The 106,649-nt window shown below is 45.1% G+C and overlaps 3 protein-coding genes, 1 long non-coding RNA gene and 1 pseudogene across 4 annotated transcripts; 4 read left to right on the top strand and 1 right to left on the bottom strand.

Moving 5' to 3' along the window:
* The first annotated feature begins 12,977 nt into the window (after positions 1 to 12,977).
* On the top strand, positions 12,978 to 24,513 carry ZNF425 (zinc finger protein 425). Its single transcript, XM_061198146.1, has 4 exons — positions 12,978 to 13,077; positions 16,721 to 16,847; positions 20,031 to 20,141; positions 22,381 to 24,513. Exons 1-4 carry the CDS (start codon positions 13,012 to 13,014, stop codon positions 24,255 to 24,257), a joined length of 2,181 nt encoding a protein of 726 aa, XP_061054129.1. The 5' UTR covers positions 12,978 to 13,011; the 3' UTR covers positions 24,258 to 24,513.
* On the bottom strand, positions 24,345 to 65,493 carry LOC133096534 (uncharacterized). Its single transcript, XR_009701798.1, has 3 exons — positions 65,431 to 65,493; positions 64,023 to 64,085; positions 24,345 to 24,414 (listed from the first exon to the last, which is right to left on the bottom strand). It is a non-coding gene; the product is annotated as an uncharacterized LOC133096534 (long non-coding RNA).
* On the top strand, positions 33,067 to 50,516 carry ZNF786 (zinc finger protein 786). Its single transcript, XM_061198145.1, has 4 exons — positions 33,067 to 33,202; positions 41,853 to 41,979; positions 46,416 to 46,568; positions 47,978 to 50,516. Exons 1-4 carry the CDS (start codon positions 33,185 to 33,187, stop codon positions 49,798 to 49,800), a joined length of 2,121 nt encoding a protein of 706 aa, XP_061054128.1. The 5' UTR covers positions 33,067 to 33,184; the 3' UTR covers positions 49,801 to 50,516.
* Positions 62,079 to 63,184, top strand: LOC133097042 (activator of 90 kDa heat shock protein ATPase homolog 2-like; annotated as a pseudogene).
* A 6,526-nt stretch (positions 65,494 to 72,019) lies between the features above and the next one.
* Positions 72,020 to 95,523, top strand: PDIA4 (protein disulfide isomerase family A member 4). The gene is made up of 10 exons (XM_061198861.1): positions 72,020 to 72,470; positions 78,514 to 78,700; positions 79,897 to 80,102; positions 81,853 to 81,991; positions 82,969 to 83,174; positions 83,299 to 83,457; positions 85,989 to 86,140; positions 88,100 to 88,256; positions 88,553 to 88,786; positions 89,514 to 95,523. The coding sequence occupies exons 1-10, from the start codon at positions 72,383 to 72,385 to the stop codon at positions 89,927 to 89,929; spliced, it is 1,944 nt and encodes a 647-aa protein (XP_061054844.1). The 5' UTR covers positions 72,020 to 72,382; the 3' UTR covers positions 89,930 to 95,523.
* Positions 95,524 to 106,649: the final 11,126 nt, after the last annotated feature.

The raw sequence follows: 106,649 nt of genomic DNA, 5'->3' as shown, positions 1-106,649 counted from the left end.
TGGGACAATGGAGCAATTTAACTGGTTTTCAAGTTAAGAAAATAATTGAAGTTTCCATCTGCATCTTGGCTTTCCTTGTATGCACGTCAATTTCAGCATCTTCCTTGGAGTAGAATCAAAGGGAAATTATTTTTTCAGCAGCAATCATGTAGGAAATACTTGCATTCTCAAGGCACATCGATTTATTCAGCAAGTTCCAGCAAACAAACTGCTTTCCATGCAAATCACCATTGGTTATTAGTAAGTCTTGCTACGTTGGTAACGTTCTCTGGAAAATACAAAATTAAGGCCTTCTTTATTCTGTAAGCCTTTGACGGATGTCATAGCTGTTGTTCTATCTTGTTTAAATATTTTGCATATGTACACGACAAGACGATTTCAAAGGTTCTTGTTTAACAAAATTTGTTTTTGGTTGAAGAAAAATTGTGGAAGTGGTCTACAGTCTTTCTGCTTGAAGCCACTCATTTTCTATTACATCTTTTTAAGCTATAACCATTTTCTGAATATAGAACTGAAGAGAGTAAACAAATTATATGCTTGTACCCATAGCCTTTACCATATTTGTTCCGTAGTCAATAATTTTGTGCGTTTCTCTTTACAGATTTTACATTCCATAAATGTTTCTCAAAGTCAAATTCACTATGTGTGTGAGACCTGGGAATCTTTCATCAAGTAAGGAAAGAGGAAACATAGTTGAATTAATCATTAATCCTCTATGTTGTCAAACCTAAAAAAATTAAGGTTGATTCTTCATGTCCAAATGTCACACATACCATATACATACTGTGGTAGCATATTTCATAATTTCAATAACCTTTTTGTGTACAACAAAATATAAATCAGGAAAATGTTTTTAGGAATGTTTTCTAAAATAAATCAATATTTAGAATTCATAGCTTGGGCAAATCTAAAAAAATCCTTTCTCTTCAACAGCTTAAAATGGTTATCAGTCTACAGTAATTATTTCTACAAGCTTTAAAAAATATTACCCTTCACAGATCCCAAACCACAAGGCATTGTCTAATTAAAAGCATTCTTATAAAGTCCGTTGTTTAGAGAGAAGAAATGTATTTTGGGTGTCTCATTTTATCTCCTTTCTCCTTTTTTTCCAGGCTCTCTCTATATTTTTAATCATGTCTCAATCAAAGATGATTAATCATATATGTCTTGTACATGACTCTTTTTGTCCTTGTGAAATTTTGAGGTAGCCATGTTGACATTCTGCATTAAATTTTACCCTCCTAATATGTGAAAAATTACCAAATAGGGCTTTTTCTTTTTTAGGATTAACAGACCAAATGGAATTTAATTAAACATTAGTTTCTAAAGATTACTTAGTGTTATGAATGCAATTGCACCAAATAATTCTACAGTAATTAGAATTGTGATACAATCTAATCTTTGTTATTTTTGCCCTGTGGTCATATTTATGTTTTTATGAACATCTGTAGGTTCAAAAAGGATATAATGTTTTTTTTAAAGTTATCTGGATGACATTCTCTCAGTATTCACATTAACTGTTAATATTTAACTATCTGAAAGTTCTCATTTATTACATAAAATCAACACCTTTCATAATCCTCAATAATTATTGTAGCATTTTACTTTTACAATATTAAAAATACATTCATATATACCTCAACTGTTAGCATTTCAACATATAAAGCACCTCATCGGATTTTGCACTTCTAGTTACATCTAGAATTTCAAATATTTAAATTTGAAAGCAGATACTCATATACTAACAATGACTGATATGCCGTGTTCTTTTTAAATTACTTTTTATTGTAGTATAGTTGCTTTACAATGTTGTATTAGTTTCTGCTGTACAGCAAAGTGAATCAGTTATACCTATACATATATCCACTTTTTTTAGGTTTCCTTCCCATTTAGGTCACCACAGAGCAATGAGTAGAGTTCCCTGTGTTATACAGTAGGTTCTCATTAGTTATCTATTTTATACATAGTAGTGTATATATGTCAATCCCAATCTCTCAGTTGGTCCCATCCCCCTCTTCCTCCCTTGGTAACTGTAAGTTTTTTCTGTACATCTGTGACTCTATTTCTGCTTTGCAAGTAAGTTCATCTGTACCATTTTTCTAGATTCCACATATAAGCGATAGTCTCCTTCTGACTTACTTCACTGTGTATGACAGTCTCTAGGTCCATGACATGCCATGTTTATGTTACTGAAGATTGATGCACTGATGGGATATGATGGAAATCTACCCAACAGCACAGTCTTACTCATGTACAAGTTTAAGGATGCCAGAAATGGCATTGAGTAAGCATTCAACTATTCCACTTTGCAGTGGCCAAGGCTGAACACCACAGCTGAACAGCAGAATTTGGCCAAATACTGAACTTGAAGCCAAATAGAAAATAGTGCACCCCCAGTACATGTGCATGTAGTTCTCATCTGGGCATATGTGAAAGGCCTGGCAGTTGTGCAGTGACCAGATTACTGTGATTGTAGATGGAAATTTCCAAGTCTATTATCCATCTTGGTTGAAAGTATGGATGTTATTTTTTATTTAAATATTTTTATATTTATATGATGTAAATAGGTTGAAAATATTTTCTATTTTTACTACCAATGGCCACCAGAATTCTGAGGCTGACGCCTTTACTTTTTCTTTCTCCATTCACGTTTATTATTCTTTTTCTGTGCTTTGCAGAATATTTGAAGTATACAGCGATGTATAAAGAAGACAAAAGCCACCTATAACTGCACTATTCAGAGATAATCACTCAGCATTTTGGTGTCTATCCTTCCAGGCCTCTTTCTTCTATGTATATTTGTTTGTTTGTTTAACATAGTTGGAACCATAAGTATTGTTTTGCAAGCTGCCTTTATTACTTAATACACTTGAATATCTTCCCTAGCATTAAATATTCTTCTAAAACATAAATGAAATGTTTACATATTACTTCACTGTACAGGTGTTTAATAATTTATTTATACATTTAGGTTCTAATTTTTACCACAACATAAATTTAAGATGATTCTGCTTATCCATAATTTTTATAAGCTTTTTTGATTGTTTTCTTAGATGCAGTTGCCAGGAGTGAGAGATTACCGGGCAAGGGCATGATTATTTTAGACTCTTGAGATATATAGCTATCCAGAGAAGTTATGCCAATTTACATTCCCACCAGCAATACATAACTCTCACTTTTGTTTTTGTTGCTGTTGTTGTGTCTTTTAATGTTCCAAAGTTTAGATTTTATTTATTTATTATTTTAAATTTTTTATTTTAATTTTTATCTTTTGGCCACGCCACGCAGCTTGTGGGATCTTAATTCCCCAACCAGGGATTGAACCTGGCCCCTCGGCAGTGACAGCGTGGAGTCCTAACCACTGGACCACCAGGAAATTCCCCAAGTTTATTTTTATGTAGTCAAATCTGTCAGTGTGTTTCCCTTTATGCCTTCTAAATTTGTGTTTTGCCATGTTACTCCAAAACTACAAAAATAGTTTTACATTTTCTTCTAGTTGTGGGAAAAAATATATTAAAGTCTTTCCCTTTCATGGTCTCTTTATAGCAATAACAACTAACATTTATTGAGTACCAAATGTCAGGGGCCATGCTACGCTCTTTACATGTATTATATGATCTAATCTTCTCAACTATTCTATAATAGAGATAACATGCCTTAAAAGTCAAATAATTTGCCCAAGGTCACAGGACTAAAGTGGACAAGTAGGGATTCAAATACAAGTTCCTTTGACTTCCCAGTCCAAGTTGTTTTTCTCTTTTAATTTTATTGAAGTATAGTTGATTTACAATGTTGTGTTTAATTTCTGCTGTACAGCAAAGTGACTCAGTTATACATATATATATTCTTTTTCATATTCTTTTCCATTATGGTTTATAAAAGTATAGTGAATACAGTTCCCTGTACTATACAGTAGGGCCTTGTTGTTTATCCACAGCCCAAGTTCTTGACTACTCTACTGCACTACTTCCCCGCTTTTTTTTTTTTTAATATTTACTTATTTGTTTATTTGGCTGTGCAGGGTCTTAGTTGCAGCATGTGGGATCTAGTTCCCTGACCAGGGCTCGAACCCAGGCCCCCTGCATTGAGAGCGTGGAGTCTTAGCCACTGGACCACCAGGGAACTCCCCATATTGCCTTTAAACCAAATATTAATGTGAAATTGTTACCTGAATGAGGTAAGAAGAGAGAGCCCACCAATCAGAGATGGCTGAAGATGGTTATAGATTTTTCACTGAGAAGACATTACAATTTGAAACATTCAATGATATGCAAAATTGTCTTTTCACTGCCAGGTGTAAACTGATTAAGAACTTTTGGGTTTTGGAAAAGTCAACAATGATCATTGACACTATAACATTTCTTTTATGTTTTACAATCATTTATGAGTGCCTCCTTGTGCCAGATATTGTACAGGGGATAAAGAGTAGAATAAGACAAACTTTCCTCGTGGGGCTGTGGCTTTACTTAGCAGTGGGAGGTGGCAAGAAAGCAAATAATTTCAACTCAATGCATATTGTGTAATTATGTGACATTGTATTCATTTCCTAGGGCTGCCATAACAAAGTACCACAAGCTGGGTGGCTTAAAACAACAGAAATTTAGTTTCCCACAGTTCTGGAGGCTATAATTCTGAAATCAAGGTGTCGGCAGGGCCATGTTCCCTCTGAGGCTCTAGGGAGAGTCCTTCCTTGCTTCTACCTAGCTTCTGGGATTTGCTGGCAATCCTTGTGTTCCCTGACTTGCAGAGGCATCACTATCACTCCAATCTCTGCGCCCATCAACTCACAGTGTCCTCCCTGTGCCTCTGTGTTTCTGCTTCTCTTCTCCTCTTCTTATACGGACACCAGTCATATTGGATTAAGGGCCCACCCTACTCCCATATGACCTCATCTTAACTAACATCTTAATCACATCTGCAAAGACCCTATTTCCAAATTAGGTCACGTTCACAGATACCAGGGGTTAGGACTTCATATCTTTTGTGGGGGGGGGAAGGGGGGATATAGTCCAACCCACAACAGATATAAACATGAAATAAAAGCAGCTATAGTAAGTAGCATATAGGAAAGAAACTTTTTCTGTGTCCTGGGAGTTTCAGGGAAGGTTTCCTGGAGAAGTTGACATGATAGCTGAGTCTTGAAGGAAAATAGAAGTTGTCAGCTGTCCCGGGAATGGGAGATGGTCATTCCAATCAGAGTGAAGAGCCCTGCAAAGTCCCAGAGGTGTGCTCAGCATGGGATATTCAGAAAAGTACATGAGGGGCAGTGCTGTCGGATCTTAAAATGTGGTAACGTGGGGAGCAGAGCGCAGATGCAGAAAGTTAGAGAGGTTGGCAAGCTAAATGAAATCATAAAAGAAGCTTGCAAAAAATTTAAAACAGCAATTAGGTAAGGAAACTGAAAATGAACTTGTGATTATTATTTGTTTGCACAACCATCCAGTTTAATCCTTACATCAACCATATAACATACATGTTTTTTACTCCATAGTTTATGTGAATTTTTGGTGGGCAATTCTCCATGGTGTTTCTACATGTCTTGCAACAGTTTTTATCCTGGACTGGCATTTCAAGGGAAATGCAAACAACCTGGGAGGACAGAGACCATGTCTCCCCCTGGGGGAGAAGGCAGATTTTTTTCTTGACAAAGATAGTAAAGATATTGTCTTCCTCCAGGTCAGAGGTTGGACAAGTCGACTAACATCCCCCTTACAAGATTAACATAGGATTGCTAGATTAAATATAAGAGGCCCAGTTAAATTAGAATTTCAAATAAACCACACGTAATTTTTAGTGTCAATGTGCCCTGTGCAACATTTATATTAAAAATTATTTGGGGGGGACTTCCCTGGTGGCGCAGTGGTTAAGAATCCGCCTGCCAATGCAGGGGACACTGGTTCGAGCCCTGGTCCGGGAAGATCCCACATGCCATGGAGCAACTAAGCCCGTGTGCCACCACTACAAAGCCTGAGCTCTAGAGCCCATGAGCCACAACTACTGAGCTCGTGTGCCTAGAGACTGTGCTCTGCAACAAGCGAAGCCACTGCAATGAGAAGCCCGCACACCGCAACGAAGAGTAGCCCCCGCTCGCCGCAACTAGAGAAAGCCCGTGCGCAGCAACGAAGACCCAACACAGCCAAAAATAAATTTAAAAAAAAATTATTTGTTGTTTTTTTGAAACTCAAATTTAACTGGACATCTGTGTTTTTACTTGCTAAATCTGGCAGCCCCAGCTGGGGGCTCCTAGGCTCGCTGTTCCTTGGCACAGGTCCATTGTGTGTGCCTTAGCCACCTGGGCCATATTGTGTCACCCCCCAGGAGTGAATTGACCAGAACACGAAGCTCACGCTGCCCCCTGCTCTGTGAGTAACAAAGTCCTTTGTCTCTGACCCAGGAATCTCCTGTCTTGTCCAGCATCCATGGAAACTATGGCAGGCTAACTTGGGAACTTGCAAATAGGGTAAAACCCTGTGTAGTTCCTTACTTGACACCAATCCCCTTTTGAGGCACACTTAGATTATTTCTAGTCTAAATAGATAATATTGCTTTTCTAAGCAATATAGTAACAGATATCCTGGAACATAATTCTCTGTGCATAGGTACAAAACCATCTGTTGGAAAAATTCCTAGAAGTGGAATTGCTGGGTTAAAAGGTGTGTACAGGGCTTCCCTGGTGGCGCAGTGGTTGAGAATCTGCCTGCCAATGCAGGGAACACGGGTTCGTGCCCTGGTCTGGGAAGATCCCACATGCCGCGGAGCAACTGGGCCCGTGAGCCGCAATTACTGAGCCTGCGCGTCTGGAGCCTGTGCTCCGCAACAAGAGAGGCCGCGATAGTGAGAGGCCCCTGCACCGCGATGAAGAGTGGCCCCCGCTTGCCACAACTAGAGAAAGCCCTCGCACAGAAACGAAGACCCAACACAGCCATAAATAAATAAAAATAAATAAAAATAAAAAAAATTTAAAAAAAAAACGGTGTGTACATTTAAAATGTTGAAGTAGGGACTTCCCTGGCGGTCCAGTGGTTAAGACTCTGCACTTCCAATGCAGGGGGCGCTGGTTCGATCCCTGGTTGGGGAACTAAGAGCCCAAATGCTGCGTGGTGCAGCCAAAAAAAATTAAAAAATAAAATAAAATGTTGAAGTCTATCAATAAATTGTCCTTCATAGAGGTCATGTTCACAAACTCTCACCAAGATGTATGAGAGTGCTTTTTTTCTTCCATATTTGCAGCCCAATGTATTATGAACTTTTTTGATCTTTGCCAACCTAAGTAAAAAGTGGAATCTCATTTAATTTAACTTTGTATTTCTCTTATTATGAGTAAAGTTGAACATCTTAAGCTTAAAAGCCTTGTGAATTTCCTTTTCTGTGAACTGTTCACATTTAAAATATCATTTTTCTGTTGAGTTGCTGATGTTTTCTTGTAGAGTTGCACAAACTCTTTATATAACACAGAAATTTTTTATATGTTATATATACTTTCCCTAGTTTGACATCTGCCATTTGGCATCTTGCAAAACAGAAATTTTTTATTTTTATGTAATTGACATTTTCAGTCTTTTATGATTTTGGGGTTTGGTACCTTGCTTAGGAAGGCCCTCCCCCCTCTTGAGTTTTTTCTTTCTTTCTTTTTTTTTTAATCCCTCACATTTTTGGAAGAAGTCTTCATGAAAGAAACAATAACTCAGGGACTTCCCTGGTGGTCCAGTGGGTAAGACTCCACGCCCCCAATACAGGGGGCCAGTGTTCAATCCCTGGTCGGGGAACTAGATCCCACATGCATGCCACAACTAAGAGTCCAAATGCTGCAACTAAGACCTGGAGCAGCCTAAATAAATATTAAAAAAAAAAAAGAAATAATAACTCAAAACTTCAGCCTCGCTTTCAGTGCATTTTACTATCATCTCTGAGGGACTTTTGGTTCATTGACACTTTCTTTTTTTTTTTACCTGGGTGGTATGACTTTATTTTCTTTATACTTTTGCATTTATTTACAGAGACCTTCTTTTTTATGATAAAAAATTATATTTTTGTTTGTGTGGGATAAACAGAGTTTTCTGACACTCAAAAACTTTCCTTCTTATATTGTTCCCAAGCAAATTTGCACACAATTGTAATGCTCTCGGATTAAAGCTTTTGGTAAAACTCATTATAGAAAGTGTCAGTGGTGATCCAGATCCCAAGTCATTTAAAGAGAAGAGTTTTACTTATTCTTTCTAGTCTTGCTTAAAGTGGCAACATATTTTGATTTTAATATTCTTTCATACAACAAAATGTGTGTACCTACTCTGTATCAGGTTTTGTACCCTGGCAATACAGCAGGGAACAAAACAAATTCCTGTCCCTATGGAGAAGGACATTTACATTGATCTCTCTTTTTTTTTTTATTGGGGTATAGTTGTTTTACAATGTTGTGTTAGTTTCTACTGTACAGCGAAGTGAAGTAGCATTCCCTGTGCTATACAGCAGGTTGACACTTTCACAGCACAAAGCACTTACTAACTTGGCACACTTATGGGATTCCTCAGCATGGACACTGCAGAGACTACTTTGAGATGCATCAGAGGAAACTCTTGACATATGTCTGGGGTGCTGCAAGTCCCAGGGGAGCTCGCTCTATCATTTCCAAAGTGAGACTATGACACTGGATTTCTCCAGGTTTCATTCCCGAAGAGATAGAAATGGTCACCATCACCAAAACACAGTATAACTGCAACCACAGAACATTTAATTTTGACAAGACAATGAGTAAGCAACAGGGTCCCAAGCCTTCCCCATGGCTAGTTCCCCTGAATCCACATTTTATAAATTTATAGATGCCTCCTGGGGATTTATTTCAGGAACTCCCCATCTGTGTCATTGTTACACTTTCTCCAGCTGTTATGGGGGTAGAGAGCCTCGAACGTATATTTTTTCCTCAGTTCACTACAGCTCATGGAAACGTTTCCTCAATGTAAGACTAGGAGGGCCAGATATTTAGAATGGAAAGGGTGGACTTCCCTGGTGACACAGTGGTTAAGAATCCGCCTGCCAATGCAGGGCACATGGGTTCGAGCCCTGGTCCGGGAAGATCCCACATGCCATGGAGCAACTAAGCCCGTGCGCCACAACTACTGAGCCTGCGCTCTAGAGCCCGTGAACCACAACTACTGAGCCCGCGTGCTACAACTACTGGAGCCTGCGCCCCTAGAGCCCACGCTCCGCAACAAGATAAGCCACTGCAATGAGAAGCCTGTGCACCGCAAAGAACAGTAGCCCCTGCTCGCCGCAACCAGAAAAAAGCCCGCGGGCAGCAACGAAGACCCAATGCAGCCAAAAATAAAATAAATAAAATAAAATAAATAAATTTAAAAAAAAAAGAAGGGAAAGGGTAATCTGTTAGGTGATGCATTTTGCCCCATACGGCAGGTGGGAGTGGCTAATATGATTCCTAAACAAAATTCTATGCCAGGCATCTGTTAATATGCAGCTGGGGACCAGACTGCCACATTCTCCCGGAATTCCTAGATTCAATACAGCCTCCCCCATTCATTCTTGCTTGAAAAACAAGATTTTTTTCTCCTGCTTATTAAGGAGGAAACATCAGCGTTTGCTTGTAAATAGTGATTCAAATCAGAGTTCAAACTTGACAAATGCAACTTTACAATCTAAGCTGCAGGTTAGGATATGGTTTCTCTTTGGGGGTTGACAGGCACCTTCCTCCTCATTTCCAGCACCATACCAGAAAAAGAACAGTGAACAGTGAATCCCAGTAATTTAAACAGATCCTGGCTTAGCCCCAGAAAAGAAAAAGTAAAAATAAAACAGAATATTATAGGTAACATTCTTCCTCCGTGTGTGTGTGTGTGTGTGTGTGTGTGTGTGTGTGTGATTTTTCAGAATCTTGGGTTTCTCTAACCAGATATTTTAAAAGAACTGGTTCATATATTTTCGTGTAAGTGTATATGATGTTTCTCAGTGAAATGAGAAAGGCAGTTTTCCATCTGGTTCTGGGATTTTTAGATATTTTATCTCCTCCTTTTAAAGAAGGTAATAAAAACAGCTGACTTATGCTGAGTGCTTACTATACACCAAGCGCTGCTGGAATAAGCACATTGTAGCTTTTAGTCCTCATAGCGCCCCCATGTGGCAGATACTTCACATCTTGTGTGCCTCCAGTATGTGCTTAGTGGAATGATGGCACTCAACAAGTCTATTGACTGTGGAAAGGTTATAGAGGTTTAATATTAAAGAGGACTAGAGGAGTCCCAACAGTCATGCAGCAATGCTTTCCATTTCCCCACTCGTTGCTTCTCCACCTCCAGAGATTCGATGATTATCTCAGAGGCAGGATGGTTTGAATGTGCAGACATCTATAACTGGACTTTCCTTCCTGCCTCTGGTCTAAGTCACTGGTTCTGAAACATTAGTGTGTATAAGAACTGCTGTACAGAGTTGTATAAAACCATGTGTACAACAATTAGGAGCAAATTGGAAGATGTTTGGGGTAATTTTGACTATATCTGATTTTTGCCTAATATGCTGGCTTTTATGCTGAATTGTTAGCAGGGAAATAACACAGGACTGGGAGATTCAGGCTAGGAGAGAAAATAAGACTCGAGAGAAGAGAGCCAAGGAGACTTCCAGGTAGGGTGAAGGATGTGCCTCTCCGCATACCAGATAATCTGAGGCCGAGGGAAGTGGGAGAGGGGCGAGGCCGGGAGGAATGAATGCCAGGTACTGTGGTAAAACTGCTTTATTTATGTTCTCTCACTTAGTTTTTTATTTTCATTTTTATTTTTTAATTTTTTGCTTACATATATTTTATTTTTTATTTTATTGAAGTATAGTTGATTTACAATGTTGTGTTAGTTTCAGGTGTACAGCAAAGTGATTCAGTTATACATATACATATATTCATTCTTTTTCAGATTCTTTTCCCATATAGGTTATTACAGAATATTGAGTAAAGTTCCCTGTGCTATACAGTACTTCCTTGTTGGTTACCTATTTTATATATAGTAGTGTGTGTATGTTAATCCCAAACTCATAATTTATCCCTATCCACCCCCCCCCCCAACATTTCCCCTTTGGTTACCATAAGTTTGTTTTTGAAATCTGTGAGTCTGTTTCTGTTTTGTAAATAAGTTCATTTATATCATTTTAAAAATTAGATTCCACATATGAGTGATATCATATGATATTTGTCTTTCTCTGACTTACTTTACTTAGTATGGTAATCTTGAGGTCCATCCATGTTGCTGCAAATGGCATTATTTTGTTCTTTTTTTTTTTATGGCTGAGTAATATTCGATTTTATGTATGTACCACATTTCTTTATTCATTCCTCTGTCAATGAACATTTAAGTTGCTTCCCACTTAATTATTACAGCAACCCTTCAGATATGGAAACTAAGGTTCCAAGTGTCAAGTGACTTCCTTGGTATCACAAAGATGGCGGACGGTATAGCCTATATCCAAAGCCAGGTCTTTCTCACTTTAAACTCAAGCTCCTTCCACCATAGCTGGCTTCCTTGTGGAATAGGACTCCCTAAAGTCAGCCAGAAAGAACTCTGGGGAAAATGGAGATGTGCAAAGTTGGTTTGGGATGGCCTAAATCTTGGGGCAGGATTCTTGTGAGGCCATGTATGGAAATACCTTCCTCATTCATGGAGAACAGAAGGGCTGACCTGGTACCAATGGTTTAGGAAGCTAAGCAGAATTTTACAAAAATAGCTGTATTCATGCCTATTTGTGATTTCTTTCCTTCCGTGTAAGAGACATCCAGAGACTGGGCTGCCATTTACACACTAAGTGTGTAATAGATGGGGGTGTCCTTCAGGTGCTCACCTTTCTGGTCTCCTGGGAATATCATTTGAATGTCCCAGTAAAAGACATTGTAAGCCCAGAAACTTAATTAGGCTGAAAACTGGAATCACTTGAGGAAAATCCATACCCCCAACTTTGAGGCCCCAGCAGCAGCTTTAGGAGAAATAATCACTGGCTACCACCACAACAGTGACGTGCTCATTGGCAGCAGCAGAGGGACAACAGTGGAGACACTATGAGAGTCACTAAGGAAGTTTGTGAGCCCTCCAGACACACATAAAGAGGAAGGGGTTCCAGTGGCTTTGAAGTCTCAGGAACACTACTAGTTAAGGGCGTAAAGCAAATTTCACTGTGATAGAGCAAAGGCTGTCCAAGTAGTACAGATGGATATTAGAATAATAAGAACTACTTTAGATCCATATCTAACACCATAAACTGGATAGTTTTACATAGTTAAAGGGTTTATCAAAGAAAATAAATTTGTATTTACTACTCACTGTATATACAGAGAAATTCTAAATACTGAAGTATCAGATTGCATCAAAGACAAAAATAAGTGAATTTGAAAATATACATTTGAAAAATCTTATAAGTCAAGCTACTGAATAAGAAATGTATGAGAAACATCACTGGATTATGTGATGTGACCGTGATGTGATATGGAATTTATATAAATATGTAAGATCATTTTCTAGGATCAAATAGGGAATGAAGAAAGCGTTACAAAGGAGGAAAAACAAATTAATGCATAGAAAAGCCTATAGCCTCATGGAACTAAATACCCACACACACAAATTAATAGAAGTGAAACATGGGACCTCTCTGCATTATTTCTTATAACTGCATATACAACTACAATTATTTCAATAAATTTTTCAATTTAAAAAAGTCTATAGCGTCAATAGTAATTAAAGAAATGTAAATCAGAACAAAGTTAAAATAAGACTATTTGACGTGAAGCGATATTTCACCGAAGAGGGTCTGTGGGTGAGAATGAGGCACATGAAAACGTGCTCGAGGTCCACTCCTGAGGCCGGCACAGCGCGGGCAGCTCCCGCGGCCGGCGTTCGCTCCTCCCAGCCGCAGGGGGCGCTGTGGGGGCGGAGCGGCCGCCAGTCCCAGCGTGCACCGCGCCCGGGCCGGGCCGGCTGGTCTGGGCGGAGCGCGGGACCGCCGTAGGGGAGGTTCCAGGGTGTCGCCTGGATGCCGGGGTGGCTGGGGGGCAGGGGTCGGGCGGGACCGCGAGCGGACATGGCCGAACCGGCTCCGGTAAGAGGGGCCGTGGAGGATGCGGGCCCCGTCGCGATCTGGAGTGGGCTCCCGGTTCAGGGAGCGAGGCAGTGGGAGCCCCGGCCGGGGATTGTCTGTAAGGAGGACTGCGCTCCGACCCCGGGCCGGAGAAGGCTCGGTCTAGGTGCTCGAGTTGTTAGGTTGATCTGGGAGAAAGGGGCCCCGTGGAGAAACCCAGGGTCTCGCTCGTGGTCCGTTCAGTTCCTCTGCTGTTCCCGTCCTGTGCGGGGGTCTCTGAACGTCCTGGTTTCTCTTGGGCTCACGTACCGAGCTCTGCTTGACAAATGGAGTTTCAGAGAAGCACATCTTCATCAGCAAATGAGGAAAAGTTGGAAGAAGACTGGAGACTGCTTCCTCTAGGAAAAGACGGAAAACTTAACCAGTTTGGGTGGTTATCCTAATTCAGATTTACCACGAATACTCTAGTGATTTAATGGAAAATTTGAACACTGGTTTTAGAGTTTGAAAGACATATCCCAAGCCTAATCCAGGAAACTCTACATTCAATTAAGTATAACCTGCCTAAGTATGCAAGTTCTCCTTGTATCTCCACTGAGATTTCCTATCTAATAATCTCACTAATGTAATGCATTTTCTTTCTTCTGCTTCTCACCCCTCTCCCCCAGCATTCCTTGGCAGGTACCAATTCTGTTCAGATTTCTTCAGGCCGCCTCTCTTCAACGTCCTGGAATATCTCTCTCAGTTCTGTGAAACTTGGTGGTTTGTAATAGTTCTTCTTTGGCTATAAGTTTGAGTCCACAGAGAAAGCTCAAGTGATGTCAGCTTCTTGGCTGTTGTATTATTGGGGGTAGGCAGGGAGAAATCAGCATTTTCTGGTTGATTTTCCTTTTCACTGGAGCAGTTCAGTGCTAATTGTGAGAATGCTCACAGAAAAGTCTTTTGTAAGTGGAAAGCACGTGGGTGAGTTGCAAGTAAACAGTAGAGGAATTTCTTTGAAAGTCCCACCTTAAATGCAACACCAAGTTTAAACTTGTTTGTTATACTAGCTGATACTTCAGCTTTGGGCGCCTGTAATAGTTTTGATGATGGAATTTTATCTCTGCAACTCTTCTCTTCAGAAAGTGTCAAGTGGCCCTGGTTGTGGAGTTTCCTAGATTCCTTTATTGGGAGAGTTTACTTTGTAGCATTTGGGACCAACATTTTTCATATGCTTGGGAAGAGCCGGAGCTGTCTTGTGAGTTGCCCAGCACTTGCCTTGGTAGGCTCTCATCTACATTTGTAGCACAGAATTTGAAAGTAGTGAAATGGAATCTTCACAAGCTAAATTATATATCTTCTCTTCCTTCCCTATTGTCACAGTGTATTGACATGTATGTATTGTCTCCTTCGAACCTCCAGGAAGAGCGGTCCTGGTTAGTCAGTCCATACCAGAGGTTGTAGATTAAACATCCACGAACAAATTGTGGCTTGCAGCTGTGTGTTTTGGGTGTTTGTTTGTTTGTTTTTAACCATTCCTTGTTAAAATTGTGAATTTTAGTTGCCAAAATGTAAAAATCAGGAGAGTTCACATAAAACTGTCACATCCAGGGACTTCCCTGGTGGCAGTGGTTAAGACTCCACACTCCCAATGCAGGGGGCCCGGGTTCGATCCCTGGTCAGGGAACTAGATCCCACATGCATGCCACAACTAAGAGTTTGCATGCCACAACGAAGGAGCCCACGTGCCGCAACTAAGGAGCCCTCAAGCCGCAATGAAGGAGACTTCGAGCCACAACTAAAGGAGCCTGTTTGCCACAACTAAGACCCAGCACAACCAAAATAAATAAATAAATAAATAAATAAATAAATAAATAAATAAATATATATATATATATATATATATATATATATATGAACTGTCACATCCAAATGTAAAATGTTAAGCTCTAAGATGACATTGGAGAAAACCTTTGGGACCTAGGGCTTGGTGAAAAGTTCATAGATGTGGCACCAAAAGCACAATCTACAAAAGAAAAAAATGATGAGTTGGATGTCATCAAAATTAAAAACTTTTGCTCTGGGAAAAATTCTGTTAAGAGGGTGAAAAGACAAGCTACGGATGGAGGAGGGCATATTTGCAAACCACATACCTGACAAAGGACTTATATCTAGAATATATAAAGAACTCTCAAAATTCAACAACAACAACAAAAAAACAGTCCAATTAGAAAATGGGCAAAAGACATGAAGAGACAGTTCACCAAAGAGGATACGTGGATGAGAAATAAGCACATGAAAAGATGCTCATCATCATTATTCATTAGAGAAGTGCAAACTCAAATCACAATGAGATCACTGCACAACTATTAGAATAATGAAAATAAAAAATAGCAACATTGGGACTTCCCTGGCGGTCCAGTGGCTAAGACTCCACCCTTCCAAGGCAGGGGGTGCTGGTTTGATCCCCGGTCGGGGAACTAAGACCCCACATGCTGCGCAGTGCGGCCAAAAAAAAAAAAAAAAAAAAAAATTACCAAATGCTGGTGAGGATGCTGAGAAATGATCTCTCATGCATTGCTGGTAGGAATGTAAAAGGGTTCAGCCACTCTGGAAAATAGTTTCTTAGAAAACTAAACATATACTTCCCATATGACCCTGCAGTTGTAGACCTCGGCATTTATCCCAGAAAAATGAAATGTATCCCCACCAAAAACTTGTACATGATTATTTATAGCAGTTTTTTTGGTAATAGCCCAAAACTAGAAACAACTACATTGTCCCTCAAGAGGTAAGTGGTTAACCAAACTGTGGTATACCCATACCATTGACTACTGCTCAGCAATAGAAAGAAATGAAATATTGATAAACAATAAACACAACTTGGATGGATCTCAAGAGCATTATGATGGCTGAAAAATGTCAATTTCAAAAAGTTGCATACTATGACTTTTTTTTTTTTTTTTTTGGCCACGTTACATGGCATGCAGGATCCCAGTTCCCTGACTAGGAATCGAACCCGTGCCCCCTGCAGTGGATGCACGGAGTCCTAACCACTGGACTGCCAGTGAATTCCCTGACTTCATTTTTCTAACAGTCTTGAAATGACAAAGTTACAGAGATAGATAATAGATTAGTGGGTGTGATTATGAAGGGGTAGCCCAAAGGAGATCTCTGGTCATGGAATAGTTTTGTTCATGATTGCAGGGTGGTTATATGAGTCAGCACATGTGATGAAATCACATAGAATTACACACACACTACCAATGTCAGTTTCATGGTTTTGACAGTGTACTATAATAATGTACCATGTGACCATTGGGGTAAACTGAAGGGTACAGGCAACCCTTCTGTACTACCTTTGAATCTATAATCGTTTCAGAATTAAAAAGTTACTTTAAAAATTGACATATCTGGCAACACTTGCCCAGTCTTACATTGCAGTAATTGTTTGCTGCTATGTTAAGTATCCTCCTTTAGATGGTACATGTGCTCAAAGGCCTGCTATTCATTCATTCACTTTACTTAGTTCCAGTAGACCTCTGTGACCCCTTTATTATGTTCATGGCACCATCCAGAGATAACTACTTTAATACTGTTCCTTCCTGTCTCTTAAAGACATGGATGTTGAAAAACACAGTAGCCTTGAAATGAAAATATATGTATGTACTGTTTATGATTTCAGTTACCCATGGCATTTGATGATGTGGCCTTATACTTTTTGGAGCAAGAGTGGGAAATCCTGGAGAAGTGGCAGAAGGAAATGTATCAGCAAGAAATGAAGACCAATTATGAGACCCTTGATTCCCTGGGTAAGATGGGTTTCTAAGGAATCGCTTTTTGGGACCCAACCTAATACTAATAGGCTTTCTTCCCTTTATTGGCTGTTGACTGGTTGAATATGATACTGTGCCCAATTCACATTCAGAATGTCTCTTTAACTTCCTGTAATGGCCTGGGAATTTTGTCCCTTTTTATCCAGTGATATCTGTGCCCCTCAGCCTTGTTAACACTCTGAATTCTCTATCTCCCACTCCAACCCTTCCCCATTTCTCCCACAGTTAGAATTACAAAATAACCTAATTGCCTCTCTCTTTTTTAAGTGTGTTGTTTTATTTCTTTAACTGATACTTTAGTGCCTGCTTATGTTGCCTGAATGAGATGCATCCTTATAAGAACTAAGGCTCTCATGAAGGGGACATAGTTATTATATTAGAATAAGCTGAGGACCCAACACATTGCAGAACGTGGATACGACAGGGAAGAAAGTTTCCCTGGTAAAGGGAGACAGGAGAGCAGGAGGATGGGATACTTAGATATCTCCAGGGAAGTACTCAGGAAGCGGATGGGAAGAGAAATTTGGGGAGATTGTACCTCACTGCTTACTCATCTTGCTCTAACTCAGTCTTGTATCATTAAGAATAGTTCTCCTCTTATCAATTTAATAGGTGATCTCAGTATACCTGAAGAATTCTTTCTCTCATTGGGGGTTTATAACTTATTCTGTCTGAGATATGAATGACAAGAGCGAGTCAACCATGTGAAATCAGGGGGAAGAAAATTCTAAGCAGAGAAAGAACTAGTGCAAAGGCCCAAAGGTTGGAGTGAATGAGCTCAGTACATTGTGGGAAGCACAGTGAGGCTGTTGTGGCATATGCACGGAGGGTTAGCACAAGAGTGATGGGAGAAGAGGACAGAAAGGGCAGTGACGGCGAATAGTGAAGGGCCTCTAGGCTGAGTGCAGGGCTGGATTTTATTCTGAAGATAAAGGGAAGATGATAGGGGGATTTTTTTTTTTTCTGCCGCACCACACAGCTTGTGGGCTTTTAGTTCCCTCACCAGGGATTGAACCTATGCCCTCGGCAGTGAAAGCACAGAGTCCTAACCACTGGGCCACCAGGAAATTCCCATAGGGGGATTTAAATAGAGAAGTCATATGATATATCTTTTTTTTGTTAATGATTACTTGGGTTGCTATGTGGAAAATAAATTGTAGTGCGTAGAAATAAAGGAGAGAGACCAACCAGGAGCCTTGGCAGTACTGGTGAATCTTTGTGGCAGCTGAACCAGGTATGTAGTAATGAAGACAGAGAGCAGGAGGCAGTCTCCAGATATGTTTTGGAGGTAGCATCCCAGATTTTGCCAGTGGCTTGCAGTGGAGTCCGATGAAAGAAGAACCAACTTCTAGATTTTTGGCTTGAGTGTCTTGATGGCAGTGTTTTTTTGTTTTGTTTTGTTTTAAAGAGCAATGCCTTTTGTTTTTTTTAAATTTATTTTATTTAATTAATTTATTTTTGGCTGCGTTGGGTCTTTGTTGCTGCGCACAGGCTTTCTCTAGTTGCGGCGAGTGGGGGCTACTCTTTGTTGCGGTGCGCAGGCTTCTCATTGCGGTGGCTTCTCTTGTTGCAGAGCATGGGCTCTAGGCGCGTGGGCTTCAGTAGTTGTGGCACGCGGGCTCAGTAGTTGTGGCTCATGCGCTCTAGAGCACAGGCTCAGTTGCTCCACGGCATGTGGGATCTTCCTGGAACAGGGCTTGAACCCATGTCCCCAGCATTAGCAATGCTGATTCCCAACCACTGTGCCACCAGGGAAGCCCCGATGGCAGTGGTTTTATTCACTGACATGAGGAAGGCTTGGGAGAGAGCAGGTTATGGCCACATTAAGTGTGAGATGCTTATTAAACATTTATATGGAAATATAAAGTAGATAATTGAGTATGCGAGACTGGAATTCCAGTGAAGATCAGGACTGGATTCACACATTTGGGGTCATTGTATAAATGACATTTAAACCACGGGGCTAGTTGGGATCATCTAGGGAGAATATGTCAATAGGACAGGACACCCCAGCTGTCCCCAGGACACCCCAACAGTTAGGGTCAAGCTAAGGAGACTGAGGCCAGTAGGGTAGGAGAAACTACAGCCCTGTGCTGATCCAGTGTTGAGTTTTGAGTTATCACAATCCTTGGGCTTGGAGAATCCAGTCTGATTTTCCCAAATTTTAAAAACCAAACAGTATTATTTGCAAATGATTTTCTTTACAGGATGTCCAGATCCTAACTCCAGAGATTAGGATTTAGCAGGTCCAGGCTCAGGCCCAGGAATCTACGTTTTTAACAAGTACTTCAGGTGCTGCTAATGCTGGTGGTAACTAGGTCACTTCGAGAAACACTGATCCAAGGGCTGAGCCATAGGTGACACCACTGCAGGGTATCTGATGCATCTTCTAAAATCCCTCCACTACTTTGTAACAACCCCTCTTCCCTTCAGGCTGATGTCATTAGACACATTACTCTCCACCTCTTCATAATCACTGTCATTTAACAGCCTCCTGGTTCCTTCATTACAGTGATCAAGAAAGAATGTGGGCGGGACTTCCCTGGTGGCACAGGGGTAAAGAATCCTCCTTCCAATGCAGGGGTCCCGGGTTCGATCCCTGGTCAGGGAACTAGATCCCACATGCATGCTGCAATTAAGAGTTCGAATGCCACAACTAAGGAACTGGTGAGCCACAACTAAGGAGCCCGCAAGCTGCGACTAAGGAGTCCGCCTGCTGCAACTAAGATGTGTCACAACCAAATAAATAAATAAAATATTAGAAGGAATGTGGGCACCTCAGTAATTAGTTCCTTAGATGTGCAGAGTCTAATCAGAAAAGTTTAGTCATCTGGGTTCCCTTCTTGACCCCCTCTGACTGCTTTTTATTCTACTCACATTGTTCTCATAATGATCCCTTTTGAATACTTTCTGCCTGGATCCTCATCATCCCCAACCTCTCTGTTTCCTTTAATTTTGTGAAATATTGTCGGGAACATTTAACAGTTATTCATGTAATTTCAAGGGTTTCCACTTTTTTTAACGTAACATTGATCTCATGTCTCCAGGAATCAAGGTCAGCCATGAAACTAAAATTAAAATTAAAAATTAAAAACTGAAATTGTTTTTAGTCAAGTACTCAGGAAACCCAGACTGAGTCTGTGTGGACTCTCTCTGCAGGCTGTATTTCTTCAAAGCCAGATTTGATCACCTGGATGGAACAAGGGAGAATGCTGTTAATCAGAGACCAAGGACACTTAGAGAAAACACAAATGACACTTAGCCTTTCTGGTGAGTAGATGGATTTGAGGGCCTGGCTCATTTATTCTCCTAGCCTTGTTTGCTAATCTTTCTGTGGAGTCAGCAGGACGTAGTGAATAAGAAATATTATTTTGAGGGAGAATGTTATTTTTTTTCACTCAAGTTGGTAGCAAATATAAGAATGTCTTACTTTTATAAAGAAGGAAGTTGTATATATTTCATTAAAAAAAGAAAAAACAACAGAAAATGGAACTGCCTTTAAGAGAACAGTAAAGGATCCACTTGTCCAGTCCTGAGGAAAAACCGTCTTCCCCATCACATCATCATGTCCATTTGTGTACAGAGAAATGAGAAGCCTTCCAATTTTGTACAATATATTTTTTTATTGTACAGATTTTTAGAACTTGGGATTTTTTCATTCCTTTTGAAGGATTACTTTTTAATTCCTTGTATCATAAGGAAAACATTTTAAATATATTAATACTTTAAGTATTTAAGAGAACGTGCCATTTTTTAGAGTATGTTAATGCTTTACTAAATGGAGATCTACTAAGTCTCTGGGTATCAAGGACTCTCCTGAAAAAGAGGGCATTTAAACCCAGGGAGTGTGTGACTAGCTCCATCGGAGGATAAAAGAATTCCCAGGGGCTTCATTTCACTGCTACCATCTATTAATTCACTCATCTAATCAGTATTGTCCCTACCATGTTCATAGGACTATGTCACATATTATTTAGGCCAGGGGTTGGGAAATATATATATATATTTTCCCACTCTAAGAGTTTATTGTCTGTCTTACTGACCTACTGACATGGCAGTTAGATTAGTCAATTATATTGAACTATTGGATTAGTCAACTATAAAATAAGACTGTATACAACTTATAAATAGTAAGTGGCAATGATAATAAAGCGCTATAGGGATTTAGAGGAGAAAGCAGAGGAGAGACAGCAATATCCCAGGAGGACTTCTAAAGGAATTAGGATTTAAATAGCATAGAATGGGCATATTTGGTAAGGCAAAGAAGATTCAACAGGGGTCATACATGAGCTGAGGCTTAGAGGTGGGAACAAGCCTGTTATATTTAGAAAATGGAAGGCGCTGAGTATAGCTGAATGTTATTTGTGGGACATAGTGGAAGATGGGGGGGTGGCAGTGGTGGCACATAATTGCTATCAGAGACCAAAAATGCCATGGTGGGAGTTTAATTTCATCCTTCAGAAAGGGCCTGGAAAGGTTTTTGAGTACCAAAGAATGAACGACGTTGGTGGCTGTCCCTAAAAACAAATGTTTCCTTTGTACCAGGTGGTACTCACCCAGTAACACAACTACTCCCCTGCCTGGGATAAACAGTAAGTGATGAGAAATAGGATTCAAGGAGACAGGCAAGTATGCTCTTCTCATGGTCCAGGCAAAAGCTGTGGGTGCTAACTTAGTAAATGACGTCATGTAGTTGGAAACATCTGTGTTGTTGTTGAGATGACCTCAGAGCAGAATCAGAGTCTTGCTCTGGGGCAAGCCTGATAGGTGAGGTTTGCTCCCAGGTTAAGAGATTTAAAAAAGGAGAGCTATGTGACCCACTGCAACAGGATGAGGGAGAAAAAGGTGTTCTGGAATATAGCAGCTCAGGTGATTGTCGGGAGTTGTCCTCTCCAGGTGTGGTGGGTGAGAATAAGGTGCCAGCTCAGCTCCCTCTGTTCCCTGTCATCATGGCTTTTACTTTGGGAACAGCAGTGACTTTCTTATAATTCGGAGTTCCATGGGAAAGGGAATTATTTCCACAGTATTCTTTGTGAATTCAGTGAATTGCCATTTGACATTCCTAAGAAAGATACTTCCTATTAGTATTTCTTCAGAAAACTTTTCCTGAAATCTGTGGTGGAAGGGTGCAAGAATATGACCTGAAGCCTTCCTACTTAAATATTGTGCTATTTATTTCACAGATTTAAAGAAATATTATAATGAAATGGTCAGATTCTCAGAGTAACTCATTTTTATTTTCTTCCAAGTTCTGCTTAGCCTCTGAGGGTCCTCATAGGCTCACAAAATGTATTTGCCTGCCATTTTTTTCACGCTAAGCCTTTTGTTAACAAATGATGAAAGGATTTGCACATCCAAGTTAAACTTCAATATAATTCACCTGTGGCAGGCAGATTCACAAAGTCATGGGGACAACGGGAGTCCCTTTCCCACGTTGTCAGTGATGTGAAGACAGTCCTTGACCCCGCAGACCGATCACTGATGAGGGTGGGCCTTTTTGTCTCTCCAGGTGACGAGGGAACTCTCCGGGCAAAAGAGGAGGAATGCCATTTAAATGGTCTCCAAGAGCAGGGCTTCTGTGCTCCCTTATCCAAGGAGGAAAGAAAGATTTTATCAGATAAAAGAGCCACCTTACAACACCCAAGTCTCCAAGAAACAGAGATTCTAAATAAAAACCTCGACATCACAGCATCTAATCAGGACAAGAATGATCCACGGCATAAGCCAATGGGAACCCCAGATCACCTGGAAATTCCACCAGGGCTGAGACTTTATTCCTGCTTTGTCTGTAGGAAGGTCTTCCAGATAAAGAGAGACTTTGTGAAGCACAAAAGGAACCACCGCGAGAGCCAGTCCTGTCAATATGCGAAGCACAAAAACAAGTCCAGGGGGAAGGCGGAGCTAAGGTGGCCCTGGCCGGTCCCGTGTAAGCAGCAGCCTTTCCGGCGCGGCGCGTGCGAGCAAAGCGGCTGTGTCAGGTGCAGCCTGGCCCTGCACCAGGTGGCTCGCCCGGGCCCCGAGTGTGGCAGGCCCTTCCGGTCCAAAGCCACCCTGAACAAGCATGTGTGTTCGCCCAGAGGGGAGAGGCCGTTTTCCTGCCGGGAGTGTGGCCGGGGGTTCACCCAGCAGGACGAGCTGGCCGAGCACCTGCGGGTGCACAGCGGGAGGACGCCCTTCCAGGGTCCGCAGGGCGGCAGAGGCCCCTGGGGGGAGACGGCCGCGAGGACCCACCGGCGGGCACACCGCGGGGAGAAGCCGTTCTCCTGTGACGACTGTGACCGGAAGTTCACCCACCGGAGCAAGCTCACCGAACACGTCCGAGTTCATACGGGGGAGAAGCCCTTCCGGTATCCCGAGTGCCAGAGAAGCTTCCGCCTCAAGAGCAGCCTGCGGGCCCATCTCTGTCGGCACAGCGGGAGGAAGCCCTTCCGGTGCCCCGAGTGCGGCCGGAGCTTCTGCTGGAGGAACGCCATGAAGGCGCACCAGCGTCTGCACAGCCAGGAGAAGCCCTTCTCTTGCGGGCAGTGCGGCCGGGGGTTCACCCGGCCCTCGAAGCTCGCGCGCCACCGCCGCGTCCACGCCAGGCAGACGGCGTTCCCCTGCGAGCGGTGCGGGAGGACCTTCCCCCGGCGCTCGGGGCTCACGCGGCACCTCCAGGTCCACACCGAGGAGAAGCCCTTCTCCTGCGCCCAGTGCGGCCGGGGCTTCCGCCGCCGCGCGCACCTCGCCGAGCATCGGCGACTCCACGGCGGGGCCGAGCCCTTCCGGTGCCCCGAGTGCAGCCGGAGCTTCTCCTGGAAGGCCTCCCTGAAGCTGCACCGGCGGCGGCATGCGGGCGAGCGGCCCTTCGCGTGTGGCGAGTGCGGCAAGGCCTACGCTCAGCCGTCCCAGCTCGCCGAGCACGCGAGGGTCCACAGCGGGGAGAAGCCCTTCCGATGCCCCGAGTACGACAGGGGCTTCCGGCTCAGAGGGAACCTGAAGAGCCACCTGCTCCAGCACAGCGGCCGGAAGCCCTTCCCCTGTGCGACGTGTGGCCGAAGCTTCGCTCAGCGGTACAGGCTCACGGAGCACGTGCGCGTCCACAGCGGCGAGAAGCCCTTCCGGTGCCCCGAGTGCGGCAAGAGCTACTGCCTCCGGGGAAGCTTGAAGACGCACCTGCACACGCACAGCGGCGAGAAGCCCTTCGGGTGTCCCGAGTGCGGCGAGAGCTTCCTCCAGAAGAGAAGTCTGGAGACCCATCTGCACCGTCACCGCGGGGAGAGGCCTTTTTCTTGTGCTGAGTGTGGAAGGGGCTTCACCTACCTGGGGGCGCTCAACACCCACATTGCCGTGCACGCCAGGGAGCAGCCCTTCAGTCTCGAGGTCACTCCACTCCAAAAGCAGTGACAGCTCTGCGGTGGGGCCAGTGGCTCTGTTGGCTCTGGCTGAGGCAGGACGAAAAATTTCACCCAACATGCTTCAGCCACACTGGCCAGCACGGAGCAGGCGGTCGTGAGGGCTCCTTGACGAAGGTTCCAGATAATCCAGGCACAGCGTCTAGAGACTGGAGGAAAGCAGGCTTTTTGTGAAAGGCGCTAGTCATCCTGATGTGAGAGTCAGGTTAGAGCTCCTCTTTTAGCCTTTTCCCCCTCTTTTTTGTAATAAAGTTTCTTGTGACAAAAGTTCCTTACATTATGGGTGTTTTAGTCTGCTGGGGCTGCCATAGGAAAATGCCACAGACTGGGTGGCTTAAACCACAAAAATTTATTTTCTTATAGTTCTAGAGGCTGGAAGTCCAAGATCAAGGTGCCAGCAAGGTTGGTGTCTGGTGAGGGCCTCTTTTCCTGGCTTGCAGATGTCACTTTCCCCCTGTGTCCTCACGTGGCTTTTTTCTGGGCGGGGGTGGGATATCTCTGGTATTTCTCCCTTTAATAAGGACACCAGTCCTATTGGATTAGTACCCCAACCCTGTGACCTCATTTAACCATAATGAATTAATTTTGGAGAACCTGACCGTATAGCCCTAGACCTGAACAAAGTGAATGAGGAGGCAGAGACTAGGAATGATGCGCTGGTGGAGCCTCCTCTAAATGGAAAGAAATGCCAAGAATGGGGAAGAAGCGTGCCCCCCACCAAATCCAACAGCCAGCTGTACCTGTCCATTCGCCTGTCTGTCTGGCTCTCCTGAGCCACACCTTGTGCAGCAATTTTCTCTGTTCTCTGTGAGGTGCTGATGACTTTTAAATCTATAAATCCATGTTCACATTTCCAGCTTCCTCCTGATTATTTCTGACTTCCACAGACATCTCAAACACAAAATGCCCAGAATAATACTCCTCATCAGTACCAGCCCTCACTCTATACCTCTTTTCTTTACACTCCCCTGTTTTTCTCACCTCAAAATTATAACTAATCTCCAGAGCTGTAAACTTGATAATGATCCTAGATTTTCCTACACCCAATCTACTAAATTTCTCCCAAATAAAAGCCCTTCTCTATCTCTGCTGCCACCATTTAAGCTCACTTTTGAAAAACTTTTTTTTTTCAAGTGTTTTTCCTAACAGATTTCCCTGCCTCTGGCTTTTTCCAGTAATACATTATCACTCTTGTGACAAGTCGGTCTTTCTAAAATGCAACTCTAATGTTATTCTCAAAAGATATTTTTAAGAAGTTTCCAATTTTGTTATAAGTGAAAACTTATTTCTCCAAAGAAGACATGAGGATGGCACATGAAAAGATGCTCAGCATTGCTAATTATTAAGAGAAATGCACATCAAAACTACAATGAGGTACCACCTCACACCAGTCAGAATGGCCATAATCAAAAAGTCTACAAATAAATGCTGGAGACGGTGTGGAGAAAAAGAAACCCTCCTACACTGTTGGTGGGAATGTAAATTGGTGCAGCCACTACGGAGAACAGTATAGAAGTTCCTTAAAGAACTAAAAATAGAGTTATGTGATCCAGGGATCCCACTCCTGGGCATATATCCAGAGAAAACTGTAACTTGAAAAGATAACACGCACCCCAGTGTTCATAGCAGCACTACTTACAATAGCCAAGACATGGAAGCCACCTAAGTGTACATCAACAGATGAATGGATAAAGAAGATGTGGTATAGATACACAATGGACTGTTACTCAGCCATAAAAAAGAATGAAGTAATGCCATTTGCAGCAACATTGATGGACCTAGAGATTATCATGAAGTAAGTCAGAGAAAGACAACATATGATATTGCTTATATGTGGAATCTAAAAAATGATACAAATGAACTTATTTAAAAAACAGAAATAGACTCACAGACATAGAAAACAAACTTACGCTTACCAAAGGGGGAGGATAAATTAGGAGTTTGGGATTAAAATATAGATAACCAACAAGGACCTGCTGTATAGCACAGGGAAGTACACTAAGTATCTTGTAATAACCTATAATGGAAAAGAATATTATATATTTATATTGAGATACATATATCTGAATCACTTTGCTGTACACCTGAAACTAACACATTGTAAACCAACTATTTCAATAAAATTTTTTAAAAATTAAAAGTAAATTAGGGACTTCCAGTGGTTGGGACTCTGCACTTCCACTGCTGGGGCGGGACATGGGTTCTATCCTTGTTCGGGGAACTAGGATCCCACGTGCCTCGCAGTGCAGCCAAAAAATAAAAATTTAAAAATAAGTGCAAACTCATTAACATGACATAAAAGAACCTCTGAGCTGAACTGGACCTGCCTTTTCAGCCTAATCTTGTTACCTATTCACAGTATGAATTTCACTCATACCAGATGACTTTCATCTTTCCCAAACGCATCATATCCTCATGACTGCTTCCTCTGGAATGCCTTTCCTCTCTCTTCTTCTGAACTCCTTCATATCCACCATTCACTCTCAACATCAGGAACATTTTAGGCACGTGCTCATCTCTTCATAGCATCCTCTAAATACCTCTCTCTAATAGCACTCCCCACATTCAACTGAAACCTGCCTGCTTCCCCCACAGACTGAACCCCCGGAGGGCATGGATTTGATCTTGGTTTTGCATTTTCTCCAACCAAACCAAGACATTCTCTGGTTTAATGCGTGGATCTGTGATACACCCAACAACACCGTGGCGGAGAAGCACTGAACCACTGACAGTACTTGATTGTGGATTTGAGGGTCCCAGGAGAGGACACTGCAAAACAGCTGGACAGGAATAGTTAACTGTGCACACATCTCACACATACACGGAACTGACTCCCCCCATTCAAAATGATCCTGTAAACCAAAACTGCAAAGCCCATAAAGAGACCAAGTCTGTACAAACCAACAGCAACCAAATCAAGAATTTACTCCAGATAAATTTAAAATAATAGAGAAGTCTGCAAAGTATCTTTAAAACAGTATTTTTTCATGTCCTTTTTATGTTTTAATTATAAAACTGTCTTTTTTAAGTATAGTTGATTTACAATATTATATTAATTTCAGGTATACAACATGGTGTTTAAATATTTTTTTAAAAACTATTTTTGATTCACTACAATATAATGAATTGTAACATTTTAAAATATTAGGAAGGACCTCCCTGGTGGCACAGTGGTTAAGAATCCGCCTGCCAATGCAGGGGACATGGGTTGGATCCCTGGTTCGGGAAGATCCCACACACAGCGGAGCAACTAAGCCTGTGCGCCACAACTACGGAGCCTGCGCTCTAGAGCCCAGGAGCCACAACTACTGAGACCGTGAGCTGCAAGTACTGAAGCCCGTGTGCTGCAACTACTGAAGCCTGTGCACCTAGAGCCCTTGCTCCGCAACAAGAGAAGCCACCGCAATGGGAAGCCCGCCTGCTGCCACAAAGAGTAGTCCCCGCTTGCCGCAACTAGAGAAAGCCTGCAGGCAGCAATGAAGACCCAACACAGCAAAAAAAAAAAAAAAAAAAAAAAAAGGAAATCTTGGAAACTTTAAAAATATACTAAAGATCTCGATAGTTTGAAGAGAACTCACGATGCAATTTTAGAACTGAAAGGCATTGACATTTCTATATTTCAAATATGTGAGATGAAGTTAGAATGACAGAAATAAATCATATTATGTGTGTATGTATGTATATTTTAAAATACATAGTGAAAAAATGGGATTCATGGTCAAAAAAAGCTAGGTCAAGGGGAGTTTTTCAGTGAACTTTTCCTCTAGAGATAGCTAGCCAATCCTGGCTCTGATGCTCCCATAGCATTTGTATTTTCCTCTGTTAATAGCAATTATCAAATATTATTTTGACATTGTTTCTGTTTACAAGCCTGTGTCCTCCCCGCAAGATAGCGAATAGTCAGTGATGACTTGATTAGTTTATTTAAATGTGTCTTGAAACATTCAAACTATTTAAAGGGTGTAAAGGATGTTCACCTGTGTGCCCTTGGCTCAACTTGAGTCGTAAGGCGTTAGTAATACTGATGGAGCACCTGTGTGGCCAGCCCTGTTTTCTGTCACCTCCTGTTCACCACTCCTCCCACACCCCAGTTCCCAGTGGTCACCGCTATCCCAAGTTGGGTGTTTATTCCTGAACATTTCATTATCATTTTCCTACATATGTATTACTACTAAATAATGTGTAGTGTTGTTTTATATGTCCTAAAGTTTCTATAAATGGTACCACACTGTGTGTAATCTGCAATATGCTTTTTCACTCAGCATTGTGTTAGTTCTATTCACTCATGCTGCCTTTAGCTCTAGTTCATTAATCTTTACTGCTAGTTTTCAGTGTATATGGAAAAAACCCACACGATATCCATCCTCTGGGTGATTGGACCTTTAAATTATTTTCCTGTTTTTACTTTTAAAACGGTGCTGCTTTAGAGATTCTAGGATATGGCTCTTTGATATGCAAAAATAGCTCTGAGATAAGAATTGCTGGATAATAGGGTATGCGCATCTTCATAAACAGATATTGCATTTGCCTGACTAACAATGAGATGGAACATTGTCGTGTGTTTATCGCCTATTCGGGTTTTTTTTCCTTTCTGTGAATTCATAATTTTGCACATTTTCCTCTAGGGTAGTCTATGATTTTTAGCAGTTATTTATGTTTATTTATATGCTATTCCGTGTTGTAAATATTTTTTCCCAATCTGTGACCTAGTTTTGGCTATTCTATCATGTCTTTTGATCTCAAGTTTTAAATCTTGTTTTTAAATTGAAGTACAGTTGATTTACAGTATTATATTAGTTTCAGGTGTACAACATAGTGATTCAATATTTTTATAGGTTATACTCCATTTAAAGTTATTACAAATTAATGGCTATATTTCCCTGTGCTGTACAATATATGCTTGTTGCTTATTTATTTTATACATAGTACTTTGTACCTCTTAATCTCATTCCCTTATCGTGCCCCTCCCCTCTGCCCTCTTCACACTGGTAACCACTAGTTTGTTCCCTATATCTGTGAGTCCATTTCTGTTTTGTTATATCATTCATTTATTTTATTTTTTAGATTCCACATATGAGTGATAATATAGAGAGTATTCGTCTTTCTCTGTCTGACTTATTTCACTAAGCATAATACCCGCTAGGTCCATCCACATTGCTGCAAATGGCAGATTTTCATTCTTTTTTATGGCTGAGTAACATTACAGTGTGTGTGGGGGGGTGTGGGTGTGGGTGTGTATCACTTCTTTATCCATTTTTCAGTTGATGGACACTTACACTGCTTCCGTATCTTGGCTATTGTAAGTAGTGCTGCTGTGAACATTGGGGTTCACGTATCTTCTCCAATTAGTGTTTTCATTTTCTTCTGATATATACCCAATAGTGGAACTGCTGGATTATATGGTAGTTCTATTTTTAGTTTTTTTGAGGAATCTCCATACTGTTTTCCACAGTGGCTGCACCGATTTACATTCCTACCAACAGCGTAAAAGGTTTTCCTTTTTTCCACATCCTCACCATCATTTGCTATTTGTAGACTTTTGGATGATAGCCATTCTGACAGGTGTGAGGTGATATCTCATTGTGGTTTTGATTTGCCTGTCTCTAATAATTAGCGATGTTGAGCAACTCCAGATTTTCTGTCTGGATGATCTGTCCATTGATGCAAGTGGGGTGTTAAAATCCCCTACTATTATTGTATTACTGTCAATGTCTCCCTCTATGTTAATATTTGCTTTATATATTTAGGTGCTCCTGTATTGGGTGCATATATGTTAACAAGTGTCATATCCTCTTCTTGTATTGATCCCTTTATCATTATATAATACCCTTCTTTGTCTTTTGTTACAGACTTTGTTTGAAAGTATATTTTTTCTGATATTGGTATTGCTACTCCTGCTTTCTTGTCATTTCCATTTGCTTAAAATATCTTTTTCCATCTCCTCACTTTCAGTCTGTGTGTTTCTTTAGCTTTGAGGTTAGTCTCTTGTAAGCAGCATATAGATTGGTCTTGTTTTTTTGGTCCAATCAGCTACTCTATGTCTTTTGATTGGAGCATTTAGTCCATTGACATTTAAAGTAATTATTGATAAGTATGTACTTATTGCCATTTGTTACTTGTTTTACAGTTGTTTTTGTAGTTCTTCTCTGTTCTTCCCTTCTCCTTTTAGTTTCTTCCCTTGTGGTTTGATGATTTTCTTTAGTGGTATTCTTGTGTTCCTTTCTCTCTCCTTTTTTGTGTATCTATTGTAGGTTTTTGATGTGTGGTTACACAGGAGTCATATATGTTTACCTATAATAATATCTATTTGTTTTAACCAGGTAGTCATTTAAGTTCAAACACATTCTAAAAGATCTCCAGGGCTTCCCTGGTGGTGCAGTGGTTGAGAGTTCGCCTGCCAATGCAGGGGACACGGGTTCGAGCCCTGGTCTGGGAGGATCCCACGTGCCGCGGAGCACCTGGGCCCGTGAGCCACAGTTGCTGAGCCTGCGCGTCTGGAGCCTGTGCTCCGCAACAAGAGAGGCCGCGATAGTGAGAGGCCCGCGCACCGCGATGAAGAGTGGCCCCCGCTTGCCACAACTGGAGAAAGCCCTCGCACAGAAACGAAGACCCAACACAGCCAAAAATAAATAAAGAAAATAATAAAAGATCTCCATTTTTCCTCCCCTCCCCCACATTGTGTGGTTTTGATGTCATCTTCTACATCTTCATGTTTATCCCTTTACTGATTATTGTAGTTATAGTCAATTTTACAATTTTTTGTCTTTTAATCTTCATACTAGCTTAAGTGGTTGATCCTCAGCCTGTACTATATATTTGTCTTTACTGGTGGGATTTTTCCTTTCCTCTAGATTCTTGCTTCTTGTTATAGACTCTTCTTTTCCACTTAAAGAGGACCCTTTAACATTTCTTTTAGGGTAGGTTGAGTACTGATGAACTCAGTTTTTGCTTGTCTGAGAAGTTCTTTAACTTTCTTTCAATTCTAAAGGATAATCTTGCTGGGTAGAGTATGCTAGGTTGCAGGTTTTTCCCTTTCAGCAAAGTTTTAAATTTTAATCTAATTTAATGTATTGGTCTATCCTTTGCACTTTGTACTTTTTGTGTCTTAAGACTGTGTGTATAAAAATATTCAAGCAATATTATTTACGGCCACAAAATTTTTTTACTGCCGCTAAATACTTCACACTACCCTACCTGTTATGGGCTTAATTGTGTTTCCAAAAATTCTTAAAAAAAAAAAATTTATTTATTTGACTGCACCAGTTCTTAGTTGCAGCACACGGGATCTTTGCTGCAGCATGTGGGATCTTTTAGTTGTGGTATGAGGAATCTTTTTAGTTGTGGCACGTGGGATCTAGTTCCTTGACCAGGAATCAAGCCTGAGGCCCCCTGCATTGGGAGCGCAGAGTCTTAGTCACTGGACCACCAGGGAAGTCCCCTAAAATTCATTTGTTGAAGTCCTGACCCCCCAGTACCTCAGAATGTGACTATATTTAGAGATAGGGCCTTTAAAAAGGTAATTAAGGTAAAACGAGATCTTATGGGTGAGCCCTAATCCAATGTGACAGGTGTCCTTATAAGAGGAGATTGGGACCGAGAACACCCAGACCGAGGGACAACCATGGGAGGACACAGGGAGAAGCGCAGCCATCTGCAAGCCGAGGAGAGAGTCCTCAGAGGAAACAAACACTGCTGACACCTTGATCTTGGACTTCTGGCCTCCAGAACTGTGAGAAAATTAATTTCTGTTGTTTAAACTGCCCAGTCCGTGGTACTTTGGAATGGCAGCCCTAGCAGATTAATATACTACCTTAAATTGCAGCCATTTAAAAGTATAATTATGAGATTATGAGAAATATGGAAAACTTTGATATGGTAAGTGAAAGACAAAAGAAAAAGACAAAAAATTATGCGTGTCTCCGAACCATATAAAAAGAACATGTCTGTGGACAGAGACGAAGTCTATATGAAACAAAATCGAGCATTTACATTAGAATACCAGAATTATGGACAACTTTCACTTCTTTTAAAATCTGCTTTATTGTTGCTAAATTGTATATATACAATATTGTTCGTTAAGAAAACCTTTAAGTTAGGGATAGCAATTACATATATCTAAGTTCAACCATACTGGCTGCTTAAGAGTGAAAGGCAGAGTAAATTTAAGATCCATTTCATATTTAGGTTATAGACCATTTCTTGAATTTTATAGACTATGAGTCATGTTCCTAATGTAAGTCCATGGGGCCAGCGATGTCATGACTCTGCCTGACTTCCTGAGGATGAATACCCAGCCTCCTCACCCTTGGCAGGACCATTCTGAAGGATGATCTGCACCCTCTGAGTCCCCAGCAGAATGGACTCCCAGTTGCCGACGGGGGGACCTGCTCGTTAATGCTTAATGCCCCTTGATTTCTCACCTCCTCACTTGGTTCCTGAGATCACCTCACAGATGACCCCTTGAACCTAATCCTTGACTGGGGTTGGCTTTGGGGAGGAATCAAACCCCTGCACTCCCTCTCATTGTTTCTATCTCAGTAAATAGCGAGTATCCTATCCATCCATTTGCAGTTGACGCTGCATTTCCCCCCTCTTTCCGTCTGCATCTCCGTCTCCCTCTTCTGGGTCCCCCAAGAGAGTGCGAGGATCGGTCACCCCCGGGCGGCTGCGGCTTGCGACTGACGCCGGTCCGCAAGGCGCGGGCTGCCCCGGCGGACAGCGCTCGCTCCTCCCGGCCGCAGGGGGCGCTGTGGGGCGGAGCGGCCGCGAGTCCCAGCGTGCACCGCGCCTGGGCTGGGCCCGCAGGTCGGCGGGGAGCGAGACGGGGGGAGCTGCCGCCGCAGGGAAGGTGCCGCGGGCAGCCGGGGCGCCTGGCTTGGCCGTAACCCGGTCTGGGGCCGGGTGGGACCGTGAGGGCCCATGGCCGAGCCGGCTCCGGTAAGAGGGGCTCCCCGCGCGGACGTCCGGCTCGGGGATCTGGGCGGGTCCTCGGGTTCCGGCTCGGCGGGCCGGCATCCTGGGGTCCTCCCGGGGCGGAGGCGGACGGGTGGGGCGGGGTCTGAGGGTCGCGCTGAGCGCCTGGTGTGGGGTCTGGAACCTGGACGGAGCCGGTGACCGCCGCCCCTGGGGCTCGTCCGTGTCCAAAGCCCTAAACAAAGCCGAGCGTGGAACTGGCGGAGTCTGGGCCGCGGGCGCCTGTGCGTGAGGCGGGCGGATGAGGGAAAGGATCGAAATTGGCCTGGGGCCGGCAATGCGTGTTAACTAGTTCAGCTAGTTTTACATTATAGTTACTGAATTTAGAACAAGTGTTTTAAAAGATTTAAGATTCTGAATTGTTGAAATGATGGTTGGCAGGGACTTAAATGGCAGAATTTAACGCTAACGTGTTGAAGTTTGTGTTGAGTGGGAGGACACGTTGGAAGGAAGAGGGTATAAAAACCTAAGTAGGGTACACATTATTTGATTTTTTAGTGTTTTGTTGAAATTGAGGTTTTATGTTTTTCTCTATTTTATAAGCTAACATATTGAGCACTTTTTCAGATTACTAAATGAATTCATGAGATCATTAACTTTTAATACACCGTTAACAATCTCAACAAAAACAATAATTCCTAGGACTAAATATATAAAAGATATGTAACACCTTTATAGCAAAAATTATAAATAACAGGCATACCTTGGGGATATTTTGGGTTTGGTTTCAGACTGCTGCAATAAAGCAAGTATCACCGTAAAGGAAGTCACGATGTTTTTGGTTTCTCAGTGCATATAAAAGTTATGTTTATACTGTACTGTAGCGTGTTACGTGTGCAGTAGCATTATGTCTTAAAAAAACAATGTACAAACCTTAATTTAAAATACTCTGGCTAAAAATGCTAATCATTGTCTGAGCCTGGAGCAAGTTGTAATCTTTTTGCTGGTGGAGGGTCTTGGCTCCTTGTTGATGGTTGCTGACTGATCAGGGTGGTGGTTACTGAAGATTGACATGTGGCAATTTCTTAAAATAAGACAACAGTGCAGTTTGCTGCATCAGTTGACTCTTCAGGAGTTATTTCTCTGTAGCATGCAATGCTGTTTAATAGCATTTTACCCACAGTAGCACTTCTTTCAAAATTGGAGTCAGTCCTCTTGAACCTTGCCACTGCTTTATCAACCAAGTTTATGTAATATTCTAAATCCTTTGTTGTCATTTCAACAATGTAAATGGCATTAGCAGGAGTAGATTCCATCTGGAGAAACCACTGTCTTTGCTCATCCATAAGAAGCAACTCCTCATCTGTTAAAGTTTTATCATGGGGTTACAGCAATTCAATCACACCCTCAGGCTCCGCTTCGAATTCTAGTTCTCTTGCTGTTTCCACCACATCTGCAGTTACTTCCTCCACTGAAGTCTTGACCCCCTCAAAGTCATCCGTGAAGGTTGGAATCAACTTCTTCCAAACTCCTGTTAACATTGATATTTCAGCTTCATCCCACGAATGATGAATGTTTTTCGTGGCATCTAGAAGGATAAATCCTTTCCAAAAGATTTTCAATTTACTTTGCCCAGATCCATCAGAGGAATCCCTATGTATAGCAGCTATAGTCTTATGAAAGGTATTTCTTACATAATAAGACTTAAAAGTCGAAATTACTTCTTGGTCCATAGGCTGCAAAATGGATATTGTGTTAGCAGGCATGAAAACAACATTAATCTTGTACATCTCCTTCAGAGCTCTTGGGTGGTCAAGTGCATTGTCAGTGAGCAGTAATATTTTGAAAGGAATCTTTTTTTCTGAGCAGTAGGTCTCAAGAGTGGGCTTAAAATATTTGGTAAATCATGTTGTAAACAGCTGTGCTGTCACCCAGGCTTTGTTGTTCCATTTCTAGAGCACAGGCAGAGTTGATTTAGCATAATTGTTAAGGGCCCTAGGATTTTTGGAATGGTAAATGAACAGGGGTTTCAACTTATAGTCACCAGCTGCATTTAGCTCCCAACAGAGACTCAGCTTGTCCTTTGAAACTTCGAAGCCAGGCATTGATTTTCCTCTCTAGCTATGAAAGTCCTAGAAGATATCTTTCTCCAATATTAGGCTGTTTTGTCTATATTGAAAATCTGTTGTTTAGTATAGCCACCTTCATTAATTATCTTAGCTAGGTCTGGAGAACTTGCTGCAGCTTCTACACCATCACTTGCTGATGCACCTTGCACATTTATGTTTAGGAGACGGCTTCTTTCCTTCAGCCTCATAAACTGTGCTCTGCTGGCTTCACACTTCTTCCGCAGCTTCCTCACACCTCTCAGGCTTCATAGCATTGAAAAGAGTTAGGACCTTGCTCTGCATTAGGCTTTGGCTTAAGGCGATGTTGTGGCTGGTTTAATCTTCTCTCTAGACCACTAAAACTTGTTTTGTATCAGCAGTAAGGCTGTTTTGCTTATCATTTGTGTGCTCACCGGAGTAGCACTTTAATTTCCTTCAAGAACTTTTCCTTTGCATTCACAACTTGGCTAACTGACACAAGGAGCTTAGCTTTTCAGCCTGTTTCAGCTTTCCACGTGCCTTCCTCACTAAGCTTAATCATTTCTAGCTTTTGATTTAAAGTGAGAAATGTGTGACTCTTCCTTTCACTTGAACACTTAGAGGCCATTAAGTGTTCACTTGAACACTTAATAATGTAGGATTATTAAGCGGCCTAATTTCAATATTGTTCTGTCTCAGGGAATAAGGAGGCCCGAGGAGAGGGAGAGAGATGGGCCAGTCCGTGGCAGTCAGAACACACACATTTTTTTTTAATAACTTATTTTTAAATAAATGTATTTATTTTTGGCTGTGTTGGGTCTCTGTTGCTGCGCGCAGGCTTTCTCTAGTTGCAGCGAGCAGGGGCTACTCTTGGTTGCAGTGCGTGGGCTTCTCATTATGGTGGCCTCTCTTGTTGCGGAGCATGGGCTCTAGGTGCGTGGGCTTCAGTAGTTGTGGCACACGGGCTCAGTAGTTGTGGCCCATGGGCTCTAGAGCACAGGCTCAGTAGTTGTGGCGCACGGGCTTAGTTGCTCCACAGCATGTGGGATCTTCCCGGACCAGGGCTTGAACCTATGTCCCCTGCATTGGCAGGTGGACTCTTAACCACTGCACCACCAGGGAAGTCCCAGAACACATACATGGATTGATTAAGTTTGCCATCTTACATGGGCATGGCTCATGGCGCCCAAACACAATTAAAATGGTAACATCAGGGCTTCCCTGGTAGCGCAGTGGTTAAGAATCTGCCTGCCAATGCAGGGGACACGGGTTCGAGCCCTGGTCTGGGAAGATACCACATGCCGTGGAGCAGCTAAGCCCGTGCACCACAACTACTGAGCCTGCGCTCTAGAGCCCGCGAGCCACAACCACTGAGCCCACGTGCCACAACTACTGAAGCCTGCACACCTAGAGCCCGTGCTCCGCAACAAGAGAGGCCACCATAATGAGAAGCCCGCGCACTGCAACGAAGAGTAGCCCCTGCTCGCCACAACTAGAGAAAGCCTGCACGCAGCAACGAAGACCCAACACAGTCAAAAATAAATAAATAAATAAATTTTAAAAAAATGGTAACATCAAAGATCACTGATCACAAATCACCATAACAAATACAATAATAATGAAAAAGTTTGAAATATTGTGAGAATTACCAAAAAGTGACACAGAGACATGAAGTGAGCAAATGCTGTTGGAAAAATGGCGCCAATAAGCTTGTTCGACACAGGGCTGCCACAGACCTTCAGTTTGTAAAAAATGCAGTATCTGCATTTTTTACAAAGCACAAAGCACAGTAAGATGAGATATGCCTGTAAACAGGCGGTAAATCATGCCCATAAATGGGAAGACTAAATATAATAAAAATGATACTTTCCTTCCAAGTTAATATATAAATTTACTGCAACTTCATCAAAATGGCAGTAAGATTTTTGTAAATTATATAAACGGATTCTAAATTTCGTTTGGAAAAATATAGGTCAAAATATGATGCTGAAAAAAAGAATAACAGGGGGACTTGCCCTAGCAGATAATAAAATTTACAGTAAATCCATAGAATTAATGGAACACAGTACTGTTCTGTGCAGGGGTAGACACATGGAGCAGAAGAAGCCCAAAGAGGACCCCAGAGCAGACTGCTGAGTTGAATAGTGTCTCCCCCAATACATGTCCTTCCCAGAACCTCAGATTGTGACCTAAATAGGAGTAGGGTTGCTGCAGATGAAACTCGTTAAGATGAGATCCTACTGGAGTAGGACAGGTTCTTAATCCATCATGAGTGGTGTCTTTATAAGAAGAGGAGCAGAGTCACAGAGACCCAGACACACAAAGGGAGAAGGCCCTGTGACAGTGGAGGCAGAGATGGAACTATGCAGCTTCAAGCTGAGAAATGCCAAGTATCAACAACCACCACCAGAAGCGAAGGGAAAGGCATGGAACAGATTCTCCCCTAAAGGCTTCAGAGAGAGCATAGCTCTGCTGACACTTTGATTTCAGACTTCTAACTACCAGAACTATGAGAGAATAAATATTTATTGTTTTAAGCCGCCAAGTTTGTGGTACTTTGTGACAGCAGCCCTAGGAATCTAATTCGGAGAACTTCAGAAGTGGTGTTGGGACAACTGACTTTTCCATTTGGAAAAAAACACAAAGGTAGATCATTGCTGTATACCATAAAAAAATTACGTTCCAGATAAATTAAAAATCTAAACATGAAAAGTAAAACTTCAGTCTTTTGGAAGGAAATGTAGGATATCTTCATAATCTTAGTGTAGAAGAAAATTTCTTAAACCACAAAGGGCAAAATGAACTAAGAAAAGATCGATATATTGCATTACAATTGAAAATTTATGTACAGTATAAGACAGCTTAAGTAAAAATAAAAGGTAAGAGATACACTAGGAGAAAGTATTTGTAAACTAATGTAGTCAACAGTTAATACACAAATTATATAAAGAAATCTTAGAAATGAAAGGACAAATAACCCAGTAAAAATACAGGCAAAGGATATGAACAGGCAGTTCACAGAACTAAAAGCAAATGGTCAATGGGTAAAAGAATGAATTAAAAATTGTGACATTCAGACAACGGAACACTATACAAAATTAAATCAGTTCTATGTATATCAAGATGGACAGATCTCAAAATGTTGCATGAAAAATGCAAGTTGCAGTACAATAAAGCATTTGTGTATAAAAGACAAAGCAATACTGTATTATTTATAGATACATATGTGTATTAAAAAAACTAAAAACATGAGCTGAAAACTTACCACGTGCATCATCATGTTTGTGTGTCAGAAGGGAGGTGAATAGGACTGAGTGTAAGAATAAGATTGAAGTGGGGACCAAGGGGGCTTTGAGTTTTATCTGTCAAATTCTATTTCTTTAGAAGGAAATCTGAAGAAAAAATGTTAAATTTGTTAAATCAGTGGTAAATACTCAGATGGTAGTTATAATGTACTCTGTAATTTTCTGGATCTTTCAAACTCCTGAAGATTAAAGAAATAAACAATGAAGGCTTTTTGAGCATTTTTGGAAAACATTTTAAAAGTAATGAATTTAATCAGAAGAGGACAATAAGTATATGTAACACTGAAATTAAAACATGCATTCAGTTCTGCCATCATACATCATATGCATTTCTAAAAATCACAGTGCAATGCAAAATCATGCAGTAAAAACCACAGAGCTTATGGGAGAAATGGGGTTAGGTACACAACACTCAAAAAGTTTGTCAGTGACAAGTTAAAAAGAAAAGATAGAAACATAATAAAAACAGCTCAGTTTTATGCATGTTAAATGATTAAGAAATAATTACCTTAAAAACAATCTGAAATTTGCTTGTGGAAGTGGGTGTAAGAAGGGATGAGCTTTTGAGTTATTGTGAAGTAGTGGAAGGAACATTATCTGAAATTAGATGGAAAGTTGTAACACCAGGTGTGAATAGGTAGGGCTCACCACAGGGTAATCTGAGGCAGCTGGTGCTTGAAGGGTATGCATGTGTGTGCTTTGTATATTCCTATTCAGTTCAGGTCTCATAGTAGCAACCAGAACTCTAAAATCCCTAGGAATGAATCTGTCAAGAATTATATAAGATCTATATGAAGAAAACAAATTTTACTAAAGAAAATTTAAAAATCTAGATAAATAAAAGATATGTTTCTGGATGGGAAGAGCCCATAATTCAGAGACCCACTTCTCTCAAAATTAATTCATATACTTAGTATATTCCTATCAGAATCCCAATAGAATTTATATAAATTTGACAAAATATTTTTCCTGTTTATTTAGAAGAGAAAATAGACAAGGAAGGTCAAGACAGTTTCCTTTAAAAAAATGATCAAGGTGGTGGTAGATGGCCATATCCTCTTAAATAGCAAATCATTTGATAAAACTTAAGAATTAAACAGTCCAGTATTGGAGCAAGAATAGACAAAATCACCAGTGGAACAAAAATATAACCAAGTATAAATGGAAAACTAGTTTATGAAAAAGCGATCCCAACACAATGGTAAAAGAATAGTCAATAAGTTTTGTGACAATTTAATATCTCTTTGGAAAAAGAATTATGTCCCTTATTGTTATAATATACCAGAATCTTTTATAATTTTAGAATAGGGAAAGTCTTCCAAATCAAGGTACTAAACCCTGAAGCCACAAAAGAGGTTCTAGTAAGTACAACACTATGAGATAAAAGTAGTGTACGTACTCTGAAAAGAGATGGGGAAATTATCTGAGAATTATGATTGTTTCCACCAAAAACTTAATACTATTAGAATTGATAAACAAATATGGTACATTAATTGGATATAAGATAAGTTTACAAAAATCAATTTTTAAAAAATACTAGTAGGAATGATTTGAAGTGGCAGAGGTGGTCCCATTTATAATTGTTGGGAAAACTACACAATACCAGAAATAAAGTTCATAAAAAAGATTCAGAACATTCATTAAGAAAATCATTAAGTTTATTAAAGGATAGGAAGCAAGATCAAATAAATGGAGTGGTAGAACATGTTCCTAGATGAGCTCAATCTTTCCTAAATACACATATAAATTTAATTAAAATTGAATCCCAATGTACTTTTTTTTTTAACTGGACAAAATTATTTTAGAATTTGTAAGGAAGAATAAATATTCCAGAAATTAACAGCAGTAGCTTGACAAAGAATGGGCGTGGGGGGGCACTTATAACATTGCATAGGTACTGTAATCAGATAGGTACAGATAGTATAACAATATATAGATTCACATACATGTGAAAATCTAATATATGCAAAGGTGAAGGTCAGGATTTCAATCTAAGGAGAAAGAGTGGTGCATTTATTAGTGTTCTGTGATTGGCTGTCCATATGTACATAAATAAAGATACCAATATCATCTGTAGAATTAAGCTGCAAATCTAATTGTGAAAGAAATTCAGTAGAATATTTGTATAATTTTTTGATTGTGACAAATACAAAAAATGAAAGTAAAAGCTGGAAACAATATGGAAAAGACTCAGGTTTTAACTAAATAAAAGAGTCAAAATGTTCTCTTTGGCAGAAGAGAAAGTCAAAATACAAATGATAAACTAGAAGAAAATGTTTGTTAACTAGTCAAAGGATTATTAACTCTAATATAAGAAAGTTAATTCAAATTATAGGAGCCCACTAAAACGTTGAACAAAGGATGTGAACAGGCATGCACAAAGATAAGTGGAAACCCCCCTCCCCGCCAAATATGAAAATGTTACTAAGCCTCACAAATGAATGCAAATTAAAATAAGTACAGGGGACTTCCCTGGCAGTCCAGTGGTTAAGACTCCGCGTTCCCAATGCAGGGGGCACAGGTTCAATCCCTGGTGGGGGAACTAAGATCCCGCATGGCTCACAGAGAAGCCTAAAAATAAATAAATAAAACAATGAAATAGAATTTTTTACCTATCATGTTGGCCAATAAACAAATAAATAAGGTTTCAGAACATCCTGTGCTGGCAAAGGTGTAAAGAAATGTCTCTTCTTATTAGCAAGGGTAAAAGTGCTGGATTCTTTTTGGAAGGCAATCTAGTGGTATCTCGTGAACTGAAGATGTTTCTATCCTTTGATTTAGTAGTTCTCCTTTTTAGCCTTTTCCTGCAGAAGTAAAACCACTAATATATAAGGAAGCATATCAGAGCATTGTTGGTAATTTATAAAGGAAATGGAAACAATATATGTGTCATCAGTGGAGTATGTGTACCCATGGAATATAATGCAATTAAGAAAAAAACGATTTTGCCTATGTAAATTGACCTGGAAAGATGACACGTTAAGTGAAAGAAGTTACACAGTGATTTGTTCCCATTTTTGTTTAAAAAAAGAAGAAAAATGAAAGAGTTCCATGCTATACATATGCATATGTAATTGGAACAGGCATAGAGAAACAAGTGGAAGGGGGTGGTCATGGTCACCAACAGAACCACATTATGGGAGTCAGGGAAGGAGCAGTTCCCAAGGAAGAAGCTGCCTAACGGACAAAAACACTGTCCACTGCAAAACTCTTAAATTGATGAAAAGGAACTGGAGTTTTGAAGCCATTATAACTGTATATGTATTATGCCTGTAATTTCAGTTACCTCTGACTTTTGAGGATGTGGCCGTTTATTTCTCCGAGCAAGAATGGCGGAATCTAGAGGCATGGCAGAAGGAGCTTTACAAGCAAGTAATGAGAACCAATTATGAGATTCTTGTTTCTCTAGGTAAGAAGTGTTTAACTGTGGCTGAGGCATGGAACTGGGTCCTGTTAGGGGTTTCAGTCACTCCATACTCCTGTTTGTCAGGTAGCCAGATTTCTCAGAAATTAACTCAGAAAGGCATTTTTATGCAGAGTCTTTTGTTAATATATGTAAGCATTGCTAATCCTTACTCAAGGGTAGACGTTGCTACATAAGAATATTTGTGACAGCGTGTAATGTAACGTGGTCAGAGATGACTAAATATATGTCAGGGCTTTTAATCACTATATACTTACTCACAGGTTGCCATGATTTTTCAACATGGATACATACCTTGCCCATATCCATAAAGTACCTGTATCTTTAACCTAGGATGTTCCTACCTGTCAACTGTTACAGTGGTGTCCATATACCTCAAAAAAGCTAATGTTATTTTTCAACATGGATACATACCTTGCCCATATCCATAAAGTACCCTGTATCTTTAACCTAGGATGTTCCTACCTGTCAGCTTTTACAGTGGTCTCCATATACCTCAAAAAAGCTAATGTTATTTTTCCCTGCAATGAGATTTCGGAAGGCTATACACAGGTGTTTAACCGCAGTTGTTTCTGCATGGTTACGGTAATGGTGTTCTTTTTAGTCTTTTTGCTTACTTAGTCTTTGTATTTTACTATGGAATATGATTTTTGAAAAATCAGTCTGTTTGGAGAAGCATCAAAATGAATGATAAAAGTCTCTTGCCTCACCCCTCACTCAGTTAATGCCCCAAAGGCAACCATGTTAATCATTTCTGTTTTAGTTTTTACTGCAGTTTACTTCAGTCTATTGTGCTTACACCTATATTTCTTGGTTTATCGAGTTTAACTCCTTACTGTGAAAAATGAGGGTTTCACTCACTTATACTATCCCTTTTCTATCTCCTTTTTCCCCCTTCTTCCGAAATTTTGATAGATTTTAAAAAATTTTTTTAACTTTAAAAAAAAATTTTTATTATCTATGTTACAAATATTTATTTCCAATTTGTTCCATACACACACACACACACACACACACACACACACACACACACACATATATTTGTTGTTGTTGTTGTTTTATCTTTTGGCTACACTGCGTGGCTTGTGGGATCCCAGTTTCCCGACCAGGGATCAAATGCATGCCCCCTGCATTGGCAGTGTGGAGTCTTAACCACTGGACCACCAGGGAAGCCCCTGATAGTTTTTTAATGCCTCTGTTGGCCACCTTTATAATTTAAATAATAAACTTCTAGATCATGTTTCATGAACTTTATATCTCTTTATTCTTTCAGTCTATGAAGGTAATTAGTTCTCCTATATTCCCTCCACTTCTCTTGCCAGCGTCTGACAGCCAAACCACTTCTTTTATATTGCAGTGTTTCTAATAATTATGTTCTGTTCCATTACCATAATTAAGATTTCCACTTTCTATACAGTGTTTCTAAAATATTAATACAAGATATTACATTTTTTTCATTGTTAGCGAAGAACCAATTAAAGTAATTGAATCTGTAGAGAAAAGAAAAATAATGTTGTGTCATGAACCCTGTGCCACCCAAAAAGAATGTTCCAAGCATCAAGATCAAATGGATGTGGACTTCTATGGTGGCGCAGTGGTTAAGATTCCGCCTGCCAGTGCAGGGGCCATGGGTTTGATCCCTGGTTCGGGAAGATCCCACATGTCATGGAGCAACTAAGCCCGTGCTTCACAACTACTGAGCCTGCGCTCTAGAGCCCATGAGCCACAACTACTGAGCCCGCGTGCCACAGCTACTGAAGCCCATGCTCCTAGAGCCCGTGCTCCACAACAAGAGAAGCCACTGCAATGAGGAGCCCGCACACCACAGTGAAGAGTAGCCCCTGCTCGACGCAACTAGAGAAAGCCCACGCACAGCAATGAAGACCCAACAAAAGATCAAATAGATGTGAAGTGGTGTATCAATGTGGGTTTGGTTTGCATTTCCTTAATGGCTAATCATGTTGAGCATCTTTTCATTTGTGTATCTTCTTTGGAGAAATGTCTATTCAAATACTTTGCCCATTTTTATAGTGGGCTATTTGTCTTTTTATTGTTGGGTTATAAGTGTTCTCTATTTGTTCTGAATACTGAACCCTTATCAGATATATGATTTGCAGATATTTTCTCCATTTCTTGGGTTACCTGTTCCCTTTTTGATGGAGTCCTTTGAAGCACAAAAGTTTTAAGTTTTGATGAATTCCAGTTTATTTTTTCTTTTGTTTCTTGAGCTTTTGGTGTCATATCTAAGAAGCCATTGCCTAATTCAATGTCACAAAGATCCACTCCTATGTTTTCTTCTAAGAGTTTTATAGTTTTAGTGCGTATATTTAGGTCTTTGATCCTTTTTTTTCCTTCTTTGATCCATTTTGAGTTAATTTTTTCACACTGTGTGATATAGGGATCCAACCTCTTTTGCATATGGATATCCAGTTGTCCCTACACCATTTGTTGAAAAGACTATTCTTTCCCCCATTGAATTATCTTGGCACCCTTTTGGAAAACCAATTAACCGTAAATGTCGGAGTTTATTTCTGGATTCTCGAGTCTGTTTCATGGATCTATATGTCTAGTCTTATGCCAGTACCACACTGTTTTAATTACCATTGCTTTAGGATCAGTTTGTCAATTTCTGCCAAAAAAAAAAAAAAAAGGCAGATGGGGTTTGGGGAATATTGTCATCTTAACAGTACTAAGTCTTCCAGTTCATGAACATGGGATAGCATTTCATTTATTTAGTACTTTTTTTTTAGGACTTCTAAAATTACTTTCAACAACATTTTATAATTTGTATTGTGCAAGTCTTATGTTTCTTTTATTAAATTTATTCCTAAGTATTTTACTCTTTTTGAAGTTCTTGTAAATGGACTTGTTTTCTTAATTTTTTTTTGAAAAATAGTTTTATTTTAAAAGATGCTGAGAGTTCAACCCAGATGAAGACTGAGAATAGGTGTATGGATTTATTTTTTTAATTAATTTTTATTGGAGTATAGTTGCTTTACAATGTTGTGTTTGTTTCTGCTGTACAGCAAAGTGAATCAGTTATAGGTATACATATATCCCCTCTTTTTTAGATTTCCTTCCCATTTAGGTCACCACAGAGCACTGAGTAGAGTTCCCTGTGTTATACAGTAGGTTCTCATTAGTTATCTATTTTATATATAGTAGTGTATATATGTCAATCCCAATCTCCCAATTCATCTCACCCCCCCTTCCCCCCTTGGTATCCACATGTTTGTTCTCTACATTTGTGTCTCTATTTCTGCTTTGCAAGTAAGTTCATCTGTACCTTTTTTCTAGATTCCACATATAAGCGATATTATATATTTGTTTTAGGTGTATGGATTTAAATAAAAGATAGTGATTCATTTTTTCATGAGAGCAGGCTTGGAATTCTTTTGGGGTTGACGTCAGATCACAGAGGGCTAATGTACTATGTCACTCTGACTTTTTTTTTTTTTTTTTTTTTTTGGCTGTGTTGGGTCTTCGTTTCTATGCGAGGGCTTTCTCTAGTTGCGGCGAGCAGGGGCCACTCTTCATCGCGGTGCGCGGACCTCTCACTATAGCGGCCTCTCTTGTTGCGGAGCACAGGCTCCAGACACGCAGGCTCAGTCGTTGTGGCTCACGGGCCCAGTTGCTCCGCGGCATGTGGGATCTTCCCAGACCAGGGCTCGAACCCGTGTCCCCTGCATTGGCAGGCGAATTCTCAACCGCTGCACCACCAGGGAAGCCCCACTCTGACATTTTATCCCTAAAATCCCTCAGCATTGCCCAGCTTATCCTCTTTCTCTGATTTGGACCATCTGCTAATCTCCCTTTAGCAATCCATGAAGCATACTTTTGGTTCTTTTAAATATATATATTACTGAAAGAAAGTTTTACTTGAAAATACACAGAGTAAACATTTTTTACAGGGAAATGGGAATCTTGTAATATTTTAATTTGTTCATTTCATTCATTGCAACCCCCTTCTATTCTAGCAGAACTCAACTGTGTTTTAGGTTGTGATTAGCACTGTCACTGGAAGTACTTCTCAGAATATTTTAGCTGAAGCTCCAGTTCTTATTTTCATATACCCCCTATTCCCAAGATATCTCCAGTTGTCTCAGGGGTTGTCCCACGATTCTCAAAGCACAATACTGGTGAGTTTTAAGAAACCTATGACAAAATGCAGCATTGCTAGATATATTGGGACCAAGACAAAATCAAACACAGAGTCATCTAACAGGTGCAGGTAGATTAGGAACCACTGTTATAATATGTGGGCAGTTCTGCTTTTCTTTGTGTAAACCTATAATCTATTTAAAAAAATCTCTTCTCATACATTTTCCCAGGAGTAAATTTGAGAATTTAAAAACAGCTCATTGTGCTTTAAATTTAGTGCTCAAGGAAACCAAACTACCCTGTTTGACTTCTCTGTACAGATGATGGACTTCCCAAACCAGAACTAATATCCTGGCTTGAACAGGGGAGAGAACTCTTCAGGAACTGGGGAGAATCACAGAAATCAGGAAACATAATTTGCTCCTCTGCTGATTTGCATTTGGATCCAGTTATTGAGGGACAACTGTTCGGGGGTGAGTATTAAGAAATCAGGGCCCTGTCCTTAAGACATCCCATTCAGGTTTCTTAGTTCCAATTCTCTGACCTTGACTTCCTGTTTGACTGGACTGAGGCTTAACACCTGGTATATTCTAGAGAAAGGCAGTAAAGCATAGTAGTTAGGATTGTGGGTTCTGGATCCTGAGTCTGGATCTTGCCTTTTCCAGGTGACCTTGGGCAAGTTATTCAACCTCATAGTATTTCAATTTCCTGACCTATAAAATGAAGATAATAAAAGTACCTAAATTATAGGATTAAATGGGTTAATGTATGTAAACTGTTACAAAGATACCTGGCAACACAGTAGGAGTTCAGCAAATATGAGGTATTCTTAGTAGTGGGGGGGGGAGGAATAGAGACTCCTCTTTTGTTTCTTGTCATGATGGGAGAGTCTGAGATTTTTGGATTCTTAAGGGTCAGTATTAAAGTATGAAAAAAAGTCAAATGGGAGCATCATTCCAAGAAATGTTGTCAGTAGTTTATTTAATTTTTAGCTGCTTCTTTCAGGAGAGTAAAAGAGTTTTTCTTCACAAATTATTTCACTTTTTCTGTCCGTTAGCAGTTCTTCCAAGAAACCTTTTTACAACATTGGTAGGAATAGAGACAAGGAGGGAGGAACATCTGGTCTTAGGACAGCTCCTGGAGTATATGGAATCATAGTGTTAGCCAGGGCCTGTCAGTAACACTGCCGTCATTATTTTATTTTATCTTTTTTAAAGTCTTTATTGAATTTGTTACAATATTGCTTCTGTTTTATGTTTTGGTTTTTTGGCGAGGAGGCACGTGAGATCTTAGCTCCCTGACCAGGGATTGAACCCACACCCCCTGCATTGGAAGGTGAAGTCTTAACCACTGGACTACCAGGGAAGTCCCTGTCATTATTTTTTGACTCCAGGAATGTCTGCGCATCCAAATGGGACAAGTCTGGTGGCCCTGAGATCATAATGTGAACATTTACAGGGAACATGCAGCGTGCCAGGCCCACGCTAAGCCCTTTACCCACGTTAACTCATACAGTTCTCACAACAATCTTATGTACTGTTTCCATTTGTACAGGAGAAGGAACTGAAGCCAGAGATGAGTTTGACAAAGTTTGCAGTGGACAAATGGGATTCGAACCCAGTCTGATTCCAAAGCTTAGGCCCTACATTTGTGACTTACATGTTCTCTTTTCAATATTATTCTAAGATAGGTCTGTTCAGTTTAGTTTCAGCAGACTCTCACCAAACTCCTGGTCATGAAACTGACCGCCACTGAAAGGAGCTGCCAGTTTAGTTCAGCGGAAGCTGGGCTTCCAGGCCACCTCAGGTCACTGCTACGGCCACATAAGTCTTGGTCATGTCATAGGCTGGGATACTGACTGAAGTTTTCTTTTCAATTTCAGGAAGCCAGCAAGCTGTGAAACCAGGAGAAGCCCACTGCCATTTCCAAGTAGATCCTCTTCAGAGCCAGCGTTCCTCTGAACCCTTTTTAGGAAAAAGTGAAGATGTTTCCTTCAGGCCTGACCAAGTCGTCGCCCTCCTGAACCCACACAGACATGATACTCGGGCTCTAGGTCCACTAGTCCACAGCTCCAGGGAACCCACCCGAAGAGACAGAATCGTAAGTCCCAGGACCCTCGGTCTCCCAGGCTTCCAGGAAACCTCCGGGGAGGGCCTCCAGCACCCTTGCCCCGTCTGTGGGGAAGGCTTTTGGAAGAACCTCTCAGAGCAGCACCAGGGGAGCCACTCGAAGGACCCGCCACACAGGGCCTGGCATCAATTCCGCAACCAAACCGAGGTACAACAGCCCCTGAGCATCCCTCGGGGACAGAGGCACTTCCGCTGTCCAGAATGTGGGCGGGGCTTCCGCCGGAAGTCGTGTTTGCTTAGACCCCTGGCGATCCACCGCGAGGAGAGCCAGCTGGCGGGCAGCGAGTGTGAAATGTACGCCCACCACCTGCGCGCGGGGCCGAGGCCTTCCCAGTGCCCGGGCTGCGACGAGAGAGGCCCCCGGGGCCCTCCCGGCGTGGAGAGGCCAGGCTCCCGGAGAGAGGGCGCCAGGGCCGCCTCCGAGCAGGCTGAGCTCCCGCGCTCGGGAGAGAAGCCAGGCCTGAGCCCGGCTGGCGAGGAGCGCCCGGAATCTCTCGAGCCCGGCCCCGGCGCGGAGAGGCCGGCCTCTTGCGGCCCGTGCGGCCGGCGCTCCTCCCCGCAGTGCGGGCTTCCAGGCCGCACCCACGTGCACAGCGCAGAGCGGCCCTTCCGGTGCGCCGAGTGCGGCCGGGCCTCCCGCCAGCGCGGGCGTCTGCGGCTCCACCGGCGGCTGCATTCAGACGAGCAGCCTTTCGCGTGCCCGGAGTGCGGCCTGGGCTTCCGGCTGAGGAGGCACGGCGGCGAGAGGCCGCTCTCCTGCGGCGAGTGCGGCCGCGGCTTCGCCCACCCGTGCAAGCTGCGCGAGCACCTGCGGGTGCACAGCGGAGAGCGGCCCTTCGGCTGCCCCGAGTGCGGCAAGAGCTTTCGCCTGAAGGGCATCCTGAAGGCGCATGAGCGCACGCACAGTCGCGAGCGGCCCTTCCAGTGCGCGGAGTGCGGCAAGGGCTTCACGCGGCCATCCAAGCTGGCCGAGCACTTCCGCGTGCACAGCGGTGAGCGGCCCTTCGGCTGCCCCGACTGCGGCCGCCGCTTCCGTCTCAAGGGGCAGCTGCGGAGCCACCAGCGCCTGCACACGGGCGAGAGGCCCTTCCCGTGCCCCGACTGCGGCAAGAGCTACCGCGTGAAGGCCGACATGAAGGCGCACCGGCTGCTGCACGGCGGCCGGATGCCCTTCTCCTGCGAGTGTGGCAAAGGCTTCGCCAAGCAGTCCAAGCTCGTGGAGCACATCCGGACGCACACGGGCGAGAAGCCCTTTCAGTGTCCCCAGTGCGACAAGAGCTTCCGCTTGAAGGCGCAGCTGCTCAGCCACCAGGGCCTGCACACCGGTGAGAGGCCTTTCCGCTGCCCCGAGTGCAATAAAAACTTCCGGGAAAGGGGCCACATGCTTCGGCACCAGCGCATCCACAGGCCCGACAGGCCGTTCGCCTGTGCAGACTGCGGCAAGGGCTTCATTTATAAGTCGAAACTCGCCGAACACATCAGAGTGCACACAAAGTCCTGTCGTGGCCCCAGTGAGCCTGACGTTAAGCAAAGGCTCAGCCAACTGTTTGCAATGATCGAGGCCGACTGGAGTTGAGACCGAGTAGGGCGCCCAAAGCGGTCAGCAGAGTCGGTATTGCCAGGGAGCCCACAGCCAGCGCAGCCAAACCCAAAATCTGGTAAGACAGATGGAAGGAACAGGGGCCCTTTTTTGAGCAAGAATGTAATACAAGTTAGGAATATGAGAAACCACAAAGATTCTCATTTCAAACATCACCAGCTATGTTTTCTATCCATTGATAGAAAACAGTGGATAGAAACAATAGATAGGTTTGTTCTTCCCACCATCTTAACTGGTGATTTTCCCCAGCGTGCTAATAAGCTAACTCTGAAATCCCAGCTTGAATTTAGACAGCAGGAAATCCCTCCAGTACTGTTCTCAAAGCTAAAAGGATGGGGTGACTGTTAAATGTCAACTCTTCTTTTTTTCATAGTATGATGATAAGCAGGGGGTTTAACCCAGCGACGTTTGTTGCAGGCCTGATTTGATAGGATTTGGTTTTGACTTATTTGAAGCTAATAGCAACAAAATGAGTTCTCCAACTCATGGTTTGTCTTTGTGAATGCTGAAGTTTCACAGCAGGTTTCATAGTGATTATGCATGGTTACCCTTAAGGAAAAGCTGATAATTCAAGCAAAATTTGATTAATCTGGGTTGAAGAAAATAAAACCGAAGGTGCTAAGTGGTATGGGACTAGAGTTTTGTTTTGTTTTTTTAAATTGAAGTATAGTTGATTTACAATGTGTTAGTTTCAGGTGTACAGCAAAGTGATTCAGTTAGACATACATACATACCTATTTCTTTTTCAGATTCTTTTCCCATACAGGTTATTATAAAATACTGAGTATAGTTCCCTGTGCTATACAGTAGGTCCTTGTTGATTATCTATTTTATATATAGTGTCCCAAACTCCTAATTTATCCCACCCCATGGAGGGGGGTAGCTAGAGTTTAGATAAGAGATTGGGACAGGAGGTAGATTTGGGCGTTCCAGAACACAGGTGCTGTTTGCAACTGAGAGAGTGAATGAGATTCCCAAGAGTGACTTTCTAGGCAGATGACTAAAGTCTGAGTTAAGACAAAATAACAAAGCTAAACAGCTTTATTAGGGAGCCTGACAGGCAACAACAGTTTCGTGTAGAGAGTTTTCAAGCAAACGTTCAAAGTAAACATAATACAAATAGAAGTCAAGGAAAATACCCCATTTGTTACACTAGGTGAAGGCTGTGTGAGCACAGAATGTTTATACCCCAGGGACAGAGTTGTACTCCATCCAGAGAATTCCTGACTTTCAGAGGGTTTATGTTTCATTTAAAAGAATGGCTGACCTGAAATTCTAGGGATGATAGAAAATGAGATGTCAGTAAACTGTAATAGACATTACTATAAGGCAATAGTTCACAGATGATTTTCTCTGGAACACTAGCTTCAAATAAGTTAAACAGTTCCCCCCCTACACACACACAGAGTCTATGACTCTCAAGAGGAAGACATAATGTATAGTATATTCTGAATATATTTGACCTTTTTTGACCTTGGGATTCCTTTCTGTCTTTTTTTTCCCCCCCCAAAAAAACCACTATGATCTTGTGGACATCAGTAGAGTTCTACAGGACTCATTCTGGAAAATATTACTGAAGAATAGTCCTGGCTCCAGCCAAGTAGCCCTTAGTCTAAGACAGAATATCAGGGGATGAACGCCCTCAGTTTTCGGTGACAAAACAGAACTTTAAGTCAGAATAAATCTTTAATTGGTTTTAGAGCACCCTTTTTTCTCATGTGATAGGACACTAACAGAGGTGACTGATGATATTAAGAGGTGATATGATTTAGGCAGGTTTATAATCACTAGACACACATGGTTATGTCTGCTGCGTTCACGAGGCAGCTGACCTCACGATGCATGAGGAAAGAAGGGGCAGCGGCCCCTGCTGCAGATGAGGGCCCGTGGTGAGGGAGCAGGAGGACGAGGAGGAGCTGGAGGAGAAGGGGGTCTGTGGTGGGGGAAGGGGAGGAGGAGGAGGTGGCAGTGAATCATGTAGAGGCTTTGAGGGAGACTGAAGGCCAGGGCCTCTAGTTCGGTGTTCTCACATATTTCCTGTTATAATTGGAGGATCTCAGAGATAGTAAAAGATCCAGAGTGTTTGAATTTTGTTAGAAACTGGAGGGGTTTTGGAGGAAGTTGAGAAAAAGGGCACGACCCAACTAAACCCCGGTACCCTAGGCTGCCCACACTACAAATGAAAAAGATACCAGAGTGGTGTTTGATGAGTAGAGGGATTTCTGGGAAAGAAGGTATTATAAGCACAGGTTCCTAAAACTTCTCTTCCTTTCCTGCCCAAAATTCCTTAAAAAAAAAAAAATCACTGCTGAGATATCCTGGTGAAATCCCTGAACTTCCAAAAAAAAGAAGGAAAAAAAAAAAGTATCCTGTCACCTACAAAGGAATAAGAACTCTGATTGGCGCAACAATGAAGATCATATTAAAGGGACAGAATGGTTTAAAAAAGCAATCCATTTAAGTCAAGAAGACAAGGTCTCTGCTGAGCCATTATTTAACATTATAGAATACATCATATTACTCTGTACCTGGAACATCCAAGAGAATCAGCTAGGTAACTACTACGAGTAAGAAAAATGACCCTGTTCACAAAAGTCCAGTTACTGTCTTGATTCAAGATAGGAATTAAACACACTCTTATGTTTGTGTCTTCTGCCTCTCAGTATCCCATTGAAATTATAGTAAAGGGATTTTTCTTCAAAGGCTGTAAATCCACAACAAAGAACAGAATTCCGAGGAGACCATCACCAGATGAGAAATTTCAAGAGATTTCAGAAAGTTATTAAAGAATGGTATCTAATGAAGAGGATCAGAGGACTGAGCTGAGGGGACTATTGATTTGCTCAGAAGAAGCTCAACCTGGGGAGCCAGGCAGGATGGAGGCCGGAAACCAGGGCGTTAACTGAAAGTCTGTTACAGTGAATAGTCCAGCCCCACTCCATCCCTACCACTACCAACACCAGAAGCAGGAAGTATGTCTGGCAGCTAGGTATTTACCTTGTAAGGGAAAAAAGGAAATGAACAAAGCATCTGGGGATAACTAGAATATGGATGTTGTCTGAGATAAAAGCCCTCCTCATTCTAGCATGACTCCTAAGCAGTCAGTCACCTTGGAGTAAACGGTCATACAAGACCCACCCATGGACACAAAGATCCTAATTGACTTGTCTACTGTTGCATTCTCAAATATGGACAGGCAAGATTATCAAACATTTGGAAAAAACTTTTACATGAAAGAGAAAGACCAAGACAAGCAAGAAAAAAAGTACGTCAGACAAACCATAGCCAATTCGGGAAATAAAAGCTATATTTTAAAATCTCTAATAAAAATATTCGGAAAAATTGGAGAACACTGTTATTATAAAACAAGAACATTATGTTATGAAAAAGGAAGCATCTGAAAAACAAATTCTAGGAAGTTTAAAAAAAAGTGATTGCTAAAATAAAAACATCTCAGGAATTCCCTGGCAGTCCTGTGGTTAGGACTCGGCACTTTCACTGCCAGGGCCCTGGGGTTCAATCCCTGGTCGGGGAATTAAGATCCCGCAAGCTGCGCAGCACAGCCAAAAAAAACCCAAAACAAAACAAAACAAAACAAAATCTCATAGTAGTATTAAAGAAATCTCAGAGAAAACAGAACCAAGTTTCAACAGATAGAAAATAAGAGTAAATGGGAGAAAATGAATTGTGCAAATACTAGCCTCTGCCCATTTTTCTATAGAAGAAAATGCATATCTATACATATTATCTTAATCATATATACATATATGACAGAGGTAGGAGGGGAAGAGAGTGGGAGAAAGAAGCAAATAAAGGGGGGAAAGTACACCAAAAAGCCCCTCATGTGTGATTATCTTTATGCATCTATATAAAAATGTATGTGATTACAAGGAAACTTCGAAATTTTAAAAAGTAGTAATACAAAAATAAAATATAAAACTCAGTCCTAAAGGAGGGCTGGACACTCCTTTTAATTCTTTTTAGAATTTTAGAGTTTTAAATTTCCAATCTCTAATATTACAGGGAAGGAAACCAAAGCCACAGTAAGTGTCTAATCCACAATCTCATACCTAGTTAGTGGCAGGGCTGAGACTGTGTGGGTCTCTTGAGTCCAGGGCAGGGATCCTTCCACCACACTTAATTGGAAATCCAGGAAATGCATGTTCTGTGGATAAGAAATACTAACTGCTTAAACAAACAAAACCAGCGCAGTTACCTAAACCAGGGAAGGAAGATTACAGAGAAAGAGAACAGCGAAAACCACAAGTATTCAGTGTAAAAAATCACATAGGCAAAGGGAGATCATTAGCAGCATCTTGGAAAAGACCAAAAGATTAATGAAAGGGATTCTTTTTTTAAATAGGGAAGAAAAGCCATCGGAATGAATGGAAACCCTTTATGATTTTAGGGACAAAGAGATTATTTAGGAATAAAATAGAATCTTCTTTCTGACTGAACGTAATTCACTACTTCACTCTTGACCAAGATAGTTCTGGGGGGAGGTTTCCATCAACCTAAAATGTGAAGCTTGGAGTTATTAAATAACTAAAAATCCAGAAACTTTTAGTTATAATTGACAAAATAAAGGGGAGTTTGTCATCAGAAGTTTTAAAATAAGTTAGGAACAAACCAATCACTCTCATGGAAACTAGAGGGCTTTTTAACTGTGACCCCACTCTATAACCTCCCCCCCACCTGGAAACCAGTGTGATTATATCCTGATGAGAGTCACCTGGTAAAAAGTACAGAAAAGGATGTGCTCACCAAACACTTAAGTTGTTGAGGGAGAGGCAACAGTTTCTGTTAGGCCTGTGTGGTGTATCAAGGGAATAAAAGGATAGCTTCTCACGACATCCACTTGGATGTCTAAAAGACTTCTCAAATTCGACATTTCCAAAACCAAACTTCTAATTTTCCTCCCTTATCCTGTTCCTTCTGTAGTCCTTTCCATCTCAGTAAATGGAAACTCCACCTTCTAGTTTCTTAGGTAAAAAATCTTGATATTGTCTTTGACTTCTCTCAAAAATCTCACCTAATCCATCAACATGTCCTCAGAGTTCCATCTTCAAAATAAATCTAGACTCTTAAGTCTTCTCACCACCTCCTCTAAGACAACCTGGCTCAAGCTGCCATCACCTGGTGCCTGATTATTTCAATAGCCTCCTCACTGATCTTCCTGTTTCCACCATTGCCTGCCCAGTCTGTTCTCCAGAGAGCAGCCAGAGTGATCCTTTAAAAATAAAAGTCAGATCATGTCATTTTCCTGGTCAAAACCCCCAATAATTTGAGGGTCAACAGATTTGAAGAAGCAAAAGAGACCAAAAAGGAGAGAACAGTGAGTTGAGAGGGATCCCATGAGAACATGGTGTCTCACTAGCCAAGCAAGGAGAGTATTCCAAGAAGCAGGTCTGCTGCTAAGGAGTACAATGAGAACAGGGAAATGGCCAGTAGAATTGGCAACATTGAGATAAATGTTGACCTAATCAACAACAGTTTCATTGGGAGCTGTTGGGGCAGAAAGGCAAAACTTGGTTGATTGGTGCAGGAGTGTGAATAAGGAATTGGAGACAGGCTACACAGAAAACTCAAGTTTGAAAGAAGTTTGGTCATGAAGGGGAAAAGAGAATTTGGCAGTAGCGGGAAAAGTTACTGATACTGGAGCATGTTTGCATGCTAATGGAGGAGGATTCTGAAAGAGGAGGAAATTGATGTCGAGGGGAAAGATAATAGAGGAAGTGGAGGAATTGGCTTTTGATGAGGGAGGGACATTTTCCCCACAGTAACTGGAGGATAGGAAAAGAGGAGGAGAGGGACTCTGTCCCTTTGAACCACTACCGTCTCCCTTTTAGTGTGCACTGTGCATCTGCATTATGTAGACATTAACTATATCCCCTTAGAAGACACAGGAATGCCTACTCGCCAAAAAAACCTCACCCAATTTCCTCCTGGCACCAGCAGGGTAACTCCTTAGAAGTTAATATTCCTTTCTCAATCCTGTAAGAGGTCACAGTAACCCACTACTTGCCTTGTTGGACTATGTAAACTGTCAATACAGTACTTTGATGTATAACCCTTTGTCTCAAAAATCTATGTAACTGTGCTTTGCCTTCTGATAGGTGGAACAGTCTTCAGAGCTTTCTGCAAGACTGTCTCCCCTGTAATAATCCTCAGGTTGGCTCAAATAACAATTTCCATATCTTTATGAGATTGACTATTAATTTTTTTCACTGTCGAGAAGTTTGGTGTACCAATAATTCAGGCAGAAAAAGGCAACCTTACACATGATCCAATTTCCTGATTTATATGCCCATCAATTTTAGGTCCAACCTTGTGTAACCCCCAAAAGAGGAAGGGGCGGGACTTCCCTGGTGGTCCAGTGGTAAGGAATCCGCCTTCCAATGCAGGGGACTCGGGTTCGATCCCTAGTCGGGGAACTGGGATCCCACATGCCACGGGGCAACTAATCCTCCGCACCACAACTACTGAGCTCGCGTGCCTCAACTAGAGAGCCCGCGTGCCACAACTACAAACCCCACACGCCCTGGAGCCAGCGTGCCACAACTAGAGAAGAGAAAACCCACAGGCCACAACTAGAGAGGAGACGGCGCACCACAACGAAGAGCCCACGTGCCTCAAGGAGAGGCCACATGCCCCAACAAAGATCCCGTGTGCCACAACTAATATGTGACGTAGCCATTAAAAAAAACGGTGGTGGGGGGGCAGAGTTTAAATTCCAGTCCTCCCAGAGCCTGGGAGATATGGACCGAATGCGCAGCGTTATGACCTGCCTCTGGAGACTCTTGGCTCCTCCTGCCTGCAGGCGGCGCCGTAGGGGCCCAGTCCCCGCGCCAGAAAGGCAACGTTCCCAGGATGCCTTGCGTGTCCCCATGGCAACGGCTCCCGCTGAGCGGGGCTGACGGGCGCAGGCCCCACCCCCGAGCGGTCAGTAAGATCGTCTGGTCGTCCGCCACGGCACCAGCGGGGCATTTGAAAAGGGTACCCCGCGCCCAACCGAGGCCTGGAATCCGGCCGGGGACCATCCCGGGGGCGGGCTCAGCGGCCGCGCCCCGGGTCTCGGGCTACGCAGACTCTGCAAGTGTCAGCGGTGACCTCTCGGCCCGGCAGAGGGGGCGGTCCGCGGTGGCAGGAAGAAAAGCCTGCTCGGGCGGTAGCCGGGCCTGGAGGAGGCGCGGTCCGGGATGCTCGGACTGACTGTGAAATCTGCAGCCCTAGTCCAGCAGTCTAACCCGAGCTCGCGCGTTGGAGTCCAGAGGGAGCCGTGCAGGGAAATCGTGCTCTCAGCCGTGGATACTAAGTTCCTCGAAGCAGGCACTGATGTTTTTCTTAATCTTTGTTACCCATGCAGTGTGTTTCCCCAGTGGGCGCTCTACAAACACTTGTTGAATCAGTGAATTAACGAATGAAAGAGATCTACACATAGCCACTGATTTTACAGTCATCCCAGGGCTTTCTGAGTGTTCCTGTTTCTCTGAAGCTCAGCTTGTGTGCTGGGAGTACTGTTAGTAAGGTACAGAGTGGGAGAAAGAACAGGGAATTACGGCTGAGAAAAGGAAAGGAGTCCCATAGGGGAACATAGAGTATAATACTAAATTGCAATGATAGGGACTGTCACTTTAACATGTAGTTCTTTAGAAAATGATAATGACGGTTGCAACTCTTATTTTAGTTTCAAGTCTTTCAGAGATTCTCAGGGGTGACAGTAACTCAGTTTCCTGATACTTAGCTTAAATTGAAACAATGTTTCCCAAGAAACATGACAATTTCTTACTGCCTTTTCCCTAACACACACACACAAAATGGTATTCAGAATAGAATCTTTAGGGGTCATAATCCAACTCCCTCACTTTATAGATGAGTAAAGTGAGTTACAGAGAGGTTGAAGTGACTTGCTCCAGGTCATATAGCTAGTGACTGAGAATACAGCCTAGGTTTCTTGAGTTCCAGTTCTATGCTCTCCCTCCTTCCTTTCAACACATATTTATTGGAACTTCTTCAATAAATATTAATACAGTATTGTTTCTCTTGGGTTGTGGCTGCTTAATCAAGCTTCTGTTTTACATTTTCCAAGTTATCAGGAAGCTATAGGGCATTTTCCTTATTCCCCTTTGTCATCTTCTACAGAAAGTGGTTTGTTTTTCTGGTGCAAATGGTCTTGAAAAAGATCACTGATGATTTATCATTTCTTTCCGACATTTGTAACATGATCTTGGGGCAAATAGTTTTCATTTTAAATTTCATTTCAATGGAGTCAAACTACCAATTGTAGAAGTCTCTGTAAATGCAACTTTCTGTATTTCTTTCTTAAAAACACATGAATGGGTTTAAAGATATCTCACAGGAAATGCCGAAGACAGTTCTATGCATACTTTATCACACAGTATTTTAACACATTTAAACGACTGTGTCCTATGGTAGGTACTTACATGACTGTGTCTTATGCTATGTGCTCAAATGGCTTTTTATTTTATTTTTATTTTTGACTGCGTCACGCGGCTTGTGGGATCTTAGTTCCCCACCCATGGATCGAACGTGGGCCCCTGGCAGTGAGAGCGCTGAGTCTTAACCACCGGACTGCCAGGGAATTCCCTCAAATGTCCTTTTAATTGAATCAAACTATTTGTTTCAGGTCAAGTTTCTCCACTTAGAAACGAGTGTCTGTGGCAGTTCCAATGACTGACTTCTTTTTGAGTTCCCCCCCCACCCCCACCCCCGACTGTTCCTGTAAAACAAGGGCCTGTGCATTCAGTATTCCACCTTTGTCAGGGTATATAAATCTGCTTCGTTTGCAGCAACTGTTGTTTTGGAAAGAGGACCAGCAAAACCATCACAAGCTCTTCTTGGAATTATATCATCCAAACCTTGCCCATTTTACATATTGAAAAGTCTGGCTTTTCAAGATCCATGTCGTAACTTCTCGCCTGATACGAACAAAGGTAGAAGTCTTTTAAACATTACTGATGAGAAGTGTGAAGCCATCCTGAGACAGAAGGAAATGCGTTTGGGTGTCCAGATGGCAGTGCCCTTTGATGACGTGGTCATCTGTTTCTGAGCCCAGGAGTAGGAGAATCCAGATAAGCATCAGAACGAATGCTCGTGGTGCATATGCTTTACATGCCTGTGATGAGGGGTATGGATGAGACTGCTTTCTCTAGGCATGAGATGTTTCTGTTGAAAATTTGAGAGGAATTCATGAAATCAAAGGCTAAGCAAGTCTCAGCAGGTCACCCATACTTTCTGTTTGCTACATGGTCAGCCTTTAACGAGACAGCAAACTTGACGTACCCATCCAGTGTCTTTTAAAGTCACAGATACTTATATTTAAGTCACTTTTGCAGTTGAAGATTCAGCAGTGATTCAGTGAGTCATCCACATAGTGGTGAAAGTGTAACTGGATAGAAAATCATGCCCTTGGAGTTTTCATGCTGACGGTGCTGATGTTGAAAAGTAGTAGAAAATGCCACCTATGAAAGAAGAAAACTACCTGTACTTTTGCCATTTGAAAATTATGTCGTAACTTCCTTATTCTATGAGAATGACTTACACAGGGGAAAAAAACACCCTCCTTCCTGATGGATATGAATGAGGAAGGATGCAGCCCTAAGAAATGCTGAACCAACACATGGAAGCGAAACCTTGTCCTGGTAACATTGTTTGAACCCCGCATTAAGCGGTCCCTGAACTTATCCTACCCGACTCTTTACGTATGTGAACCAGTAAAATTTTCGTACTGTTTAAAATGTTTTGGAATTGCGTTTCCTCTTACAAAACAGAGAGTCCTAAAAGACATAGAAATTGTTAACAGAATGAGGGTTTGTGAGTAACAGATCCTAAGGCATGAAATTGGCTGCACAGAAAAAGTATAATGGGAGGAGTAATGACTGTCCTGGTCTGAGAAGGTGACAGTCTTTGTTAGGTAGTAACTGTCACCTCTTGTATCTTGGGACTCAGACCGTGTACATACTAATATGAAGCATTAGGGACTTGGTAGGGAGAAAAGAATTCGGATGTTGCAGCTTGCTTGTTTTCAGCCCTCAATAAGTTTCTAAAAAACAGAGACAGTCTTAGGCTGTCAAGATCTTGATACTTTTCAAGGTTACAGGGCAGTTATTTTGTAGAATGTCCCTCAATCTGGCTGTACCTGATGTGTCTTCATGAGTAGGCTCAGTTTATTTGCCTTCAGAGGGTTAGCCAAGATGTGATGCTGTGTTTATCTCATTGCATCTCATCGGGTGGTGCACGATTTCAATTCGCTCCATTACTGAGGATGTTCATGGTGATCACTTCAGGTAGTGTCTACCAGACTTCACGATGAAGTTGCTTTCCCCCTCTTTGTAATTAACAAGCATTTCATGATTTTGTGGGAAGGTACTTTGAAGTCATGTAAATATCCCATTCCTCATCAAATTTTCCATTCGTTTAGCCACATATTTTGTATCTGTATGGACTCATAATAGTTTCCTATTTTTATTCCTATTTTGTCCAGTGGGTTATAATTCTATCAGTATTTATTTTTATTTTTTAAAAAATTTTATTTATTTATTTATTTATATTTATTTTTGGCTGTGTTGGGTCTTCGTTTCTATGCGAGGCCTTTCTCCAGTTGCGGCAAGCGGGGGCCACTCTTCATCGCAGTGCGCGGGCCTCTCACTATCGCAGCCTCTCTTGTTGCGGAGCACAGGCTCCAGACGCGCAGGCTCAGTAGTTGTGGCTCACGGGCCTAGCTGCTCTGCGGCATGTGGGATCTTCCCAGACCAGGGCTCGAACCCGTGTCCCCTGCATTGGCAGATTCTCAACCACTGCGCCACCAGGGAAGCCCTCAGTATTTATTTTGATGCTCTCATTGTCCTAAATTTGGCCAGTGGGAGCCCCCTTACACAGGCTTCTGTGTCCTTTTGACTTGTTCTCATCATTCTTGTGCAACTTCCTTGCTATCTCTATCACCAGTTGTTCCAGGTGTGTCTTCTATTTACCCTGTTCCAGCGCTGCAGTTGGTCATTTCTCCCAGGACCCCTGGTTCCTTGTAATGGAGAGTGGGTTAGAAGCCAAGATCTGGCACTAGTTGTGCCCATTGCTATTTGAGGATTGCTACTCCCAGACCCTCTCAGTGGACAGAGCTAGGACATACATATATATAACACGTATACATGTTTACATTTACACTTATTTCCATATCTATTTTTATGAATGATTCCACACCAATACCACTACCATACCAGTGTCCGTTCTAGTTTTGTCCCTTCCCATATCGGTAATTCTCATCTCCAGCAGTGAGCTTTGCTCCCATTATCTGTAATATATTTATTTATCTGATCAGTCCTCCTGTGAGTAAGCCACCTCATGGGGCCACTACCACCCCTTCCCCCGAGCAGAGCCCCAGTGGGGCTCTGACATCCTGCCCTGGGCCACCCCACCCCCTCCCATCCCCACCTGGTGTAGATGCTTACCTTACTCAGCTCTACTTAATGATTTTGGAACTGAATTGTTCAGGAAAGGAAGGGAGGAGAAAGAGGAAGGAAAAGAAAGAGGAGAAGATGGTGACACTATTAATGGAAATGGTTTAGTTGACAAAATGAATCAGTGTAGAAGTGAAAAAGATCAACAGAGGTGATAAATTTAATATGTGAGTGGATATATGACTGAAATTAACCCCCAAACTGAATCTAGTACAGATTTGAAAGTCATTTAAATAAAAGTGATTCTAATGCTATAAAATTAGGAGTAATTTACTAAGATCATAAACATCAACAGCCAATTGCAGATGGCCATGAGCTGAGGTTTGGAAAGCATACCCAATCCAAGGGCAGCACCAGGAGGAAGAGCAGTCCCAGTCATTCAGCAAACGTCGATGTGGCCGGGTATTGTCCCTGCCCTCGAGAAGCTCACAGTCAAATGGAGACAAAGACGAATAATGGGCAGGTATAGGAAAGTGGAATAAGCACCAGGCGAGAGGGAAAGCAGACGCGTGAGGATAGCACACAGGAAGGGCCTTAACCCACATTCAAGAGGTCAGGGAAGTTGTCCCAGAGAAACAACACCTCAACTCAGTCTTGACCAATGAGAAGCAGGTTGCACCTGCCCAAGAGGTAAACTTGAAGTTGATTAAAATGCAGGTTAGATAGTCTAACGAGAACCAAGCAGGAAAGAAATGCATGTTTTCGATGAAAGGGCTTCATGTGTGGTCTATGATAGAAGGCAGATTCCAGTCATTGGAAGGAGGCAATTAAGACTAACACATGTTGAGAACATCCAGCCCTTGGATGATAGGAGATGTTGCCCACAGTCCTACAGAGGGAAGCCAGGAGGGGAACAAGAGGAGAAGCAGGTTCAGGGATGTGGCAGTGAGCCAGGGCTTGACAGAGCGGGATGCCACCAGCTGGTCCAAGGGGAAGCTCTGTGAGCTCCTGGTGGGCATCGCTGTGGAGAATGAGGCTGGCGGTTGCGAGATCAGTGAGCTGAGGCAGGTGGAAGGTGAGGCTTCCTGCAGCCGCTGCAAAGGAAAGCTGATTTTCTTCTATGAGTGGAACATCAAATTGGGCTGGAAAGGTATAATTAAAGAATCTGGTGCGAAGCACAAGGGGTTGATTGAAATACCCAACCTGTCTTAAGAAAATGAAGTAGATGACACTGAAGTGAACGTGAGTAAAAAGAAAGGAGATGGGGATATACTTGAAAGATCTTATGAAAACTGCAGACACCGCCAAGGTCAGGGAAGCCCTTGGAGATTACCTGAAGGCACTTAAGACGGAATTTACAATGGGAATGATTTTACCAACCAAAGCTATGGCAACCCAGGAATTGACTGTTAAAAGGAAACTGAGTGAGAATACCTTGCAGATTCAGGCTTCCTCTCCAGTGGCACTGGGTGTAAGGATTCCCACTGCGGCACTGTACATGATGGAACTGTTTGACACAGCTATCGAGCAGCTGTACAGAATCTTCACTGTGAAACATTTGGTGCAAAAATTTTCTAAATCTCCTGCTGTATTAGAAGCTGAAAAGGGAGGGAAACTCCAAATGTTTGATGGGAACATCACCGGTAAATACATAGAATTGTTAACACATGAAAACATCATCATGAAATGGAGATGCAGGAACTGGCCAGAGGAACACTATGCAATAGTTGCACTGAATTTTGTGCCTACTCGAGGGCAGACGGAATTACAATTGGAACTGTGAAGGAGCGCCTGTCTGTGAAGAAGAGAAATTGAAATTCTGTTGGCAGAAGAAGCATTTTGAAGAAATAAAAGGTTTACTGCAGCTGAGAAGATTTTATAAGGGCATTACTTTTTGTAAGCAGAAAAAGTGTAACATTTACCTCTTCCCTCTATCACTCCTTTAAAAAAAGAAAACAAATACTCCTAATTTATACTGGATTAAATCCATGAATTTATAACAGAATAGAGAAAAAACACTACCATGTGGGACAGCTATACCCCACCAACCGCCCCCCTCCCGGACCACAGGCCATGTTCCCCGCTGTCTTCTGGCATCTGCTTCCTAAACTACAACCAGCCACCTGCTCTGCTTTTTTCTTGGACCATGCTGTCCAGACCCTTAGAGAACAGTTGGAACAGCCCTTTAGTTCTGAGCAGCCCAGCCCTATTATTTGGGTTAGATGCTCATGAGAACTCTTACCTGCAATATTCCTGACATCGTTTCTCCTGGAGTACTGTTTCTACTACTATCAGAAAATAGACACCTCACTGGGTTTTTTAGTCATGTGAGAAGTGTGGTAAGATGGGTACCCCAGTTCCAAATAAAGCTTACAGTGCTGGAGTGGGGATGGTTTTATTTCCCTGTCCTGGCATTGAAGGGTCCTCAGGTTTTTTGGGGTTTGTTTTGATTTTCTCTCTCCCAGTATCTTGTGCCTTTAGTAAAATATGGGAATTTTGGCACCCCTGGACGTGCTTTCAGACATAAAGCTCAAGGAAACGAATCCACCTCATTGTGACCTTTCTAGGTGAGAAAACGACACTATTCCGAAACCAGGCTCAATATCCCAGATTGAAATGGGACTAGAGCTGCTCACCCTTCCAGGACAGAGGGGAAAGGGAGAAGACAGAAAGGGCAGTTACCCCCGTGCTGGGAGGCTTGGATTTGAAGAGCATCAAAGTGTGGCTGTTTTAGGGTAAGAAAGAGTTGGAGCACCGACATTTGAGTCTGTGCATTGAGATTACCTGAATTCCTTTTCTTAAGTCTTCTTGTCATAGTGGCAGCATGTAGAATTCTGTGATTCCAGCCTGTAAGACGAGGCCCTTCTTTAATAAAAATTCAGCGAGTTCCAGAAGAGCCACGATAATAGCACAGATCACTTGCTACTTCAACATCTAACTCAGTTTCATCTCTCTTTTTTTTTAATGTTGTTTTCATCTCTTGACATCTGTTAGTCTGAGAATGCCCCTGGCTGTATCCAGATATCACGTGCCTCAGCCAATACTGGCTTCCTTAGGAAATGGAGCAGTTTCTCAGTGAACTCCCTTCACTCAAGAAGCTCCTTTACCCTCTTCCTAGACTTCTCCCCCTCAGTTCTGTCCTCTCTTAAGAAAGCTTTCTTGTGTTCGGTTATGAAACGTAGAATGAACCTAATCCCACAGTCTCCCTTTGACACCTTTAAAAAGAAGATTTTTTTCCTATTTTTCTCTCAAATGGGTTTCCTTTCCAAAAAAAGAAAATCATATCTTGTCTCTATTTTTGTATTTTATCCAATTATTTTAAAGTACCTACAAAAGTGGGAAAATGCTTCAAATATGTTAATGGAAAAAGAAAAACAAACAGCACCCAAGACTGGGTACATAGTATCTCAGTTTGTAAAAGAAAATATGGGTGTATGTACTGCATATGCACACTGATAGAAAAAAGATTGGAAGGCAATGAACTACAACATTCACAGTAGTAATCTTTGGGATTTTTTTCCTTCTTATATTTCTTTAGACCTTTCTGTACTTTCCAAATATTCCACAAATAACATTAAACTCTTTTTAACAATAAAAAAAACTATTTTTAAGTACCTCATGGAAAGTGCATATTATTCTCTGTTGATAAATCTAATATACATTGTTGTTGTTCCTTGTCTTCTTGTTCTTTCTTCCATGAAATTTTTCTCATTTGCAGCAAAGTGATCACTCTTACCTCTCTTGTATCCTCTGACAATCCCTAAAATGTTGCTTTCCAAACTTTCATCCTCTACTTTCTTCTCACTCAACACCCTCTCCATGGGTGATTTCATCCACTCACACCTCATTTACCCATCACATACTGGCATTTCTCCTAAGCTCAAAACCCACGTTTACACCTGCCTACTGTAGCTCTCTTCTTGGATGCTTCACAGGCATCATAAACTCAACACACCCCAAACTGAAATCATTCCCGGCTTCACTCCTCCTCTCGTCCCTGCCTGACAGTAACATGTTCCTCCTTGTCTGTTCCCCATCTCATTGAAAGGCACTACTAGCTGCCCTACTGACCCTTCATTCCTCTTCCCCATATGTCTTGGTCAATCACCAATTTTTACACTGATTCCAGTTCCTTATTATCACTTTAATATTCCTGCGTTGCTTCATCCCCACTACCACCACCACCTCTCACCTGGATTAGCACGAGACCATCTCCTCATGGATAGACCATCTCCTCATGGATAGAGCATCTCCTCATGGATAGAGCACCTCCTCATGGATAGACCATCTCCTCATGGATAGACCATCTCCTCTCCAGTGTACCTGACTCCAGTCAACTTCCACTGCCACATGCCCACCAGAGTGATCTTTTTATAATGCATTTTATAATGCATTTGCATTTTATAATGCAAATAATTCCATGCCACTCCCCCACTTAAAATTTTTCACTGCCTTCTTATTGCCCTCAGGCTAAAGCCTTTTATTTTCTGGACCCCTGTCTCCAGCTTCATCCCTTGTTGCACCTCCTCCCACTATATCTCAGGTTTACTAAATAACCTGCCTTTCTCCAAATTCTCCATGTTTCGGTTATTTGCATGGGCCTCCCTTACATAGAATATCTCTCACTATAGATTCAAGCTATATTATGTTTTCCATCCTTCATGTTCCAATTCTTTGCATGGACTCCCCTATATCCACCATCTCCACCTGTCTAATTCAAGGTATAAAGCCACACTTAGGGGGAAGTTTATGCCTACATTAGAAGATAAGAAAGGTCACAAATCAATTACCTCAGCTTCCATTTTAAGAAACTAGGGGAAAAAAGAGTAAGTAAAACCTAAAGTAATCAGAAGGGACATCCGTGGTGGCACAGTGGTTAGGAATCCGCCTGCCAATGCAGGGGACATGGGTTCAAGCCATGGTCCGGGAGGATCCCACATGCCGCGGAGCAACTGAGCCCATGCGCCACAACGACTGAGCCTGTGCTCTAGAGCCCGCAAGCCACAACTACTGAGCCTGCGTGCTGCAACTACTGAACCCTGCGCGCCTAGAGCCCGTGCTCTGCAACAGGAGAAGCCACTGCAATGAGAAGCCCGCACACAGCAACAAAGAGTAGACCCTGCTTGACGCAACCAGAGAAAACCTGCGTGCAGCAACAAAGACCCAACTCAGCCAAAAATAAATAATTAATAAATAAATTTATTTTTTTAAAAAGTAATCAGAAGAAAGGAAATAAAGATTAGAGTTGAAATCAATGAAATAGAAAACAGAAAAACAATAAGGAAAATCAATGAAACCAAAAGCTGGTTCTTTGACCAGTTAAAAAAAAATGATAGGGCTTCCCTGGTGGCGCAGTGGTTGAGAATCTGCCTGCCAATGCAGGGGACACCGGTTCGAGCCCTGGTCTGGGAAGATCGCACATGCTGCGGAGCGACTAGGCCCGTGAGCCACAATGGCTGAGCCTGCGCGTCTGGAGCCTGTGCTTCGCAACAAGAGAGGCCGCGACAGTGAGAGGCCCGCGCACCGTGATGAAGAGTGGCCCCCGCTTGCCGCAACTAGAGAAAGCCCTCGCACAGAAACGAAGACCCCACACCGCCATAAATAAATAAATAAAAATTAAATAAAAAACAAAAACAAAAACACGTCGATATGTTTAAAAAAAAAAAAAAAGATAAACCTCTAGCCAGACTAATCATAAAAGAGAAAAGACAAAAATCGTCAATATCGTGCTTCTCTGGTGGTGCAGTGGTTAAGAATCCACTTGCCAATGCAGGGGACACAGGTTCGAGCCCTGATCCGGGAAGATCCCACATGCTGCAGAGCAACTAAGCCCGTGCGCCACAACTACTGAGCCTGTGCTCTAGAGCCTGCGAGCCACATCTACTGAGCCTGCGTGCCATAACTACTGAAGCCTGCACGCCTAGAGCCTGTGCTCTGCAACAGGAGAAGCCACCGCAATGAGAAGCCCGCGCACCGCAAGGAAGAGTAGCCCTCGCTCGCAGCAACTAGAGAAAGCCTGTGTGCAGCAACGAAGACCCAAAGCAGCCTAAATAAATAAATAAATAAATAAATAAAATTTATTTTTTAAAAAATTATCAATATCAGCAGTAAGAGATGTGACCTCACTACAGATTCTACAGTTATTTAAAACATAAAAAAGAATATTATTAACAACTTTATGACAATAAATTTGACAACTTATGTGAAATGGACAAATTCCCACTAATTACCAAAGCTCCCTTGAGAAGAAGTAGATAAACTGAATAGCCTTAATATTTATTAAAGAAATTGAATTTATAGTTAAGATCTTTCCCACAAAGAAAATTTCACTAGAGAATTTTACCAATTCTCTAGTGAATTGGTAAACTATTCCAGAAAACTGAGAAAGAGAGAATACTTCCCAACTCATTCTGTGAGGCCAGCATTACTGATTTATCAAAGCCGGATAAAAATATAACAAGAGAAGAAAATTAAAGACCAATATTTTTATACATAGATATATAAACTCTTAATAAAATTTTGGTAAATCAAATCCAACAATATATAAAAATGATAATACATCATGACCAAGTGCAGTTTGTCTCAGGAATGCAAGGCTGGTTTAACTTTTGAAAACCAATCAATATATTAATCTATATGAACAAAATAAAAAAAAAACAATATGATGTATTCATGATTTTTTTAAAAAATCTCTCAGAAAACTATGAATTAGAAGGGAACCTCCTCAACCTCAAAAGTGCATCTGCTAAAAACCTATAGCTAACACCAAATAATGGGAAAGACTGAATTCTTCCCCTGATATCTAGAACAAAGCAAGGATATCTTCTCTCACTACTTCTCTTCAGCACTGTACTGGAGATTCTGGCCAGTGAAATAAGGAAAATAAAGGAAGTGAAGGGCATCGTAACAAAAAGGAAGTAAACTGTCTTTATTTGCAGATGACATGATTTATGTAGAAGATCCAATGGAATCTAAACAAAGCTACGAAAACTGCTGTGAGTTTAGTAAGGTTGCAGGAGACAAGGTCAATATACAAAAATCAATTGTATTCTACATACTTTCAATGAACAACAGGAATTTGAAATTTCAATTTCAAGTGAAATTTAAAGATTCACTTAAAATAGCATAAAATAGGGACTTCCCTGGTGGTCCAGTGGTAAAGAATCAGCCTTACAATACAGGGGACACAGGTTTGACCCCTGGTTGGGGGAACTAAGATCCCACATGCCACGGGGCAACTAAGCCCGCCCAGGCCACAACTACTGAGCTCGTGCGCCTCAACTAGAAAAGAGAAAACCCGCACACCCCAACTGGAGAGAAGCCCGCCCACTACAATGAAGAGCCCACGCGCCACAATGAAAAATCCCGTGCGCCTCAATGAAGATCCCATGTGCCTCAATGAAGATCCTGTGTGCCACAACTAAGACCCAACGCAGCCAAAAATAAATTAAATAAATAAATAAATAATAAATCTTTAAAAAAATAGCCATAATATGTCAAAATATATGCAAGATTGCACACTGAAAATCACTAGTCACATAGTAGGTACTCAATAAATACTGAATGAGTAAAAAGTTGGTAGGGTCTAAACTCAAGGCTGTGAGGTCTGACTCCAGAGCCTCTACTCTTAACCTTTCACAGCAAACACAGTAAATATTTTTTGTTTCTAATATAAAAGTATTCTGTCTTTAAGTTTTACTATTTAATTTCCACAAGGGCATTGGTCTCTTCAGTAACAGCTACCAAATGTCTGGAACCTAGCATTTGGTGACAATACTACTAAAATAACCTCAGTTTGAGTCTTAAAACATCTTAAGAATTCTTTCACCGTAGAACAATGAGAAATGGTGGCCAAGACCACTGGCTTAACAAACAAACAAAATGGCTGTGCAAGTTACCTATATTTGCAAACTTGGAAAGAATGTCTTATCACAGACAATCTCCTGCAAAAATGCTGGCTTAGTCTTACTCTCAATGTTTGGCCACACCTGTAGTGTGAACATTTTGCCGTTTTGAATCACATCAAAGGCAGTAAATACTCCAAGCTATAGGAAGATTCAATAAAAGTTGCAGTAGCTGAATATCATTACATCCTAAAAGGTAAGGATAGAGTCTGAGTACCATGTCTCAGCTATGAACAGGATGGAGTTAACGAATATGGTAGGCATTCTCAGGCAGCTGCCTGAGCAGCTAAAGGATGTCAGAGTGTGTGCATGGGACCTCATTTCAGTCTCTCATCTTCATGAGTCAAGGTGGACCCTTCAAGGGCAAGCTCAATTCCTTCAGAAGACAATGTAAGAGCGTGAGAAAATGAGTATGATGTGATTTTAAGTTAAAAATGTAAGCTAGAAAAGTACATGCAGATTGTATCTCTGGCTGCAATAGTGTTTGCCTGAAGAGGCAGAGATTTCTTTTTTTTTTAATTTTTGGCTGTGCTGGCTCTTCGTTGCTGTGCACGGGCTTTCTCTAGTTGCGGTGAGTGGGGGCTACTCTTTGTTGCGGTGCACGGGCTTCTCATTGTGGTGGCTTCTCTTTGTTGCTGAGCACGGGGTCTAGGTGTGTGGGCTTCAGTAGTTGTGGTTCATGGGCTCTAGAGCGCAGGCTCAGTAGTTGTGGCGCACGGTCTTAGTCGCTCCATGGCATGTGGGATCTTCCCCGACCAGGGCTCAAACCCGTGTCCCCTGCACTGGCAGGCGGATTCTCAACCACTGTGCCGCCAGGGAAGCCCCGAGGCAGAGATTTCTGAAAACGAATCCCTTTATTTCCGAAAAGTTCAGTTTTTCTTTCCCCTTTCTACTGAAAGGGGACTATATCAGAACCATGGGAAAGACACTCAGGACCATTCCTGAGTTCTCCAGCACACAGAAGAAATGGTTTCATCCCACAGGGTTTAATTCCCCAGAAAGATTGATCATAAGCCTCAGGCATTCAGGGCATGCAGATGTGCAGCTGTCTGGTTTCAGTTTACAGTTTTCTGACCATATATTGTTGGCTTGTGAAAACTGACATAAGTGCCAAGATTGGTAATGATATTGTCACAGATCCACCTGGAGACTATCTAAATGGGTAAGATTATTTCCCCGTAGGCCGCTTCTCTAGAGTGCTGTTTGGGAGAAGAGGGAAGCACATGTTCAAATTGATCTATAAACATAACCTAACAGTGTTAAATGGCAGCCCTGAGGACAGGCCAGGGGCCAGTTCTATGTCTTAAAGGCAGCCTCCTATGTTCACAACTAGTTATGAAGATCTTGGAGATAATCACAAAAATATCTCTCTCCATTCTGACCCTGAACACAGTGGTCTCCAGCCTACTTGTACCCATATAACTAAATCTGGTGATATTTGGGGATAAAGAAAAAATGAGGAGCTTTTCAACTTGATAAACTAATGTTCTGCTGTTGAATGAACTGTTCATTCATTGTTCATTGCTCTAAATGTTTTTTAAAAAGAAAATATTACTTTAATTTCACAAGTAATATGATACTGATTTCATATATATGTGTGTGTATACATACATATATACTGCATTTCGAGAGGTTTCCTCTCATACCTTGGATCAACAAAGGGTCTTAGTGAAATTGGTTGTATTTGTCCCACATCTGGGCAAATGGTATTCTCAATCCTCAGTTTAATAAGGATTCAGAGGAAACTACCAAGAAAGACAAAAATTTTGGCTGGGCACACTACCTTTTTGAAGAGTTTCTTAAAATGATATTCAACTGTTTGATATTCTACATTCAGAGCATTCTGATAAATCACTTAGTACATACTCACCCTGTCGTTACAGTTAATTGAGTAATGTCTTCCTGCCCTACAAAACTGAGGAGAGTACCATCAGATTCAGTAGTTCAATAGAAATTTATTAAATTTAATAAATCAAATAAAAAACTTTCTAATTACTAAAGCCTGTGAGTAGTTAGCTTTCTTTCTTCCTGACAATCTGTATACACAGAAAAATACTTCTGGACCCTCGAGTTTTGTTAATTTGACCTATTTGTCTTCCGTAACTCTTTAGGCATACGAATCCCCAGGTGTTAAAGAAATCTCAAACCCTAAGACACATCACGGCTTGACGTACAAAAATCATTATCTATCTTAACCTAGTTTTTTTCCTCCTAAATTGTCAAGAGGGAAAACCTCAAGCCTATATTTAGACTTGTGTAAGCCTTTAGATTGCCTGATATTTCACTTTTGCAGAAAATCAGGAGAAATTGATAACATGAAGCAAAGTTTAGACACGCACCTGATGGCCTGCTCACAGATGAAACCCTAGAGAGAAGCTTCCCCAAATCCTAGTTCTAGATTCACTTTAACTGCATGCGACCCCCGTCCCCAAGGCCAATTTGTGTTTTAATCCAGGAGATTCGCGCAGGCAGAAACGAAAAAGACCACGAACATGAAGCTGAGTCGGGAGTCCCGTTCTCTCTCTTTCCCACCAACAGACTAGTTCGGGCCCCACCGCCGCTTCGCTCTTGAGCCCCCGCGGGGTCCCCCAGGGTTGCGCACACGTACCCTCTCACCAACGTTCTGGTAAGGACACGTGTCCTTCCTGCCCAGATCAGCAGCCTGGAGCCCCGCCCACCTCGCATTTCCAAGGCCCCGCCCACCGCTCCACCGGCCAATCGCTCCCGAGGCGTAGCCCGACCCCGCCCCTCCGGCCCCTGCCCGCCGCCTTTGTTCTCCCCCGCTCCCTCTCTCAGCCTGTGCGCTCCAGGCAAACCGAGTGGCAGCCGCTGATTGGAGGCCGTGGCGCAGCCAATCAGAAGGGGGCACCTCACGTTAGCGCTCTGATCTTTAAACGCCGGAGCCGCGGGGCCTGCGGAGGAGGCCAGGGAGGAGGGTCTGCGCTGAGGACGGTGCTGTGGATCCCGGACGCGCACTTCGGGTCCCGGACGCGCACTTCGGGTCCCGGACGCGCACTTCGGGTCCCGGACGCGCACTTCGGCGCACGCGGCCCGCGCCCCCGGTCGGGCTGGGATTGGCCGGTCCGCGGCTTCCTCCGCCCCCAGTCAATTGCCGGCTAGGTCTTCCGGGAGGGGCGGTTTCTTTCCTTACCTCTCGTTTCCCTTCGCGAGACCGGAGCCTGAGGTTCGGGATCGCCCAGCGGCCGCCGGCGCGAGGAGACCGAGCTCTGCACAGCCGCGATGAGGCCCCGGAAAGCCTGGCTTCTCGTTCTGCTCTTAGCCCTGGCGCAGCTGCTGGCAGCGGCGAGCGCCGAGGGCCCGGATGAAGGTGAGCGGCGGCGGGCCGGGCCTGTGGGCCGGGGGCGCCGCGCGGACCGCCGACGTGCTGCAGTTTGAGGGCGGTAGCGGGGAACAGGATCGCTTGGGAGATCCGGGAGAGGAGGGCGGCGAAGCGGCCGGGGTTGCCACCGAGGCTTGAACGCGGAGAGGATGTAAAGTGCCTTCTTTGCATGCTGGCTCCTTCGCCCTGATTCTGCTCAGATTTTCCTCGAGTCCAGGCTGACTGCCCGCTCCTGGGAAGGGGAGCTTGGGAACTGGTTCAGCATTTGAGGCTAACACGCCCAGGGAGTGTGAAGGGAGAGGGGTCTCTGGTTTCAAAACAGATTTTAGAGAAGGGGCGAGGGCATGAAGCCCCAAGTAGGAGCTCTCGGGACAACCGCGGGCGGCAAGCATTTTACGTCTCAAAACTGTGGTTTGTAGGTTTGGATATAAGTAACTCAAGGGTTCTGGTTTGAGGGAGAAAGGGATGGCTTGGTTTGCATCTTTTGGAAACCGGAGATAGCATTCCTTGTGCGAGCATTTATTCAGCACCTACTGTGTGTGTCAGTCACTGCGCTGGGTTGTGGGAATTAAGGTTGAGTGTGGCCCCTGCCCATAAAGCGCCCGCTCTGGGAGGAAGGTTCGCAGCTACTAGTCATCACTCCTGCATTTTTCTTTGCAATCGGCTAGCTAAAAACAAATGGTGTAAGAGAACTTGGAAAATTAGAAAGTTTTAGTCAAGAAAAGAATGCTAATTCCTAGAGAACAGGGCATCGCATTACTGGTCTTAAACTTCTTTCTCTCTGGCCTTTCTCTAGGTGACTAGAGTTTTTTCCTGTTGAGTTTGTTCCAATATAAATAAACCCCTTTTTCTAATGTTAGTGTGTAAAGGAACTGTGAACTTTATACTCTTTTAAACAGTTTGAGTAACTTTTATGCAAGTCAATGATTCAAGAGTCTTTACCCACATAGAAAGGGAAGTTAAAAACCAGCGATTGGTGAGAAGAACACCTACCTGCCAACAGGAACTAGAGAGTAGTGTCACCTACAAGTGTCTTAGGACCTTTATCCAAATCACCTGGTGCTTATTTAAATACAGAGTCCCAAAATACACCCAAGCGGACTGCAGCGGTGGGCCCTCGAATCTGCATGTTAAACATTTCATTGATTCATGGGCAAAGTAAACTTTGGGAGGCACATTAAAGTTTGAGGACCAGTGGAGATGGAGGGTAGTTTTTGGAACGTAGCCAAAGAGCAAACTAGCTTTGTCTTGGTTCTGATCCAGTGATTCTGTTTTGCGGGGATTCTTAAGAGGCCTGGAAGGGTGGCAAACATGGGTGGACAGCAAGGGCTATTAGGAAGAGTGAGTCTGTCATTTGGGTCCCAGGTCACTAATGCACTGGAGACCCTGGGAAGCAGTCGTCTCTGGGGTGAGCCCGGGAATCTCTGTGGTGGGGTAGGGTGGGGCTTCTAGTAGTTACCTTGACTCTTTCCCATCCCTGGCTCTTCACGTTCAGCTTCTATCACAGATAACCCATCCCATGGATTTATTTTAGGGCCACACTTCCCTCTACCCCAGATGGTCCCAGTCCTTAGGGGGTTTTCCCCCTTTTTTGCCTCTCGTGCTTTTTACCTTTTTTTTTTTTTTTTTTTTTTTTTGCCGCACTGCGGGGCATGCAGAATCTTAGTTATTTTATTATTTATTTATTTGTTTGTTTGGCTGCACCGGGTCCTAGTTGCAGCATGCGGGATGGAGCCCGGGGCCCCCTGCATTGGGAGTGCAGTCTTAACCGCTGGACCACCAGGGAAGTCCCTTGCTTGCTTTTATTTGGGATTGGTTTAGATTTTAAAGTAAGTGGAAATTCACTTGGGTACAGTGCTGAGGAACTGTCCAGTTGCCCCTCTCTTTTCGTTTCTGGGAAGTAATTATCAAACGAGTCCATGTAAAACTTGGGGCATCCTGGGAAGAAAATCCTATGTGTCAACATGGCATAGCAGCTGAGCAGTCAGGACCCTCCACTCAGTAGCCTTGTGCCTTTGGGCAGGTGACTAAAGCTCTCTGTTTCTTCCTCTGTAAAGTGCATGTAATGTGTTTCCCTCGGGGGTTGAGATAGTGTGCTTACGTGCTCAGTACGGTGCCTGGCACATAAAACCTATCAGTTAAATGATGTTATATCTGATAACAAATTTCTCTTTTTCTATTCAGTATTGACCTAATGGTAAGATTTACCCAACTTTTGGGCTTCCCTGGTGGCGCAGTGGTTGGGAGTCTGCCTGCCAATGCAGGGGACACGGGTTCGAGCCCTGGTCTGGGAGGATCCCACATGCCGCAGAGCAACTAGGCCCGTGAGTCACAACTACTGAGCCTGCGCGTCTGGAGCCTGTGCTCCCAAGAGAGGCCGCGATAGTGAGAGGCCCGCGCACCGCGATGAAGAGTGGCCCCCGCTTGCCACAACTAGAGAAAGCCCTCGCATAGAAACGAAGACCCAACATAGCCATAAATAAATAAATAAATACTTTAAAAAAAACAAAAAAAGATTTACCCCACTTTTATGGGCACCTCCCTGGTGGGGACTGGAAGACCGGCCAGCTGAGGAGGCAGATGAGGACGTGCTGTAGGAGCTGCTGGTGTCCAGCCTGGGCAGCATCCAGTGTTGTCAGATGTCCTGCTGGGAGTGGGCAGGGGTTGCAGTGACCTGGTTAGAGGAGGGGCCTACATTTCAGGACTGGCCTTACTGGGTGGGCTAAGCAGTGTGTGGAGATGATGCAAGAGGCTTCACTGACTACACGCTGAGGAGGATGGCACCCTTCCAGAAGGTGCTGGAAGGCTTTGGATATATTTCTATCCTAGAATGTCCAACTTTAAAAGTGAAGCCCAGTGAAGAGTGGTCTCCCCATTAAACTGAGATATTTTCCTTGTCCGGATGTGTGGGGTTTTAGTTTGTGGGAATATAGAGCCAGCACGTTCTCCAGTTGCAGAGGAGTCAACCCTGGGGATTGTCTGCAACTTGGGGAGGAATGGAAAGGGGGGGGCCATGCCTTAATGCTGTTGAGGATCCTTAATTATGCAGGGAATGTTCTGCCATTTTGTTGATCCTTAAAAATATAAACTCAGTCAGTTTTTTAAAAAGTATCAAGAAATGAGTTCCCTGTTAGGAGCTCTGTCCCAGGATAACTCATGGACCCCCATTTAATCGTGAGAGCCCGTCACAAGTAGTGCTCACAGACCACTTCGGGCTGCGTGTAGGTAGGAAAGCATCATTGCGTTTCCGTTTTGTAAAATTCACCTTATCCCCATGCATTGAGCAGATAGCCGAGTCCCTCTTCCTCCCCGAGCTGTGTTTCCTAGCTTGAAGAGAGGATGAAGCTCTCCCGAGCCTTCTTCCCAACCTTCCTCCAGTCTTTCCGTCCGCCCGCAAGTAAACTTGATTCCTGGATTGAGCCGAGCAGGCAGGCGGTGAGAGTGGAGATGCCCTGCCTGGGGCCTACCCACCTGCCCACAGCAGGCCTTCCGGGCCGTGGGAGCACCCAGACCTGGGGCAAGGCGTGTGGCGCTTCCTAGGCCCCCGACAGGAGCAGAGAACCTGCACGACATCCCCACATGAAGCCCCCGGGTTTGCAGCCCCGATGTGGCTCATTTTGGGTGGGACTTTCAAGTGAGGGGCGGTCAGACTAGCCTTTTGAAAGCCACTGTGACCAGGGTTCTGCAGGCCGGCATGGGTCAGCTAGTACTTGTCCTGCAAGTTTGTTGTAGGCAATGTTCCTAGAAGTACCGGGAGCCCCTAGCCAGCCGGTGTAAATCCGGAGGTTCTCAAGCGTTAGGTCCTAGGATTCCCGAGGACCTGGGTGTACAGTGTTGGCTGCCAGTCACCAGTGGAAGGGGATTCAGTGTGACGTGAGTGTAAAGAAACGAGCTGAGGCCACAGCCCTGAGAGGCGGCATTGGGGTTGAGCCCAGGTTGTCTTCCTCTGGGTCCTGCCCCCTCCACGTCCAGGGAGCCTGGTTCTCATCGCTCTCCCCAAGCCTCCTGCTGACAGAGCTGGGGGCCTGGGGCTTCTGCAGGCCTGCCCACCCCGCAGGGTCCCTGATGTGGAGCAGGGAGGTGGCGAGGTGGCTGGGGAGCTCGGGGAGGGCGGGAGGAAAACCGCGGGCAGGGCCGGTAACCTGCCCCAAGAAACATGGGAGCCTGCTGGGTATGCGCTCCTCAAATTGGTGGGTGTTCTTTTTGGATTTTAGAGCCGTTTCTCCTGCCCGCGCAATGGAGGAACCTTCTGCCTTAAGTTGGAGAGGGGGATGTGAAAGGAAAAAGCAGTGGGTGTTTGAAGGGACAAGCGTGGAGGAAAGTGGGGCTCAGCGGGGTGGGGTGGGTTTTTGGTTTGCTTTTGACAATTAGTGTGCAGATTGGTAGATTTTCATGATAACGAGCAAAGCCGCCACCCTGGCCAGACCAGCTCCTGGCTTTTCTGGATCGGTTCAGGGGCGGCGAAGACTGGGCAAGTCCCAGGGGTTCCCGGGTCCCGGGGGCAGGTTTTCAAGCCCTGACCTCAGTCCCTCTGTCAGTGTTGGTTTCTCTCCTGGGAAGCATCTCCAAAAAATAAATAATTGGCCCTGAAACATCCTGCCTTTGGAGTTGATGAAATCGTGCTGGCTGCACTTCTGTTTGCTGACGTGGTAGCAGCTGGGGAACCTGGGTAACGAGAACTGCCGTTCAGGATTTCTGGTACCTGTAGTTCAGCAACAAATTCAGTTGAACCTTGATAACAAGATGTGCTCATATTCTTGCGTTCTGGAAAGAGTACTTTGCTTCCAGGCAGGGCATCCTACAAAGGTACGAACAGGAAACAAGTACTGGTTCTCAACTTTTCATTCTGGAGGATGGAATTCTAATCCATTTCTGAAAGGGGTAGCATTTTTACCTCATACACATAAAAAATAGCCCCACAGGTGTTATAATCCTTCAGCAAAAGGTTGAAATGTGAAGGGAAGAGTGTGGGGAATCATATTTTACTTATAAAGTCAGCCCGAGTAACTTCCAGGGTGGAAAAGTTGAGAACCAGTACTTGTTTCCTGTTTGTACTGATCTGGGGACCAGGCAGTCAGTCATTCATTCCGGGGGGCGGGTTGGGATTAGATGCAGTCCTTCCTGCCTGTGGAAGCAGAGAGGGTGAGGAAGAGGAACACGTCTGTGATAGTTAGCCTGGCCCTTGAGCACAGACATGGGAGACCCACAAAATGAGGAGCCTGAAACGCACAGCATGGATGTGGGTGAGGAGCCTTGCCGCGGGGCGGCCCCGAGGGCTGGATCAGATCTGTGCGTGGGGAGCAGGAGGGAGGGTTCTCTGTGCCTGGGCTGGAGGCATGCAGAGCAAGGCCGGGGAGGGAGTGCCCCATCTGGAGAGGGGGCTGGTCCTACCCTCCGAGTCCTGCCCTCCGAGTCCTGCTGCAGTCTTTAGACTTTAAATTCTAGGCCTGTAGTTAGTTTTCAACCATCTTTTAGGCATGACCTCCCTTTAAGTGAAATCTTAAGTGGCCACCCAATATGCAAATTCCTGGGGTCGGGGAGGCCCGAGGTCGCGTGGTGGTGGCCCCCAGGGACCATGCAGGACTCATGACCATTTTGAGGGTTTTCGGTTCTAGGGAGTTGTTTTTTTTTTTTTTTTAAATGAAGTTATTTATTTATTTGTTTATGGCTGCGTTGAGTCTTCGTTGCTGCGCGTGGGCTTTCTCTAGTTGCGGTGAGCGGGGGCTACTCTTCATGGCGGTGCGCCGGCTTCTCATTGCAGTGGCTTCTCTTGTTGCAGAGCACGGGCTCTAGGTGCGCGGACTCCAGTAGTTGTGGCTCTCGGACTCTAGAGCACAAGCTTAGTAGTTGTGGCGCATGGGCTTAGTTGCTCCGCGGCCTGTGGGATCTTCCCGGACCAGGGCTCGAACCCGTGTCCCCTGCCTTGGCAGGCGGATTCTTAACCACTGTGCCCCCAGGGAAGTCCCTCTAGGAAGATTTTTAAGGAGGCGGGTCACCAGTTTCCTAACCAGTCTGGGTATTTTCTGCACAGATTCTTCTAATAAAGAAGATGCCATTGAGGAGGAAGACGAGGAGGAGGAAGATGACGAGGAGGAGGAGGACGACGGCGACGACTTGGAAGTTAAGGAAGAAAACGGTGTCTTGGTCCTAAATGACGCGAACTTTGATAACTTTGTGGCTGACAAAGACACGGTGCTGCTGGAGTTCTACGCTCCATGGTGAGGACCCACGCTCCGCCCCCCTCAGCCAGATGGACCAGGGGTTCCTCTGTGTCCCAGGCTTGACCCCTCGGAGTCATCCAGACCCCGCAGAGTGGGAGTGTCCGGGTGCAGGAACCCAGACGCCTGGTCCGGGAGCGCCAGGGGCTCAGCATTCTGCCAGTTTGCATCGAGCGTCCGACGAGCCCGCCCTCGCAGACTGCGGGCCCCGCTCGTTTCAGATCCAGTGCTTAAAAATGCGAACACGTCCTCTGCTAGTTACAGCTGGGGGCGGCTAACGAGCTGTGACGACACAGAGACCTGCGTGGGTGACAGACGCATCCCTCGTTACAGATTCAGCCCTCCACCCCCTCCTCCTGCCGGAGTCTGGCAGCTGCCCAGTGCAGCCCCTGGGGCCTCCCATAGGAAAGGTGCATGGGCCCTGGGGGAGCAGCCCCTCTTTTCCCATCTTTCACCCTCACGGTGCAGCCAGTCATGACTCTTGGGCTCCTTCCCCCCACCTCTCTTCTGCTGTTTTTTCCATCTCATAATCCCGTCTTCTTTTTCCCCTTTCTCCTGCCCTCCTTGGTTCACTTCGGAGACAAAATAGTCAAGATATTCTTACGTTGTTTGTCTAGCATAGTGTGAGATGCTTCGTAAAAGTATCTAAACAGTCCTTAGGACAGGCCTATGAGGTTACATCATTCCTGGTTTATAGATCAGCCGTTCTCAAACATTTTGTTCTCAGGACCCCTTAACACTTAAAAAATGAGGACCTCAAATAGCTTGTTATGTGGGTCATGTTTATCAGTAGTTACCATATCGGAAATTAAAACTGAGAAATAGAAAAAGTCATCTTTAAATAACAATAGCCCTCTTACATGTTAACATCAGAATGCTGACATCATCGTCGGTCACGTAGCCTCTGGAAAACCCCGCCATATGCTTCTGAGAGGAGTGGAAAAGACAACATCTTTCAGGAAGAGTTTTCTCCTCACACTGGGGTGTAGACATGTTGAAAGCATGTTCCCTCAGCAGAGCTGGGTTTTGAACCTGGATCTGTTTGACTTTCAGCCGCCTTGGCCTCCCCTGTTTTGTGTTTCTTGTTAACTGCAAACATTTCTGGTCCCAGTGCCCCCGTTTGTGTGCGCGTTGCTGGATATAAGTCTCCTTGGGTACAGTTAACCTGCTGCTTCTTCCCAAAATCTAATCCTCAGGTGCGGGCATTGCAAGCAGTTTGCTCCAGAATATGAAAAAATCGCCACTACCTTGAAGGAGAATGACCCTCCCATTGCAGTTGCCAAGATCGACGCGACCTCGGAATCGGCGCTGGCCAGCAGGTTTGACGTGAGTGGCTATCCCACCATCAAGATCCTTAAGAAGGGGCAGGCTGTCGACTACGAGGGCTCCAGGACCCAGGAAGGTGAGCGGCTCCTGAGCTGCTGGTGGAAGTCGGGGCCAGGGTTCCCTCCCCCTGGAAGGGAAAGTGGAGGGGGTGATGGGAGGGGAATTTGGATATTAGAAAGGAAACCAAGCTGAGTGGACGGGGAGAGATCCCTGATGGAATGTTTGCGGAAACTTGGATCAACATAAACTCGTCCTTGCACGGGAGGGGGTATCTTCTTCCATTGACGACCATGAAACGCAAGGTCTGGAGCCGGTGTGTTACAGGTCATGGGTCTCGGTAGTGTGCTGGAGCAGTGCTTCTGAATGTCTAGCTTGCATCCGACTCACGGGGGGTGGGATGGGGTGGGGTGGGGTTGAGGGGGCTCGTTAAGACAGACTGTCGAGCCCCAGCCCAGAGCTTCTGATTCACTAAGTTTCAGGTCTGGCCCAATAACCTGCGTTTCTTGTGAGCGCCAAGGGCTTGCCGAACCTGCGGGTCCAGAGCCCTACATTGGAACCACTGGTGTGAGGAGCCAGCCAGTGTTTCTAAAACCAGGCCCGATGGATCCCTGCCTGGCTCACATCAGACACTAAATAAGTTTCATTAAATGAATGAGAAAATAACATTGTGGTAGCCTTTAGCATATCTCTTAATCACTTAAGAAAAAAAGATTGTTTTGTGCTGCATTTTCCATTCCCAGTATAGCATAGTAGAAATAGCACTGAATAGGTTTGGGGTCTTTATTGCCATCACGTAGCCCTGTGTCCCCCCCACAAGGGCCTCCCTTGCTGGGCCTTGGGCTCCTCATCACAGAGTGTGAGGTCATGTGGACTTGATCTCAAGGTTCCCTTTGAATTGGTACGAGAGTCTGTCCCGTGACAGACTTGTATATTTGGAGGTCTGCGCTTGACACCTGAGAGCTAGGGATGTGGCCCAGTTTGGAATCTTGAGAGCAGAGTTTGCCTAAGTGGCCTCCCCAGGCACCAGCCCTCCCAGTGCGTCTTAATAATGGGGCTCGCCCGCGTTGATGGCCCCAGGGCCTCGGCTCTGCCTACACCGGCAGGTGCTGCTGTACTCGCTCCAGTCTGAAAGCTCGTGCTTTGCGGCAGTGGGTCTCAGACCTGGCTCCTTGGTAGATTCTATGGCAAAAAAGGAGAGAAAAAGTTTGCAGCCGCTGCTCCTAAGAACCACTTGGAAAGTGCTTTGCGAGAATATATTCAGTGTCCCAGGCCTGGCGTTGAATCCATCTCCGGGGAAGCAGGCCACAGATGGGCCTTTTACAGTCTGTGTAGCCTGAGGGGCGTGGGAGCCGCTACTCCTCTTTTCATTTTTCTCCAGTTTGGTTACATTTTATGATGCGTGTAACATGCCAGCGCTAGATGTGCATGTCTAAATACATATGTATTTGTACGAGTTAAGAGAATGCCCCCAAAACTGTTAATAGGCATGTGTGGTCAAACACTGGGAGATGACCTCTCGGGGTTCGAGTGCAGTTAGAACCCCGGCGTGGTAGGAACGGAAGTCTCGTTCGTTGGGTTGGGCTTGGCCTGTCTCGAGCAGTCTGCAGGGGGTGCGTGTGGCAGTGGACATGTGACGGGTGGCTGTTGGAAACAGTGGGCCTCTGGCTCTTAATCGTGCAGAGTGGCGCTGGCTGTAGACGTGATTGGATTTCAGGAAGTCAGATGGGTCCTGTTCTGCGGCCCCGCTCTCTCTCTTCGCCCCTCACCCCCTGCCACGCCTGGAGCGGGGGGCCTGCATGTGCTCAGTCCTGTGTTGTTTCTTCCAGAAATTGTGGCCAAGGTCAAAGAGATCTCCCAGCCCAACTGGACACCTCCACCGGAAGTCACGCTCGTGCTGACCAAAGATAACTTCGATGAGGTGGTGAATGACTCGGACATCATTCTGGTGGAGTTTTATGCCCCGTGGTAAGATGGTGTCTATCTCCTGTTATCGGGTACTGGTCAGGCCCGTCCTATATTCGGTACAGGCACGGGCCGGGGGTGGCAGGGACAGACCCCCGCACGTGAGGCAGGGCTAGCCGAAGAGCAGGCGGGTGCAAAGTCCCCGCCGTGCACAAGTGGGCAGAGTGGCGCGCTGCGTGTTCCGAGAGAGGTGGTTTCACAGAGTCTTTCCTGGGGGATAGGATGAGGCTAAAATGTAGGCCTGAAGCGTGGAGCCTGCAGGGGAGAGTAAGCCACGTGGGCCACATAGGGGGGCCACCCAACGATCTGGGGCCCCTGGGAGCTGGAGGACACGGCCGTGCGCCGGGCAGTGCCCGCTGTCCCCCGAGCCTCGCTGCCTCCCTCCTGAGGTGTTTGAACCTTGGTTTTCTCTGTCTTCGTCTCTGCTCTCGACTGTTCTGGAGTGAATCTTGGAAGTTGACCCTGACCCTTGCTTTACACTCAAGACGTGTTCCCTTCTTGTGCCGGAGCCCCAGGATCCCTACAGTTTCTTGCCTTTTGTCCCCTCCCCTCACCCCCCCTTCACAGGCTTGCATCCACTTCCTGCCCATCCCTCGTGTCCCAGCTTACCCTCACGTCCTGTGTGAAGTCACCACTGACTGGTATCCTTACCTGCCCCAGCTCTCCAACCAAGAAAATTGTCTTGCCTTTCCCACGACTTACCCCATGTCACGGTTACGCCCCTGTCCGCCCATGTCTCGTGTGTGTGTGTGTGTGGGTGTGTGTGTGTTGTGTGCATCCCCCCACCCCCATGAAGGGGGAGGCCACATCCTGCTGGCCCCTGGGGAAGGCCTGGGCCCCGCCCTCACCCGGGGGCATCCCGAGGTTGGCTGGATCTCTCCAGTCGCCCCGGAGCGCAGGCTGGGTTTCTGCGCTTCACTTACCTGGCAGGTGGCATCCACACCAGAACAGGCCCCTGACAGAACTGCTTCCTCTCTCAGGTGTGGACACTGCAAGAAACTGGCCCCCGAGTACGAGAAGGCCGCCAAGGAGCTGAGCAAGCGCTCTCCCCCGATCCCTCTGGCGAAGGTCGACGCCACCGCGGAGACAGACCTGGCCAAGAGGTTCGACGTCTCCGGCTATCCCACCCTGAAAATCTTCCGCAAGGGAAAGCCCTTTGATTACAACGGCCCACGGGAAAAATACGGTACTGCCGCCTCCTCTGGCCTCAGTGGGGAGGGGAGCTCCTGGCGCATGTGGGCGCCGGCAGAGCTGTGGGGACAGCGCCCTACAGCCCCAAGCGGCCCCTCAGGCGTGTGCTCTGCTCCCAGGGATCGTCGACTACATGATCGAGCAGTCCGGGCCGCCCTCCAAGCAGATCCTGGCCCTGAAGCAGGTCCAGGAGTTCCTGAAGGATGGAGACGATGTCATCGTCGTTGGGGTCTTTAAGGCGGAGAGCGACCCAGCCTACCAGAAGTACCAGGACGCTGGTAAGGAGAGGCCCTCTGGGTGGGGCAGAGTGCCCGTGCCTGGGCCGTCTGAGGCTGCTGGGAGTCTGCTGCTTTTGTGTAAAACTCCTGGGCATTGATTTAGGGGGTGGCTTGGTGGAAGAATTGAGATTGCATATGTGGGAACAGGCTTTCCTTTCTGGGCTCGGGGGTCGGTTCCCTGTTGCTTTAATTGCACGTGGGTGATATGTTCTCTTACTAAATAGATGAGAGGGCTGCGCAGTCCCCCTCCTGGCCTCTGAGAGGAGGGGAGGGGCACAGTCAAGTTCATCCAAGGCCATTGTCTACCTCCCTCCCCTTCCAGGGGCTCCTTCCCAGAGCCAGTCCCTCTGCCAGGGGTAGGGTCTTGACCGGAAAGCGAGGGTTTCTGCATCAGACCTGGGTTCGAGTCCTGGCTCTGCCAGTGGTTAGAACACCGTGACCACAGTCAGTGACTTGATCAGCTCGGCGATCTCCCATCCAACACGGCGACCTGTCCTACGTGGAAGGTTGTTACGTTAGTTGAGATAAAGTGGAGCAAGTGCTTAGCAAAGTGCCTGGGGATGCTGATCGCCCAGTGAATGCTGGTCTTGCTGGTCTGGGAGGCAAAGTTTATCACCAGCAGCTGTCAGTGGTGTCCCGTGGGGGCCGGCGTCCTCGCTCCCCGGATGGTCCCTAGGTCATGAACAAAAGATGGTTCTTCAGGGACGGTCAGGATCCTCTTGGTCCGCGTCAGCTCCTCCTGAGTGCCCTCCACCCCTCACCCCACGTCGCACACGCCAAAACAGTTTGGTTTTCTACTTCGAAGGAGTAATCATGATCTGCTTGCCACTTAGTGCTAATCTCTGTGCTGCGCAGTCACGGTCGTGCGTTTGTCAAATGCAGATTAACGTTGTAAAACTTACAGTAGAGCTAAACTCTGTTTGTGCTTCCTCAGTCTTCACTGATTCAGTCAGTAACCTTGTCACCCAGTTGTGCTGGAAACTTGCAGAGGGGTCCCCTAGCCCACCCAGGGCTACAGGCAGCCACGGAGTCCCCAAACCTGCACATGTATGTGCATGCAGATCCCCGGGGATCTTGTCAAAATGTGGGTTCTGGTGTACATCTGGGTGAGCCCGGGTGCTGCCCGTCCAGCTGCCTCACTTCCAGTCTGACATAGGTGTGACTCCACGTGGCCGGTCGGGTTAGGCTCAGGCAGGGGTGACGGTCACTGGGCCTGGGGTGTAGACTGCAGGGAAGGAGCCAGAGACAGTCCTGGGGATGCAGCGCGGACGACGGGGAAGCTGATGGGGCAGGAGCAGGGGGGAGGCTGGCGGGAGGAAGGGGTCTGTGAGCGTGGAGGGCGGGCAGGAAGTTCTTGAGTCGATTCTGTCTCTCCACCCAGGGCCACCTGATAACAAACACCCGGGGCGCCTGGCGGCTTAGCATGGGTGTGCCTTCTGGGTGGGCCACCTTGTTTCATTCTTACAGTGGTCTGAGAGGTGCCCTGTCCTGTTTCTACAGAGGAGGGGCTGGGGCTCGGGGAGGTGAGTAACTGGCAGGCCTGAAGTCACACAGTTGGCAGGTCGAAAATTATGATTTCAGTCTAAGTCTGTCTTAGCTTCCAAAAGCTGTGAGCTTGTCCAGGTTGCCCCCTGCCTCCTGCAAGACACGCGCTGTGCCCTCAGCCGCCTGTTCCTATAACCAGTCGGAGGCTGCCCTCAGGGGTGGGGCGACACCTCACCCAGTGCTGGGACCACACACTCCGCTCAGGGTGGGTCTGGGTGCCTCAGCGAGGACAGAGCGGAGGGACTGAGGTGGTCCCCCTGTGGGGTCCGGGGCAGGGGTTGACAAACTGGCCCACGGGCCAGATCCGGTCCTCACCTGGTTTTGTAAGTTCCGTTAGGACACAGCACACTGGATGGTTTGCACGCTGATCAGCACAGAGCTGAGTCGTCGTGACCATGGGGTCCACAAAGCCAAGATAGTTCCTGTCTGGTCCTTTCCATGAAAGATTGCCAGCCCCTGTTCTAGAGTATCCTCAGACAGTGGGGTTGCATTTGGGAGTTTCCCGAGATTTAAAGTACGTATAGCAAAAGAACCGCAGCCCACAAACAGGCCACCCAGCAACTCGAGGAGGAGCAGTCAAACCCCTGTGAAGGGTGCTGGGTGTGAAAACTCCCTGTGGGGATGGAGGGTTCTTGTGACGGACACAGGAGGATTTGGGCTGTCTGTCTAGGGTTATGTGCTTCTCAGCATCAGAGGCCACAGTCGACCGTAGCGCCTGAAAAATTAGCTCTAAGTTTTTCTGTGAAGATTGTTTATATTTAAAATAAATTCCAAGATATATCGATTTTAAGGTATTACATCTATACCAAGTTTTAAAATCCAGACTCCTTTCAAGTGTTTAAGCTCTGGATATTGTCCACACAGCGTTCGTGGTTAATAACACTATTTTCTGGGCGTTTGCTTTGACTGATGTGGGTAGTGAGTTGAATCTAAATCATTTAAGCAATTTAGTAAATTGTGTATTTGTTGTTCTGTTAATTTTTCAGCTAACAACCTGAGAGAGGATTACAAATTCCACCACACTTTCAGCACTGAAATAGCAAAGTTCTTGAAAGTCTCCCCGGGGAAGTTAGTCATCATGCAGCCTGAGAAATTCCAGTCCAAATATGAGCCCAAGAGCCACGTGATGGACATCCAGGTGGGTGAGGGATGCCAGCCCCGGGGCATCCGATCGGCATGAAGGTCTCTTGGTCAGGGTTCGCGGGAGGGATGGTGGTCGGGGGATGGGGTCTCACATACCTGGTGGGTCGTGGGGCCTTGGCCCCTGGCAAAGCTCCACCTGCTTTTGCCAGAAGGGTTCCCCCGGTCTTTATAGCTCCTGGCAGGCCAGCACCGGCCTGCGTGGCTGGTGTGGCTCCTGGCCGGGACGTGCTGGCTGCTGGGTCTGAGCTGAGCCTCACTTGCCACCAGGTGGCTTGGGCGCTGAGGCCTACGAAGTGATGACGGGCCTCTCTGTTCACTGGGTGAAGCTGTGGGACATGGCATGTGCACTTGGCCTTTCTTTCCTCTGTGTCCCCCCACTCTCGGTCTTCCTCAGGGGGTGACACACTCACCTCTAGAGGGGCGGAGGGAGTTCCCAGCCCAGGGTGAGCCTGGGTCCAGCTCGGTGTTCCGAGTGCTTCACAGGGGCCCCGCACTCCACTGAACAGATCTTCAGGTTTGGGAAAAACCTTACATCTTGAATCCAAATATTTTATTTGATAGAAAGATGCAGAGAAGTGAGCTAACAGACTGGAGGTCCCACAACCAGCTAGGAGCAGACTAAGGGGAAAATGCGGGTGTGCTCTGTCCCCAGCCAGGACACATGGGGGTGGTCTCATCTCCCCCTGCCCTCCAGTTTCTCTTTTTAGCATCCGGAGATACTGACTCTGGGTCCACAGAGGGGCCCTGCTGGCACAGTTCTGTGTGGTGTGCATGCTCCTGGGAAAGGATGCTGTCTGCAGCTTTCAGTAGATTCTTGAAGGGGTCCTTGATCTGAAAAGGTTGAGATCCACAGTCTGTTGTACACATCACTGCTACTTTGCTCTTTTGGTATTATTTATATACCGTCTTTGTTGCAAAAATTATTTCAGGCTGCTTTGTAAAAAATTGACACAACAGATAAAATGCAATTTTAAAAAAATGGATTTAAAAATTAGGACAAAGGGAAGACAAGGGCAGGGCAGGTAAGATGAAGCCAGGTGTAAAATCAGCACAGGCAGCACTGCTGTGAGGGGATAGCCTGTTTGCTGCAGACATAAGCGAGGAGGGCTCTGGCCTTGAGTTCAGATTCGGGCCCGCAGGTGCCAGATGCTCAGCTCGGGAGCACATTTGTCCTGGGTCCCTCGGCTTTGAGCTCACCTCCTGAGTGACGGTTGGTCCAGGGGCCGTCCAGATGAAAGACACCCCACAGCCCGGCTGCCCTCTGCCTTGTCCCTGCTGCTTCCTCCCACCTGGCCCAGCCTGCCATTTTTCAGCGCCACCTGGGGCCACCTCCCTGACCATCCCTGCAGATGGGACATGGGCCCTAGGGGGAGAGAGCAGTGGTTATCCATCACTTCCTGCTGGGCAGGCAGCCTCACCTCGTTGGACCTCGGTTTCCTCACCTGTAGAGTGAGGTGGCCGTGCCGCCCTCACGTGCAGCTGTGCGGCCCCATGCTCTTCCTGAGAGACACTGCCCGCACCCCTGTCCCCGGCTTCGGTGTAGCGGCTAGTCAGGGGCAGGCTTTCTCCAGGCTGAGCTCGGAGCCCAGGCGGCGCTTCGCATCATGGCACCGTGTTCCTCGTCCATGCAGTGTCCGTGACAGGCTGCTGTGAGGATCAGACCAGGGGAAGGTGGGACCCTGCGCCCAGTTTAGCCCATGTTAGCGCCGCTGTCATCTGGGAGCCGGGCCTTCCTCCAGCAGAACCTGATTGACCTGGACCGCAAGCCCCCACCCAGAGGGAAGGGCACGCGGCCTCTGCGGTTGCCCGAGAGGCTCACTTCGGGTTCCCTGGAGGAGGGGCCCCAGCATCACTGGGTGGACTGGAGTGGGGCCCCTGTGCCCGTCGCTTGGAGCAGATGTCTTTTCCCATCGACAGCAACGGACAGCTGCACCTCACCTGCCCCCTTTTGCAGGACTCCACGGAGAGCTCGGCCATCAAGGAGCACGTGTTGAGGCATACGCTGCCCCTTGTCGGCCACCGCAAGTCTTCCAACGAGGCCAAGCGCTACTCGCGGCGCCCCCTGGTGGTCGTGTACTACGGCGTGGACTTCAGCTTCGACTACCGCGTCGGTGAGGCCCGGGTTGGCGGCTGGGGTGTGTGGTTACTTATGGCTTCAGGGGCTTTTTCCTCCCGGGCTGTGTCGCTACCCCCTTCCCTCTCTGCTTGAGCAGGAGGGGAGCTTCGAGTCGAGTTGGGCCCTCTTAGATTAGAGACGCGGGGGCGATCGGGCGAGACCAGTCCCCAACCCCGACCCGCCTGCGGGCAGGGGCCCTGGGCTGCAGCCCGAGGCTGGTCCGAGATCTGCACCCGGCATCTGGAGCCTCAGCCGCTGCGGCCTGGCTCACAGCCCTCGGTGCCCTTTCAGCCACTCAGTTCTGGCGGAACAAGGTCCTGGAGGTGGCCAAGGACTTCCCCGAGTACACCTTTGCCGTGGCCGACGAGGACGACTTCGCCACGGAGGTGAAGGACCTGGGGCTGAGTGAGAGTGGGGAGGAGGTGAACGCGGCCATCCTGGACGAGGGCGGCCGCAGGTTCGCTATGGAGCCCGACGACTTCGACGCCGACGCCCTCCGCGCCTTCGTCAGCGCCTTCAAGAAAGGTGGGCCCCCCATCCCATCCCCCCCCGCATCCTCCACCTCCGCGGCCCCACTGGCTTGTTGTCAGGGGCCTGGCCCAGGCTTCCTCCTGGACCCGAGGGATGGGAAGATGGGGATGGAGAATCCCCATTCTTTTGCTTTCTCTCTCTCTCTCTTTTTTTTTTTTCGTAATAGAAAAAAAGGCAGGTGTCTTGGAAATCTCAAGAAGCCTTATTTTTAAAATATGTAAAGTACAACAGGCTTTTGGACTTAGACGTAAGTTTCACGTATGAGGGAAACTTGCTTTGGCATCAAGCGGAGTGTCTTTCGGATCTGGCTGACCACGTGGACGCAGGCCCCCAGCGCTGGCGACTGGCGGGCAGACCTCCTTGTCCGTCCCTGCTCCGTCTGCTCCCCGCCGTGGCTTCCAGCCCGCGGCGCCCACCCTCCTAGTAACCCCTCTGCATCGGCAGCATCTCTTGTGACGGCCTCACTGAACAGGACCCAATGTCTGCTAGGCCTTGTGGGGCACCACCTGCACCCTCTCTGGCCTTTGCAGGGACTGGGAAAGTAGAGGATGTCAGAGAACTGGGGGTGGGCTTCTGGAGACAAGGCCCTGCCTGGCCCTGGCAGCGTCTGACTTGCCCTGTCCTGAACGTCAGGCCAGCCTCACTGCCTGGTCCAGTCAGAGCCGCCAGGGTCCGGGCCTTTCGGCTCTCACACTCCTCTTCTGCTTGCTTTCCTCGGCAGGAAAACTGAAGCCAGTTGTCAAATCCCAGCCGGTGCCCAAGAACAATAAGGGGCCGGTGAAGGTCGTGGTGGGGAAGACTTTCGACTCCATCGTGATGGACCCTAAGAAGGATGTCCTCATCGAGTTCTACGCGCCCTGGTGCGGACATTGCAAGCAGCTGGAGCCCGTGTACACAGCCCTGGGCAAGAAGTACAAGGGACACAAGAATCTGGTCATCGCCAAGATGGATGCCACGGCCAACGATGTCACCAACGACCGCTACAAAGTCGAGGGCTTCCCCACCATCTACTTCTCCCCCAGCGGGGACAAAAAGAACCCAATTAAATTTGAGGACGGAAACAGAGATCTGGAGCATTTGAGCAAGTTTATAGAAGAACATGCCACAAAACTGAACAGGGCCAGGGAAGAACTTTGAAGGCCTTGAGGGTCTGCTCAGGGCAAGTGCGGCAGGGACCAGACAGCGAAGCTTCCAGCACTCGGCAGTGGAGCCTGAGCCAGCTGCGAGCCCGGTGGGCTTGCTCAAAGGCAGTCTCTCAAGGTGTTTTTGGTTTGTCTTGTGTTTTAATTTTTTATACTTTGGTATTTCACCTCATGCTCTGAATACTGAATTAGATATGAATGACTCAGTAGATTAGTCCAGAATTTTACAGAGGATACGTCTATTTTTATCATTATTTGGGGTTTGATTTTTTTTTTTTAACCTTTCACCTTCTTTAATATATTTCTTCAAAGCAGACAAATTGAATCTCTTCTGTGTGAATTTTTTTTCTCTTTTTTTAATTTAAAATTTAAGAAGCCTTTGTCAAATCACGTCAACTTTTCCTTTTTATTTTATTGTCATCTGAGGAATGGTTAGCTGAAGACGGGACTGTTGGTGTTTGGTTTTTTTTCTTCCTGTTGCGGCACAAAGTGAGAACTGTCGCCGAGCACCCTGCCGAGGACGTCATTTCAGCCCGACTCTGATCCGCCACCCGGTCCAGGGAGAAGCGGCATCTCTGCAGGCCTGGGCGTCACCGTGCCTTCTCCTCCCAAAGCGAGGACCGCAGGCGGGAGCGTTTCCCAGGTGCTCCCAGACCCTTGGAGCCAGGTTCCAAGGCTCAGCCTCCGGGAGGCCGCCCGCCTCTTCAGAACCGCCGTGGCCGAGGAGAGATGAGCTAGGGCACAAGTGGAGACTTTAGGGTGATAGGAGGATAGGGTAGGCTGTTGTGATGGAATAAAGAAAGGATTGAAAATGAACTTCCATCACCGTCCTAGAGAACATGGTCCCTCCCTGGAGCCTCAGCGTGCTGGAGATGGAGAGGCCGGGCCTGGAGGGGAGGCTCCCTGCCCGGCCTGCAGAGTGCAGGTGGCCTCACTCCACCCCTGAACATCCAGGGGTGGGGTGGCATCCCGACCCGGGTAGGGGCATCGATGGGCTCTGCTCTTGGTTGTTTGTGGGTGGGCAGTGGTGCATTCTGTCGGGAGGGGGCAGGGATGGAGGGCAAGGCCCTGAGCACTTCTGGGGGCTGGGAGGAGGGGACAGGACAGGACGGGAAGCTGGACCGGCCCTCAGGGTTCTGGGCAATTTGTGTGATGTGAGCTTCATTCCGGGAGTTCATTCACCAAGATGTGCCGTCCCCGCTCGACTGTTCCTAATTTTGCTGAAACAGAAATCGTGAGCTGGGGGCATCTCTTCGAGCAGTGGCTGGAGGGTTTGCTGCAGGGGTTGCGGGGGGCAAGAAGCAGCCCCACGGGAAGGGGCAGCCGGGGTGGGCCTTTCTAGATGATCTGCTTTCAAGTTGAGTCTGGCCAGGGTGGGCGGGGGTGTCTGGTAAGTCCTCAGAATCCCCAGTGTGGCAGGAAGTCCTCTGCACTCTCCTGGATGCCTGCTTCCCTCTGGAGGACAAGCAGGCCCCCCTCAGAGACGTTGTGTCAGAAGCTCACAGGAGTAAATGTGGGTGTGGGGCTTGGAGCCTTTTTTTTCAACCCAGAGGCACACCCCTCCAGCACCGCCTGGGGCTCCCGTGCTGGTCTGGGAGACCTCACGCAGCACACGTGAGGCCTGGGCTCTAAGAGGGGATCAGTGTAGTCTCATTGGAAGTGAGGTGTCGGGAAAGCCCTTTTTGAAGTGATGTTTGAGCTGAGACCCAAGGATGAGTTGGCTGGAGCCCGGCTGAGGTTGGGAGTGAGTCATTTCTCAGTGTGTCCCGGGACCTGCGGCGTTGACACTACTTGGATGTTTGTCAGAAATGCACTATCTTGGGCTGGGCCCCAGACCTGCTGAGTCAGAATGCATTTTAAGAAGATCCCAGGAGACTCATGCCTAGTGAATGCAAAGGCCCTGAGGCAGAAGTCAAAATGTATCCTCTTCTGTAATACAATCTGGAAACCAAGTTGCCCAATGGAGTGTCAGGTAAACTCACCCTATATTGACTGTAGAGAGTAGGCCCCTGGGAGAGAATCTACCCCAGGCTGGTTAGGGAGCTGATAGGCTGCTAAAGGAGACAGGTGAGTCAGCCGATGGCAGTCCAGTGCAATCAGTGCCAGGGTGAAGATGTGCAGGCCATGGGAGCCCAGAGAGCAGGCACTGGCCCAGCCTGGGAGCCTGGGCAGCCCTTCAGAGAGGCTGACCCGGGAGCCACAAGGAGGAGGTGAACTTTCCAGGTTGAGGCATAGCAGGTGCAAAGGGACAGAGGCGAGGGAGGGAAGCAGTGATGCGAAAGGTGGAGCAGGGGCTGGAAGAGGTGGGTGCCCTGAGTCAGGAGTTTGACCTTGTTCTAGAACTTTGCAGGGAACCACTGACGGTTTTAAGCAGGGAAGTGGCTGTGATCAGATTGAAAGATTAATAATGGGAGTAACAGGTAACATTTATTGGGCATTTAGCAAAAGCCAGACCCTGTGTCCAGCAGTTTGCCGGATTATCCCAGTGTAAGTGATCTGCAAGGTAGGTGCTCTTGTGCTCACTTTACAGCTGAAGAAAGGAAGGGGGCACGTGTCTGCAAATGCGAAGCTGGGGTGTGCTTCCCCCCCACCCCAGTTGTGCCATTGCATCTCCCTTGTAGACAACCCAGTCTAGTAGCAGGGGAGCCAGGGCCGGCTGCAAGGAGGGTGGGCTGCATTTTGAGTACTGAGTGGGCTTTAGCAGTTAAGGGGTCTGCAGGAGCCGGTGCTGATGGGAGGTTGAGGGTGGGTGAGTGGATGCAAGAAGACTGGTATCATCACATCCAGTGTCTGAATCAACTTTTTGTTATTTAATTATGAAACAAGCATCCACAAAAACGGAGAGAATTGGCTACTCGATGCCCTTTACTCATCATTCACCGAAAACAGTTACCAAAATTTTGCTACATTTTCGTATCCCCCCCCTTTTTTTGCCTCGCCCACTGCATGTGGGGTCTTAGTTCCCCGACCAGGGATCGAACCTGTGTCCCCTGCATTGGAAGCACAGAGTCTTAAACACTGGACCACCGGGGAAGTCCCTCATGTCCCCTCCCCCCCAATGACAGCCAAGACGTCGTTTCACCCCTGCCTGGAGAACGCATTGTCCTACAGGGCCTCAGTGCCTTTTCACAGCCACCAAAATAAGCCGTAATTCATCTAGTACCCAGTCCAGATCCCCCAACTTTCTCAAACATCTTTTTGCAGTTGGTCCGTTTGAATCATCAGCACCGCCTGCCTTTTAGTTTTGTCTCTTAAATCTCAGCTAGAGCAGTTCTGTCACCTCCTCTTTTTTCCCCACAACTGTCCCAGTTTCAGAAAAAAAAAAAACGACGAGAGATCTCTTGGGTCACTTGTGTTTTGCATGAGTTTGAGGAATGTTCGATGGTCGCTGTCTTGGTGATGTGTCTAGTAGGTGTGGAAACTGGCGAGGTCCGGACAGAGGAAACAGTAGCAAGTCTTATAAGACTGATGATCGGTGCCTTCGCCGCATGCCTGCTAGGTGCCCGGGACCCAGCATCCGTTCTGAGTCATCAAAGCTGCAACCCAGGCTGACTCTACTCTCAGGCTGTGTGGCTTTGCATAAGTTACTTAACTCCTCTCAGAGTTTGTTTTCCTGTCTGTAAGGTAGAGAGACAGCCTCCTTCGCAGGGTATTCGTAAGGACCCAATGCTGTAATGTGTGCATGGGTTTCCGCACAGAATAGCAGCCACCCTGAAATGCTAAATCTGAGGCCTCTCCCCTTTTTGTTGGGACTGCTTATCTCTTTGTCTCTCCCGCGTATTCTGATGGGCCAGGATGGAGCCATAGATCAGACACAGGTAGACCCCAAATGGAGGGTGTGGGTCTGTGTGTGTATAAAACAGATTCTTGAACCCTAATTCTGGCCTAGGGAATCAGATCGGCAGGGTTGCTGTGTACTTTCTGATTTCAAAAACTTCCAAATATGATCACATTTCACCTGAAATATAGGCAGGTCAGGTATTACGACCTCCATCACATAATAAAGGAAGTGGAGATCAGAGAGACAATAATTTGCCCAAAGTCACACAGTAAATTGAGAAGCCAGAACGAGAACTCAGAACCAGTGTTGTTTCTACAGCACCAGCATCCCCCAAGATGTGTTGGCAGAACACTCATAAAGGAGACTAATACATGCTTCATTAACATTGGATTCTGTTGGTAATTTGGCTTGGGAAATACTGGAACTAAAAGATGCTTCAGTGGGGTTCTTGTTGAAGAAGCTTGGAGCCTGTAAGGCACCAGCGTGCTGGAGACTCCAGGAGCAGATGGGACTTGCCCTGGCTTCTCTCCTGCACGGATCCTCAGGGCTCCACCATGACGCGCTCTCCTGGTGCCAAGCCTCGTTAGTGCATTTTGCGAGAACACATGAGCCCTTGGCTCCTTCCCCAGGCCCCGAGGAAGTACTGGTGCCTTCCTTCTCTTCTGTATCCATCCCCCTCAATGTGGACCCGCCCTAGGGTGGGGGATGTGGGCCAGGAAGTACTCCAGGAGCCCAAGGACAAGCCTGATCCTTGAGCCCATCTCGGGGCACTTCAGCAGCAACGTTACAGGTGTATTTCCCCCGTCTTCAGAAGAGCCTTCAGCTGGAGCAAAGGAATTAAACCCTGAGGGGCACGTTACTGTGACTCCTTGATTCCTATTATGATGAATCAGAGGTATTGAAAATGCATTCTCTGGCACCTGTACTAAGGTAAAACGTCGCTCCTACTGTAAGTCGGTCCTGTTACCCACATGGCACTTGGCCAGCTGTGCTAAGCGCCGGACTTGGGAAAGCTGAAGTGAGATTTGGGAGCCCCCAGGGCCGAGCACAGAATGAAACACCATTTGAATGAACCGGTGGAGAACCTCAGATCCTTGGGTCCACAGGCTTGAGGGCCGGGCAGGGAAGGGCTCCGCTGCCCTTACCTCCCCCTTCGGAGTCCCCCTCAGCTGCCACCACTCACTGCACTCTTCACGTGGCTCAGCCCCAGACAGGATGAGCACGGTTCTCACGTTCGTCATGTTCCCACCTAAGATTATGGAGATACTGGGGCAGAGAGAGGAGGACAAAGGACCACTTGTTGGCAAAGACTGAGAGAGGGCCTTTTAGAAAGCAGTGGCTGTGGCTTGGAGAAGAAATGTGGAAAACGAGCTTCTGTCTATTCCTTCTGGCTTTTCTCAAAAAAGGAAGTGTGAGCTCAGCTCAGGTTGGATTGAAAACTGATGCCTCTAGAGACTTAAAAGGTCTTCAAGCTCAGAGGTTGAAAAGTCCAGTGTTCAAGGGCCCTGGGTGGTAAGTTACATGCATGAAGTGGCTGGATGCGGGCGATAGGGAGTGGTGGTGATCAGGGCACACCTGAGAGTCTGTGTCTCACCTGAAGGGGGCACTTGCTGCCTGTAGGACTCTGGGCCTGGTGTTGCTATTCTGATTTTTCAAGAAAAGCCAGACATTTTAAATGTGAAATCCCCTAATTTTTAAGTGTCAAATCTAATTCAGATTATCGTATCAATACTGTGTGGGCCAAAGAAAATGCATCTGAGGGCTGGGCTTGGTTAGAAACTGCAGATCTAAATAAATCCTACCCCCCCCACACACACTTTTTTTTCCTGATTGTTTTATAATCACAAGAAATCACTAGCACGGAGGATGTCCTGAGTGTAACAAAGGCTTAAAAATTGAGTTCTTTTAGAAAAGCTGAAGAGTTGAGTCTGGTGTTGGAATTTGGGCTGAGTTCTTAGGGTTTCGGTGGATAGCCAGGTGCACAACATGGTCTGTGCTTCAACGGCATTTGAACATGAGAATGGCCACCTGGCCGGGCAGAAGTGCTCCCTTTCATGGATTACCTCAACACGTGCCCAGTGCAGCTGTACTTGTCAAAGTCCTTCCTATTATTTCTCTGACCCGCCCCGGGAGCACACCCAACTGCCTTTTGGTCACCCCAAGGCTGATTTAGGTCAGGGAAGGTCCCTGGGGGCGGGGTTGGCTGGAGGCAAGCCCACCCACATCTGCTGTTCCTACCAGAGCCTTGGCACTTCTAACTCCTGCCTTTTTAGGAAACTGAGGCCCAGAGAAGAGGCGGGCCTGGCCTAGGGCACTTCCAATCATTCAAAACTGCGAAGGTCCCGGAGCTACCGTCAGTGATTCTGTTTCACCGCCTTGCGATGTCATTGCTGAATTAGCACAGTCTCAGGCTCCTGATGCTCTGACCTCGTGGCTGCCAGGCTCCGCCCCCTCATGGGGCCCTGCAGACTGAAGGATCTGATCAGACTGGGGTCTCTGCCTCCCCCTCAGCCCCTCCTTCCTGGCTCCCCTCCTCTGGGTTTGAAAACCAAAGGTGTGAAGAAGGAGCCTGTTGCTTTCAGAAAGGGGCTTTTACAATCACACTTGCCACATAGGAGGTCAGAGAAAGGTGGGCCTGGCTCTTCGGAAAGGCTTTGAGAAAACTTCCCCAATGGAGGCGAGATGGTATGGGCAGGGCCAGGCTGGAGGGAGGGCAGTGACCTCCCATGAACCTCTCAAGGGGGCCCCGTTCATCCAGGCTGGCACCTGTGGCCCTTCCCTCCGGCCCTATGAGGCTCTGTTTTTAAGGAAGACATACGCGGGGAAAAAGGAGAGGGCCTTCCTATGAGAAGGATGAAACGTGTGAGGGAGAGAAAACTCAGAAGCCGGGGTTGTGAGAAGGAGGTGTTTAAGGCCAGCCCGAGTCCATTCAAATTCCAGAGAAGTCTAAGGAGGGCTATTTTTATGGGTTTTTAATTCTCCTGTGTGAGTTAGGAAGGGCTGCCTGAGATGGAGGGGGGGTACAGCGTCCTAGGGAGCACCAGGGAGTCACTGAAGTCGCTGAAAATTCCTATCCCCGTGCCCACCAGTGTCACCAGGTTGGCAGGTGGCAGCACCTTGAGTAGGACTGGGGGGAAAGCAGGCCCTTCATGTTTTGAGGGATTAAGAGGAAAGCTGCCAACCCATGGACACAGATTCTCGGGGAGGAAGGGCCCCCTGGTCGGGACCCAGTGCTCCAGCTCTAGCCTGGGAGTGTCAGTTACGTGCCCTGAGGGGCTGAGGGCTGCAATCTCAGGGGCCTGAGCAGGGAGCACCCAGATGGGCCCATCCCCACTCCTGGGACCACGCCAGCCTTTACAGCTATCTGGACAGAAAAAGCAAATCCAAGTGGATACCGGTGTTACGGATTGAATGTTTCCCACCGACATCTGTATGTTGAAACCCTACCTCCCAATGTGATGGCATTTGGGAGTGGGGCCTTTGGGAGATAATTAGGTTTAGATGTGGTCCTGAGGGTGTGGCCTCCATGGTGGGATTAGTGTCCTCATAAGAAGAGAAAGAGAGGCCAGAGCCTCCCCTCCATGTGCACTCACCAAGGAAAGGCCACGTAAGGACATAGCAAGAAGGTGGCCGTCTACAAGCCAGGAAGGGGGTCCTCACCAAGAACTGAATTGGTTAGCACTCTGATCTTGGACCTCCAGCCTCCAGACAGTGAGTCATACCTGTCTGTTGTTTAAGCACCCAGTCTGTGGTGTTTTCTTATAGCTCCTGAGCCAACTAAGACAACCAGTATTATTGGTCTGGCTGTGCACAGTCCTCGTGCAGTGCGCCACTCAGGCCCCAGGAGCTCATCAGATGGGTGCAAAGTCAGACGGACCCCCCATGGGACTGTGGAAACCCTGCCTGGGGTGTCTTCTATTTCATTAAAAAAAATTGTTATTTAGTTGTATTTTCACAATTCAAAGGCAGGAGGGGCTAAAGAAGGGAGATGTTTGATTTTCAGCTAACTCCCCAGGTGAATGTCGGTGAGTCAGGAGACACATGATTTCTCTCTACCCAAGTTTCTGGTATTCATACAATTTTAAGTGTCATTTCCACAGGTTTTTTTGTTTGTTTGTTCTGGTTCCCTGTCTATTTCCCTATGATCCAGGGCTGTAACATGTGAGCAGGGTGAGAGCAGCTCAGACACGAGGGTCGATGCTGTGCCCTCCCTGAACTCTGAGGCCCAGTGAGGGAGGTCTCCTGACCTCCGTGCCACAGGTTTGGGGCTTTGAAAAACCAGGAACCTGGGAAGGTGTGTGGTGGTGACCACAAGCTCCCGACTACTTGCCTGTCGGGACAAATAATCTTTCTGGATGTTGGGCCCCATCTTGGAAAATGAGGGGGGAGGGAAAGAGATGTGGCAAAGATGGGACCCACCACAGATAGATTTTGAGTGAAGGGAGGGAAGAAAAGTTTGAGAGAATTCACCTGGCCTGGGAGGGCACATAGATGGAGAAAAAAAGAAAAGAAAAAAAGGAAAAAGGGTAAATCCTGCTTTCATAAAGCACTTTAGGACTGCTTGGAGAGGCATCTTTGATAAAATCAGGGCAACCTCTCTTCTCTTTGCCAAAACTTAATTGATTAGAACTTCAAGACAGACACAGTCAAAAAGGTTTTCAACAAAGTACCTCCATTGTCTACTTTAACATTAAGAAGCAACCCTGCATCACCCTCGCGGATGCGCCCCTGCAGGTGAGCCCTCCCTGGTCCAGCCCGTGGACACGGCCTCCTGGGAAGGAAGGGCCTGCAGGCTGCATTGTGTGCACCTCATGTGGTTGACCAGGCCCACAAGTCCAAGGGTTAAGGGGGCACGAACCTTGGCAGACAGCCCCCAAGCCGCCTCCGCCTTCTGCAGGGCTGTCCGCCAGGGCCACGGGAGCCCCAGGGGAGGGTTCTGAGCCAGATGGGCCAGGGGAGCCAGGGTCCCCTCGACACTGGGGTGACAGGAAGCAGGGAGTACGATGGACATTGGGGGTCGAGCTGGCCCTGGAATCAGAGACTCCCCCCCTCCAGACTTGTCTGGGACCACTGAGCTTACTAACAGGGCAAACTCCCTATCCACTTCCAGCCCCATTTTTCTCAGCTATAAAACTAGAAAAAATATTGTCAATCCTACTCCCTTCACAGGATTGTCACGAAGACCAAAGCTAATGGGATACTGTTAGTTGAAAGCATTTTTGCAAAGTCAAGAAAGTGTGAGGAAATGTATGTCACCACCTCGGTCACTTTCCCCTGGGTACACTCTAGTTTGCCAATGTCTTTTTAAAAACGGAGCCCTGGGATTAAGAGGTACAAATTATTAGGTATAAAATAAGCTACAAGGATATACTGTACAACACGGGGAATATAGACGATATTTTATAGTAAATATCAATGGAGTATAACCTTTAAAAATTGTGAATCACTATACTGTACACCTGTAACATATAATATTGTACATCAGATATACTTCAATTTAAAAAATAAAAATTAAATTAAAAAAAAATGAGCCCTGGGCTCTCGGTACCACCTGACCAGAGCATACCTCAGGGGGACACTCAGATTTGCATTTTTACTTTGTGAGATTCTCTTATCTGGTACCTGCTCAGATTTTCTTTTTGTTTTTAACTGAGAAGGGAAACTTCAGCTGTTAATTTGTATCTATTGTCTTGTTAGTTTGTATCTATTAGTTTCTCATTAGATTGTATCTGTTCAGCCTGGGAAGATGTTTCTGAACATTGAGAGCTAACCTTCTTACAGGACTTTTTAATGTGCCAGAGTGAACTCTCATGGCTTCTCACTTATCCTCCCAACCTCCTACAAGATAGATACTCTGATTATGCCCATTTTAAAGGTGGAGAAACTGATGCTCAAGCAAGGTAAGCAACTTGCCGAAAGACACATGGCTAGTAGGTGGTGAAAACTAGGACTCAAGCCCAGATAATGTGATATGAGCCCATGCTGTCAATCTCTGGTGCCTTCCTGATTCTTACAGCATATCACCTAATGTGTCCTCAGTAAAGTTGAATAGCTGCCTTTGGTGTTTCGTTCATGTGAATGATGAAAACAGGTTAGACAGGGTCTGGCCAAGAAACAGCCCCATGGGACAGCACCAGAGACCCCCCTCTCCCAGGATGGCCTCAGTCCCCAGCAGCAGCCTCTGAGCCTGTTGTTGAGTGGACTTCCAGCCCACGTAAAGGCAGAAGAAGAGATGGGAACAATTTAGTCAAGTCAAGCCGTGCAATTAGAAACAAAAAGAAATTAAGTTATTTTGATGTGTGACTTTTTCTTGTTAATTTCAAATTGGCTCCCAGTATGCATCCACCTCCTAAATAATCCATTCTAGAATTTTACTGGAGAGCAATATCTATTTAGAGATTGTAATTTATGAACATTTTACTCTCATTTTTCCCCTCTTGAAAATTAGGACATTTGCTTGTGTCTGGTTTTCTGGGATTGTTCATTTTCCTTAATCTCTTTCACTCACTCACTCATTCACTCAACACATTTACTGAGCACCTGCCATGTGCCAGGCACTGGGCTAGGCACGAGGGGAAGTCAGACAGGCAGCCAGCAATTCTGCTTTCACATCACGGGTAACAGATGTGTTTGATCTGGGCCTGGAGATGTGAACTCCCAAAGGGGCAGCTGCCTGCCCTCCTGCTGTGGCCTTCCTGCTGAGAACTCTGCTGCTCCTCTGCCCCGGAATATTCTTGACCTGGCTGCCCCAGACACAGCCCTGCAGCCCTTTTGCTATTCTTTGCATTGGGGGTGAACCTCAGGTCTCTCTGAGCTTTGTCTCTCTGATGCTTTTACAGAAATCTGTTCCTCTTGCCTTCTCTTAAAGTCATCTTCCTTTCTGACTTTCGGCTTCTGTCTTTTGTCTCTTTAAATTTTGAAATCCTCAGAAGCATCCAAGATGTTTGAGTGTTTCAGATGACTCATCTTCCCGTTCCTGTGGTGGTCTCTGTTTTTTATCAGTTGGGATTTAAGGAGGAGGAGAAGATCTTGAGCAATGAGGAGGCACCTCTGCCCTTCTGAAGGGAGCAGACTCCAAGATGTGAGAGCGCAGCTTCCAGGGTGTGGGGCTCTGCCGGGGTTTACAAATGTGGAGAAGCACAAGACTTTATCTGCTCTAGCTCACAGAGTTTTCTCCAGACCTCACTGAGCTGTCTCGAGGGTCACATGTGGTAAATAGACAAAGGAGGTCAGCGCTGAACGGACAGCTCTCCCGGATCCTGCGCCTGCGGAGCCTCTCCAGACAAACCGGACTGAGGAGAGAAGCCCTAGTGACGAGATGCTAATTTTGCATGTCTCTTTCCCAGGATGCTCAGCAGTGCTTCTGATTCTTGTTAAATACATTTATGCTATTTATTGATAAATAGATGCTTGGGGGGGGGAATCGTTAGAGGATGCATGTCATACATACTGTAAATGTTGTCATTCATAAACGCCAACTGGAATATAACTATAAGGTAAAAATGAACAGGTACTTGAACTTTAAATGCTGTACGCAGCCGCTTTGAGTCTTGGCTGGTCCGAAGGTAGTGAGTTATCTCAATTGATTGTTCACAGTCAGTTACAGATCGAACTCCTCGTTCTACTCTTTCCCCCCTTCTCACTACTGCACTTGACTAGTCTTTTGTAGAGCTGCCCCCCTTATAGGTATTAAATATATTGCTGTTGTTTTTATCTTAATGTGAAAAATTTGAAAGTTAACACTATCTTATCACTGAGATAAGAGCTGGAAATACAAAAAAGGAATTTTAGAATAGCCCTTTCTCTCCAGAAGCTAACAATAAATTTGGGGAAACCCATCACAGAATCCTCCCCTGCCCCAACACACACACATATATAGATATGGTAAAGATAGTATATATTCTAAGAGGTCAAGGAAAGGAAATGGGGTAATGGGGTGGGGAGTGAATAAGGATTTTATTTTTCCCACTTTTTAGTGGAGTGGGGTTTTATTTAATTTTTACATTCTTTAAATCATTTGCAAAAAAAAAAAAAAAAAAAGGAAATCGTCTTTAAAGATATGTAAGGATTTTTAAATGTTTTGAATATCAACAGGATGAGAGATTAATATTTGATAATACAACACTTAATAGACAAAATTAGGAGACATTTCAAAGTCAACAATACTGTTAAGTTCTGAAGATAGAGATACGAACATTCTCAAACATGTTGGAGGAGGAAAAACCAAGTCCAAGAGTCTGGAAATAGAGAAGAGAATGGGAGAAGGGCAGAGTATATTGTGGGACTCCTGGGTGGGGCCTTGGAGCCACTTTCTCATCTTGGTTCTGCCTTTACTCTCTTGTGTAACCTTGAGAAAACCATTCAGCCAGCTTCTTCCATCTGAAACTGGGGGTCATAACAGTGATCTTCCTAGCCCTTTGCTAGATGGAAATGTAAATTCCTAACAGCATCGGAAGCAAGGCGTAGTACTGTGTAACTGTCACAGATGTGTGTATAATAAAGGAGACTATTTGGTTTGTCCTTATAGGTGCAGGCGACCCAAGGTGCGTTGAGAACACCTTGGATTTCCCTGGCGCTTCCACTAAAACCATCTTGTTTAGTTGACCTCACAGAGAGGTAAGGCGGTGTTAGGAGTACCACCGTCAGGAAGCCAGGGTTCCCTGTGTGGGTTCTCAGTCTGGATCCTGTGCCCTTTCTCGTGCACCCGACTGCTTCCTCGGTAATGGGCATACCCTTAGAAGGCGAACCACCTTAATCACAGTGGACTGTTCAAGCCAATTGATGATGCTATGATCATACACCAGAAGTTGACACACGACTGTTGTATCTGAGGAATAATGATAATAAGCAATCCCGCAAGAGAATAACAGCCGATGGCCACAGTCAATGTTCTGTATGTGCCAAAGAAAACCCTTACGTTTGTTTTGTATTTTATAAGGTGCAAGGTATTTTCAAATATTATTTGTTTTATTTAATATTCTTTGCAACCCAGTCAGGAGAGTATGGCAGACATTATCATTTTACAAATGAGGAAACTGAATTTCTGAGCGGTCACACGGGCAGCTCAAGGTCAGCCAGAGTTCATAGTTCATGACTTGCAGGACCAGAAAATCCTATCTTTCTTCTTCAAGAGTTCTCCCCGCTACCGCACGATGAAAAACGGACAACAAAACAATGGCAATAAATCCATGAAACCAATTGCTGTGGTGTCCTGGTCAATAGAAGCACTGCAAAAAAATGAAAAATTAAAAAAAAAGATAGGTAGATGGACAGATGATAAATGAGACAGACGGACGAGGAGAGAGGGAGAGAGATAAGTACTTGATGGAATAGTGTGACATGGACATTGAGAAACTAAGAAACTTAAGAGCAGAGTCAGTTCCTCCGACCTTAGGAAGCGCTCATTCCACTGGTGAGGGGACTCCACAATCCCATCAGTCTTGATGACATATGTATCCTGTCTCCAGGAGATTCCTAACCAGGTGATAATAACTGCAAAGCAATAATGAATGGCCAACGAAACCATGAGGCCAGCCTAGATTCATACAATAACTCGAGAAAAGAAAGAGTTTGGAGTTAGTTCTTTCGTAAGACTTGTGTGACTAAGATAGGGTTGCCAGATAAAATACAAGATGCCTAGTCAAATTTGAATTTCAGATAACAAGTCTTAGTATATAAGTATACCCCCACTATTGCAAGGTATATCCTGCTATCATTGCAGACACCACAGTTTGAAGCCAAAATATCCTTGATTTGCAAAAGCCTGCATTTCCCCCCCCCCCCCAATACCCAAATCTTTACGTTTTATTAGAAAAGCAAAGCTTACTGGACCCAGGGCTTAAGCCAGTACAATGAACCTCTTGCTCTCTCTCCTTCACACTTAGGGCACCCAAACCTCTGGCTCTCCTTTTTCTCAAGGAACAATCCGGAGACAAGGGGACCTCCTTTCCGGCGTCCTCCGTGCAGACTTAATGAACGGGGCATCTGCTGCGGTCCATTAGTCATCCTCGCCGGCAGGCGGGCGTGCACAGTGCATTTTCTGGTGTGTTTAAGAAACGGACTTAGTACTTAGCTGTCCTGTAGGATAAAAAAACAAAGAGAAAAAGAAAATCTTTTAAGACTAATTCTCCATTTCCCCCAGGCGGTAAAAGGCTAGTCAAGTGAAGCAGTGGGAGTGGAGAAGGAACAAAGAAATCTGTAACTGGCTGTGATCAATTAATTGTAAACACCACTGCCCGCGGACCAGCCGAAGTAAAACAGCACACCACTGCTTATATAAAGCTCTAAAATTCCATTTCTTCTACGCTTACGGTGATTACCTATAGGCGGGGGTTTCTTTTTAAACGCACAAACATACACCTCATATATCAACCGTATATTTAAAACATAAAACCATTAAGCATATGAACTTTGTCAAGAAAGGAGGCTTTTCCTCTTCAGTGGAATGCAAACAGCTCCAGGCGGCCCTGCTAGAGCATTGTGGGTGATTTGCATGCAAAACGAGCCGCGGCCAAGGCGCCGAACCGCGAAGGTGGGTCCTGGCGGGTCTGTGAAGCGTGGGGAGCCCCGCGGTTTGTCTGAAGTCTCAAAGGGCCGGGGCGTTTGCGTGGGGCGGCCTCGCGCGGGGTTCCCGGACCCTACGCCCCGGACCCGGTCCTCTTCCCGGGCCCCACGCCCCGCGTCTCGGGCTGGGATACAGGGAAATCGCCCGGGACGCCCTGCGGGGCTTCACCCTCCCGAGCCGGGGTCTTCGGCCAGGAAGCCGAGCCGCCCCGGGCTCCCGACCTCCTGCCCGGGCGGCGGGGAGCTCCCGGCGCGCTGCGCCCCGCAGTCTCCGTGGTCATTGCCTCCTGTTCTCCGCAAGCGCTTTTGTTTTTAGAACTGGGGACTGTCTGCTCTCCTGGAGGGAGATGAGGGTCCTCCCTGTCCTCACAGAAAGGGAAACAGTGAATTTCGTCCCTGGCGGCTAAAACAAAAAATGTGTTTAATTAGCAGTGAGTTTTAAAAAAAAGATGCCTGGGAGAAATAAGGCGCGTGGTAACTGCGGGCAGAACACCGGGGCTGGGAACTTGCCTGGCTTTTCTCCCGCAGAGCGGCCCCAGGGTCCTGGACCTCCAGCCCCGCACCACTGGCTGCACGGTCTTTTCAAAGTGCAAGTCCTTTTCCCCGTAGCTTTGAGGAGGGCGGGAGGGGGTCTTGTGGTACAGAAGCGAACAGTGAGAGCTGGGCGCGCAGGGCAGCTTTGGGGCAAGTCACTGTCACGTTCAGTATCAGGGACCAACTACTGGACCCCCGGAGCGGGTCATTTTGAACACTTCTCTCTGTGCGTCAAAATTATTTTCAGTAATACTCATGTAATAATCAGTATTAATCACTGTTTCCTCTATTCGTCCTTTAGTTGTTAAACAAGCAATTAACAATTTGAAAAAAGGAAGAAATGTCCATTTTAAAGATTTTGCCAAATTCAGTAAGATAAGTTCATGTATGAATTAAGATATGCACTTACCAAATACAAATATTATACGGTGCAGTTCCCGCTGTGTCCCTGTTTTAAATAGTGTGTTTAAAATTTTATATTAAACAAATTCAAATTTAAAACCAATTTAAATCAATTTATTTGAAATTAAACTTTAAAATTTATCTAAATTAATTTAATTTTCAATTAAACTTTAAATAAATGAAAATTCCAAGTGGTGATATACAATGAAGTAACTCAAGTAATGTATTTTATTCTGAAGAATCACTGTTCTCTGGTGTTTTGGGTTTTTTTCCCCCCTTTTAAAATAGACTTTATTTTTAGGGCAGTTTTAAGTTCACAGCAACATTGAGCGGTATATACAGAGATTTCCCATGGACTGGTTGTGACCACATAGGTACAGCCTCCCAACACTATCAACATCCTGAACCAGAGTGGTACATTTGTTACAACCCACAAATTTACACATCATTATCGCCCATGGTCCATAGTTTGCATTAGGGTTCACTCTTGGTGTTGTATGTTCTATGGGTCGGGATAAATGTTTAATGACATGTATCAATCATTATAATATACAGAGTCGTTTCACTGCCCTAAAAATCCTCTGTGCTCCAGTATTCATCCCTCCCTCCCGCCTAACTCCTGGCAACCAGTGATCCTTTTACTGTCTCCATAGTCTTGCCTTTCCAGAATGACATATAGTTGGAATTATACAGCATATAGACTTTCACATTGGCTTCTCTCACTTAGTAATATGCCTTTAAGTTTCTTCCATGGCTTTTCATGGCTTGATAGCTTATTTCTTTTCAGTGCTGACTAATATTTCATTGTTTGAATATGCCACAGTTTATCCATTTACCTACAGAGGGACATTTTCCAAGTTTTGGCAATTATGAATAAAGCTGCTATAAACATCTGTGTGCAGGTTTTTGTGTGGGCATAAGTTTTCAGCTCCTTTGGGTAAATACCAAGGAGCATGATGTTGGGTCACATAGTTAGAGTATGTTTATTTTTGTAAGAAATTGCCAAACTCTTCCAAAGTTGATGTACCATTTTGCATTCCCACCAGCAGTGAATGAGAGTTCCTGTTGCTTCACAGCCTCACCATCATTTGGTGTTGTCAGTGTTTTGGATTTGGACCATTCTAACAGGTGTGTAGTAGTGTCTTGCTGTTTTAATTTGCAATTCTCTAATGACGTATGATGTTGAACATCTTTTCATATATGCTTATTTGCCATGTGTATATCTTCTTTGGTGAGGTGTCTGTTTGGGTCTTTTGCCCATTTAAAAATTGAATTGTTTGCTTTCTTATTGTTGCACTTTAAGAGTTGGACTTTGGATAGCAGTCCTTTATCAGATGAATGTCTTTTGCAAATATTTTCTCCTAGCCTATGGCTGGTCTCCTCATTCTCTTGATAGTGTCTTTCCCAGAGCAGAAGTTTTTAATTTTAATGAAGT

This window comes from Eubalaena glacialis, chromosome 8 (assembly GCF_028564815.1).
Source record: "Eubalaena glacialis isolate mEubGla1 chromosome 8, mEubGla1.1.hap2.+ XY, whole genome shotgun sequence".
In the NCBI taxonomy this organism is placed as follows: Eukaryota; Metazoa; Chordata; class Mammalia; order Artiodactyla; family Balaenidae; genus Eubalaena; species Eubalaena glacialis.
This window is presented reverse-complemented; position numbering and strand designations above follow the sequence as displayed.

What these genes read in the sequence shown, in the direction of transcription:
- ZNF425 (XM_061198146.1), top strand. Translation starts at nt 13,012, where the DNA reads ATGCCGGGGTGGCTGGGGGGCAGGGGTCGGGCGGGACCGCGAGCGGAC. An exon ending in TGAGACCCTTGATTCCCTGG is followed by an intron (nt 16,848 to 20,030) that starts GTAAGATGGGTT and finishes CTCTCTCTGCAG; the next exon opens with GCTGTATTTCTTCAAAGCCA. An exon ending in AATGACACTTAGCCTTTCTG is followed by an intron (nt 20,142 to 22,380) that starts GTGAGTAGATGG and finishes TTGTCTCTCCAG; the next exon opens with GTGACGAGGGAACTCTCCGG.
- ZNF786 (XM_061198145.1), top strand. An exon ending in TGAGATTCTTGTTTCTCTAG is followed by an intron (nt 41,980 to 46,415) that starts GTAAGAAGTGTT and finishes TTCTCTGTACAG; the next exon opens with ATGATGGACTTCCCAAACCA. An exon ending in TGAGGGACAACTGTTCGGGG is followed by an intron (nt 46,569 to 47,977) that starts GTGAGTATTAAG and finishes TTTCAATTTCAG; the next exon opens with GAAGCCAGCAAGCTGTGAAA.
- PDIA4 (XM_061198861.1), top strand. Translation starts at nt 72,383, where the DNA reads ATGAGGCCCCGGAAAGCCTGGCTTCTCGTTCTGCTCTTAGCCCTGGCG. An exon ending in GGGCTCCAGGACCCAGGAAG is followed by an intron (nt 80,103 to 81,852) that starts GTGAGCGGCTCC and finishes TGTTTCTTCCAG; the next exon opens with AAATTGTGGCCAAGGTCAAA. An exon ending in CCAGAAGTACCAGGACGCTG is followed by an intron (nt 83,458 to 85,988) that starts GTAAGGAGAGGC and finishes TTAATTTTTCAG; the next exon opens with CTAACAACCTGAGAGAGGAT.